This window comes from Copidosoma floridanum, unplaced genomic scaffold (assembly GCF_036245765.1).
Source record: "Copidosoma floridanum isolate Cflo_tuat_1 unplaced genomic scaffold, Cflo_Japanese_pri ptg000013l, whole genome shotgun sequence".
NCBI classification, from domain to species: Eukaryota; Metazoa; Arthropoda; class Insecta; order Hymenoptera; family Encyrtidae; genus Copidosoma; species Copidosoma floridanum.
Window position 1 is genome coordinate 20466292 of NW_028321890.1, and position 121896 is coordinate 20588187.

Consider the following 121896-nt stretch of genomic DNA (forward strand, 5'->3'; position numbering starts at 1 on the left):
ATAGTCATGAGTTGCATATTTATATGAAATAAATCGCCATATTTATTATTTAGACTTTTATAAGAATAATATAAAAAATTGTGTAAAATGTTTGTAAGAAAGCCTAATAGCAAATAAAATTTAAAAAAAAGATTTCAATAAACAACTGTGAAAATTAACAATGTAAAAAATAATAACTGAGTTTTAAGCTCTGCCATGCTGAGTAACAATATTTTAACATTGCAATTTCACCCTCATCGTAATTGCTCTTAAAGTAAAGAAATCCAAACAAGCAACGTAAGGTTCACCAAAATATATTAAATGCTTTCTTAGAAAAAAAAAGATTAAATATACAAATCAAGTCATTTGTAGCTACAGGTCCTAATTTTTAATATAATATTGGTTAACATACTTGCGCAACAAAAAGGAAATTTTTTCTCTACCTGCGAATATAAGTTTAACCAACTGTTAAAACCAACGAAATTTTTTAAGTTTGTAATGCATCTTCTTTTTTATTTCTTTATTTTTTAATTTTTTTCGTTTGCGTGAAAATACTTGCGTGTTTACAACTATACTAGAACGATCAAACCGCAATGGAAGTAATCGCTAGAATTTGTGCCTTGGAACTTCCAAAAATCGTCAATCCCCAAATTGGGCATGTGTATCGAAAAATGACCACCTCATTAAAGATCTCCTGCCCTACCCAAATAGTGAGTTACGCGACGGCAAAAAAAGAAGCGACAAACTATACTCGCCTTATCTCATACGACGCTCGGATGCAACCAAAGAGTGACAGAAAGAGACGGAGAAGCTGAGCCGAACAGGAGGGAAACGCGTGGTCGCGTCGCTATAAAGTCTGAGGTGCCGATGCGCTCAGGTGCAATTCGTACCGTGACTTAAAATCGCGCGCCAACACATATAGACATTACCCGCACTTTTATAGCTCCGCAAAGCTTTGTTGTTTTCATTGTTGTTGGTGTTCACTGCAAAGCTTCGAAAATTCCCGGCCAACGCATTTTGGTGATCAGGTTGTTTGGTCGGCGTCGAAAAAATCGGTAACAAAAAGGGATAACTCGTGTGTTGTTGGCCTGGTAAATCTGACCAACCGGTAAAAATGACGCTGTCACTATTGCCCTACGACTTTGACGAGGTGCGCATCTTCGACGACAAGCTCAGTGACCTCGAAATCATCAGGAAGATCATAGCGATCGAGAACCTCGAGGATCCCTTTCATATGTTCGACGTCGGGGAAGTCGTGCGCAAACACAGGCTCTGGACCGACAAAATTCCTCGAGTCGTCCCTCACTACGGTAAGTATATTTTTGTTTGGTTTTTGCATTTTCAAGTGTTGGTCATTCGCTGTCGAGTTTCGGATGGAAATCATTCCTTTGAAAATAAATATTTCTTCTTGAGTAGTGAATAAAATAACATTTTTTTTTATTTAAGGTATCACTACTAGGTCTCCAAATAGCTTCACACGAACCACTAATGGACAGTTTTTTACTAGAAAAAAAAAAAAAAAATTGTTTGCCCTCCAAGTTACTTTTTCAAAAATTAGTGGATTGCGCTTATAATAAAAAATTTTTATAATTTTCTTTAAACGGTTGCGTCTCAGTACTATAATAATATTTTGGCTGTTCTCGGCTCAGTGACACAAAGGAACTAATAAAAAACTCTGATTTCAGCTGTGAAGTGCAACCCGAACCCAACAGTGATAAAAACACTGGCCGCGTTGGGCGCGAGCTTCGACTGCGCCTCCAAGGTACCAAAAACCTCTTACCAAACAATTGCATTTAAAAATTAGCAAATGCATGAATTAACAGGGCAATTGTCCATTTGCAGCAAGAAATAGTGCAAGTCATGGCGTACGGGGTACCAGCCGATAGGATAATCTTCGCTAACCCCATAAAGACCCCCTGCCAGATCAGGTACGCCCAGAAGGTCGGCGTCTCGAAAATGACCGTCGACAGCATGTGGGAGCTGAGGAAAATCAAGGAGTTTTACCCGGAAGCCAAGTAAGTGGATGTCATCTTAAGGAAATCGATGCAAAAAGTCGTTGAAAAAAATCTTTTAGATTAGTATCAAAAATTGATTTTTATCAGATAAATCGTATCTAAGGTCGTTGAGTCACTTTTAAATTTAGCAGTACTTGTGTATAAAAAAAGAAGTCTCAATTCGATCATGTGTCGATTAGATTACAATCGTATTCGAAAATGCGAAGCTATAGCTCTCACACGAAGACAAATTAATTGTTATTGCAAAGAGTGCCTTAATGTCGATCACTTATGATTTCGAGGAGTTGGTAGAATTTTTTTGATAAATATTGTATTTTGTGTTTACTTTAGATGTGCGTATTTCATATGTATATGTATAATATAGTAACGATCGCAAGATAAGAAATCGGTTGTCTTTTCCTCTCACACGTATCTTTTGACGGAAAAAACGCGCTCTCCAAAATAAAACGTCATTGTTGTGCAATCAGAGGCAACATTCAGGCGTGTTTAATTAATGTTACACTTTTGTTTTCAAACCGGAATCGATTCTTTTCGCTCATCATTGAAGGCCGCTGTTCCAACAGCCGGTCATTTCCGAAAACATAAGTACTCAAAATAAAACTTGACGAAAAAAACAAAAATTATCCCTTTGAATGCAAATCGACTTGCGTATCCGATATAAAGTGTGTACATCTGAAGTGAAAAACAAACTCATACAATCATTTTGTCACTTAAAAAAATTCCTATCAAATTTATTACATTTATGTACTTTACACTCGGATACTCTGGTTGAAAAATCCAGGAGTTTAAAAAAAAAACTGAAAAGTGTTCGTGTACGCGTACTGCGTAGGAAAATAAACGAAATCTGATGTTGGTTTATTATCTATGCTCGATTATCTATGATCAATTTACGACTAAACTACTTTTCTCGAGAATATTACATAATACTTACACTGATCAGAAAAGAAGTTTTATTATAATTTATCATCATCCAATCTAGAGCTATCACTTTTAACAGATCATATAAACATGATATCACCAATAAAAAGATCCAATATCTACTGTCCGTTCTCTGCCCATAGGGTGATTATTCGTTTCCGATGCGACGCTTTGGTGTCCGACATTTACCTTGGCCAGAAGTTCGGCTGTGATCCAGACGAGGAGGCCAAGCTCCTGATCCGCGGCTGCCGGGACCTCGGCCTGGACCTCCACGGCTTCAGCTTCCACGTGGGCAGCCCCTGCGGCGAAGTCCTCGCCCTCAGCCGCGGCATCGGGCTGTGCAAGGGCCTCATCGACACAGCCCGCGACTACGGCTTCTACAACGTCCAGCTGATCGACATCGGCGGCGGCGTCCCCGGAGAGGCCGACTTTGTCCTCGACGAGGTATATTCCCACTTCAAGACCCTCCGCCGCGTCTTCCTCCTCCGGGACCTGCTCTTCGAGTACCGGCACCTCATTTTCTGGTTCCCCGAGCACTACCGCACCAACTGGCGCTACCGCAGGACCACCTCCTCCACCAGTCGGCGCACCGTCACCACCACCTACAGGAGCACCATGGCCCTCCCGTGGCGCCCGTAGTTTTTCTCTCCCCTTCCCGAAATTCCTTTTATCGTTTCGCTCTGCTTTTTTTTTTTCGCCTGTATACTTATTTTTGCCCATCTTATATCGCGAGGAGTCTTGGCTTTTAGATAAATCAGATTTTTCCTCTTCTTCCACACTTGAGCAAGTGCTTCTTTCTCGGGATTTTCCTCCTCTGCGAGAAAAAAAAATTGTTTATCGATTAGAGAACGATTAATCATTTTTTTTTAACAGCAAAGTAGATGACAAGTGCGTTAACAAGAGGTGGTTGGAAAAATTCACCTTTTTGTCACTTGTTTATTCGCATAACTTGACGGTCTCGTGGTAACACACACGTAAAGGGGTATTGCACTGTAGAAAGAGCGATTTAGAGCGTTTAGGAATTGCTAAACAAACAAACAAGTTTATACGTTGCAAAGTTGACTAGTTGTGGCCAGAAAAATGAAGCAATCAAATCGACATTCGCATAAAGCAACGTACGAATTCGGTATAGGTAGAATTATTTCATGTACTTTGCTGTCGTGATGATGATAACATTTTTATATTTTTAGATTATATTAATAAAAAAAAAAAATAAAAAAATAAATAAAATTGATAAAAAATAAACATAATCTTTGAGTTATTGATTTTAAATGTTGGATCAGTGTTTTAACTAATATTGAGTTTAATAACAGTTAAATTTAAATTTAGTTTAATAGAATCCTACGCAACATTTTTTTGATAACATTAAAAAATTTGTTGAGTAACATTTAATAATTTACTAATTATAACGATTAAATATAATTCAATTAACTTAATTAAACAATTCAATAACGTAATAATATTAATAACAAAATGTAATTAAATCACTAACTGCTTAACGTAACCAAACTAAATTAAACATAACTTAACAACTTAATCAACTAACAAATTAATATGAACAAATTGGATTTTTTTTTCCAATACGTTTGAAACGGTAAGTGATAAAAATTTTATTTTAAGTGTGAAAAAAATTAGTTAAGTACTCCAAGGTAAATTTTCTTCTACGTAGTCTTGGAACCCTGTCATCAGACACGTAAAGTCATAAACATTAAAATTAATTAGTAGTTTTGTCACACAACTTTTATTATTATTTCGAAAACGAAAGTAACGTATGCACGAGAATAGCCAAATTAGCAAAAATTTTTTTGCACGACACATTGGGTGTTGATGTAAGCTCCACAATAAATATCACTTGATTCGACTTCCTGATCATTTTGCATACCTGAATATCATTTTTCTTTTCCTTTTCTGTCAAAAATATTTAAACGTCATGTGTAATGACGTGTCAAACTACAAGTGTCGCATAAATGGGTTAGCGGACACGTCGTCAATTAATGCGGACTTTATTAGTCGCGTGATTTGGAATAATTTCCATGTAATCGCCTTTTTTATACATAATTTATGAGTTCGTGCTCCGATCTTAGGTAAGAAAAAAATTTCTGGAATAATCGTGCATTAAAATTTGTTGCAAATACTGCTATTTTTTAGAGGAATACAAGAAATTAAGTAAAAAAATCAGTAGTGCCAAAAGTACAAGTTTTGTGGTTCGTGTAAACTTGAATGGATAGGATTGATTGTAAGACTCATTCTGCGATAAATGTTCGAGATAAGACCCAGGGGGTTCCTATCCACAGAAGAACGATAAAAACTATCTTTGCAATCTTTATGACTTTCGTATCTTTGATTAGCCTTTCAAATCCTGTGCTGATAAAAATGATTAGAGGTACTTACTGTAAAGCAATATTAATTATAAAATAATTTTTTCCATCAGATTATTACTATCATTATAAATATTGGTATAATAATAATATAATACATCCTTTCTTTTGCTGAAAATGACATTAGAAGGGATAGATTTAGGTTTAGGTGATGAAAAATTTCATTTAAAAAAAGTAAAAACAGTAGTTTTAATGCATCGTGAATAAATACTTTAAAAAAATTAAAACATTTCAATTAACAGTTCAACTACAATAATCTTTGCTCTTTGTGTAAAACACTAATTTTCAAACACAAAAATAATTTTTATTTTTCAATCGAAAAGTAATTTAGTCTTCGAGGTTTATTTCTCAAATTCTGGACCATGACCCCGTGATGGACATAATTATATCAAATCATATTTATATGGACAAACGACTTTACACATCGAAATATTTGAGACGATAAAAATTTATTCGAATTTCCATGCTGATAGATTAGCTTCATTTCGGTAAAGTCTCCATCCAGAACTAGTATAAATGAAATTCCGTACCAAAATCAAAAGTTGTTGAATTATTGAAAGTATAATATGCTCCAGTAGATTTCGATACGGATTTAAAATATCTTGACCAACGTGCTACTTATTCGCAATACCATTGCATTGGTAATTCCTCACATGCACGCACGCACACACACACCCATACTTATATCTCACGATAACATCGCTGAGAGAAAAAAAAAATTACTGTGCCAGAATGGTAATCTTGTGTCATTGCACCGACTAGTGACTTTTTACTGTTGGTGACCTAATTTTTACCATCCTGGACAGTAATTCCTAATGTACAAACAGTAAAAATCACTGTACTTACAACAAAAATTACTGTTCTAAACATTGAAAATTATTGTTCAAATAGTAAAAAGTCTGTAGACGACCGAACATTACCAGATTACCATTCTAGCACAGTCATTCTTTTTTTCTCTCAGTGTGCACTAAGAATCATAATAATAGTTAAAATAACAATAATTATGGCAATAACGATCACGACTCTAACGGATTAATCGAAAAGCACATGGCAATACTAACGCTTTGCAAAAATCCCGCAAAAATCGCTCGCAGTTCGCAGACGTGATAAACGAGGCCCTGGAGGACGTGGACCCGTCGATCCGAGTGATCAGCGAGCCGGGACGCTATTACGTGACCTCGGCCTTCACCGCAGTCGCTTACCTCCACGGGAAAAAGACGACCGTAGACAAGAACGGCTTCGAGCATAATATGTATTACGTCAACGACGGCGTCTATGGCTCGTTCCTTGACGAGCTGCTGCAGATCAGAACGCGAGTACCCCAAGCTATCGACGAGGTAAGTTCAAGAGTCTTGGCTAATACTTGTTTAGGGATATTTTCATCAATGTTTAATTTGCGTCCTTTGAGATTTTAGGTTTTTTTGTCGATGATACAATTCATTGCTATAAGATTCAATGACAGGGCTTTTTTGTCCCAGCAGTTTTCGTTACCGAACGAAAGAACTTGACAGCGAATAAAAAATATCGTATTGTGATGATTAAAATAAAAGTGTTTTCTTTATTTTGTAATAAAGTCAAAATACTTTAAAAAAAATATTCAAATGTATATTAATATTAACATGTATATTAATTCAATTTTACGATACTCTCGACTAATTTTTGGGCTTTTTTTTGTTTATGCTCTGACAAACAAAACTTTTGTTTTATTTGACACGACTTATACGCAGAAATGACTTATTTTCGTTGTTTTTGATTTGTCAATTTTAGAAAGATTTTTTTTAAAAGTATTTTGTTTTTGTTAAAAAATTTCTTTTCCATTTACATCAAATGTACCTTCCGTTCGTGCAAAGTTTTTTTTGTTATTTATTTAAAATTGATGTCGACAGTTTTTATTTTTTATTAAAAAAAAGGAATGGAAAAAAAATTTTTATTCAAAACAATAAATGTTCTTCAAAAGTTATTCAACTAAAAAATTATAAGAATAGAGGTTACAAGTAATAGATTTTAGTGTAACATAATAGCAATATAATAAAATTATCTTGAAAGGCTCTATTTTGAAATAAATTGAATGTTGTTGAGACATTGAATGCATAATTTTTTTTATATATTTAGTGTTTTTGAGTTAATATTTTTGTTAACTTACACTAATAATTTTGATTAATTTACAAGCGAATCAACAAACAAAAAAATTCAGTATTTCATGCTATTGAAATAATAAAAATGTTTAGTCAAAATTAAAAAAAAAAAAAAAAATCGTTAGATACCGAGGTGAAAATAAAAAATATGTGGAAATTCACTTATAAAATAAAATTTTTTAAATTAATTAAGACGATTTCTTTTTTATTGGATTCAAATTTTTGTATTAAATTTTTTGTGAAGCATACAGAATAAGTTTCTTAATTTCTTATTAAATGTCTAACTAAAATTAATTTAGCATGATTTAAATCACTTATAAAAATTACTATGGTTATTTTTAAATTTATAAATCATAGAAATAATCGTAAAAAATTTATTGGAAAAATTATTGAATCAAATTACTGTTACCCTAACGAGTAAACTGATGTTTTACGTACGAAAAATTTTTTCTAGAGTTTAATGTTATTTTTAATTAAAATGTTGTTTAAATATTACATATGCTAAGTTTTCTCAATATTCTAATAGTGGTTAAAATAACTAATAAACAAACTAATGTCAATATAAAAATAAATATAAATAAAAGTTATGAGTAAATTTATTACAGATATATTTAAACAAGTAAAATAAGAATACACAAGTTTGAAAGCGTATCAATAATATAATAATTATTTGTTATTTTTATACGTTGATGAAAAAAAGTAACTTTATGATTTAAAATAATATTACCTATTTTTATGGTACACTAAGTAACGGTTAGTAATGTTAGTAAATAGTAAAAACTTAGGGTTTCTGAAATAAAAAATTGACGGTTTTAATAATTTTATTCACTCAGCTATACCTACCCTTAAATAAGCATAAAGTTTATGTTTAAATTAATGAACGCTTGATTTTTCAAATGATGCGTTGCCTTAAAATTAATCTTCAAACTCTTTATAAATATCACTATGTCGATTGAGTAATATTTATCATTTGTAAATTGAATTCTAAAAATTAAATAAATTTCAATATTAAAAGTATTTTAAATGGAAATTTTTTCCCACATAACCATGTTTTCCGGTGCCTAATAAAGAAAACATATTTTCTACCCCAATACTTTCCATCACTAGCAAATCAGTTCTATTTCTCTCTCTGTTTTTTTTTTTTAATTTGCATAATACTTCCTCGTGTTGTGCTCCAAAAGGAAAATTTTTGTCTTATAAATAAGAAAAATAAACTACACAAGGCTTAATCATAAAATTTGTAGGTATTAAGCTCTGATTCTGAGGCAATACTGTTCTATTTTAATCAAATCAAACGCGTGAACCAGAAGGCAAGGGTAAAACTCATGACTATCGATAAAACTAAACAAAGGCTCTCATTTCTCAATAAACTGTTCGCTTTGCGCGTCAAAGCAAACGGCAGAGGGGATGTGGTGGCCGAGGAAGCGTTGACAAGCTTAATACCATCGCAAACAGCTCAAGGATTTCTTTGAAGTCACAAGAGCTTTGAACCCTCTATACATATATATTATACACGTAAAGCATACGCATAATCATATGCCTCATGTGCAATAGGTTGACACATGCATTTACATACTTACACGTGAGGGGCTAAGCTTAAAGTATTCTGATTTCTGATTCACAGCTTTTTTAGTCCACCGTCGATAAGTAAAGATTCGAGATCATATTTTGATGATAACCTATAAAAATATCATCCCTACCGAAATGGAATATTTCAATTCTCATTTCTGGTAGACAATAATTTCAGCATGTCATTGAGATAGATACAGCTTTTTCCAAACTTAACTAAGTGGCAGATTAACAACAAAAACTTATGTAACTAAAAAAGATACCTAATCGATAAGGTAGATTTTAGCTTTTCCGACCAAATATCATAACCCCTTAAAAATCATACAAGATCAAATGTATGTTCAACACTTATCTATTGTTTAACCTTTAGAGTCGCGAGACCCAGGACAAGCACTTGTCGACTTTGTGGGGACCAACCTGTGACTCGTTAGACTGTATACTTAAAGACGTGATGCTGCCAGAGTACCAACTTGGCGATTGGCTCTACTGGAAAGACATGGGCGCATACTCGACCTGTCTTGGAACTAATTTCAACGGCTTTGGTGTGCCCATCATCTTTCCTGTTATGCGAAGAAGTAACTGGTAATTCAGCTTATTTTTTTTTAACAGCGTATTTGTTGTAACATTTATTTCTATCGATTTTTATGTATAAGATTAGTATGTTCAAACACGTATGAGTTTTACTTTTTCTGCAACAAAAATCGTAGTTAAAAATATAACGCCAGTTTTTTCTCTTTTTTGTTTATGTAGGAATGATTTTATGTCAGAGATCAGTAAAAACAATCAAGTGATAGTGAGAGAAATCGACGATGAGGCTAGCGATCATCACAAGTCGGATAGCGACGAAGCCAGCGAACTACGGAGCAACAACTCGTAAGTGATGGCACTTGTTGTTTCATTCAAATCCATTTATATCCTCATTTCTACAACTGTATGTATTGTACATACAACAATTACCAATCAATTACTTTAATTCATCTCATACTATAACATTTCAAAATCTAATCAATACTGAGAGAAAAAAACTTCATGTGCTAGAATGGTAATGTGGCACTGTTTAGTTGTCTGGAGATTTTTTACTTTTTGTACAATATAAATAAATGTCCAGAATGGTAAAAATTAGGTCACCAAAAGTAAAATGATCCTAGATGTGACTAAACTGTCATTTTAGCACAGTAAATGTTATTTTTGTCTCTATCAGTAGTAAAAAAATAAGGTAAATGTTTATTTTCGTTTATTGTTTCCAGAAATTGCAGCATGTAGCCTCTATGATGGTGCACTTCTCAACATTGTAGTTCCAAGTCCACCTAATTTTACTATCAATTTATACATATATTTTCTATACTGCCCACCTACCTACTACTGACACGCGTTCGAGTACTCTACATCTGATATGTGATACGATGCAGCGATACGGCAACATGACTGCTACTCATAATTCTTGCATTGTTAATAAATTTATTGCTAGGCTTAAAATAAAGAAAAATGTGTTCAATGTGGTGAATATTTATTAAACATAATAATTGTTGCGTAAAATAAAATTAAATATATTCATTTTGTCACAAAATGCGATTCGTCCGAAATCTTGTTACTCCTTGCGCATGACCCCATTGATTCCTTTTCCAAATCGAGATGCGTCAGTAGTTGTCAAGAAACAAGTATTATATCTGTAATAATGAGGAAAAAAAAATTGAATGTATCGCCATACTCTTCGGTATTGCGTATTTTACGTGGGCAATTTTTTTGTCACATAGACTCTGCTAAATGGATGCCAAATTATGCATGATCATGAAGGCAATACTGAGAAATACCCTAAATTATCGCGATGGTAAGAGGTTTTCATAATACTGGAGAACAGTGTATGTTTTTTACAGCTTACAAATATCAATTTTTCTAGGCACCCCAAATGAATGGGAGGTGCCTTATATTTTTGTCAAAGCAGTAATTGTTACTACATATAAATCGTCTATTTTTTATGTAAAAAAATTGTTGAACCTAGTATGAAGGTGAACCAAGTTGGACACATCATGTTCGTATAATGTGTGCGTGTGTGTGTGTGTGTGTACGTAATGACGTTTTTCGACTAACTAAAATAATAAAAAAAATAAAAGAAATTATATTTTTACATTAAAGTAAACAGCTCAAAAGTTGTAGAGCTCATTATGATAAAACATTTTTATTCTATAAGCTTTTTTTTACAGTACCATCTTTAAAACTTTAACTGTTAAAAATTGTAACAAAAAGTCCAAAATTCAATTTTATATCATCCAACTTTTTTAAAATTACGTTTGGGGACAAAATGTTCAAATATTTAAGTTGTAGATCTTATGAAATTACTTTTTTTTTGGCCCATTTTGTAGTGGTATAACACTTTAACTAAATAAAATGTTTTAAAATAGCCAAAAAATACATTTTTATATATTTAACTTTTTACAAATTATTTGCGGAAAAAGATTTTATTACAAAAGTCACAAGTATTACTAAAATATAATTTTTTATATCTGCTATTTATGTTTGTAGTATCCTTATTAAACTATTAAAATGATCTTAAAATAAAATCCCATAATTTAAAATACACTGTTTGCTTTCAAAATCCGTAGATTGGTCGTGCCTTACATGCAAGACCTACTCTTTTACAAAAATTTATGTTTTTTTTTTCTTTTCTTTTTCTTTCGATTGTCACACCATTTGATAATTAAAATTATAAAATTTCAGTTTTTTTACTTGTATGACAATAAGTGATACTCTCTTCTAGACTGAAAATGTTTCAAAAATACACAATCTTAAAAACAGAATCAGTAAAAAATAAATATTGTAGTTCAAAAGTTGGGGATCAATGCTTTCTGAATCGATATTTGAAGAATTGTTATTTTATTTCATTTCATTACAACTGTTTCTTATATTCGTGTTTTGATTTGTTTGATTACAAAGTTTGTAACTTTGAAATTTGTATTTATTGTTTACCTGCGAGCAAAATCTTACATTATTATTCTGTATTATTATTATAATTTATATTATATATGATAATTTATGTACAATTGGGATCACTCCCGTTTTTATTAGATAAATAAATAAATAAATAAATAATGCTGAATGAATTATTGTAGGTATTTCCAATCTAGTGCCAATCACAATTTATTTCTGACATCAAGGTTACATTATTCAACATTAAGTGTAACCAGTACACAAGCCCTAATATTTTTAAATGACAATCATTAAAGATTTCTGATATTTTGTTCCAAACTCCATCTCTGGTTAATTTTTTTGTAAAATTACAGTACAAATTCTTTGAAAAGAAAATAAAGCAAAAAATGTGCAAATCAACCGAGAAAGTTGATAGTGCCAAATAAACGTGTTTTATACTTACTTACACATACACATCTTATTTACTCTTTATAAATTACAAAAAAAAAAAAAAATAGTCAACAATAGGTTCATTCATTACACTTTACATTGATAACAAAAAAAATTTCTTGATTGTGTATGAATTTTAATTTACTGTTCCATCGTCAAAGTCAACGCAATTATTATCATGTTCAAATTCAATATAGTAGTTGCAACACAATTCTGCGTTGGAAAATGAACAAATACAACCTCGGAAATGTTACAATTTTCTTACATCGTCTGGCCGAAGTTCCAGACGACAAGAGTTTAAACCTTCCATTGTACATTTGGTTCCCCTATTGTAAAATGAGCCCAAATTACTCTCGAAAAACGGCGTGAAACAACATGAAAAAAATAAAACAAACGCATTTCTATCCTAGAATGGATATGGGTAAAGCTATAAAATAGCAACAAGATCAAGAAAGCACAAAAAACACGTTTAAAGCAATCAATAATTATTATTATGAATATAACCATTCGGCAGGTTACTAAAATATAAGTGGATTGATGAAAAATTCTAGTATTTTCTTTGTTGGTCTTTCCCCTTTATTTTTAGTCGAGTCCCCGTTACCCCATTAAGTTTGACAACTCAAACAAACAAGGCTTATAAGACGTATCGTAACAATCTGAGTCAGATTTTCAAAGATAGATATCTAAGAGATGACCGAAAAATGTTACAACCGATTTAAGTTAACTAACGAAATAATTCCATTCCAGGAAAAAAAAGCATTTTTGGATACTTCAAGTTATACATAAAGTAATGAAATATGCTTATCGTTCTTTTGTTGTATGAATAGGTTCTGTAAGGAAAGTTTCCAAACTTTAGAGATACGCACTCGCAAATTTGTAACTATCCATAAGCGTCAAACACATGTAGCAACCTCCAACTATGCCGAAGATTTTTCTTTAAGCGTTTTAATCTTTTGAACAAGAAATTTAATTATAAAATACCACCAAAACGGCAGAAGCAAGTTATGAACAATTTAGTTGAAAAGTTAAAATGTTTTAATTTGTAAGTTTTTGTACACCAAAACTGTACATTCTTATACAGTGACGTTCAAATTGCTGAAAATTGGATATTTACTTAAGAAAAATTATCGTTTATGTTTTAACGTTGTACTAAGCACAACTTTTCAAAATAAAACTTTACGGTACCTTTTCTAGCGTTTAAATGATATCTCGATTTCGTTTTTGTTTGGACGTTAAGATTTGTGTAAATGACCAATTGCGTGATCCAACCGCAAGAAAAATGATCGCACGTGCGTGAAACCCACGCGTTCCTTGGAACTTCCAAAAATCGTCAATCCCCAAATTGGGCATGTGTATCGAAAAATGACCACCTCATTAAAGATCTCCTGCCCTACCCAGATAGTGAGTTACGCGACGGCAAAAAAAGAAGCGACAAACTATACTCGCCTTATCTCATACGACGCTCGGATGCAACCAAAGAGTGACAGAAAGAGACGGAGAAGCTGAGCCGAACAGGAGGGAAACGCGTGGTCGCGTCGCTATAAAGTCTGAGGTGCCGATGCGCTCAGGTGCAATTCGTACCGTGACTTAAAATCGCGCGCCAACACATATAGACATTACCCGCACTTTTATAGCTCCGCAAAGCTTTGTTGTTTTCATTGTTGTTGGTGTTCACTGCAAAGCTTCGAAAATTCCCGGCCAACGCATTTTGGTGATCAGGTTGTTTGGTCGGCGTCGAAAAAATCGGTAACAAAAAGGGATAACTCGTGTGTTGTTGGCCTGGTAAATCTGACCAACCGGTAAAAATGACGCTGTCACTATTGCCCTACGACTTTGACGAGGTGCGCATCTTCGACGACAAGCTCAGTGACCTCGAAATCATCAGGAAGATCATAGCGATCGAGAACCTCGAGGATCCCTTTCATATGTTCGACGTCGGGGAAGTCGTGCGCAAACACAGGCTCTGGACCGACAAAATTCCTCGAGTCGTCCCTCACTACGGTACACAAGTATATTTTTGTTTGGTTTTTGCATTTTCAAGTGTTGGTCATTCGCTGTCGAGTTTCGGATGGAAATCATTTCTTTGAAAAAAAATATTTCTTCTTGAGTAGTGAATAAAATAACATTTTTTTAAATTTAAGCTGTCACTACTAGCTCTCAAAATAGCTTCACACGAACCACTGATGGACAGTTTTTTACTAGAAAAAAAAAAAAAAATTGTTTGCCCTCCAAGTTACTTTTTCAAAAATTAGTGGATTGCGCTTATAATAAAATTTTTTTATAATTTTCTTTAAACGGTTGCGTCTCAGTACTATAATAATATTTTGGCTGTTCTCGGCTCAGTGACACAAAGGAACTAATAAAAAACTCTGATTTCAGCTGTGAAGTGCAACCCGAACCCAACAGTGATAAAAACACTGGCCGCGTTGGGCGCGAGCTTCGACTGCGCCTCCAAGGTACCAAAAACCTCTTACCAAACAATTGCATTTAAAAATTAGCAAATGCATGAATTAACAGGGCAATTGTCTATTTGCAGCAAGAAATAGTGCAAGTCATGGCGTACGGGGTACCAGCTGATAGGATAATCTTCGCTAACCCCATAAAAACCCCCTGCCAGATCAGGTACGCCCAGAAGGTCGGCGTCTCGAAAATGACCGTCGACAGCATGTGGGAGCTGAGGAAAATCAAGGAGTTTTACCCGGAAGCCAAGTAAGTGGATGATTTTTTTTTTATTTTCTTCGTTTTGTCATTTTTTGACGAAATAAATTTGGTAAAACTGAATGAAACATCAAATTGGTGGAAATCATAGAAAAAAAAATTTTTTGCTAGAAGTTGCTGTTGTTTTTTGATAACTATTATATTTAATGATAACTTTAGATGTACGTATGGTAATGATCGCGAGATAAGAAATCGATCGTCTTTTTTATTCTTGGACATTACATATCTTTTGAGGGGAAAGTACGTTTTCAGACCTAATTGATATCTTATCTAACATATCATTTCTGTGGAATAACAAAAATTTAAGAGGATCTACCAATTGATAAAGAAAGTAGTGGACAGTCACGTAAAATTAGAATACTTTATTTCTGACGTACGTTTCTTCGTTGCTATTTCTACCAGTGTTAAATATTTATGGCGTGATTAGATGTTTTTTTGAAAATGATGACAAAAGTTGTTTCCATTGTCTAATAATAGAGTTTATACAAATCTACTCGTAATATACTCGTTTAATAGAGCTTATACAAATCACAATGTGTGTGGTTGAAAAAATATTGATGTGATTTTCCATGTCCAGTAGGCATTTTACAAAAAGAAGAGGGCATTACTTCAATTGTAAACTGATTCAATATTTGTGTTGACGAAAAAACTAAAATAACGTTGTCTGTTGACATGACACGTTTTGATATGATCTCTAACTCTCGCTGCATACCGCATAAGTGATAAGAAGTATTACATTTTCTTTCGTTTTATTGAATAAATTAAATACTGTACAGCAATTGTTATCGTATAAGTATATGGTTGTTGCCAGAAAAACATAAAACTTAGAAAATTAGTTCATTGAGTAACAATATTCTATACACAATGTACCCCTTAATATTACGTATCAGGTAAAAACACGACAAAAAGTGTGCTAGGAATGACGGGGTTTTGCTATCGTCGTGATCATATCTCATTTTTTTGTTTTCTGTTCAGTACCTTAAAATAAAAACTCTGAAAAAAGTTCAACTCTTGTATGCCTGTTACCTGCCCGTAGGGTAATAATCCGTTTTCGGTGCGACGCATTGGTATCTGACGCCTACCTCGGCGCAAAGTTCGGCTGTGATCCAGACGAGGAGGCCAAGCTCCTGATCCGCGGCTGCCGGGACCTCGGCCTGGACCTCCACGGCTTCAGCTTCCACGTGGGCAGCCCCTGCGGCGAAGTCCTCGCCCTCAGCCGCGGCATCGGGCTGTGCAAGGGCCTCATCGACACAGCCCGCGACTACGGCTTCTACAACGTCCAGCTGATCGACATCGGCGGCGGCGTCCCCGGAGAGGCCGACTTTGTCCTCGACGAGGTATATTCCCACTTCAAGACCCTCCGCCGCGTCTTCCTCCTCCGGGACCTGCTCTTCGAGTACCGGCACCTCATTTTCTGGTTCCCCGAGCACTACCGCACCAACTGGCGCTACCGCAGGACCACCTCCTCCACCAGTCGGCGCACCGTCACCACCACCTACAGGAGCACCATGGCCCTCCCGTGGCGCCCGTAGTTTTTCTCTCCCCTTCCCGAAATTCCTTTTATCGTTTCGCTCTGCTTTTTTTTTTTTTTCGCCTGTATAGTTATTTTTGCCCATCTTATATCGCGAGGAGTCTTGGCTTTTAGATAAATCAGATTTTTCCTCTTCTTCCACGCTTGAGCAAGTGTTTCTTTCTCGGGATTTTCCTCCTCTGCGAGAAAAAAAAATTGTTTATCGATTAGAGAACGATTAACCATTTATTAAGACAATTGTGGTCTTAAGGGATGTTAAACTGTAGACAAAGTGATTTAGAGTGTATAGGAATTGCTAAACAAAAGTTTGTGTAGTATCGAATAAAGTATTTTGGTACTCTTTGCTGTTTGTGACAATAAAAAAATTTTAGTATTCTAATAATGTTAATAAAAAAAAAAAAAATAAAATAAATGAATTAATAAAATTATTCGTAATTAAATGGTATTTATTTTAAATGTAGAATCTAAGTTTAAACTAATACTTAATTTCAAAATTTCTTTACTAATATTTTATAATTCACTAACCAAACTGATTAAATATAATCCAACTAACTCAATTGAATAATACAAAAACGTAACCATTTAAAAAAAAAAAAATTTTATATCAATATATACTTAATACAATAAAATTAAATAAAAATTCCTCATGATCCAAATTGACTAGCAAGTTAATAATTAACAAATTAAATTTTATCCTTGAACACGTTTGAATCGGTAAGTGTTAAAAACTTTATTTCATGAAACAAAATTGCCGTTATCCAAAATGTGAATTTCCTTCTATGCAAATGTGTTCGTGCACGTCATAAACATAAAAAGTAATTAGTTGTTTTGTCATTCAACTTTATCATTTAAAAACAAAATTATAACTTACCTTGAATATGAAACGAACGTAATGCATCGAAATAGCTAAATTGGCAATATCTTTATCAGAAAACACGTTGAGTGTTTGTACGCAAACTCCACAATCAACGCCACTTGATTAAAATTCCTAATAATTTTGCCCTCCTAGAAATAATCTTCTTCTATTTCTATCAAAAATATTTAATCGTGTTGTGTAATGAAGTTTCAAGCTCCAGTTCTCACATCGATAAGTTAATAGACACGACAACTAATTTTAGTCTAGACATAATTTGTAGTGCGATTAAAATTAATTTCTGTATTATCATCTTTTTATACATAATCAAATCGGTCTCCGATGTTGGGTAAGAAAAAAAGGTTTGTTGAATAACGGTGCAATTAAATTTATGGCACATACTTAAACATTTTTTTTTTACATCTTATGAAAAAAATTGCTTTTTATAACTCATTTTTGGCAGAAATACATCAAACTAAAGTAAAAATAAGTAATAGTACTAGAAGTAACTTTCGTTGTATGTGATTGTTCGAACGGATAAGATTAAATTGGAAGTCTTGCACCGCCATAAATGATCCAGATAAAATAAAGGGGGTTTCCATCCACACGAGAATAATGAAAATTATTATTGCAATTTACATCCCATTTATTTTCTTGTAAAATTTTTTTTAATACATTACAATAATTATTATTATACTTACTGTTAAGTATTATTAAATTAGAAGAGTATTAAACCATATTTTGTCGAAAAAATCCTATTTCATGGTATGGAAATATTAGTCGTAAAAACTTTTTTTTTATTGACCAAAAAACCAAGTTAAACAATAGATTATTGATTTTATTCGATGTTCATTATTATCGTCATCACTACTGTTATTGTCATTTTTTTAATTACTGTTACTATCATAAATCAATGTTGTTAATGTTATCATAATTTATATAACTATTACTATTTTTGTATTTCGCACCAGAACAAAAAGTAGAACCACTACTTATGCAGACACGTAAATCGACTATTTTCACAACTTCACATCCGATTCTTGAGCCCTGTAAATCTTGATAAGCCAGCTTTAGCTAAAATCTTAATTCAGAACGAGCATAAGTTACATTTTGAACCAAAATCCAAAGTTGGTGAAACACTAAGAGCAGGTAATAGTTATTATATGTCATAATATGCTGATGTCACGCAGAATTACACCCCAACTAGGCATTTACCTACGCACTGTATCTAACATACACGTATCTCATTCTAGACTTTGATATACTTTGTAGTACGTCCTTGCTTCCACGCACCATAATCTCGCTCTAACAAAAATTACAATAATAATAATAATAATAATAATAATAATAATAATAATAATAATAATAATAATAATAATAATAATAATAATAATAGTCATAGTAATAATTACAATGACAACCGTAAAGATAATGGTAATAACGGCCAGCAACTCACGCAACCACACACAGCACAATTAATTAAGATTAATTAGCGTGCAGTAATGGGCAATACTCATATACTAATCTGGTGTCATTGCACCCTCTAGTGACTTTTTACTATTGGTGACCTAATTTTTACCATCCTGGACAGTAATTCCTAATTTACAAACAGTAAAAATCACTGTACTTACAACAAAAATTACTGTTCTAAACATTAAAAGTTATTGTTTAAATAGTAAAAAGTCTCAAGACGACCGAACATTACCAGATTACCATTCTAGCACAGTCATTCTTTTTTTCTCTCAGTGTGCACTAAGAATCATAATAATAATTAAAATAACAATTATGGCAATAACTATCACGACTCTAACGGATTAATCGAAAAGCACATGGCAATACTAACGCTTTGCAAAAATCCCGCAAAAATCGCTCGCAGTTCGCAGACGTGATAAACGAGGCCCTGGAGGACGTGGACCCGTCGATCCGAGTGATCAGCGAGCCGGGACGCTATTACGTGACCTCGGCCTTCACCGCAGTCGCTTACCTCCACGGGAAAAAGACGACCGTAGACAAGAACGGCTTCGAGCATAATATGTATTACGTCAACGACGGCGTCTATGGCTCTTTTATCGAGGAGCTGCTGCAGTTAAAATCGCGAGTACCCCAAGCTGTCGATGAGGTGAGTACACGAGTGAGGGCCAATATTTATATGTTTACACGAAAAGTGCGTGTAATATTGCGGTTTTTCGTCCATTGTCCACTAGCATCTCAAGTCGGAAATTCTCATAAAAAATTTTCATTAGATCCATCAAGTACATTTTTGTATAAAAAATTACAATTATTTCATTGCAAACTAAGTACATGAGGGTATTTCCTCTAGTAGATCTTGAAATTTTTTAATAATTAATGATACCGATCGTTGATTATTTTTGTACAAATAAAAAATATGTAATATATAACATTATTCTTACCAATATATCTACTGACAAATTATTAATTTGTACAAGATAATTAGATGATTCATGTAAGTAACCATTAATACCAGATGGTACCATAATTTATTGACTTTCTTTGCAAATATAACCATCTTTTACACATTAACATATAAACGAAACAAAAAAAGTATTACAGATATTTATAAAGTATCGTTACAATATTTTTAATTATTTTTATTGACAGGCATAAATATTGTGTACTACTTGTCCAACCGGCCTTCTCTTACAATGAAACTGATATCCAGTAAGAAAAAAATCAGTTTCACCTCCAAACTTTTTAACACCAGCATTTTAGTCTGTCCATTTTCAGTCTGACACTATAATAAAAACGTATTTTCTCATGTCGTCGTGTGTAAGCAAACTTTTTGCCATACATATCAATATAACTTACATATCGTTCAATTACGCAAAACTCCAATTTCGAAGCAATATGATTCAATTTCAAAGAAAGTAATCAGAGAAAAAAAATGGGGTGAGTCAGAGGCGAGATGGAAAAGCCATGACTATCGATAAAACTAAACAAAGGCTCTCATTTCTCAATAAACTGTTCGCTTTGCGCGTCAAAGCAAACGGCAGAGGGGATGTGGTGGCCGAGGAAGCGTTGACAAGCTTAATACCATCGCAAACAGCTCAAGGATTTCTTTGAAGTCACAAGAGCTTTGAACCCTCTATACATATTTTTTTTTTTTTTATATTCATCATCGCCCCTTAAGGGCTCAGACATGGCTATTTTGACACTATAAAGTGTATTTAGCCATACGTTGGGTATAATAACAGTAGGGGGAAACGGTAGATAGATCGGTAGGTTTATTGAAGTACAAATCCCATCCAGAAAAAAACCTCATTCATTGATGAAATTTTTGTCCAGAGTGGGATTTGAACCCCGGCCATCAAGATCTGTAGGCAGACACGCTACCGACAGAGCCATCATGTAGCCCCCCCTCTATACATATATATTATACACGTAAAGCATACGCATAATCATATGCCTCATGTGCAATAGGTTGACACATGCATTTACATACTTACACGTGAGGGGCTAAGCTTAAAGTATTCTGATTTCTGATTCAAAGCTTTTTTAGTCCACCGTCGATAAGCAAAGATTCGAGATCATATTTTGATGATAACCTATAAAAATATCATCCCTACCGAAATGGAATATTTTAATTCTCATTTCTGGTAGACAATCATCTCAGCATGTCATTAAGATAGATACAGCTTTTTCCAAACTTTACTAAGAGGCATATTAACAACAAAAACTTATGTAACTAAAAAAGATACCTAATCGATAAGGTAGATTTTAGCTTTTCCGACCAAATATCATAACCCCTTAAAAATCATACAAGATCGAATGTATGTTCAACACTTATCTATTGTTTAACCTTTAGAGTCGCGAGACCCAGGACAAGCACTTGTCGACTTTGTGGGGCCCAACCTGTGACTCGTTCGACTGTATAGTTAAAAACGTGATGATGCCAGAGTACCAACTTGGCGATTGGCTCTACTGGAAAGACATGGGCGCATACTCGACCTGTCTTGGAACTAATTTCAACGGCTTTGGTGTGCCCATCATCTTTCCTGTTATGCGAAGAAGTAACTGGTAAATGAGCTTATTACTTCTTTTGACAACATTTTATTATAATATAATATGATGTAGTGTAAGTAGTTGCATTGACAATTAATAATGTAAAGTGAATCAAGCTGAAAAAAAAATTTTTTATAATTTTTTTTAGTCATATTGATTGCATTAATCTTACGGAAAAAATTCAATTCAGATTTTAAAGGAAAAAAATGCAGTTTACAGGTCGTTATTGAGAGTTGTACAGTTTGTAGCTTATCAAGATAAAAAATATATTTTAACTCCTTACAAAAAGGAACGATATTAAAATTTTCCTAATAAATAATACAAATCTGGCCCTTAGGGTTTAATATTGTAGCATGAGCTTTATGAAATTGCACTGTATTATTTATTTATAAATTGTTGTAGGAATAGAAAAAAATATGAATTTATATGTATACTGGCTGGATTCCACCACTTTGCTCGTTCCCCTTGCTAACCCCCTAAAAGTATAATGCTTTTGCATTAACTCACAATACTAAAAAAACAATTTTTTAATTATTAAATAATTTTTAAAAATTATGTGATATTATAGCTATATTCTATTAAATGAAGATACAATTTTTTCATTAGATATTAAAAATATTTTATTAAAATAGCGAGTAAAAAAATACAAGTTTGAAAATTTAAATTATATTTATGATCTGAAATGTATAAAATAAGCTTTTATTAAAATGATTTTAATATATTTTAACTGCCTAATACTAAGTTATAAATTTTTCTGTTTACTTTTTCGTAAAATCTGTTGTCTTCTTAATGATTTTTTTTAGAAAATTTTGTACCATAGTCAGGAAAAATTTTATTGCTTTTTCAATGTGGTTATTAATGTTTTTTTTTTTTTTTTTTTTTCTAAATTTTCAATTCTTCCGAATTTTAAAATACATTACAGAAAAAATGTTTTTTGATTCAATTTTTGATCCTGCACTATGTTAGTATTATTTCTAAACACGTATAATATAGTTTTATATCAAAAAACTTGAAACAAAATCAAGAAACAGAATAATCACAATAAAAAAAATTAATATAAAAAATTTAATAAATTAAAAAAAAACTATTTCATTACAACTATATTATATTTTTTAAATAATAATATAAGGCTAATATAATAAAATTTTTAATTTTACTACGTGAAATTTTTATAATAAGGTGTCAGAGACGTCGATTCACAATTTGTTTTAAAAAAAAATCAAAGCCTCATTTATCTTTTAACATAGGCTCTTACGAGAGATGTTAGAAATTTCACAGTTAAAGTTCATTATCTTTTTTAAAGCAGTAAAAGCAATAAAAAAAGAAAAAAAAGTTACATTGGGAAAACATGAAATACTTAATGATAATAATAATAGTAATAATGAAAATAATAATAATAATAATAATAATAACGATAACAATAATAATAATAATAATAATAATAATGATAACAATAATAAATAAATAAATGAATAAACTACTGATAATAATTAGTTATTTTCTATTACTATGTATTAAGTCCATATGTTTGACTCGCGGGTGGTGTGAAAAATATTATTGTTATTTTGAGTACATTTTTATGACAATTAAATGGATTATTACATATTATTAAGGTGAAAGATCTATCTAAAGGAAATGTCAAAGACATGAATATGCGTGAAGCGGTGGGGATTGGTAGGGGAATTTGAACATAATTTTATTTGGTTAATCATTTACGATTGTAAATTAATGGTCGTTTACGTAAACTTGTATCAAAACATTTTTTATAAATATTTTAACATTTTTCATTGAAAATATTTGTTTACTATATTACTATGAGCATCCTAAACTGTGAGGATGAAAGTATTGGAGTTAAAAATATTTATGTTACGACATCATGAATCTTAAAAACTTCAAGATTAATTTTTTCATCTTCTTTTATTTTAACTATTATTTTATGTTTATTTATCAGTCCTCTGAGACACGTAATACGACCTTCTACTGACAGTGCTCTAATAAGTATTCTACTATAAGCTAGCTTACTGACCATGAAACCTAAACTCAAAAAATTTTAACTAGAAGTAACAATGATTTTTTTTTTTTTTTTTTTTGGTGTTGGCAGGGATGATTTTATGTCAGAGATCAGTAAAAACAATCAAGTGATAGTGAGAGAAATCGACGATGAGGCTAGCGATCATCACAAGTCGGATAGCGACGAAGCCAGCGAACTACGGAGCAACAAGTCGTAAGTGATGGCACTTGTTGTATCATTCAAATCCATTTATATCCTCATTTCTACAACTGTATGTATTGTACATACAACAATTACCAATCAATTACTTTAATTCATCTCATACTATAACATTTCAAAATCTAATCAATACTGAGAGAAAAAAACTTCATGTGCTAGAATGGTAATGTGGTACTGTTTAGTTGTCTGGAGACTTTTTACTGTTTGTACAATATAAATAAATGTCCAGAATGGTAAAAATTAGGTCACCAAAAGTAAAATGATCCTAGATGTGACTAAACTGTCATTTTAGCACAGTAAATGTTATTTTTGTCTCTATCAGTAGTAAAAAAATAAGGTAAATATTTATTTTCGTTTATTGTTTCCAGAAATTGCAGCATGTAGCCTCTATGATGGTGCACTTCTCAACATTGTAGTTCCAAGTCCACCTAATTTTACTATCAATTTATACATATATTTTCTATACTGCCCACCTACCTACTACTGACACGCGTTCGAGTACTCTACATCTGATATGTGATACGATGCAGCGATACGGCAAAACCACGGCTATTAACTTTATTCCTACATTATTAGACTTATTATTATGTATATTGTTAGGCTAAAAAAAAAAGTCTAAACATTTGATTTGATGTAAGAAATTTACGTTAAGTAAAAAAAAAATATTTTAAAAGCGATTTGTACAAAATCTTGTTATTCATTGCTCCTGGCCATGTCCATTCCTCTTCCAAATCGAGATGCATTGACAGTTGTCAAGAAGAAAATATTACATTTATAAAAATAACGAGGAAAAAAAATCCAATGTTTCGCTATAACTTTCAAGGTTTATGTGTTCTTCGGCAGTGTGTACTTGACATAGGTATGTTGTTATAGAAGTACCTGAAAGCAACGCAAGATAGGAGACTATAATAATCCTCCAGAACCTTTGATAAGTAATTTCTAAAGTTTATGAATATTGTTAGACATTACTCTTAAAATTGTTAAACAATTTCATTAATATAATTGAATTTTTATTGTGACTCGTATGCTATAAAACACTCCCTCTAAGATACTGTAAGTGTTTAAATTACACAATCTTAAAAACAGAAATAGTAACAGAATCGATACTTTCTACTGATATCTTAATAATTATGGGAATAAAATTATTCACTGAGTAACTGTATAACTTGCCTCAAAAATTTATTTTAACTAAACCGTAACGTAATTTTTATATGATTTTACTATAAACTTTATAAAATCACGTTACTAAATGTGATACTTCGTGCAAAAATACAAAAACAAAGTATTTTGGGTAACTACGAACAAAACCAAATAAATTTTTTACAAAATCTAATAAGCATCAACTATTACGTTAAAATCATACAGCATAGTTTAAAATCGGTATTTTCAAGATATTTATGAAAAAAAAAAAAAAAAGGCGTACAAGTACAGAGAGTTGTAACCATTAAAGAAAAAAATTTTTTTTTTTGTGCCACATCTGTACATTTTTATAAGTAAAAAATGCTGAAATAATTTTTTTACTCAAAAGAATATATCAATGGATTTTTTAACTTGAACATAATTTCCCTTGATCAACAATTCAAGACAATTCTCAACAGTCTGCTCTCCCCATTACAAAGCTCTATAAAACTACAGTATCTTCAAGCACCCCTCGATACATCCATTTCGTTTGTGTTCAGGCGCTCGAAATGTATTAGTCATCACTTGCATGATCCAACCGCAAGAAAAATGATCGCACGTGCGCGAAACCCACGCGTTCCTTGGAACTTCCAAAAATCGTCAATCCCCAAATTGGGCATGTGTATCGAAAAATGACCACCTCATTAAAGATCTCCTGCCCTACCCAAATAGTGAGTTACGCGACGGCAAAAAAAGAAGCGACAAACTATACTCGCCTTATCTCATACGACGCTCGGATGCAACCAAAGAGTGACAGAAAGAGACGGAGAAGCTGAGCCGAACAGGAGGGAAACGCGTGGTCGCGTCGCTATAAAGTCTGAGGTGCCGATGCGCTCAGGTGCAATTCGTACCGTGACTTAAAATCGCGCGCCAACACATATAGACATTACCCGCACTTTTATAGCTCCGCAAAGCTTTGTTGTTTTCATTGTTGTTGGTGTTCACTGCAAAGCTTCGAAAATTCCCGGCCAACGCATTTTGGTGATCAGGTTGTTTGGTCGGCGTCGAAAAAATCGGTAACAAAAAGGGATAACTCGTGTGTTGTTGGCCTGGTAAATCTGACCAACCGGTAAAAATGACGCTGTCACTATTGCCCTACGACTTTGACGAGGTGCGCATCTTCGACGACAAGCTCAGTGACCTCGAAATCATCAGGAAGATCATAGCGATCGAGAACCTCGAGGATCCCTTTCATATGTTCGACGTCGGGGAAGTCGTGCGCAAACACAGGCTCTGGACCGACAAAATTCCTCGAGTCGTCCCTCACTACGGTATATTTATATTTTTGTTTGGTTTTTGCATTTTCAAGTGTTGGTCATTCGCTGTCGAGTTTCGGATGGAAATCATTCCTTTGAAAATAAATATTTCTTCTTGAGTAGTGAATAAAATAACATTTTTTTAAATTTAAGGTGTCACTACTAGCTCTCAAAATAGCTTCACACGAACCACTGATGGACAGTTTTTTACTAGGAAAAAAAAAAAAAAAAATTGTTTGCCCTCCAAGTTACTTTTTCAAAAATTAGTGGATTGCGCTTATAATAAAAATTTTTTATAATTTTCTTTAAACGGTTGCGTCTCAGTACTATAATAATATTTTGGCTGTTCTCGGCTCAGTGACACAAAGGAACTAATAAAAAACTCTGATTTCAGCTGTGAAGTGCAACCCGAACCCAACAGTGATAAAAACACTGGCCGCGTTGGGCGCGAGCTTCGACTGCGCCTCCAAGGTACCAAAAACCTCTTACCAAACAATTGCATTTAAAAATTAGCAAATGCATGGATTAACAGGGCAATTGTCCATTTGCAGCAAGAAATAGTGCAAGTCATGGCGTACGGGGTACCAGCCGATAGGATAATCTTCGCTAACCCCATAAAAACCCCCTGCCAGATCAGGTACGCCCAGAAGGTTGGCGTCTCGAAAATGACAGTCGACAGCATGTGGGAGCTGAGGAAAATCAAGGAGTTTTACCCGGAAGCCAAGTAAGTGGATGATTTTTTTTTTTATTTCCTTCGTTTTGTCATTTTTTGACAAAATAAATTTGGTAGAACTGGATGAAACATCAAATTGATAGGCTTCTCTGGAAAAAAAATTTTTCTTGAATAATCGATCACACTTAGGAAAACGCGTCGTCTTTAGGAATTTGATGCAAAAGGTCATTAAAAAATCATTTAGATTTATATACAAGATCGCTTTAAATGAGGTAGATAGTATCTAAGATCAAGTTATCACTCTTTCGTTTAAATATGGAAGTACTCGTATGAAAAAAAGTTATACATTCAATCACGTGTCGAACCGATTATTTATCAAAAAATGGAATCGTGTATTTGGAAATGCACAGCTATAGCTCTTATACAAAGACAAATTAATTATTTTTGCTAAAGGTGATTTAATATCGATTACGTAAGATATCGAGGAGTTGCTATTGTTTTTTGATGAATATTGTATTTTAAATTGACGTTTGATATGTGCCTTTTACGTATACAAATGTTAGCAATTGCCAGATAAAAAATCAATCGTTTTATTGTTTACTCACATCAAGTATGTTATGACGGGAAAATACATTTTCAGACATAATTTTTATCTAATCTAATATAATGTTACTACTATAGGATAAGAAATATTTAAGAAGATCTATTGATAAAAATACCAATTTTTTTGGTTTTAATCAGATAAATGGAGTAAACGTTATAGCAATCGTTTTTGTACAAACAGTTTAAACGTATGAAGTAAAATTTTTAGTCGATTTTACATGTTGTAACCTAGCAGCTCAATAAACTTTACACCACTGGTTTTTAAAATACCAACATACAAATAATGTAATTAAATGTTGAATATAAATTTTCTTTTATTTAATTTAAGAATTTTGTCCATCTCCCTTTCAGTACCTTAAAATAAAAACTCTAAAAAAAGTTCAACTCTTGTATGCCTGTTACCTGCCCGTAGGGTAATAATCCGTTTTCGGTGCGACGCATTGGTATCTGACGCCTACCTCGGCGCAAAGTTCGGCTGTGATCCAGACGAGGAGGCCAAGCTCCTGATCCGCGGCTGCCGGGACCTCGGCCTGGACCTCCACGGCTTCAGCTTCCACGTGGGCAGCCCCTGCGGCGAAGTCCTCGCCCTCAGCCGCGGCATCGGGCTGTGCAAGGGCCTCATCGACACAGCCCGCGATTACGGCTTCTACAACGTCCAGCTGATCGACATCGGCGGCGGCGTCCCCGGAGAGGCCGACTTTGTCCTCGACGAGGTATATTCCCACTTCAAGACCCTCCGCCGCGTCTTCCTCCTCCGGGACCTGCTCTTCGAGTACCGGCACCTCATTTTCTGGTTCCCCGAGCACTACCGCACCAACTGGCGCTACCGCAGGACCACCTCCTCCACCAGTCGGCGCACCGTCACCACCACCTACAGGAGCACCATGGCCCTCCCGTGGCGCCCGTAGTTTTTCTCTCCCCTTCCCGAAATTCCTTTTATCGTTTCGCTCTGCTTTTTTTTTTTTTTCGCCTGTATAGTTATTTTTGCCCATCTTATATCGCGAGGAGTCTTGGCTTTCAGATAAATCAGATTTTTCCTCTTCTTCCACACTTGAGCAAGTGTTTCTTTCTCGGGATTTTCCTCTTCTGCGAGAAAAAAAAATTGTTTATCGATTAGAGAACGATTAATCATTTATTAAGACAATTGTGGTCTTAAGGGATGTTAAACTGTAGACAAAGTGATTTAGAGCGTATAGGAATTGCTAAACAAAAGTTTGTGTAGTATCGATTAAAGTATTTTGGTACTCTTTGCTGTTTGTGACAATAAAATAATTTTAGTATTCTAATAATGTTAATAAAAAAAAAAAAATAAAATAAATGAATTAATAAAATTATTCGTAATTAAATGGTATTTATTTTAAATGTAGAATCTAAGTTTAAACTAATACTTAATTTCAAAATTTCTTTACTAATATTTTATAATTCACTAACCAAATTGATTAAATATAATCCAACTAACTCAATTGAATAATACAAAAATGTAACCATATAAATAAAAAAATATTATTATATCAATATAAAAGAAAAAAATCTATAAATAAATTAACGAAATAGTTAATTTAGCGTTTAATTCCACAGTTTTTATTTTAAATGTTAAACCTATGTTTGAACTAATACTTAATTTAAAAACAGTTATTATTGACAAAATTTTAGAATTCGTTGAATAACATTTAATAATTTACTAAGAGTTTTAAACTGATTAATTATTGCTATATTAAGTTAGTTGAATAATACAAAAACGTAATTATATTAATAAAATAATACCTATAATTAAATCACTAATTACTTAAGGCAACTAATGTAAATTAAACATACTTTTATATTTTAATAGACTAACAAAATAATAAGCAAAGAAGTTTTTTTTAAATACGTTGGAAATGGTAAGTAATAATAATTGTATTTTTTCATAAAACATAATTGCTTTTAGCCACAACGTGAATTTCCTTCTATGTATACTTGTCATAAACATAAAAACTAGCAGTTTTGTCACGATATTATTACCGTTTTGTACGATTTTATTAACTAACAAATAAAATTAAAACTTATTTCGAAACCGAAACTAATTAATGCTTGAGAATAGCTAAACTGGTAATATGCAAATCATAAGACACATTAAGTGTTGGTACAAAATTCCCAATCAATGCCACTTTATTTGTCTTCCTGATCATTTTGCATACCTGAATATCATTTTTTTTTTCCTTTTCTGTCAAAAATATTCAAACGTCATGTGTAATCACGTGTCTAGCTCCAGGTGACGCATCAATTGGTTAGCGGACACGTCGTCAATTAATGCGGACTTTATTAGTCGCGTGATTTGGAATAATTTCCATGTAATCGCCTTTTTTATACATAATTTATGAGTTCGTGCTCCGATCTTAGGTAAGAAAAAAAAAAGTATTGAATCATCGTACATTTGAATCTATCGCATGTATACTACTATTATTTTTGTCACATTTGATTGAAAAATTTGCTTTTCAGAATTTATTTTGGGTACGAACACATCGAAATGAAGGTAAAATAAGTAAGTACCAAAGATAAATTCCATTTTCTGTGATAACTCGAAGGTATAAGATCGAATGATAGTATTTACTCTGTGATAAATAATAAAAATAAGATGCCAGGGACACCTACTTATACCTTTGAGAACAATAAAAACTATCAATTAAATCTTTTACTTTTGTATTTTTCGTTGCCCTGTAATTACTGCTACAAAACTATTCAAGTTGGTATTGCTAATCATTTAGTAGCTTTGTATTTTTTGTTACTAAATTCAAAGATTTTTTTTTAATCTTATGTTTGACCTTTTTTTTTTTTAACTGAAGAAAGCCCATAAAAATTGAACCTAAATTTAGCAGAGCTAATGTAAGTGACACATAAAAAAAATGTGTATGAATAAAAACATTCAAATAAAAGATTCTGATTAAATCCACTGTTTAGCAAAAATCCAATGTGCCATTAAAATAATAAAGTTTTCTTTTAATACTACTCAGTAGCAGATTGACTAAAACAAAAATTACATAACTGAGACACTTTGTTATGACGTTTACTTCTTTTGATTTTTATGCATACGATGCATATGTTCGAATCTGTATAAATTTTACTTGTTCTGCAGCAGAAAGTGCTAGATGAAAGTATAATGCCAATATCTTTTTCTTTTTGGTGTTGGCAGGGAGGATTTTATGTCAGAAATCAGTAAAAAAAAATGCGTCATGCTAAGAGAAATCGACGACAAGACTATCAACCATCATACGTTGGACAGCGACGAAGTCAACAAACAACGTAGCAATAATTCGTTAGTTATAGTATTTGTCATTCATTTTTAATTCAATTATCCTCACATCTTTTCATTCGATGAAATTTGTACTAAAAAGTGTCACCAACTTAGCGTTTACACAAAAATTAATTGTGTATCGTAATGAACAACACATCCTACATAGATGACAATTTAATCGTTATTTCTCCAAACAACAAACACTCATCAATAATTTCAATTTATCCTACACTACACACACATACAGTTGCATAATCTCATCAATTTACGCTTAAAAAATAAGGTAAATGTTTATTTTCGTTTATTGTTTCCAGAAATTGCAGCATGTAGCCTCTATGATGGTGCACTTCTCAACATTGTAGTTCCAAGTCCACCTAATACTACTATCAATTTATACATATATTTTCTATACTGCCCACCTACTTACTACTGATACGCGTTCGAGTACTCTACATCTGATATGTGATACGATGCAGCGATACGGCAATATAACTGCTACTCATAATTCTTGCATTGTTAATAAATTTATTGCTAGGCTTAAAATAAAGAAAAATGTGTTCAATGTGGTGAATATTTATTAAACATAATAATTGTTGCGTAAAATAAAAATAATTATATTCATTTTGTCACAAAATGCGATTCGTCCGAAATCTTGTTACTCCTTGCGCCTGGCCCCACTGATTCCTCTTCCGAATGGAGATGCGTTAGTAGTTGTCAAGAAAAAGGTGCCAGATCTGTAAAGTTGACGAGGAAAAAAAAGCAACTGAATTTTTTGCCATAAATTTATAGACTCACGTATTCTTCGGCATTGAATATCCCATATGGACGATATTGTTATTGTCGCAGAGGCCCTGCTGAAAGGATGCCAGAGAATTGCAAGCAAGTGCCGGGAAAGCTTCGTTGTGGACGACGGACTCGGCGTAGTAGCGCCAGGACCTCCAGTGACTGCACAGATCTGAAGTCAAAAGGTTTATTCATTATTCTGGGCAAGCCTCAGCTTACCTTTTGTTGATTAAGAAGAGCATATAGTTTGCGGTGCTCTGTGAGTTGTTATACTTGCATTTTCGCGAGTGTGATGTATAGTAAGGAGTTTCTTACTTAAGTGTTCTCTTACTTTTTAAATTTGAATGTTCATACTGTTTATTCATATACTTAATATACATTTAGAACTAAATTTACTCGACAAATAGAGTGATTATTTTTACAAAGATCGTTTTTCGGTGGTAATGATAGTTTTCGTACCTGGTGGCGCATGTCGCCAGGGCGAGCACTATAGGCCCAATGGACCTGTCAAGCAGGGCCCATGGGACTTTTTGAGCTCTGCGAACCCCATTTTTCTACCCAGGGTGCACTAAATGTCCAAATGTTAAAAAAAACGCCCAAGGTAGGAAAAATAATTTTTTGACTTTTTTAAATGCCTAATCTTTACGTACAGACATCCACTCAACATTTATTATTACAAAACTTTTTTTTTATCACAAAGGAATTGAGAAATAACTGGAAAATATCAGTTTTCAAATTTACTTTTTAATAAAAAGTCATAAAACGAACTTTGTCCAAACTAACTGGATTAACGACTCTCTACGTGTATCAACACAAGATGTTGTAGGAAAGCAATAAAAAATAATTCCGTTAATGCACAGGTCAACCAATAATAGGATTATTAGGTAAAACAGTTATACTATAGACAATAGGCTTGTCTTTCCTACCGTGAAAGCGAATGAAAAAATGGGTTGCAGCCGTTGCAGGATTGCTTTAATCAATGACGACGCAATTAATTTAGCTGCCACAAATAATTTTCAATCTTTAATTTAACTTTTGAATCCTACAGAAATTTCCTCTACTTTATGTGGTGAGTATCTTTATGAAATTCATTTTAAATAATTTTAGGTGCTCCTGATTTTTTCATCTCTCGTTATTCCAATAAAAATATACTGATTTTTACTTTCAAGCGTATGTGCCCTAGTGTTTTTAGTAGATGAATATTTTGTTGTAAGAAAGCGATTGATAAGGTAGTCATTAAAATATCCGAGAACTTAGTAAATTAATTATTTTTGTTGAACTATACTATATACTCGTCAGCGATCCGATATAGCTTGATTTTTCAGAGTCAAGCGTGGCATCATTGTAAAAGCTAAATTAAAAGATAATTTAATGATGTGTACCATTATGGACAAGTTTTATTTTTTCTTTATTACGTGCGAAAGGACTGAAAGGATAACTTACTTGTTGACATTCTACTATGCGATTGACTTACGTTTAAATAATTTGGATGCAGTATTAGTCCCATATAAGGGGATTTTTAAATTAGACAGTGAATTGGCAAATATTCTCGCTTCTTGCAACAGTAAATTAGATGAACTGAAAGAAGAAAAAATTGGTATTAAATCCGTGTTTGATTTACTCATAATGACACTAGATTCTCTCGTCAAACTGCTGAATAATCCAGATTATCTTGACGCATGCCAAAAAATTTTCTCAGCCCTTGACAATAAAACTGAGCTTGAGTATTTCGAATATGCGATTAAAACTCGCCTCGATTTGGCAATCGAAAAGAGACAGTTAATGGATATTGCAAAAGATTGTTTGAAATGGGCCCTTCAAGATATTTTGATACCAATGAAGATTTACACGTTGGACTATCACATTACTTGGAAGATTTTGTCTTATCTGACTGTGAGGGACTTGAAGAGACTTGCCAAATATTTTGAAAACAATTAAGAAATGGTACAAAATCAAGTGAGAAAAATGATATCTAATCAAAAACAAATAAAAATGAATTTTTATTATATGAAATAAAGAAAAACAAAAAAAAAATTCATTTTAGTGAAATTTACTTTTATTATTTTTACCAAACAATCTCTAAATTTTTTCTATCAATAAGCCCAAACAAACACAACCAAAATCAACTAGAAGGAAAAACGACGACAGCAGGTGCTGTAAGTCTGTTAAAAGTGACGCTTTCTGGAGTGTAAGGATACTACGAAGGATCGTACTTTCAGGGAGGGGATCAAGAAAAAACGCGTTGTAGTGCCTATTGGGATACTGGAGTGAAATCTACGGAGGCCCACAAGAGTTTTTGCAAAGCCTGTGTGGGCGTTCCTGGACAACTTCATGAAGGAAATACGCTTTTTTTGTAACAAATACGTCCATCAAATCCTACAGAATCATTTTACAAAAGCAGTAAACTTTGCGTAACAAGCGTTATATTTAAATAACTAATTGAAATTTATTATTTGACAGTTATTTAATTGTTTTATTCATTAAATTTTACAGACTTCCTTGTTTTATTGAAATGTTAAAATCAGCTTCCATGTAATGCAATTAGCTGCTATAAAAATTGTTTGTCAAAAACATTCAGGATTCTGTAGATTTTTCTTATAAAATTTATGTCAATTTTTATGAAATAATAACTTACTAAAATCCATTAAGTTGTTAGATTACCTATATTTTTGGTACTTCAAAAGTAATTTGTATTACCTGAATACTTGAATTAATTTCAGAAGCAGTAGTATTTTAATAAGATTTTTAAAGGAAAAAAAAAAAAAGTATGATAACAGAGTACTTATATTGCGGTGTAAACTAGCGATTAATGAGACAGTCATTAAAATACCTGATAACTTATAAAATCTTTTTTTTTCTTACTAATTTTCAGAGACATGAAACGATTTATTAGGGGAAAGGGGGGTTTTCTTGATGAGATATTGACAAAGATGCGGGCATGTCTTACCTTTGGGAGATAGGGGCAAGCCAATGAGATGGCAACCGGGCTGGGGTCTTCCACCGCCGTTAGGAAAAAAATCTGTCCTACCGGTGCGCTCGAAGGCCCCGTACAAGCCACCATCCGTGTGTATTATGTCCACTTGGCGAGCACTCTTCTCGCTGATGTGGTCCGCGCCGAAATGGTAAAACAACGGATTTGCCGGGTCCAGGCCTTAATGGTGTGTAATTGATTTGTTTTTTTAATGTGATTTTTAATCTCTACTTGTTAAATCACAATTATAAATTGTTGTTCTTTCTTATTTTTAAGATATTGTCATTAACTCGTGTCAACGATGCAGAGTAATGAAATAAATTTCACGAAAATGAGAGCACGTGTATTTTGCTCTTTGAGAATTTTGTATGTTGTAATTATTGTAAGTATATGTCATTTCACTGCGTTTTTAATTGACAAAGCCCCTTGAAACCACTCGATTTCATATTAATATTTCTGAAGATAAATTTGATTTGTGAAGTCGTTCGTAGTTTTTATTTTTTTTTTACAGTACTTTAATTGTGTTTGAAACAAATAGCATCACTGACATTCAAACTTGGGCACATTTATTTTTGAATTTTTGGCTAAAAATATGATGTGCTATTATTATTACTACATTTTTTTTTTTTTAAATATTAATAATAATAATGATGCATTACAGTTAAAAAAAGAAAAAAGTCCAAGTATTTAAGTATTTGATTTTAAATACTACGCAATGAACTGTTATGTATGTATATTGTACTTATCTGCTGAACAAAACTAATCCTCATATGGTATTATGACTAGTAGGTAATAAATAAAAAAATCATTAGCAACAACAATACGCTTCATTTTGAAAAAAAATCTTATTTTGAAGTGATTAAAAATCCGTAATGTACTTGTGCCCAAGTCTGCCAATGATATTAACGTTATTATTTTTTCTGGATTAATTTCTGCACGCAAAAAAAAATTGATCGACGAAAAAAGTTAGACGACTAAATAATGCGTCAATAATAAACTTATTTGTCAATACATTTCAAACAGTGGGATCGAATGTATGAAGCTTTTATTTGTTCAAAAAAGTTATTTTGCAAGGTCACACGTAAACCGAGCATGTAATGTAATTCACAAAAAAAAAAAAAAAAAACCTTACCAGTGACCCTGGGCAGCACAAAATCTAAATGTTGTCCAATAAACCCGGCAACCTGACCGCCCATGGAGTGGCCCACGACATGTAGCGTATCAACGCTCAAGCCCCCGAGCACCAAATTTTTGACAGCTTCGGCTGTGTGCCTAGCGATGTCCTTTATACGGAAATACACGGTTATGTAGTTGTCGAAGGCCAACGAGCTCCAGTCCAGCAAAACAATATTGTCCGTACCTCTTTGTAGGTATGCTGTAATCACACGCGCACCTTTACCATACCATAGAACAAACGGGTATTAGTCGTTGATTGGGATCTTGCGTGAAAATATCGACCAGATACATTAACTTGATCACTAACAAATATCGGATACGTGAATAATAAATCACTAAGACATAGAGCGCATGGTAATGTCTTAGGAGTGAAGGCCAAGTACGTCATAGAAATGGAAAATAATTCGTACCTCTCTCTATGACACAATGTATTCCTCCGCACGTGAACTGTTCTCATGTGCTCTGTCCCCGTAATTTTTTGTTCAAATGTAAAGAAAAAAATACGTGTCCAGTATTTTTTCACTGCCTTCTTGACTACACTTTTTTTCACGCGAGATCTCGATTGTATGTACAAGCTAGTACTGTGTCTTAATTGGAAAACCGGAAAATTTGAATGTTTTAAGTGTTTTGTAATAAATAAGAAGCACGAGTACGAAAAAATAGCAATAACTGTGTTGAGTAATGATTTGCGTGGCAGTTGTTACTGATGTAATTTGTTGGTTTCAGGTGATAGCTAATAATAAATAGTTATCAGTAATTGAATTTTGCGATTTCCGAATTAAGACACGGTTGCGAGTGTACACACATTACAGATTATCTGTGCAATTGTATAACTTTATTGAGTACTTGCCTGAAACTATGGTTTGACAACTTTCGTTCGAAGGATGCTCCTCGTAACCGTGGATGTACAAGACGAACGGCTTGCTCAGGTCGAGACGACCCATCAGTTCCTTCGACCGGTACAATTTGTAGCTGGAGGATCTCGCGTTTGCTCCAGACTGACTGATTATCGGGATTTACAAGTGCGAAATAACAATTTTTATACCATTCGTAGACAAGGTGTTTTTGTTTTATTATAATACATACGAATTACCCCTCGTAAAATATCATCTGCAGTTTGTTCCCGATTCCATCGCTGGCTTCGTTATTTACTGGAAAACTGGAGATATTCGTAATATATAAAAAAATTCGTAAAGTTGAATTTTCTCAATTATAATAATTCACTTTTAAAACTGTGCACCACACATTTTATTCAAAATATTATGAAAAAATTTTAATTCATAAAATTTTCAAAGTTTTTTTTTCACCATGTATACTGAAGGAATATATCGATACCCCATACCGATCCCATGGAATGAAAAAAAAAAAAAAAATTCAATCAATAGTAACATTGTAATTCTTACCCAACTTTTTAACAAATAAAGCGTCACACAAGCAAATCCATGGCACTGTAACAATTGTAAAAATGAACGTAATGAACCAAAAATTGTATACACGCATGTTTCAATCGGTATCTCTCTGTGGTCGCGAGCATAATAAAAAATTGTGTACGACCAAACTAACGACATCCTCGAAATTTCCTCAACCAAGTTGCGTCAATCTCATTATCTGACGGCGATATCGCAGGTATACGTGTACTTCTTAATAGCATACAGTATCGCTAATTATTGCCGTTTGTCCACGGGACGCATGGCTTGAATGATATTCATATAGACTGACTTGGTTTTGACTTAATGCCAGTTTTTCAAGGTACCAACCAGGTAAAAGTCGTCGGATTATTGCACAATCCAGACATTCGGAGTTCGTAACATTATTAGCAGTATACATCATATTTGTGTAATAGTTTTTTTTTTTTTTTCCTATCGGAATATGCTTGGGAAACTTCGTAATGATCACATTAAATTTTTGTTAAGTATGCTATATTATAATTAGCAATAAGAACAATTTTTTCATCAAGAATATTGCCTTACACATTTAAAAATAATTTTTAATTTTTTAAAAATGTATAAAACAATTTTTCCTAGTCTACACACTTGTCATTTATAAGAATATCACCATATAGGATTTTTTATTTCTAACTGAACTAATTATGGTATTATTTTTAGTTTAACCTTTGAAAGTAAAATAATTATCTTAATAAAATATGAAATAAATTTGACAATTTTTAAAAATATCTGCTTATCATGAAAATATTTTTTATCAATTAAAACACACTACGTTTATAATCTTGACTCTTTAATAAAATTTAAGTATTGCCATTTAATGTATTTGAAAATATTTTGGGCAATAAGTGTATAAGGTGGTCTGTGTAATAGTTAAATTTATGTTAAAAACTCAAAGTGATGTTACAATTACATATTTATCAAGTGCTAATACCTCCATTTTAAAGTTGATGAAAAATTAATTTGTTTGAAGTTCCTGATAAAAAAATTCTGCTAATAATTTTTCACGAAGATCCCACGAACTCTTCATTTTTGTGCAAATAATCATTGAAAAACAAAAAATGAGCCTAGTTGGATTAAAATCTGTTGAGGAAATTCTGAGATATCATGAATTATACACATACAAACAGTTTTGGTGCAACAATGTACTTGCAGTCAAGATAAAGAAAATATATTTATAGCATATAATTATGATCCGATAAAATGTCGGAATAATGTAGCAATATTTGCTTATAGATTTAGTCATTAGTTATTTTTTATGTTTCTGCAAATCCACTTATCTACGCTTTAATTACCAGGAACGTAAGATATGGTTTGCAAAATAATGTTGACATTAACTCTTTGAAATACATTGTTTTGTCTTCATAAATAATACAATAATTATCAATGTCATTCCTTACATCGTTTGACGTTGTACACAACACTCGTTTGAATATCATATCTTTAGTTTAATCTCAGTGACTTTTCAAATTTTAGATATTTTGTTGTCGGAATTTGTCAGTCATAATAGTTTAAAATTAATTAATACTATTATTTTATTAGTTTACATTACTATTTAATAACGATTGTATTCTGGTAACGTTTTATTCAAAAATCTGTCATTGTATAAAATAATGCTTAAGATTAAAAAATAACTGAAGTCTATTATTATTATAGAAAAAAAAATTGAAATACCAATACGAAATTTAGTTTTATTAGAAAATCACAGTATCTACTGCATGAATATAAAATTAAAAAATTCCAACTAGCAAAGGATTCCAATGTATGGCAACGATTCCAGTACTTTTTATAATTTCATGCTTATCCTGAAAATTATATTTCGATTATATAACAATTATACTTTAAAGAAAATGAAAAAAATAATAAAATATTTTACAACAAAAAAAAAAAAAAAAAAAAAACTTACTCCTTAGCCGTCCGACAAGCGCCTGGTACGAGACCTTCTCGTTTTTCCGCAATTCTTAACTCTTGTCCAGAAATGTTGTTCTCGTAAGGCTCCTCTGATGCTAAAGAATCACGGATCTACACAAAACATCAGGTTACAACCATTTAATCAGAATTTGAATATTACTGTTTTGAAATCCAACAATTGTTGCTTTTATGGTATAGGTGAGAAAAATGTTTGACGAATGTAAAACCGTGAAATACCAACTTTTTCAACAGCTTTAAAAACTCGGATGAGATTTCTTCCCGCAAGTTTTTCAAGATCCTCTTTACTCCACTTTGGCTCGCCCTCTTTCCGAGCATACAGTCGATCGAACAGTGCCGGATACTTGGAGACATCCTCGAGTCCTTCGGGCGCGCTGGGCAGTTGAAAAAAAATTATTAATATTTAGTATTGTGTCTAACGAGATACTTTGCGAAAAAAAAATAAAAAATTTGATCGTAAACAAAAAAACTTTTTTTTCAAGTTATTTAAAGAATTTTTAATTTTTGTAAACTAAATTTGGTAAATTAAGTATCCTTAGTGGCTAACTCTATAATTATAAATACATTCCAGTATACTATAAAATTTACTTTTCGACTCCATCGTAATCGGCGCCGATACCAACATGATCCACTCCAATGAGATTTCTAACATAGTTTATGTGCGCTGGAAATAATATACATGTAACCGATCAAATCAATTCGTAGCTTTTTTGGTACTGATTCTTACCAACGACATCGTCAATCGTAGCATTTCTCGTTTTATCACAGTTAACAAAGTCATTGAAGAAATTGATCATCACAATCCCCTCGTTCTCTTTCTGTGGGTAAGTAAGTAAAAAATTAATATAATTGACAATCCAAATTCTATAATTTTCAACACATAAATGTACTCACTACTTTGAGTAGGACGTCGTTGGGGACATTCCTGTAGTTGTTGCAAATGGCATAAGCCGATGAGTGAGAAAAAATAATTGGAGCCCTCGTGACATTTAACACGTCCCTCATGACGTTGTGGGATACGTGCGAGAGATCGGCAAGCATACCGAGGCGATTCATTTCCCATACGACGTACTGATAGAAAAATTATCAGTTGATTGCGACTATGCGTCTTAAAACATTTTTATTTCTCGATGTTCGTGCTAATAAATTGAAGAATCACCTTTCCGAATTCAGTCAAGTTGTAGACGGGTTTGTCAGTCCACGGTGATGCATCGGCCCTAGAGAAAGAGTATACACAAAAATTAATGATGTCGTGAAAAGTACCCCAGAAAAATTTTTATTTCTAATGCAGCAGAAACGTACCATGGGGTGTTGCAGGAATGGGTCAGAGTTACGTAGCGCACTCCGAGTTCATAGTAGAGCCGCAAAACCCCCAAGTTGGAATCAAGAGAATGTCCTCCTTCGACGCCAATGAGGGAAGCAAGTTTTCCATTTTTCCATGACGTTTCTATGTTGTCAGCTGCAGTCACGAGTTCCAAGTTTTTCGGGTATTTGTTCACCAGCCGCTTGATCACGTCTATTTGACGGAGCGTCAGCGTCACCGCGTCTTTGTATTGAGATTGGCAAGAAACGAAGGCCACCCAAAACTGTGAAGATTTTTAAAAGTTTTTTTTTTTTTTTTTTTTTTTTTTGTTAACAAAATTTTGTAAAAGCTCCATAAATATGTGGATTTTGAACTATTAATAAGAAGTCAGAAATCTAATTTAAATTATGTATCTTGTTGACAATGTATAGCTGTCTTTATTTTATATTAATTGATATGTACATAAATTTTGTCGATTTGAATCTAGTATTACTAAACTAATCACTCAATCATACTCGTAGTGGACTAGAGTTACTCTTAATTGGTGGGAAACATTTTACGTACCAACTCGTCATTGGTGGGAGTTTTTTTCGTTGAGAAAATTATTCATTTTACTTAAGTGAAGCAATGTAGTTTTCACTACAAATTTAATTTATTAAAGCTATTTTTTTTTTATTAAACAACTTACATGTGCTGTTATTTAAAAAAATTTCTCATAATTTTTTCGATCCATATGAATTCAATACTAGAAAGACAGGCACTATCTCGCAATACTAGGGATCAAGGTCCAAGTATTTTTATGTAAATTTAGGGTTTGAAAAAAAGATGGAAGTGCTTTTTTAGTCCATGTTAATGACTATTTTACTTAAAATAAATAATATTTAAATTACAGGAATTTTTTCCAGTTTTTAAATAATTTTTATAAAATTGTTTAATCCTTATAAATAATTAAAGATACATTTAAAAGTTTTTGATACTATCAAAAATTTTATACGGAAACCCTTCGTTTGCTTAACTGGTTAAAGAAACACGAAAGAACATCAGCTTTAAAAAACTTAAATTAATTAACAGCCTGTGAAGTAAGTCATTTTTCGATTAATCTACTCGCTCTATAGAAACAGTATGCTGAGTATAGTATTCATAAAGATAAGTTTTTTATACACAATATAAACAACTTATAATAAGTATTACTTAAACGTATTAGATTTACATTTCAGTAAGCGTTTTAAAAAATTACTATCGGTAAAGATTTTGTCTTCATACTTTACTAGTTAGATAAATTTATAAAATTACTAATTTATTATTCAATAATTATTTCTATTTTATTCGTTAGTTGGAATTAATTCTAGCAATAAATATAGTTTTAAGTAATTTTTAAATTTTACAATTTTCAAAAATCAAAAAGCATTGTTGTATATTAATGTGCTTTTATTTAATATTTTTTTCCAATAATTTACTAGTTGGAAAAAATTTTTCGTATATTTTTATGAAAAATTTATTTTCAAAAAATATTCAAATTAAATCAAGGATTTATTTGTACTAATTTAAAATTTTTTTAATTGAAAAAAATACATTTAACGTAATAAAAGTAAATTAATGTTCTTTGGTTCAAATAATTTGATTGATCAGCGATGCGATAAGAATAGCACTTAATTAAGAAGACCCTTATAATTATTGTTATTTATGATTAGTTTAATTTATTCCTACATTTATTAGTTTTGAGCATCTTCTCATTAATCACTAACAGGTATCTACAATTAATAATAAATAATATAAATTCATAAAAATGAGATGGCTGGCAAGGTACTCTCATTGGTATACTGAATTTTCAGATGTAACGTTTCCATTAATATATACTTATTCAACTCATATTTACCTGAGCTCCAACCATTCCAGCTGATAAACGCGGCAGGTCTGTCCTACATGATTTACAGACCTTCAGTCCCCAGACCTTGTCCTCTGTGAGGTTCTTTTCAAATGGAAACTTGCTCAATTCATCGTTTGCGATGGAATACAGAGTATATGGTAAATCGTTGTGTCTGAAATTCAATAATTTCTCTCCCTCAATCATCGCACAGTAGATATTACGCGATAATGGCATAAATTCATATGTTTGTGTGAGTAATAAAATTTTATAGTTTTATCACCCTGATATTGCTATATTTAATAATAAGCCTGGTAGAAAAGTCATTTATTTTACATAACAATGCATTTTTTAAACGATGTTTTCTGATTTAATCTAATATTTAAACATGCCAAGAGATTAGTACAAAGCTTTTCAAACAGAGTGATAGCCATCCAAGCTAGAGCAGCTTAAATAACAGTTAAATTAATGTAGTACTTCATCCATACTCTAAAAATTATTTATTCACTTTACATTGTAACGAAATTGGAAATTTTAACAGAATGAATAGTCTTGCAAATTCCTGTTTTCCAAAACTCATTCAAACTTAACTAAGTAAGAAATTTAAAAAAATTATTGTAATATCGTTTAACAGACAATAACATTTATTATTCTTACGATGACAGTGTTATTAAAATTTTTGTAGGTATAATTTTCATTTTTATAATTACCCATCTATGAGTGGAGCTGACTTGAGTGCATCGCTTCCTTTTGTGAAAATTATGTCCGAGGGCAGTTGAACTGACAAATTTACGCAGATGAGCATTACTGCGGCTAAAATTGCGCACTTTCTACCTAAGAGATTATACCAATACATAAAATTTAAAATGTGGATATAATTAATATTTTAATATTGGATAAATTAACATTTATTTCGACAATGTTAATGGTACCTACTTGTTTGATTTTAATGATTACATTAAATTTATTGTTATCATACTATTAATTCATATGATATACATTATTTAATATTATTATTATTTATTATTATTATTATTATTATTATTATTATTATTATTATTATTATTATTTTATGATGTGACCTCAGAATGAGTTTATTAATTGATTGATTAAAATTTTTTTAAATGATTATTGAGGGTTCGGTGGGTCACACAATCAAAGAGCAAAATTTGTTACAATTTATATAAAAGATTGTAAAAACTTCTTGTTAAATAGAGAAATTTTTCAACTATACTATACATATAATGTTATACTATCATGATATCGATATCAATAAAGTGCCTTATCAATGCTTCAAGCGTAAGTGATAAGGTTTTTTATTTTTTTGTATTTATTCATTTATTATTTTTTATAAAAGTTCATATATCCTTATGATAGAAGAAATCATATCTTCGTCAGTTTTACGTGAAAACAAATACATGTCTACTATTTTTTATAATTTATCTGATAGACCTAATAAATTTTTTTGGTACTCTTTACTATTGTTTGAAAGTAAATTTTTTTTTTATGACTTCTATAAGACATACATAATCGAGCTGAAAACAAAATTTTCTTAATATTTCTGTAAAGTTGTGTTTTAACTTAAAAAAATAACAAAAAGTTCAATTAAATACGTTGTTTCAAAGTTAATACTTTAAAAACGTACAATAGATGCTTCGTTTTATTTTGGAGGAGTAGAGGTTTTTTTCATCTCGACAAAATAACATTAACGTATTATGAATCAAATAGATTACAAGATTCCCTTTAAGACGTCAAAGTTTCTTAAGTCAAAGTAAAGTAACAATTTTTTATTTTAAAATGAAAATATTAAGTTAATAGAAGTTATTATTTTTAATGCGTTAAAGTGAGCTATGAATTTTCAAAAATAAAAATTTTAATGGAATAGCATTATAAAGTATAAGGTCTCACGAAGAGCAGCACCGAGTTGCATAATATAACAATTATTATGAGTAGAATGGCTTCTGAAAGTGATTTTGTGAAAAGTCATCGTGCCGCATGAAAATACAAGCCGACACAAAACACGTTCGTTTGCATTGTCTATCAGAGCCGAGAGCCAACTTCGTTCAAGTACTTTTGAAACTATGGATGGTAAAACTAACTGTTTTCATTTAAATAATTACGTATTTTTGCGCAGTTATTAAAGAGATTATATATTTTACATTCATCAAATTATTTTAAAGATGCGACTTGGACTGAAATTTTTTCGAAAATTTTAAATAAGATTTTTGTAAAAATTTAATGAATTTAAGGTAATAGAGTTTTTGTAACTTTTTTGTTTGCGAGATAAACCTCTTTAAATAATAGAAGTATAATTTATTTATTTCAGAATCTATGTTAAATTCTTCGAATTTTTCGTTTTACATGACTAAAATAAAATAAAAAAAGTATGCCTGGCGCTTACAATTGATAGTTATACGACCAAAATCTTTTTGATGGCATGGATATAATACACAAAAATTTTGAAGAGTAATAAAATAGACCGTACGACGCAGTAAATATCAGACCACCCAGGGCCCTTTCCTGTACATGTCTTGTTTTCTGCACAGCTACTATGTTTTCCAACGCCTCTCATACATCCACACCGTTAACGTGGGACACGAGGAAACGAAACTCTGTTGCTTATGTACAGGTAGTAGAAAAGGCAAAGAAAAATCTGGAGAAATTCCAATCCTCGATTGAAAAATCGACATTCCAACCACAACACTTTACGTTTGCACGTATTTATATTACATAACTATTTGTTTTTTGCTGTTTTGACATTTTAGCGGGCAGTAGGAAAACGATGAAGATAATATTGTGCCAACATTCGTATAATAAACATACGTTTTACAGTTTACACTGTTATTTGATTCTATTCATCACAAAGATTTTTATCGTTGAACTTTTTACTACTAGCATTTTATCAATGTTTTCAACCAAATTGTAGTGATTAAATAATTTAAAAAAATAAGTTAAAAAAAAAAATCGTACCTTGTAACGCCGACATTGTCTTTAAAAAATCACGACACTTCATGCGGACAGGTCTGAGACTGTACTGACAACGTAAACGGTCAACCGCCTGATGGAGGACGGCTTTACAAAAGAGTTAATGCCGTTTACTCTTACTTTATTCGTTTGGTAATGGAAAATACTACCATAGAGATTATTTAATCTAGCTTGATAAGGCAATAAAGCAATTTCGGTTGCAGTGATTATTGTGGCCATGTAGATATTTTTATCGTTTATTAAGTTCAAAAATAAATTCTATATTTTGTGAGCATTTCTCTGAACTTAATGAATTTTTTTTTTTCGTCTTTGTATAAATGTTGAAGCTGTATTAAACATAGACAAATTGTTTTGTTCATAAATTAATGAATTTGAATCAACAAATATTTTATTACTGTTGCTGGAGAAAAAACTATTCTTTTGATGAAATAGTGTGCAATATTTCATGTCATACGATACATCGTACACATTAGGTACATCGTTTATAAGTATCTATGATTTTGGCCCATCCGATTACTGATTCGGTGTTAACAATATTTCGCTGGAATTTCATGAATTTTATATTTCAATATTTGGGAAAAATACAACTTAATTGTCGCTGCTTTTATTAACTAATTAATTTTTTCATTTTTATTATTTTTTTTTTTTCAAAAAATGAGTGTGAAATGACAAAAAAATTCTAGTTTCAAGTTTTTCAAATCGTAAATGGGTTTTGACAAAAATTTTTTTTAATATTCTATCAAAATGACAAAATATTTTCAAAGTAAAAAAAACTCAGAATATTATTTATTACACCAAAAAAAGCTTTTCAACGTTGCAACTAAATTTTTTATGGCAACAAAAAAATCATTCAACACTTTTTTTTTACAAAATCTTTTTACGACAATAAACTAATTTTTTATAAATTTTGCTATTGCTATTCATTTGCTATTCATCATATATTAAAACAGTCATATTTTTGCGTTTTTTGAACCACGTACAATTGTATTTTCAGCCTACATGGTATTTTTCTCCTATTTATTCAATGTATAAAACTTTTTAGCGAGAAACAAGCATATTTTTGATCACGTTACCATGAGAGTATCGCTATAGATACCGACAGTACCGACTGAAGTATAGTACCCAATGACTTCAATCTTCACCACTAGATGTCTTTTTCATGTTAAACTGGTTCACACACGTTTTTTTCGCGCATCACAAATCGAGTTCAATTTGTTGTTGAATATTACTTTGTTTGAAATATTTATATTTTGTAAACGTAAATTGGTGGTAGGGAATGTCAGTTTTTGAGAACCAACCTAATGTTATCTAAGTGATGGTGATCCGGAATTCTACGGACAAAGTAGCTATTGTACGTTTAGAGCGCATAAATGTGAGTTGACTGTTACACACTTATGGTTTGTTTTACAAGAAAAGTTTGTATTTTCTCGGCTTTGTATACATTCAGACGTTTGTCTTATGATAGGCAGTGACATAAGTATCACAAATAAAGAAAATAACTCAACGTAACTATAGATTTCGTGTGAGAAAGATAATTCTTTCGTTTAATAATAAAAGCAATGATTAGTGTTTTTTACATACATTCATCTTGCTGATCCTTATTTTTCAGATCAGCAACACTATGACTACCGAAGCTGTTTATCGGTATATGAAGCTGAAAAACAGACCATTCAGTGCCAATGATGTGGCCAATGCTCTGGAAAAAGAACACAACAAAAGTGCCACACAGAAAGCTCTTGAAAAACTAGCTGATCATGAAAAAATTTTTGTCAAAGTAAGAGACCTTTCTCGTTTCATCTACCAAAATCCATAACTTTCCTACCTATAATAATGTACATAATTCCAGATTAATGGTAAACAAAAAGTTTACTGTGCAAAACAAGATACAAAACAAAACCTGGAGGAGTTGAAGATGATTGAAAGAGAGTTGGAGTCACATGCAAGCGAGCAAAATAGGAAATTACAAGAGTTAGAAAAAGAGGTAAAGGCTCAAGAATCTGCTCTTAATTCTCTCAAGTGTGGCATGAGTTTGGAAGAAGCTGTGAGAGAAAGGAATCGCCTGAAGGAGTCCAATGCAAAATTTACTGCTAAGCTCGATGAATTGATGGAAAGTTCAGGGAAGCAAGATTTAAGTGGTGCCAAGAAAAAAGCCGAGAAGGATCTTAAGTTTTACAGTCAAGAGTACTCGAAAAGAAAACGCATGTGCAACGAGATATTGGACTGTATAATGGAAAGTTATCCTGGAAGTAAAAACCAACTGTACCAAGATATTGGAATTACTTCGGTTTGAAATCAAACCTATATCCAATCGATAATCTCAAGTTCATTAGTTGTATTATTGTAATGTTTGTAACTTTCAAATGGTACTTATGTTTCAATCATTACAACTTAAATATATTTTATACAAAGATTGTGAATCGAGCTACTGAAAATATTTGTCTAACTACGGAAGTGTACATATAGTTTATAAAATAAAAAATGTAAATCAAAATTTACAAAGTTAATGCTTACAAAGTAAAATATTTTTTATAAATAAAACTTTTTTTGTCATACAAGTATTATAAAACAGATTTATAAATTGACCCTACAAGTCAGAATCTATAGAAAACTATGAAAAATTAAAAAACCAAGATGGATCGTAAAAAGTAGTGTTTGGTGCTATTCAAATAAATCGATAATAGGTATGTTCTATTTAACTACGCAGTGTATAATGAGTAAGCCCACAGCTTTTAAGATGTACGTAACATACATCCATGTATTTACCCATTTAACTATCGATAATGGCGTAGTACTCATTAGCGAACTTTTTTTTTTAATTTATTTTTTTTAATCTTCGCATGCTATACTCAGTATGAGGTTGAAAAGGGGGAAAAAAATTCTCTACATATTACCTCTTTCCATGTTCCATGAATTTTTTTTATACCTTTGCCCACAGAGTTGCACATAATCAGTTACCAAGTACCATTAACCATATGTGCAAGAAAATCATTTTGACTTCAAACAAAAGCTTACAGAGGATTCATTTTCTGGGTGTCTATACAAATAGTAAGGCACGCGAATGTCGGCACTTCGACTCTATTAGGAGTTAAAGTCTTAAGATTACGAAGTTTTTTGTAGAATCTAAGTAATACATAGATCAAAATTATAAAATTAACGATCATAACAGCAATAAAATCAAAAATTACAATGATGACTAGTAAAAAACCATTAAAAAGCCTCGCTGGTAATATTGCAGTTTTTATAGAGGAAGGAGTGGGCACGTAAAATGGTTCTCGAGTACGCAACACGATTAAGACTGATTATAAATCATTTTTCTCGTATATACATAATTAATTATAATGCACTTTACTTGGCGACCCGTTAACCATTTTTCGAACACGTGATATCATCTTTGTGCATTCAATAGTTCATTTGATAAAATAATTTTTATTTAATTTTATGAACAAACACTTTATACATGAATCAACAAAAGGTGGTGGAAGTAAAAAAGGAAAAAAAACTTTTTTTCGCATCAAAAAGTTAATAATAAAACGTATGAAAACTAAAAGTGAGAAACAAAACAATATTCCAAAAAGGGTAAAAAGTCCACTTGCAATGTTGAAATATTTTGCGACTCATACGAGTCTTCATGGCATACAGTACGGAGTAGATGGTCAACTGTATAAAATTGAGCGCGTCTTATGGGTACTACTAGTTTTGATTGGTTTCATCTGTGCTTTTTTCGTGACTCTCAAAATAAAGGAAAATTACCAAGTTTGTGTATTAATAATATTACGAATAATTATTTTTCAATGCAATCAATAATTTAAAAAAGAAGTTTTTTAAATTGCAGTCCAGGCAAACAGTAGTGACAATCAAAAATTTGGAATATGGTTTTGAAAATGTCCCATTTCCCAGCGTTACCATATGTCCTGGCAATCGAATCGATTGGGGCAAAGTTGACGCTTTGGCAGATGCTTTAATTCCTGAAAGTGACAAGGAAGAACGAGACGTTTTCGTAGAGATTCTAAAAAAAATATCCATATTCGACCGGAACCATTTGGGTGGACTGCAAATTCCCACCGACAATACCAAAATTCTCACTTTACTCGATAGTAGGGAAATTCCATTGGTACAACAAAAAACAATCGGCGCATTGATTTTATTGATTTTTTTTTTTTTTTTAAGGTATCAACATAACGGAGGTATTAATAAATCTTATGCCCAAATGTGATCAATTGTTTCACGAATGCACGTGGATTAATGAAAAGAAAAATTGTTGCGATTTATTTCACATTGAGAAAACGGAGCTTGGAATGTGTTATTCGTTCAACTCTTTGACAACTACTGAAAAAAATATAGTCGAGCCGTACACAACGAATAATTTTGGCAGTGGAAGCGGACTACAAATTATTATTACAAATAAACAATTAAATCATGTAGTTGAAAAAGAAAGTAATAACTGTAAAATTTGATTCGTGCATTTTTTTCTGTAAGCAATCGAAAATGTGACGTTTCTTTTGTTCACCAGACGACGCGACATTTTTTTATTTTATATCACATCCCAGTGTCAAAACGAGAACATCTCGGATGGTCACCTATGGAGTCCAATACGATATCGGGATTCAATTTAATGTGATACATTCCTCCGATGAAATTTTGGAGCTAGAAAATACGAACAACCCACCCTGCAAATACGACAATGGGCAATATTTTTACGAAAATTGCTTGCTCGATTGTGCCCAAAAAAACGTACAACTTTTGTGTGGGTGCAATCTTGGATTTTATTACGAAAGAAAAGGTATGGATGTTTTGAAATAAATATTTTGATAAAAATATTCAACAATTACTTGATACTGTTGTCCACAGATGATAACGTGCGAGAGTGTATGGTATCGGATTTTTGGTGTATTTCAAAAAAAGGTAAATGCAAAACGAAAAATGCGTACTGGTAATGCTACATTTCTCAAATGTATTATACCCTGAATTCTTAGCTGATGCTATTTCACATTGCGATTGTCCGTCTTCATGTCAAATTTCTGTCTATGAAGATTTTGTATCATCTTTGCCGTACGACAACCCAAATGTTGCTCTTTTGAATTTTTATTTCGAAAGCTCTAGTGGATTGCGATACAAAAGAAATATCGTCGTTTCGAAACTTGATCTTTTGGGTAATATGAAAAAATTTGTGCAATACTTTTTTTCATAAATCTTCAATAAGTATAGTTAGACCCCAAGCAAAAATGTTCTCATTCATTTAATTATAATTATATATAATTATATTTAAATATAATATATATATAATTATATATTATTATATATATAATTATAATTAAATGAATGAGAAAATTTTTGCTTGGGGTCTAACTATACTTATTGAAGATTTATGAAAATAATTATTTATAAAAAAAAAAAACTAACCAATACTAACAAATAATGTTAATTTTCTTTGTTATAGTTATTGCCAGTTATGTTTATTTTTTTTTTTAAGTTAAATTTAAACATATGATCTTATTCCATGATTAAACAACAATAAAAATTTTTTTGAACAATTGGTAACAATCTTTAGGAATTTTCATCAGTTACTGAAAAATTTTATATTGGTTAATGGCAATTAATAAATATATAATAAATATTATAAGCTATACGTTGCAATTAGTCGTAATTGATAACAATTATTATCAGTTTTTAATTTTTTTTTTATTTTCCGAGGTGTAATTTGTGACGAAAATAAAAAAAAATAAAAACTAGTAACAAGTTATTAAAATTCGTTTTCCATGTTAATCACTTATCATTAGTTATTCGCTAAGATAATTTTTGCTTGGGACCTTTAAAAATATTATAAATGTAAATTTACACGATTCAAAAAAAAAAAGCTCAATAATTATTATAATAGCATAATACCTGTAATTAGCCACATGCTGAGTACATGTGTGTTTGCAGTGCAATTAGGTGGAATATTTGGATTGTTCGTGGGTATCTCTGCGCTGACGATCATAGAATTTATGTACTGTTTCATCGCTGGATTGATTTTTTTTATTTACCATCGTTTTGTTACCCGCACAGAAAAAAAAGAAAAAGTTGCAGTTCCTCAAGTTTTTCGTGTGACATCGTACTGCATAAGTGATAATAAGCAACAAATTTATCCACCGCTTGGCTTTTCTTTGAACCTAAAAAAAAATAAATTTCCAGATTTTTGAAGACATAGAAGGTAAAAGTAAATGTAGTAGGTTGTCAAATATTGTCGATAGGAAAATGATACATTTTGGGAGCTATTATTTTAAATAAGTGTTTAAGGATATACTATCATTAGTATGGAATAATTTCCAAAACACGCATACTTAACATAATAATATGAAAAAAATAAAAAAATAAATATACTATTCAATAGTCAATTTTTGTGTTAATCTGAAAAATATTTACCTTTAACGTGTACATATATATAGCTAAGAAAAATGTAGGGCCCCATGTAAATCAGATTCTAATCCCACTTTTGTATATTTTCGCTGTTAAATCTTATTTAAAGTAGGATTAAATAAAGTGACTATCACCGTCGAATAAGTTATTAAAGTGACATACGGGGCCAGACCTCCCCTCAAACGACTGGTACACTGCTATACTAATGGAGAATTATTATTTTACGTGAATTTTTATTATCACTAAAATTCCATATTTTCTGCAAGGCAGTATATACTTTATCATACTTAAAACTCAGTTGTTATTACTGTCACCATGATCACGAGAACATTATTGTTGTTTTTATTATTATTATTATTATTATTATTATTATTATTATTTTTACTACTATTATTGTTAACTATGAATTATTACATACTATTATTAGATATAGGTGTATTTCCATATCCTGAAATTTCCTCGAGGAAGAGCGAAGAGCGAAGGTTCTTATGGTAAAAATAAAGAAGAACAACATGTGCGTCTATATATACATATAAAGTGGTGTACATACCTCTCAGAAGTCTCAGAGGTTAGTACACTGTAATATAAAAAAAAATATATACATATATGTTTTTGTATATAAAATACATTTTTTTAACTTGATACTTACATTTAATTTTCCTGCTGTAGTTATGAATACGCAGATTTGTATTTGTGTTTTACTTTTTTTTTTAAGATTGAAATACTGCAAAATGACAGCAGTTATTCAATCATATCTATTTAAGGTAATAATGAATTATTTCAAGCTGTAAAAACACTAAATTTCAAATACATTTTTTTATATGAGAAATCATTAGGAACATCCAAATGTGTCTTTTTTAGTTAGTTATATATTCAGTAACTTTCATCAAACAAATCTGCGAAGCACACAGTAACAAAAAAAAAGAACAATCATTTATATATATATATTTATATATATATATATATATATATATGTAAAGTACCATAATACCCTTTATATATATACACCATTATAAACCACTTACTTTAATCAATAACCATCAGGATTTACTTTCCGAAAATAATTTTGCAAATATTTTACTTTCAAAATCAGTCAAAATAATAACACTACTATTTAATAGTCTTATTTACAGTTATGGATTATACAAAAATATTACATAATATATTGGGTAATGTTTACTGCTTTCAAATAATTTTTTTTTATTCTATTATAATCAATCAATATGTAACCGTAATATTATTATGAAATAGAACAATATGGTGAAGAAGACAAGAATAACTTTTTTCATGCCAAAAAATTATTAACAATACGTATGAAAACTAAAAGTAAGAAACAAAAAAATATTCCAAAAAGGGTAAAAAGTCCACTTGCAATGTTGAAATATTTTGCGACTCATACGAGTCTTCATGGCATACAGTACGGAGTAGATGGTCAACTGTATAAAATTGAGCGCGTCTTATGGGTACTACTAGTTTTGATTGGTTTCATCTGTGCTTTTTTCGTGACTCTCAAAATAAAGGAAAATTACCAAGTTTGTATTAATAGTATTAATGATTATTTTCTAACGTATTCAATATTTATAAAAAAAAAAAAATTTCTGTTGACAGTCTCAGCATACCAATGTTATAATCGAAAATTTAGATTACAATATTGCCAATGTCCCATTTCCCAGCGTTACCATATGTCCTGGCAATCGAATCGATTGGGGCAAAGTTGACGCGTTGGCAGATGCTTTAATTCCTGAAAGTAACAAGGAAGAACGAGACGTTTTCGTAGAGATTCTAAAAAAAATATCCATATTCGACCGGAACCATTTGGGTGGACTGCAAATTCCCACCGACAATACCAAAATTCTCACTTTACTCGATAGTAGGGAAATTCCATTGGTACAACAAAAAACAATCGGCGCATTGATTTTATTGATTTTTTTTTTTTTTTAAGGTATCAACATAACGGAAGTATTAATAAATCTTATGCCCAAATGTGATCAATTGTTTCACGAATGCACGTGGATTAATGAAAAGAAAAATTGTTGCGATTTATTTCACATTGAGAAAACGGAGCTTGGAATGTGTTATTCGTTCAACTCTTTGACAACTACTGAAAAAAATATAGTCGAGCCGTACACAACGAATAATTTTGGCAGTGGAAGCGGACTACAAATTATGATTACAAATGAAAAATTAAATCATCCATCTGAGTTTCAAGACAATAAAAATCATGCAGCACATGAAGGTAAGACGAATTTTTCTATTTGGTCCATGAAGTCTTTTGCGTGACCCTGGAATCTAAATTATGAAATCGTTCTAGAATAAAAATTTAAGCCTACCAAGATTTAAAAAGTTTTGAATTTCACTTACGTAAAAAGGGAAAATAAATTTTGTTTTTGAATGCTAAAAAGTATAACAAATAAGAACTAATAATAACTATAAATAAATTATAGATTTAAAACTAACAGTTAAAATTTGTATGAACAATGAGTTATAATTTATGAAAAAAAGTATGTATACATTTATTTTAAAGGGATATATATATACTGTGGCTCTATTTCATATGTTAAAAGACTCGAATATATTTTATAATTTTCAACTTAAACAAATTACTTTAAAATCAATATTGATAGTGTATAAGCTCATTTGGCATAAAAAATACACCTACTAAGTGAATAATTTTTCATAAGTTAGCTTATTAAGCCCCGCACTCAATAATTACTAGCTCCTCCACTTGTTACTATTGAAAATGACGTAAAAAAACGTAATAATTATTCTTATTCGTCTTTCAGAGGACACGTCATTTTACTTTTTATCACATCCTAAAGTCAAAACGAAAAGATCTCGCATGGTCCGGTACGGAGTAAAATATGATGTTGCTATTAAATTCACGGCCGTGCATTCGTCCGATGAAATTTTGGAGCTAGAAAATACGAACAACCCACCCTGCAAATACGACAATGGGCAATACTTTCGGGACAACTGCTTGAACAATTGCGCACAGAAAAATATACAACTTTTATGTGGGTGCAATCTTGAATTATTTTACGAAAGAGATGGTACGTATATATGTGTATACATACATATATATATTACAGAGTTATTACCATAAATTGCCTATTTCTACAAATCTCGAAAACATGATATTTTGCATTTTAAAAAATAGAAGTTTTTGTATTATTTCAATCTACCGGGTGGATGATCAAAAATCATAGGATACATATTTTTTTTATTAGTGTTTTTTTTTTTTTTTTTTTTTTTCATTTCACTCGAAAGAAGTATTTGGTGTTAATAATTTTCAAACGATTTCTATACTCCTAAACTTTATTATACATTATTATTCATAAAATAAACGAAAATTAAAATACGTATCGATTTTTATTTTATTTTTTTTTTATAATTTTGATGTATCTAATCATGAATTTTTCTTCACGAAATTAAGATAAGTTTTTTTTGTCCCTTCGCAACGATTTCGAATTTTAACGTTTTTAAAAATTTTTTTTTTTTCGCATATAATGTGCCCTTAGATAATATTCAAGAATGCACTATATCGGATTTGGAATGTATCTCGAAGAACGGTAACACTTTGATAATTTTCAAGTACAAGCGTAGAGGTACTGTTCGGTCGTTATATTTTTTTAAAAACATATCTACTCACAGTGAACGCAAGTGTTTCAACGCAATGCAATTGTCCAGCGTCGTGCAAAGCTTATCGCTTTGACGACTTTGTAATGTCATTGCCAAACAAGCAACCAAACGTCACTCTTTTGGATTTTCATTTTGACAGACCAGATGGAATACTTTACAAAAGAAATATCGTTGTTTCTCATCTTGATATTCTGGGTATTTATTTGACGGTATTTTGCAACATGGCACATTTTATTTGAGCTTTAAAAAAACGTATTTTTTCAGTGCAATTTGGCGGAATTTTTGGATTTTTCTTGGGTGCCTCTATGCTGACTGTAATAGAATTTATATACTGCTTCATGGCTGGAGTGGTTTTCTTTATCTGTCGTCGTTTAGTTATTTCTAAAGAAAAAAAAGAAAAAGTCAAAGTAATTCGCGTTTCCCACGGAAGGCTTTATGATAATAACATGCGACTATATCCACTACTTGACTTTCCCATTGGGCCAAGGAAAAAGAGGATACTTAAATATTGATGACTCAATTAGTAGATGGAATAAATAAGATAATGTTGTAATTGGCTAGTATAAACAATGATCAATTTTTTCAAATTTACAAGAGTTTGAAATAATTGTTTCTCTTATTGCTACGTTTATGACATATATTTTTCGACACAAATAAGCACGATAGTCTCACAGAATTGTTATTTACCTTCTAAAAAACATAGCATACCTATTGACTAAAGAGTCGTTAAAAAATAGTGTGTTCGAACATTCCTGTTATACTGACATGTAAAATTAATAAAAAAAGTTTGCTAGCGATTTTTTACTTTAGCTGTGGATTTATCACATTTTTTCTTAAATATACAAAAAACAAAAAGGAATTAATGTAACCGGTATTGTCAAAGGTATAGTATATCCTATTTAATGATTCCATAAAACAGCTCCTCTCATCATTCGGTGGTATATTGAAACGTAATAAATTACTAAAAAACAATTACTACCTTGAAGAAATCAGCATAATGGAAAAACTGCGTCCATGGTTTTTTAATACTCCACTTTTGAGGTTTACTCTTCGATACTCGTGCGGTAATTGATAATAAATTAACAAGGCAAGATTTTAATCAATTTATTATAATTATAATAGTATAAAAATAGCAAAATGTTAACAGAAAGAGACTCTTTAAAAGGACATTTTTTCCACTTATTTAGCAGCACTTTTTGCAGTAAGACACAATCTGGCAATTAAACTATTCAATTGTAAAAGACTGTTGACTCCATTGACAATTCCCATATGTGTAAGTCCGATTTCCTAAAACACGTTATAAGAATTAACGTGTAGGTTGAAAGATCTTGCTTATATTATTATACAATTAGGATTTATATTATTCCTTACCTTAATGAACTCAAGTTTTAAATATTCATCAATGTCTAAGTTCTTTGAAACTCTGAAAATATTACTTATAATATCTTCAGGTGAATATCCCATGTCCCACAAGTGTTTTAATATCTTAAAAAAAAAAAGAGAATGTAGATTAGTAAAATGTAACCATTACGAATATACCTAACAAATTTTTGTATACACACGTACCCCATAAGCCTTACAAATATCAATTTTAAGGCAAGTATCGAGCATACTTTTCACAAGCAGTGGATGAGGCTCGTCACATACTTTAAATACATTTTCACTGTTAACATGGTTGAAGCCATTCACTGTTGACTGAAGATTATTGAGAGCTTGCCTCATGTCTCCTTGTGCTGTGAAAACAATGGCTTCTAATCCATCATCTGTGTATGAAACCTAATTTGGATACTGCTCGTTATCAGCCGTAGTTAAAGAGAATTAGTCGTTAAAACATGAAAGCAGCATACATTTTCTTTCTTACAAACATCCAAGACCTTGGCAAGTACTTGAGCATCTGTGAGTTTTCCATAACGAATCATGGCACACCTGGACTGTATGGGCTCAATGATTTTTTCGCTGTTATTGCAAGCCAAGGCAAACCGTGTTGTGTTACTGTATATTTCCATAGTACGACGCAGTGCCTGTTGGGCACCCTCTGTCATACTGTCAGCTTCATCCAGAATGATAATTTTGTGTTTCCCTGGAGCTAGATTTACCTAAAATCAAGTCTCAATTCAGTAAAGCACGTAGTGTGTGAAAAAAAATAGCCTTACCTTTTTTTGGGCAAACATTTTGATTTTGTTTCTCACGACATCGATGCCCCGCTCGTTGGAAGCATTGAGCTCCAAGACTGCGTCCCTGAAAGAAGGTCCCAGAAGTATCCTGGCAAAGCATAGTATCGTCGTAGTCTTGCCAACCCCGGGTGGGCCGGCAATGATGAGGTTTGGTGCATTGCCGTGCTGTGCGAACACGGACAATCGCTCGACCGTGTCCTCGTTGCCTACAATGTCAGTGAACACCTGCGGTCGATACTTTTCAATCCTGTGGAAGCAAACAGATCGCGTATGTCGGATTAACATTGAATTGAAGGGCACATGAATAACTAATATTACTTACCAGGGAACGTTCGTGTTTTTCGACGAGGGTTTTTGTTGCACATCGGCATTTCCCGTACTAGTCGACGGGACGTCGACGTCCATAGCCTCAACCTCGTTAGAGACCATTTTCTTTTTCAAATTAATTTATAAAGTTTTAAAATCAATACAAAAGTGATGGGTAACTGAACCTCGTCATTCGCGAGGCCCGCGCCTAATGGTGGGGGCAACTAATTCGTCGTATTTTTTGTGCTCGGGAGTCAATTGCATAGAGATCTATAATATCTCTATGGTCAATTTTCCTTCCCCCTCTTTTGGCTGCAAAAATGACGTCTCAGAACCTGATTGAGCAGTATTGTGACCGTCGTATATTGTCCAGAATTTTAGGGTCACTTTTTAGTTCAGAAATCCGCAACGCTAGGTCACTCACTGATCCATTTTTTTGCGTTTTCAGTTTTCTACTTTTCTGCATTTTGTACAGGAACAGGATCACACAGAGAATAAACGGGATGAATTAATTAGCGCAAATCTTGATATGATTGTTGATTAACTCAAAAACTCAATCAAAGGATTTTTGCTGGTAACATTTGTGGAATATAGCCTCTGAATTTATCATTCCGGTAAAGAGATCACTCTGTAAGATGTACGGGAAGTTATGTGTAGTAGCATAGTAATCACTACTAAGAAGTTCTATGTGCCATACTGCCATCCCTCAAAACATTGATGATATACTGACATCGTATAGATGCCAAATTGACGCCAAATTCCATCACCACGATGTCTTTCAGGTATCAGTTGTCAAACTGTTATCTTTTGTAATAAGTAATTATAGTAATCACTACTAATTAGTGCTATAGAGTCGATTTTTTAAGTCATACAAGTAGAATATTTATGGTTTCGGAGGTCAATTTTTAAGTAAAAAGAAATATGTGAACTTGCCGCAAACAGCACAAACAACGTCAATTTTTTATTTTCTATTTATCAAATTAATTGCGGCTGGTTTACAATTGATTACATGGCTCTGCTGTAAATAGATGTAATAATTTGGATCAGCGCCATCTAGCGTTGCGGATTTCTGAGCTAAAAAGTGGCTCTAAACTTTTGACCCACAGCATTTGCGCTTGGAGCCATTTAACCAATTATAAACCAGCCGCAACTCATTTCGTAGCTACAAAATTATAAAATAACAGTACGTGTGTTTTTGGCGGCAAGTTAACAATTTATTTTCTACCAAAAAATTGACTTCCTATGTATACATACTTTTAAAGATAAATTTTCGAGTAAAAATATATTGTTAACTTGCCGCCAAAAACACATGTACTGTTATTTTTTGATTTTATAGCTACAAAATGAGTTGCGGCTGGTTTATAATTGGCTAAATGGCTCTAAGCGCAAATGCTGTGGGTCAAAAGTTTAGGGCCACTTTTTAGTTCAGAAATCCGAAACGCTAGATGGCGCTGTCCAAAATAATTATTATTTTACTACTCACAGTAGAGCCATTCAATCAATTATAAACCAGCCGCAACTAATGTGATAGATAAACAATAAAAAGTTGACATTTTCTGTGCTATTTGCGGCAAGTTTACAATCTATCTATAACTTAAAAATCTACCTTTAAAAGAAATTTGGATCATTAAAATACTTAATGCTTATTGTTGGCCAAGATAAACTTATTAATTACTTGTAGCAGCAGAGAAGAAATCTAAGTGATAATAAAACCTTGAATAAGAATCAATGGAGTTTTGAATAGGCATGTTTTGGATCGTATGCTTGGAGCAGTATATGTTATTATATAGACAGGCCGGGTTTATCTCTTACTAGAGTACAAAATCGGTTCTCACCAGTATTGTAACCGTATAACACTAGAGAATTGATTGAGTTATGGTGTTTCGAATATTTTATCATGTAAATATTTATCTGGAGATGCTCAAGAGGCAAGTGTATCCAGTCTAGGTTATACATACATGATTAAGTAAGAAGGCCCCGAGCTTACTTGCATACAAGTTAAAAGTATTCAAATGTGATTAAACTCATTATCTCTAATACTTAAAAACTTAATTATTACAGATTTTAGTCAAACTTGGTTGTGTTAAAATAATTGTACAAAAAGTCACAAAGGGTACATTATTTTTTAAGCCAGGCAAAATTGATTTTAGTAAGTAAATTTTGTAAAACCATATGCCACGCTTAATATATTATGTTTCAAAACATTACAATTTTTTTCATGTAGGTGGTAATCCAATTGTAGTTGCAAACAGTAGTAACTACATTATTGAGTCTGATACTCAGTGTGCATCGAAATTTGGAATATTCCTAAGCAATAGGTCTTACAACTTCGATTTTTTTTTCGTAGCTATGATTATAATGTACACAACAATATATTTATGTCAATAAATGCAATGGAAAGATTATTTTATATTTTTATAAAAATACTTATCAAATAAAAATGTTTAAAAACTCTGACATTATATGGCAATTCTTGTTTTTTATGTATTTCAATTAACAAAAATCAACACTAAACGTTACACTTAGTAAATACTTTAAATGATTATCGAATTACAACATTTTGATAAAAACTCTTCCTCCAAAATCTACCTCCATAAGTGTAAATATGTAGGAGGTCGATTATCGGGTAAAATATAGATAGTAAACTAGCCGCAAACAGCACGGTAATTGTCAACTTTTTATTGTCTATCTATCACATTAGTTGCGGCTGGTTTATAATTGATTGCATGGCTCTATAGTAATAATTATTTGGATCAGCGCCATCTAGCGTTGCGGATTTTTGAACTAAAAAGTGGCCCTAAACTTTTGACCCACAGCATTTGCGCTTAGAGCCATTTAGCCAATTATAAACCAGCCGCAACTCATTTTGTAGCTATAAAATCAAAAAATAACAGTACATGTGTTTTTGGCGGCAAGTTAACAATACATTTTCACTCAAAAATTTATCTTTAAAAGTATAAATACATGGGAGGTCGAATTTTTGGTAGAAAATGTATTGTTAACTTGCCGCCAAAAACACATGTACTGTTATTTTTTGATTTTATAGCTACAATACGAGTTGCGGCTGGTTTATAATTGATTAAATGGCTCTAAGCGCAAATGCTGTGCATCAAAAGTTTAGAGCCACTTTTTGGCTCAGAAAGCCGCAACGCTAGATGGCGCTGATCCAAATTATTACAAATATTTACAGTAGAGCCATGTAATCAATTGTAAACCAGCCGCAACTATAGTGATAAATATAAAATAAAAAATTGACGTTGTTTATGCTATTTGCGGCAAGTTTACATATTATCTTTTGTCCAAAAGTTGCCCTCCTGCATATTTATACTTTTGGAGGTCAATTTTCGGGTAAAAGATATACTATGCGAACCGCCCTAGTCCCCTTGTTCCCTAGTGACAACTAGAAAATATATCCATGCATAGGGAGATTAAAGTGGATTGTGTTGTGGAGTGGAAGTGGAAGTGTGTAAGGGAAGGGATGAGCTAAGCAGAGGAGAGAAGGTAAATAAAATAACATAACGGATCAGCTGATGAGAGTGACAGTCAAGGAGTCAAGTGTAGAAATGGAGCCGTTAGCGGTGGTACACAAACACAACAGCAACTGAGTGCCCATTGTTTTTCATTCTACGTCATTCATACCCTAGAGGCAGAATAGTTGCGTCTCCGAGGAGAAAAGTGTGCGTATCAAATCTGCGAAGAAGAGCGCAGAAAAAACGAGGTACTGTATCGCTGCTGGCTGCAGCTCTTCCGGGTCGATGACGAGGAGGAGGCCGTCTTTCCTGGGGCCGCTGCTTGCTGTCGTTAGCGATGGCTGGGTCGAGCAGCTCCGAGCGCTCCAGTTGTCTGCCGCCCACTGACTTCCAACTGTCGGTTGAGGATGCCGAGGACGATGACGACGACGAGCGGCTTGCCATCAACCTGCTCAAGTGTCCGCTCTGCCACAACGGGCGCAAGAGCTTCTACTGCAAGCAGTGCGTGCACCGGGGTGACTTTGTGCACTCATCGTCCGTCTACTCCGAGAGGTACAAGCCCTCTTGTGCCCTTGACACCAGGTTTATTCTTTTGTTATTCTTTCTCACTTGTTTTCTCTCTTTCGCTCTTTCCCCCTTTGTACCCAGCCGTAAGCTTTATTACTGTTGTTGGGTTTATCTTCACTATTTTGCGCATTAATATTTCTTGTAAGGTCTTTTATGGGGGTATCTTTTTTTCGTTTGCTAGTGTGTATCTGCATATATATTTAAAAAAGTTTTTCTTGGTGTATGTTTGCTCGAATATACTTCTGATGGTGGTAACGTAAATAAACAGAATGCGCGATTCTAGAAGCTTGCTGTGCCGTATGCATAAGTTATGAGTTTTTCCACTGGCCAGATAATTGGTTCTGATAATGTTATACTTTTTTTTTTTTTTTTCTTTTGTCGTAGCCTGGGCTTTTTTATTTGCGATCCACACTGACATTGCTTTGTTTTTGTACCGATAATTTTTTTTTTTTCTTTTTCCATGAACTTGCTTGGCTGATATCAAATGCTTTTCAGTCCAACTCGATATTTCTACACCCACCTGTTTTATAAAATAAATACACATCAGAGTAAAAAATAATACAAGATTGTCTTGTCTTTATGTAAGACAATATTATATTTAGAACTCTGTGGGTCATGCTCCAATTAAAAGCATGTATGTTTATTTTGAAATAAAACCAACATTGTTTTTGCACAACTATTTTGTTTCGTATAAAAAGAGTGCTTAGTAATATGGTTGGTCGTTTACAGATTCATAGAAAAACAGCAGAGGTTCTTGCGATTAAAAGCAGCACGTAATCAACTGGAAGAAAGATGTACAAAAGCTCTCGAGAAACATCGACAACGTGATAAACTGGTATTTTTTAATATTTTAACTTTTATTTTTGGCTGCAACTCTCGTTTTTTGCATTTTTAGTTAACAATGAAATTTCACGCTCTTTTTTTTACAGATTTGTGATATTAATGCTTGCAAGGAAAGAGTAAAAATATTGAAGCATATGGAAACTAAAGCAAGACAAAACATCGCTGATGGTATGTAAACATTGATTTTGCATTCCATTTTTAAATCTTATGACATAAACGTTTTAAATCAAACAGGACAACAACAATTGAAAGTTTTAAAGGAAATAAATGCAAAAATAACTTCAAGATTACCTAAACATGAAGTGCAAACAGAAAAGTTGATAAAGTATAGTCTTGACATCAAATTTAAGTGGCAGCAACAAAGAGATGCTTTTGAAAAAAAGAAGCAACAAATAAAGACACATGCTCGAGAAATTGCAAAACAGCTGATTAAATACATATTTCCTTTAAGCAGAGTTGAACCATCAGATAGAAGGTAAGATGTTCTTTCTTGTAAAATGTATTTATTATTTTGTCAAATGGTAACAATAATGTTGAAATGTACAATTTTAGTTCTAACAGTAGTGAAGAGTCAATTTCAGACAGTACAGATTTGCTCACTTATGCTCTGGCTGATGCTTCAGGAACGTCATACGTGCGTGGAAAATGGGTTAACGATACAGACAACGTATACAAGTTTTATAAAAATATCGAAAATAATTCGCAAGTTAAGTATCGTATTGTTCACCCCACTCTACCTGGATCTGGAGATTACAGCGCTTATTCGCGTTGGGGTAAAAATTATTTGAATTATTCTTAAGCACCAGAATATTATAACATTGTAACATTAAATATGGTTATTTCATATCAGAGGCGCGAAACAAAGATGAACCAATAAATAAAGAAAATGTGATGCACAATCCAGCACGTAATATTACCGCAGCGCTCGCGTATGCCACACAACTTGTTAATATTCTAGCTTATTACCTCAACGTTAGACTTCCATACAAAATGATGTACAAGTAAGTAGTTTTGATGCGTTGAATTTTTGCAATAAATTTATTAAATTAATGTTCTTTTTTTTCTCAGAGAGTTTTACGATAATGATATGCCAGATGATCAGTTTATTGGAAAAGTAGCAAGACTTAACAGTAATATTTTGTATCTTTGCCTTACACAAAATACTGATCCTACGGTCTTACAACCAAGGCATACGCTGCAAAATTTAATGAATTTGCTTGATGTTGAAGTTACTGATTTGGGGAGGTAACTTTTATTTTTGCGTTTCTTGTGGCAAAAATGTCAAACGTTTAGTTATAAACTTATATTATATCTCTATGCATTAGGACTGGAGCTATCGAAACTGATCCGACGATAGTTGCGCACTTGTTCAATGATTTAGCTCCAGACTTGGAAAAATATTGCAGCGCATCCTCTCCAGATGAAGATGATGATCTTGACATTGGTTGGGAGGCAGTAAGTTTAAATTTTAGTTGATGAAGCAAACATTACTTTCTTAATTATTATTTACGTATTTTTTTTCTTACTGATAGGTTCCACATGTAGATTGTCCTGAAGTAACCATACCTATTCCACGAGCTGCAATGTCTAGGCAGCACAGCTCAAACATCCAAGTAAATCAAAGCGTAGCAGGAGGCTTAGTCACTAGTGCAGCGGCCAGTATTGTTTCGATGTGGAGAGGTTGGACCAACAAATAGGTTGAATTTGAGCTTTTCACACCATTTTACGACAAGCAGATAGAAGATAGAACTGTACAGTTTTTGGTGAAATGAGTATATATGGACATGATTTTTTAAGTTTAAAGAATTTTTATACTGAAGGTTAGTTTCATTTTGTAAGTAGGTACTAGATTTCAAGAATTCACTAGAACCATCTAACAAGTAACTGAATGTTGATCTGTTTTTATTTATTTTTCTTAAGATATTTGTAAGATTTTGTATAATTTACTTTTTTCATGTTATAATTTACGACATTTGACAATACACCAAAAGATCAATTGGTCTCATTAGGGTATCAGAAACGTTCAAGTGTCATAAGCGAAAATTAAAGTTCAATTCTAGAATAAGACAAATCTTACGTTACAAAACTTCGTCGATACAAAGTAAGATTTTACAACATAAGTTATCGTGCGTCTTTTTTCATAAATGATGGTTGCGTAAAATTGTGCAAATGTTTTTGTTTTATAAAATAAAAGTAACGAAAAAAATAACTTTGTGTACTTTTACGAACGTCCAAAATTTGAGTATAAAAAATGGCTGTTGACTGATTAGTGAAAAAGAACGAATATTTGTATAGGAATTACAGTTATCAACATTTACGGAAAGATAAAATTGATATTTTTGTACAGCTCTGCAAAGGCTTGACTTGTTTAATGTATAAAGTTTAATTAACTCAAAAATTTTGTCAGTTTTGACTAATATAGAAAATCACGTAGATCAGGAATGTGATATAAAGTGTGAAAGTCTCTTAACTAAGAGATAACCAATTTGTCATAATTTTAATAATATTAGTAAATTTAATAATATAATCATATATATGTAAGAATGATAATGAATTACAACTATAGAAACACTAAGTATAAAATTAATGCTTTCAGGTGTAATTGTCTGATGTGAGTGAGATAAAAATATGTGCCAGGATAACGGCTTGCGATAATGATTTTTGAAGAGTAAGTGTCCACAAATGGGCACCAACTGGGAGATGTTTAAAGTACAAATGTTTATAGCAAAATTTCAGAAAAAAAGTACGAAAAAAATTTCTGTGGTATAGATGCGTTATTTATATCTCATTACTATACACTTCGCAAATCTTGTTATCTTTCACGTATTTTGTAAGTACAGGATTCGTTATGAAATAGGCTCATGAACATTGTAAAAAAATATGAAAAATAGAACTGATTATTATTATTATTATTATTATCATTATTATATGAACAGATATCAGCACAATTTATTATAATCAACTCGTAAAAGCCATTGTGAATGTGTCATTCATTCATATCAACAGTCTAATTATATATACATCTAGATTAAGATACTACAAGTTTGTAAATACATAATATACATTTTTTAAGTGATTAAAAAAATTATGTAACAAAAATTTTAATTAATATTGTTTGGTTGATTTCAGAAAATTAACGAGATGTATATACTACATAGCATGTAAGATGGCTATGTTTCATTTAAACAAATATTGAATGTGATATATCTGACAAAATGGAACAAAAGTTTTTTTTAAATGCTAAGTTACTAAGTGTGGTAATAAAACATTATAGACAGAGCTAGTGGGATTACTTTTTTTTTTTACCATTCTGCTGCTTATGAATTTCTAAAAAAAAGTCTTATGTGCAGACACTTTTTGAATGTTTGTTGATTTTTTTTATTAGCCATAAGTATACCAAAAGTCAAAATAGATAATTTTTCATTTTTACAAGTGTCATTTTGTCTTCTAATCAGTGTCAGGGTGATCCCTACAAGCTTCCAGCATTTATTATATAAAAAATTACGGTGCTTTTCACAATTGATATTTTTTTTCGCAGAAAATTTAATTATTCCAAGGCAATGCCTGCAAAAACTAACTGACTTGTTTTGTAGAAATTATTGACAATTTTAGAAAGAGTATATACACGCCTCTGATGTGTATATGTCCAAAAACAAAGGACAAAGGTTAATTAACTATACACACAATGATTTGAATGATAAGAACTGTCTTGACTAAAAAAAAATAATTATTTAATGGTGTATTTTTAGATTTTCGGATAGGAAGGTAGGGTTTGGACAATTATTAATACTCAATTAAAATCACATATTTATTTCTATGATTCTTGATATTAAAACCCGCTAATTTTTCAATAATACAACAATTTTCAGGCAAGATAATTTGTTTTTTCCTTGTATTTAAACAAATTATTTTCAAAATTAATAGTCACAAATATTGAGTTCTCTCTTGTGCGAGTGAACAAACTGAGAAAAGAAAAATGCGTAAATCATCGCAATGATCGTTTTTGAACAATGAAAAAAAATCTCGACATTATTATCAATATATTTAATGACTTGCTGACAAAAAAAGATCACCTGAACGATAAAATTAACGTTTTTTTTATTATTCCCATCCAATCATGCATCATTTAATATTAAATTCTTATTTTATATAAAAAATAGTCCTATTCTGGAAGGTACTAGTCTTTCTGCAAAACTACAATCTTCCAAATTTTCAAGTGACAAGCCTTTTTCTTTACTCTAGTCAGACTTGAATATTCGGAATAATTCAAGCATATTAACACAGATTCACAATTACAACTTCTTTTACGCTCAGAAAAGGACTATTTGCAACAAACAAAGAGTTAAACCTATTAAATTTATTCATTCTCAAATCATTGTTTAGTTTAAAATAAATCGTAAAATAGAATTGGAAATTGATGAACTTTCATAAGATATAAATTTTTTTTTGATTGTCATAAAACATTTCGGACTATTACTTATAAGAAAAAAAAGATTACCATTTAATATAAAATAAATCCATCAGTCCAGTATAAAGAGTTCAAAATTGAAAAAAATTTTGTAGAAAAATGCATGTTGATAAGTAAGATACATGGAAATAATTTGAAAACTTTTGGTCACAATATTTAAAATTATATAAAATTAATGCTCAACATTCGAACTTGAGAAAAAAATTAAATACAACTCAAGACACTTTTGTTACAAGTAATGTACAAAGTTTACTGTGCAATTCCTTTTTGAAAAAAGTTTAAATTTTCAATATACTTCCTCGTTTGCTGTTTACGAATCTGTCAAATTCAATACAGTTAAAGAGTAAGTAGTCAACTTTCTTTTTCTAATCCTACATACGCAAAAATGCTGTCACCTTTGTAGCGTTCACAAGTACATTTACTAAAAACTTGATTACCCCAATGACAGTTACAGTCATTATGAAGAGCTAAAAATTTTCATCCTGCTAGAAATAAGTATTTTTTGAGCGCAAATTCTCTAAACTACAAAAATATATGTGTATGTATGTACTCGTATTGTGTCGCCATACATCGCGCACATTTTACTTGTATCCATGATAACATGGCAAAGGGAACTGTGAGATAGAAACATTCGTTTTGTTTTAGAAATCTTCATTACATTGACTCTTTTACTTTGTTTCTACCTTTTTTTTTTCCTCCATTAAAGTACATTTTTTCATTCAATCATGTCCCGCACGTAAGATATGACTTTATGTACTAAATTTGAATTAAGTAAAGGTCTTACGAGTACATAACAAACTTTGAAAAATTCATTCTGTGCATACTCAAATTTTTTTGGTTTTAATATTTTTTTACAAACGGCATACAAAGTGATTTTTTTGATTCATGGTATAAATACGTTTGGATGTAATTTTTACTTCGAAATTCGTATAGGAGTGCACTGTCATTCATCAACAAATGCGTATACCCCGTTCTCAATAACTATAACATAATGTCGCTCATTATTTACGGCAGGAGAAATTAACGAAAATTCAACAATATTGAAGAGAAATAATCAACTAAACCACTGATGTAGATATAAAACGTGATTATTTATAATGTTTCATTACCTTAGCTTTTTATAAAGAGGATGTAGATCAGATGAAACAATAAATGACGATTCCTTTTGAATACATTCTGTATAGCTCTAGTGACTTCAACTTGGTAATATATTTACTTAAAATTGTCGTATGATTAAAGTAAAAACATGATCTATCATCATATCATGATTCATATCAATGAAATCATATCATTGTTCTTTGATTATTAAAATGATCTAGCATACTGACAGATGACGAAAGTCTGTTACCGATAATCGACACAAACTACAAAACATGCAAATCTAAAAAAATTAATTTACAGGTTTCAGGTTCTCTCAATGCTGAACATTCACAAATGTACAAGGGTCATTAAAAAAAAAAAAAAAAAAAAATTGTTATAATAATAAAATACATGAATATAAAGTTCCGTCAATAGTTACGCATGCTCGTAAAAACGTTTATGCCATACATTGTATACAATGATAGATAGCACAAACAACGTGATAAAATATATGAAAATTTCTTCGAACGTTACACTGGATCACTATTTGTTAAATTTTTCCCCATAAACAATCAATTTTCGTTAATTTGTCGTAATCATGATGGAAAAGTATCTTAACTTAAACTTGGATTTTCGGTTGGAGTTCGCATCGGTATATATTTCTTTGTTGTATTTGTACATCTGATGAAATTTGTTTTTTTTTTTTTTTTTTCAGAAAAAAGTTGACCATTAGTTGTATTGAAGAAAATCGTATCAAAGGGTTACACTTTCTGCTCTGCTAGGACATTCTTTTTTAAACACACTTTCGATTAACGCTTGCCTGAAACAAGAAAATTCATGGTATCATTAGTAAAAATATTGGAGAAATAAACAATAAGATAATTTTATGTCCCAACAATATATTTATCAATTATAGTTTCAGCTATTCTAAAACAAAAAATGACTAAGTTTTTTAGGAAAATTGAATATTATTAATTAATTTCAAATTCCAATGCACGCACGTGTGAAGCCAAACTTTCCAAGTGTAAAAGCCAAGGTTAACGACGAAAGTGCTATTTCGGAAAGAAATCTATAATTGTAAGTGAGGGATGCAAGCCAAAAAAAAATCGTCGATCCGACGGTCTCTCGCGTTTCTACGTAATACATCGGAAATCTTCGACCGCCAGATTTAGTTACGTAAACAAAGTCTAACTGGCATTCGGTAAGACTAGATTTTGGCCGAGCTTTCGTAATAGAGTAACTACTCAAACCCACCGACGCTTTACATACGTCATAGTTGTATTACTTCCGTGAAGCAACAGCTTTCTTACTCCTCGGCAGTCGCATGACTCGCGTAACGCTGGTAAGACTTGGTATGTATATATATTTATTCAAGCTTTTGATTGTGAACGTGGCCATTGATAGTACTTCGATGAATTATATTTTATAGAAAAGTTTGATTGTACAAAATATCAATTACTTTAGAAATAAAGATTTTAATAAAGACTTACTTTGCAGGAAGCCCACCTCCAGGAGGCAAATTGGGTATACTCTGGTCAAGAAGCATCTGAAGAAGTGTCATGAACTTAAAGTCCTTTTTGCCTTCTTCACGGGAAATTATATCTGTTGAAAAAAAAAGTTGATATGAAAATACAAGTATGACATATTTTTAATAACTTAAAATAAAGGGTGCATATGCATTACAGAGAAAAATAACTTTATGAAGTTTGAAATAAAGGATTCCACAATGCGAGCATGTTGCATTCACAGTAACAATTTTAATTCATTTTATTTTTATACTAATAAGTAATAATAAAAACAACCTTTAAAAATATACTCGAGATGACTGACAGTTGTTAAATAAAAATGCTTTGAGATGGTACTAACGTATGTTCGTTGTTTAACTAGCACAATATGTAAGATGATTTATGGGCAATGTAAAATGTTGATACTAAAGATAAAAAATACACTCATGAGCAATAATCAAATTACTAAGCGAACTTCAAAAAAACATGCAGCTACTTATGACTGGAATTTTCGTGTGTATTTTACAGTACATTTCTTATGGACGAAGGCAATTACATGAAGTCAATATGTGTTTATCTATATACTCCGGTCGTAAGTAGATACATTCTCTTTTTGTCATTACATTTTTCTTTTCGTCAATACCGTCTCATTTTCAATAAAATTTCCACCATTGGAATTGTTTTTTTTTTTTTTTTTTTGGATCATGAGATTATTGTAGTTCCAGATTTCATAATTTATTACATCATTTTGTAGTAAGATTACGGCAACTGCAATGTTTTGCCATAAGAAATGCATTGCCGTTACGTATGTTGAATAACTTGTGATAATAATGCATAGAAAAATCTAAAACACAATCACTTTAATTTTACCTACCTGAGTATTCACGTCTTGTCGAATAATTTTAAAATTAATAAAAATTCAACTTAACAACTCCAAAGGTGGAACTATTTCCTACTTGATAGTAACGAGAAATTGAAATCATAATCACAAAAAACCAAAATCATAAATCAAGAATCAACGTCATTTAAGATCACAAGTAATAATTCATAATATTTATTGCTTTTGTACTATAGGCTCAGGACAATATAATTTGTAGACAAAATAAAGTTTATATAACTATTGGCGATATGTTTGAATATGAATACGTATTATAACAGAAATACTTTAACAATACTGTGGTCATTGCTATATACTCTCAGACATTAAATATTCTATTACATTTGATTTTCTTTTTTTTTTCTACTCTTAATTATTAATACTCATGTCAATGTATTGGAAAATTAGGATCATCTTCATTTAATATTTATAGTTGCTAGAAAATAATTAATTAACTGAAATATTACACTGAGAGAAATTTAAAATATTGCATGGTTGTCGAGTAAGATTCCAGATGTTTTTAGTTTTGATTCTCATACTGCATAACAATTAAATTGATTATATGTTTTAATACAGCTTTATAATTTTCATTAAAATGAAATCATCATTTCTTCGTTTATCATTTCTTTGAAATCAATCATCATTCATCATTTCTTTGAAATCATCTTATTGAATTGAATATTTTTTGTATTGTTGAATGTGTAATATGTTAGTAGTGAACTAAAATTTTACAGTCTTAGAGAGTGAGTCAAACATATTTTTCAAGTTCGACTGAGTGAAAATCTTTACTATGTTTTTAAAAATTTAGTCTAACTTCACAGCTGTTTAAACATGTTCAATTTTAACTAATTTACAGCATTTCACATAAAAATGTTATAGTTTAAAAAATCTAATTGACCTGCATTTTATATATTTTTGTATGTTCACCAGCTAGGTAGTTGGGAAATATTAATTTCTATTAAAGGCAGCATTTCTATTAATACACGTTAAATTAGTACCCTACACAGTAATTCAAAATTACTACTGTAGTTAATTCATATTAGTAAACCTTTGATTATAACAAACATCACTTTCATTAATACTTTGCAGTAGAATATACAAAACCTTTTCTCTTTAGCAAGTTAGTTTACTTTACAAACATTCCCTTGTGCACTTAACGTACCAGAGAAATATGCTCTACAAATATATTTTTGTAAATAAAATATGATTTGTCTCAATAAAAATAAAATTTTAGCACAACTTTGGCTCAGCCAAGTTTATTCACCCTTTCGCTACCAGCGCGCATCTGTTACGATTGTCAACCTGTTTTACACGACTATTTATGTATATGTAAATATATATTTTTTGTATTTAGGAGCACCAACAAAAAATCACTTGACAACAAAGGATGGTTATTTATTCGCGGATTCATATGCTTGTCAGGTGCGTTCGCGAACACGTGATCGCGCTGATCGCCTATTAATGCAACAGCACAGAGTAAGTAGCGAAAAAATATATGGAAAAGATATTGAACCTTTAATAGTTTTCTCGATCAACAAGTCGAGTTCTGCCTCTTTCTTCTTTGCCTCGGGATTTGGCTTTGGAGCTCCAGGGAATGTTATCAACACTATGCTCATGTTGTCTCTGCTACCCTGTAATCATTATCATTAATACTTAATACATTTAACTATTAAATATACATATTGCAAACGTACAATTTCCTGTAGTTATATTTTATTTGATCTTATTAAAATATAGTGGATTCATTTCAAATGAATTACCTTATACAAGCACGTATCTATTACTTGATTGGCGACAGACTCTAAGTCGTCGGTGATGAGCAACCTGGAGTGTATGAAATCGCAGAGATCCTCGTTGGTCATAACGTCCCAGATGCCATCACACGCCAGCACGAGAAACTCGTCATGCTCATCATCACGGTCGCGCACAAAAATCTCCGGCTCGGGCGAGACCAACTGCTCGCACGGGCCCCGACCCTCGACATTCTTGTACTCGTAGTCGCCAAGGGCGCGCGACACTGCCAGCAGACCATTTACTCGCTGGATCATTACGTTGCCGCCCGCTTTGACGATCCGCTCCTTCTCGGCTGGTAGAACTGGCTTGTGATCGCGTGTCGTGAAGATCGGATTGCCTGACCTGCACAGCACGGCGCGCGAGTCACCGCAGTTGGCAATGTAAATTTTGGTCGGTGATATAAACACGCACACCTGTAATTAGGATGTTGAGAATAGAAAGTTAATACATACGTCCATTTTCATTAATTATACAAATTAATTATTGTGGTTGGAAAAATAAAGTTCTAAATCAGAAATAAGCGTAATTTTTTTTTTTTTCTACTTATAAAATGTAACAGGGTTTCGATAAATATTGTTTTAAACTACAATAGTAAATTACTAATTAATACATTTTTAGTTGTTGTAAAATGAGTCTTTATATATTACTATGAAACAATTTTCATGTTAAGTAAGACCATTGTTAATACGTAAGTGTAACTTATTGCTATAGTTTAAAAAAGATCTTACCGCTGTAGATCCAGATTTGTCAGTGCCATCACACATCTCAGGAAGACTTCGCATTTTGTCATCCAAACTCAAAAAGCCAGAATGTATCCCTCTTTTCACATCTTCAGCTTTGAATTCTTCGGTTTGTAATATACATTCTAGCAAATGTTCTGCACTATGTGCTGACACCAATTGTCCTGCGTGACCATCAAACACTGCAAAATAACTCCAATCTGACAGGCCTCCATCCAGGCCAGTTTTGGCTCTGTGTGCATCCTCCATCTCCAACCGCCAGCCCTGCATACTGGCAATTCCATATTTGAGACCATTGCCTTCTCCTTTTTCGTTGACCTTTTCTGTCTTGGGTGTATCCAAAAACGCTCCCATACTCCTTTAGTTATGCTTATCACTTTATTATTTCACTTTAATTCTCTTGTGTATTATTTAACCATCTTTTTCCAAAGATGAAAAGAAAGAGCTGTTGGCATGTTTCAGGCTGAAAATTAACAGATGGTTAGAATTTAGAACTGTTATAGCCAAGCCAGTATTAAACGTATTAATTTTCTTCAATTCACAATGTGCTACAAAATTTTTTCATATAATTGTGTGAAGTCATATTTTACTTTATTAATAAAAACACTAAAACTAAATTCAACTCACTCCACAACGAAAAGAAGTATTAAAAGAGGTCAAACATAATTTTTAGATACAAAGTAAATGAAGAAGAAAGTTTTGCTAACTATGTTAATAAGATTATGGAGCACAGTACGTTGCTACGTCTGACTAAGTTGAGCTGAATTCTATCAATATTAATGAGATTCTACACGTGTTTTTTTCTTTTCTTTATTTGACGTGAATCATACTGAAAGACAGCTAAAAAGCTTATTTCACTGATCGCGGAGATAAGTTCTCTGCACTCAGACACGAAGACTTGAGAGAGACAAACGGAGCAGAGCAGCAATAGCAAAACCGACCGAGCTTATAATTAATGATTTTGAAACAATTAATTTTTCGTCGGGATTATCTAATGGCTGATCTAACGGCTATTTTTAGAGGTGCTCGAAAAGTTTCGCTCATCGCTCGGCGTTGGAGCCATGCGTGATGGGAATCGAGGAGCGACGTAATGAAAATAAATAAGCACGTTCTCTCGGTGTAACGTCTGCTGCAGCATCAACTTCATTATTTTTAGTCGCGTTTTTTTGCGATTACTCAATTATACAACTTTGGAAAACTCAGTAGCCTTGTGATACACGCGAACAAATCTACAAACTGACAATATGATACGTGATTGGCGTACTTGAAGTAGTACTAACAACACTTGTCAAATGGTATTCTTAATCATGTAATGCAGTGACTTTTACACGTAATAGTTTGGTAACATTTTTCCTCCCATTAAAAAAAAAAATAGTATTGTTGTTCACCCTAAATACATTTTTATTTTGAATAATTATGCTTAAAAAAAAAAAAAAAAAAAAAAAAAGGATAACACAGTACACAATGGTGGAGCAGGATATTGTAAAAAAATACTGCAAAAAAGGTACTTTCTCTATGCAATATCTAAAAACTTGGTTCTTGGTTAGTTAGTTAATACCATGCATACTGCCAAAATCAATTTACATCCTGCTTTCAACGACTAACAAGAACAGAAGTAAAGAGCAAAACAAGATAAGAGAAGGAGAGATTGTCCACAGAAAGACACTATCTGGGCATCTAGGAACGTAGGAACTAGGAAACTCTAGCTTTAGACGATTGGTTTTCTCCTATATACTTATATGCATGTACTCATACAAGAGCATGAGATTGCGCGGGCGCGAAAAACGTCGGTTTGTTACACACGCTCTTCACGCAAAACCACGTAATATATGTACACTACTAATGTGTCCCTATCGTTTGCCTAATACTAAACTTTTAGAAAACGAAAATTTACATTAAGTTTAGCAAAACACACCCACCATCACTCCAGTTTATTTTATCGAATAACACAATTTTTCTTCTGGCGTACTCTCAACACTTTGCTTCAAAAATTTACTAACGAGCGCCTATACAGCGCTTGTGCTAGCCACCACGTCACCTTTTTATTAATCCTCCTCTTCTCTTACAACTTTTAATCACTTTTTTTTCTTTCAACTTATCAAATACACCACCTAAACCCAGAATTTATTTTTACCACCTTGCTCTCTTTTCGTACGTACTATATTTAATCACACTTACTACATCAATAGCAACGAAGATCTCCCGTGGCGTTTAAACACATTTTTCAACGTGCATGGAAGATGAGATTACACTTGCCCAGAGTGTCGCTTCCGGTGGCACTTGAAAGACTTCCTCGAGGATGAGAGAGAAAAAACAAGAATTAAGGTTATGACGATCTATAGGTACTTGCAGATGGAGCGGCTACATGTATAATGTTCAAGTATACACAGCACACACGCGATAAATGACGAAAGAATTAGATCTATTGATGTGTCGTTATTGTTGTTGTACGCGCCCGTATTACAGCTCTGCGAACTCCGCGAGCAACTTGCTAATTTCGACTTAAAAAAAATACCCAAAACTGTGGAATCGTTAGCAACGTTTGCAACCGCTTTGTAAAAAACTGTCGGATCAAGCAGTTTTGCAAAAAAAAATAAATTTGATACCGTCGTGCGAGAGACATAAAAAGTATCTCATCCACCCTTTGTAGTGTGTCTATACTATCAAAATTGATATCGATCGTTTGCAATTTAATTGTCGTTTATGTTGAACAGTTGCAAATTGTCATATTTTTATGTATAGCAGGTAAAATAATTATTTTTGTCGAATGTGGAATGTGCGATTTTTTCTCAATACAATAATACATAATACGTATTGCTGCGCATGCGCCGTGTATACAGTTCCACTAGCGATGGGATATAGTTCCGGCCAGATTTGGGAATTCTCTAGGACCCAACCTCTCTGACGTGGGAAATCACTAGATCAAAAAAAAATTAGTACCAAAGGTGACGCGCGAGATTCAAATAAGGTCCAATAACACAAGCATCCATCACCTGATGACCCGGGGCGCTCACTGGCCACTCTTTTAAATAAATAATTATTAATAACACCAGCGCCTGTCACCTTTTGACCCGGGGCGCTTACTGGCAACTCTGTTAAATAAATTATTATTAGTAAATAACACAAGCGCCTATCACCTGATGACCCGGGGCGCTTACTGGCCACTCTGTTAAATAAATAATTATTGATAACACAAGCACCTATCACCTTTTGACCCGGGGCGCTTACTGGAAACTCTGTTAAATAAATAATTATTAATAAATAACACAAGCGCCTATCACCGTATTACCTGGGGCGCTAATTGCAAATCTAGTAAATAAATAATTATTAATAAGTATGTCAAGCACCTTCTTCCTGAGGATCCAGGACACTTGTTTGCAACACTATTAAATGATAAAAAGTTGATCGATAACACATTAATTATATCACAATTTTGATTGCCTATCTAGTACGACAAAGATCTTTTTAATTGGCGCTCTTGTAATTACTTGATAATTTATTATTCAATAGTAGCTAGTAAGCGCCCCGGGTCAAAAGGTGATAGGCGCTTGTGTTATTATTAATTGATTATTTAACAGAGTGGCCAGTAAGCGCCCCGGGTATTTAGGTGATAAGCGCTTGTGTTATTAATAATTATTTATTTAAAAGAGTGGCTAGTAAGCGCCGTGGGTCATCAGGTGACAGGCGCTGGTGTTATTAATAATTATTTATTTAAAAGAGTGGCCAGTGAGCGCCCCGGGTCATCAGGTGATGGATGCTTGTGTTATTGGACCTTATTTGAATCTCGCGCGTCACCTTTGGTACTAATTTTTTTTTGATCTAGTGATTTCCCACGTCAGAGAGGTTGGGTCCTAGAGAATTCCCAAATCTGGCCGGAACTATATCCCATCGCTAGTGGAACTGTATACACGGCGCATGCGCAGCAATACGTATTATGTATTATTGTATTGAGAAAAAATCGCACATTCCACATTCGACAAAAATAATTATTTTACCTGCTATACATAAAAATATGACAATTTGCAACTGTTCAACATAAACGACAATTAAATTGCAAACGATCGATATCAATTTTGATAGTATAGACACACTACAAAGGGTGGATGAGATACTTTTTATGTCTCTCGCACGACGGTATCAAATTTATTTTTTTTTGCAAAACTGCTTGATCCGACAGTTTTTTACAAAGCGGTTGCAAACGTTGCTAACGATTCCACAGTTTTGGGTATTTTTTTTAAGTCGAAATTAGCAAGTTGCTCGCGGAGTTCGCAGAGCTCCGTATTACAACACCCCTAGGAACAGTAATAAAAGCGACGGAGAGGGAATTAAAAGAGAGAGCGTCAGAAGTAGAGCTGGAGAGCACAATTACGAGACAACACGATGTCACGACACTCACATGTACAAGTATATATGGGTGTGTGTGTGATATCTAAATAGGGAATAGGGAGGCTGCTCCCTTCCATCAGCCCTCCGGGTCTTCACTCATAATAGACACACTGTTTTTTTCACGCTTCACTGAATCTCCTCACGGTTTTGCTGCCCTTGTTCATACTATTTTTTCCAAACAGCGAGGTGATAATGTTATCTGACTTTTGTTTTTCTTTCCTTAGCACAATAATGAAATACGAAGATTCTTATAGAATCGTTGTCGCTACAACTTTTGTGGTTAAGGTTTCAATGCCATAGAACTTAACCCATAATTACACGTGTAATCGCACTATACACTCAGTAACCAACGTTTATAAACATTACGTTATAGGTATATATATTGTATGGAAATTGTAAAAGAAAATATTTACCTCTTTATCTTCAGCTATCCACCCTTAAAGAGCACGACTCTTTAGGTGTGCTATACGTACACTGTAGTGTGCGCGTTTTTGGTCGACAAAAAAGTAGGTAATAACAGCTTCTTTGCCTGCGCGGGAGAGCGTTTAGTTGCCAAGAAGAAGGCAGGATGCAGAAACAATAACTACAAAATAAACTACACTGTTTTTTGATCTGCTACTGCCAATAACACACGCAATAGATGTATACTTGAAGACTGGGATGTTAAAATGAGGTCCAGCCCTCAATGAGCCCTTCAAGAAAGCCTTACGTTCAAGCAAGCAAGAACTTGTGCGTATATGCTTGCGTGTGGCGTGTCTTTTGCCTTTTGCGAATCAGCCTCACGTCACGCCCTTGGCTCCCGAAACGAAGCGGTTTTCTTTTCGGCAATATTTGACCGAGACTGAAATGTATCATATATACATTCACGTGCATCTGTGTTCAAGCGACGCGCGTCGTGCGTCCCTTACTCCCAACAGGAAGCTCAAAAAGTTTGAAAATCATAACAATAAAAGTTTGAGGACATCTAAAACGGGGGTGTTTTTTACTGGAAAAAAATTGCGATCGACAATAAATACACACAATAGGGGTTGGGTTGAGGGTGAGCCGAAAGCGCGGTCACTGGAAGTGCAGGAGGGCTCGTGTTTTTTATTACGCGTACCTATACCTATGAATGGCGGAGGGATGTATTTCAGGCTGTATTCTACTTTCTACTACAAAAGTAGTAACACTAGTAATGTTTATTTGGATCAGCGCCATCTAGCGTTGCGGATTTTTGAACTAAAAAGTGACCCTAAACTTTTCAACCAGAGCATTAGCGCTTAGAGCCATTTAATCAATTATAAACCAGCCGCAACTCATCTTGTAGCTATAAAATTAAAAAATAACAGTACATGTGTTTTTGGCGGCAAGTTAACAATCTATCTTTTACTCAAAAATTTATCTTCAAAAGTATAAATACATAGGAGGTCAATTTTTTGGTAGAAAATGTATTGTTAACTTGCCGCCAAAAACACATGTACTGTTATTTTTTGATTTTATAGCTACGAAACAAGTTGCGGCTGGTTTATAATTGGCTAAATGGCTCCAAGCGCCAATGCTGTGAGTCAAAAGATTAGGGCCACTTTTTAGCTCAGAAATCCGCAACGCTAGATGGCGCTGATCCAAATTATTATTATTTTACTACTCACAGTAGAGACATGTTATCAATTATAAACTAGCCGCAACTAATTTTGTATATAGAAGATAAAAAACTGACGTTGTCTGTGCTGTTTGCGGCAAGTTTACAATCTATCTTTTACCCGAAAATTGATCATGTGGCACTACTTAGAAGTGATTACTATAATTACTACATAGTATAACTTCACGTATATCTTACACCGTGCTCTCTTTACCAGAATGATAAATTCAGAAACTGTTCTTGATGGCCGGGGTTCAAATCCCACTCTGGACAAAAATTTCATCAATGAATGAGGTTTTTTTTCTGGATGGGATTTGTACTTCAATAAACCTACCGATCTATCTACCGTTCCCCCCTACTGTTATTAAACCCTAAGTTACGTAGGTCGTGGTAACGCCGCATGGTCGGGTGGCGCTATAAGTATTCTTATACCTCTATGGTTAATGGTTGAAAATCAAATCAAACATCAAACTTTGAACCTTTGAAGAGATAAACAAAGATGCATGCGCGGGCACAAGGCACAACTAAAGCGTCTGCGTCGTCATCGTCGTCGTCACTTTTAGCCAATCGTCAATCGTGTGCACGCGATCTCGTTTTTGCACGCACGCGCGCGCGTCGCTTGCGCCTTGCGGGGGCGAAACGTTTACCTATATTTATATTTTTTACCAGGTAAAAAAGACAGGAACAACACTCTAAGCGGGTGTATGTAAATTCATTCATTCTAAAAAATTTACTCTGTAGAGGAACCTTTTAGGGCTTTTTTTTCCTTTGTTGTCATAAATTTGAATAGGTAATTTTCGATGACGAGAGACTTGTTTAAGTACTTACAATCAAAGTAAATTTCATCGCCTGGAGAATTTGTTGCTGCATAGGAAATCAAAAGAACGCAGATCTCACATCCGTAGGATTGTTTTACACGAAATATTTTATTTTAAAAAATCGCACTTGTGCGTAGGTAAATCTTAAAATTTTTTATGACAAGTTTTTTTATTCTAGTACAAAACAATTGAGTACATCATTATTATGATGAATAAATGTTCATCATTAAAACAATCATCTGTACACAATGATTTTTAGAAACCACACGTTACTAAAATAGTAGAAGTAATTATTTAACAACATGGTTCATCGGTTATTGAACATATTAAAAATAAGCGTTTTAGGTCTAGAGCCATTGATTCCTCTATAACGTGACTTCCAAATTATTTAAAAAGTAGATGGATAAAAAAACGACTCTACAAAGCAATTCGACCAATAATCCAAAGTAGTAAAATTTCCGTTCTGCTTCCGAATTTTTCATTCTGTGCTTTTGCACTATAGATTAATTATTTAACTATAATTTATTTTTGAAATACCAAACAATTTGCATTTTTAAAAAAAATTTTATATCATTCAGATATTCCCTTCCACATTTTTGGTAGATGTTGCGAGGTCAAACGCTTTATAATTTAATGAGCTGTTTATCTTCAAAAGGAAGGTGGTATCAGTAAAGCGGTGAATATACGGTTGAGTATTTTCTGTTTTGAAAGGCTGATATCGTCGGGTTCAAAGGTTCGGATTGTAGTTCGTGGGTTTTTTTAGTAACCAAAAAATTATTAATTAAATTAATTTTTTAATATTTTTTTTAGATACGAATTTTCATTAAAATACCAGTAGTATAAAAATCTATAACATGTGGATCATTCACATGCAAGAGTATATTTAATTTTTAAAGTTCAGTGTGTGCTACTTTTTTTACTACATTATTGCTAAGTACATATTTTGTATGTTCAGAATGATTTTGAACTGAGAGAATAATTGATAGAGTTTAAATATTTTTTAATGCCTAATTATCAACGAATTTCAAAAATAATGTTACTCATTTCTGTCATAAATGATAAGAGACAGAAAACATTTTTGTAAAAAAGCTTCTGTTACCGTTGTGATCAATGATTATAGCGCAAAAAAGGGGCCTTGGCGTAAGTTATTATAAAAATAGCTTGAATGATTTTAAAAACAAATTTTTCATTATGAATCATATCACGTGTTACTCCCGTCTGATCAAACTTTGCAACTTGTAAGTTCGATAATACTGATTATTAACTGGCTGATGTCAGAAGTCATGTCGTAACGAATGATTTCATGGAAATATTATTTGACAAGTTCCTGATTAATGTTTATCAACAAAATTTCGCAAAAAGCATACATTATCAAAACTCTTTGATAAGAAACACTTATTCATCAAAGAAATATCTTTAATTACATGAGTTATAAAAAAAAAAAAAATCAATAAATAGACAAACAATAATGGCTTACAAAACATCACTGTCCAATAAATTGTTTTTAAGGGTATGTGGAAACAAAATTAGTGCATACAAAACAAAAAGGCTGATGTATGAGAAACTTGGTAACTGTACAAAACATAGAAAACACTAATAAGTTAGAATTTAAACTTCCATTGTAAAAGCAAAACCAAACATCCAAAGCTGTTAAAGAACACGGTTTTCAATAACTTTAAAAAAATCTTGAATAAAAATTTGGCAATATTTTGAAATGAAGAAAATAACAATGATCTTCAAAAAATTGATTCTTTTATTAGAAGTTGGCATTTTTTAAATGAACAAGAGAAATTTTTACAAAATGGGTTTGCTTTGCAAAAATTATAATAGATTTTACTTTAACAGTATTGACATGACTGGTCATTAACATCTGCATGATTTGTAAATAACAACATGTATGTGATTATATCAAGTGGTTTGAAAATTCTATTGTTTATCAGTCTTTTTTAATATTCTTAGATTAAGCAGTTATTTTTACACGCAGATCAGTTGCTCTGAGTTGTCTTCAATGATACTAACAAATTTTATTCAGTAAAGTATTATTTTTACATTGGTTTAAAGTTGAAGAAATACTGAATTTAACATTATAAAATAAATGAAAAATTTTAATAATTAATGAATTACCACGCAATTAGACAACAGTTACTTTAATGTACTTGGCAGTTTCATGAATTTTTAACAACAAAACCAAGGTCTCGTGGTTCCATATATCTTTTCACGTCTTCTTCTGTAACTTTGTTCCTTATTCCTTGATGATTACCCACAAGTTTTTGCAGTAACTCTATTAACTCTTTTTTTATTTCACCAGTCAAAATTTCACCACTAGTGTAACCCTGTCAAAAAGTAAAATGATTTGTTGTAACATAGCGAAAAAATTAGTTAAAATAGAAAAACTAGAAAAACCTACTTTTCTGATTTCCTCCAGCCTATCATCATCTTCTAAAAAGAACTTTAACCACTGGTATGATACATCAACATCACAGTTTCCTCCTTTTTCTCTGTGCTCTTCAATAGTAGCCTGGCCACCAGAAAAAGCGTATTTATTAATTTTAGTCTTTATTTGTTTTGCCGTGTCTGTCAGAAAAATGGCAGAATTGTTATCACTGGCTGACATTTTAGTTTTTGGACCTTGGAGAGCAGGAAAAAATGAGGAGTGCAGAAGGGCAGGTTTTGGATGATTCAATTTTGGAGCTACATCCCTGGTCATTCTGAAATACGGGTCTTGATCAATTGCACATGGAATCAGACATGGAACTGTATTGTTCTTGAATATAAAAGGAAAAGTACTCGACAGAGCCGGGGCTGCCTGTGTTGGGGGAAAACTAATTTTTCCAATTGGATCGCTGTCCCCAAATCCAAAAATACCCTTTACTTGATTAAAAGTCACACTCCTTTGTATCCTTATCATATTTTTATAAAAAGCAGAATTCATGTATTCTAAATTCGAAAAAATAAAGGTTTTTTCAAGTTTAAAACCACACGCGATAATGTCTTTTGCGTTTAAATAGGACAATTTCACAGCCTCTTCAATGTCCAAATTTTTCCAGATGGCTTTTTCGTCATCAGACAATTGAATAACAAGAGGAACATCAAATACATCTTGCAGCCACTTACAGAACATAAATGGAATAAGATGGCCCAAGTGCATTGAGTCTGAGCTTGGCCCTCTGCCAGTGTACAAATAAAATGGCTTTCCTTTCTCATAAGAGTCCAGTATTACATTCACGTCTCTGTGAGAAAAAAAGATCCCTCGACGAAGTAGATGGTGTGGCTTCTTACCAGTGAGTTTTTCAAATCTTTTGAGCATCTCATCATCTATTTTGCAACTCCCAAATTTTTCTGAAACGGTTAACATTGTCTTAATATCTCCATAACGAGCATATTTGAAATTGTTAAACCCCTGCATTATTTTCCCTATTTTTGGAAACAGCTGTGAAAAATTAATACTAAATATTGTGCAATAATGACGAAAGGTACGTAAAAGAAAAAATTAAGTAGGTGACAAAAATATCCTTACTTATCAACTTATCGTAGTCAATCCCAGTGTCATTTTGACTGGACACGGTCCAGGGTGTGACGACATCCTCGGCTTCGGCAGAGCCATTGGCCAGAGATTCTTCAACACTCATATTTTCACTTGCACAAAAAAAATTGCAATAGTTAAACACACACACTTTTTACAAGTGTTGATACTTTTATTTGAGAATAAAATATTTCTATAACGGAAAATAGTGAGCCAACGATTACTACATTCAGTATTGATGTTGTGACTACTTCTAGCACCTGTCGTTACGAAATTTCATCATACTTTGACAGACACGTGTTTTTCACCTCTCTACTCTCACAGTGTATGTACAAGTGTGCAAGAAGTAAAAGCTGATCAAATAGTTTTTTTCTATAAAAAATACATATGTTTGTAAAAGGTTATGTTACACGAATGAATTTGATGTGTTCCTCCTATTTATTGATTGATTAATTTGACATACTATACGTGGAGTAATGAGGTAAATTTGTGAATACCTATATACTATCGACAAATCTTGGTTTATTAATTTTTTTTACAGTTAATAATCAGCGCCATTTAGAGGCTGATTCTAAACTAAAAAAAACACCATATTACTTCCAAGAAATTCCCTATAGATGACAAGATGATGATGTGATGATGTCCTGTACAACATCAGTACATCAGTAGAAAGTAGAGAAAGTACAAATTCAGAAAACGCAAAAAACTAAAAAAGTGGATCAGCGCCATCTAGCGTTGCGGATTTCTGAGCTAAAAAGTGGCCCTAAACTTCTGAACCCAAGCTTTAGCGCTAACAGCCACTTAACCTATTATAAACCAGCCGCAACTCATTTAAGGGCTATAAAATAAAAAAATAACAGTATATGTGTTTTTGGCGGCAAGTTAACAATACATTTTCTACCAAAAATTAGACCTCCTATGTATTTATACTTTTAAAGATAAATTTTCGAGTAAAAGTGTATTGTAAACTTGCCGCCAAAAACACATGTACTGTTATTTTTTGATTTTATAGCTACAGTACGAGTTGCGGCTGGTTTATAATTGATTAAATGGCTCTAAGCGCTAATGCTGAGGGTCAAAAGTTTAGGGCCACTTTTTAGTTCAAAACCCGCAACGCTAGATGGCGCTGATCCAAATAATTTTTACTGTAGAGCCATGCAATCATAGTTATAAACCAGCCGCAACTAATTTGATAAATAGACAATAAAAAGTTGACATTTACTGTGCTATTTGCGGCAAGTTTACTATCTATCTTTTACCCGAAAATCTACCTTCAAAAGAAATTTGGATCATTAAAATACTTAATTAATGCTTATTGTTGGCCAAGATAAACTTATTAATTGCTTGTAGCAGCAAAGAAGAAATCAGGTTTATCTCTTACTGGAGTACAAAATCGGTTCTCACCAGTATTGTAACCGTATAACATTAGAGAATTGATAGAGGTATGGTGTTTCGAATATTTTATCATGTAAATATTTATCTGGAGATGCTCAAGAGGCAGGTGTATCCAGTCAGACTGGACCAGTCTAGGTTATACACATGACTAAGTAAGAAGGCCCCGAGCTTACTTGCATACAAGTTAAAAGTATTCAAATATGATTAAACTCATCATCTCTAATACTTAAAAACTTAATTATTACAGATTTTAGTCAAACCCGGTTTTGTTAAAATAATTGTACAAAAAGTCACAAAGGTTACATTATTTTTTAAGCCAGGCAAAATTGATTTTAGTAAGTAAATTTTGTAAAACCATATGCCATGCTTAATATATATTATGTTTCAAAACATTACAATTTTTTTCATCCAGGTGGTATTCCAATTGTAGTTGCAAACAGTAATAACTACGTTATTGAGTCTGATACTCAGTGTGCATTGAAATTTGGGATGTTCCTAAGCAATTGGTCTTATAACTTCGATTTTCTTTTGTAGCTGTGATTATCATGTACTCAACATTATGTCAATAAATGCAATGGAAAGATTATTTTATATTTTTATAAAGATACTTATCAAATAAAAATAATAAAAACTCTGACATTATATGGCAATTCTTGTTTTTTATGTATTTCAATTAACAAAAATCAACACTAAACGTTACACTTAGTAAATACTTAAAATGATTATCGAATTTCAACATTTTGATAAAAACTCTTCCTCCAAAATCTACCTCCATAAGCGTAAATATGTAGGAGGTCGATTATCGGGTAAAAGATAGATTGTAAACTTGCCGCGAACAGCACAAAAAATGTCAATTTTTTATTGTCTATTTATCAAATTAGTTGCGGCTGGTTTACAATTGATTACATGGCTCTGCTGTAAATAGATGTAATAATTTGGATCAGCGCCATCTAGCGTTGCGGATTTCTGAGCTAAAAAGTGGCCCTAATCTTTTGACTCACAGCATTGGCGCTTGGAGCCATTTAGCCAATTATAAACCAGCCGCAACTTGTTTCGTAGCTATAAAATCAAAAAATAACAGTACATGTGTTTTTGGCGGCAAGTTAACAATTTGTTTTCTACCAAAAAATTGACCTCATATGTATTTATACTTTTAAAGATAAATTTTCGAGTAAAAGGTAAATTGTTTTCTCGCCGCCAAAAACACATGTACTGTTATTTTTTTATTTTATAGCCCTTAAATGAGTTGCGGCTGGTTTATAATTGATTAAATGGCTCTAAGCGCAAATGCTGTGGGTCAAAAGTTTAGGGCCACTTTTTAGTTCAAAAATCCGCAACGCTAGATGGCGCTGATCCAAACTATTACAACTATTTACAGTAGAGCCATGTAATTAATTGTAAACCAGCCGCAATTAATTTGATAAATAGAAAATAAAAAATTGACGTTGTTTGTGCTGTTTGCGGCAAGTTTACATATTACCTTTTACCTAAAAATTGACCTCCGAAACCATAAATATTCTACTTGTATGACTTAAAAAATCGACTTTATAGCACTAATTAGTAGTGATTACTATAATTACTAATTACAAAAGATAACAGTTTGACAACTGATAACTGAAAAACATCATGTTGATGGAATTTGTCGTCAATTTGGCATCTATACGGTGTCAGTATATCATCAATGTTTTGAGGGATGGCAGTATGGCACATAGAACTTCTTAGTAGTGATTACTATGCTACTACACATAACTTCCCGTACATCTTACAGAGTGATCTCTTTACCGGAATGATAAATTCAGAGGCTATATTCCACAAATGTTACCAGCAAAAATCCTTTGATTGAGTTTTTGAGTTAATCAACAATCATATCAAGATTTGCGCTAATTAATTCATCCCGTTTATTCTCTGTGTGATCCTGTTCCTGTACAAAATGCAGAAAAGTAGAAAACTGAAAACGCACAAAAATGGATCAGTGAGTGACCTATCGTTGCGGATTTCTGAACTAAAAAGTGACCCTAAAATTCTGGACAATATACGACGGTCACAATACTGCTCAATCAGGTTCTGAGACGTCATTTTTGCAGTCAAAAGAGGGGGAAGGAAAATTGACTCCCGAGCACAAAAAATACGACGAATTAGTTGCCCCCCCCCCATTAGGCAAAGCTACGCTCCGATTGTTTCGGAGTAGCTGTCAACTTTTGGTTCATTCGTCTGCCATTGGACGTGTAGTAGCTACTCCGAGCCAATCAGAGCGTAGCTTGGCCAAATGGTGGGGGCAATTAACTTGCTTTCATTTTCACGCTCGGGACTCTCCGGACTCCGGACTCGTGAATCAACCTTCCCCCTCTTCCCCTCTTGCCTCTTCTATAGTCTTCAAAAATGACAGTCGCCGAACCGAATCAAGTAGTATTGATTTATTGTGACCGTCGAATATTGTCCAGAATTTCAGGGCCTTTTTTAGTTCAAAAATCCGCAGCGCTAGATGGCGCTGATCCACTTTTTGCATTTTCTGCATTTCGTACAGAATTATAACTAACTGAATAAAATAAATGTAGACGACGTGTAAGAAAATAGAAATCAAGGATGCTCCCAAATCATCATACCAGCATTATTAGATTGTATAATAAATCCACATCGTATCAGGGTAGTAGAATGATGAAAACCAATATAAATGAAGCATTGGAGGTGTAAGCAAGAAGATCTTTTGAAATTAAAGGAACAATCGCGCGTCCTCTTTCCTCCCGGCGCTCGCGCAGTATACGGCTGATAGGCTGATTGAAAAATAAGCATATGCTTCTGCTACGACTGCGGAGGAGAGAGCTGTTAGTTGTTGGTGTATTTTTTTAGCCTTTTTAATAAGTAATATAGCTGTAGAGCCAAGTATTGTTGTAATTCAAACCCAGTAAGTGAATTATCGACCAATTAGAGTGGTATATCATCATCGCCCATTAATTCATCAAAGTAATTTACGGTACTTGGTTTTTGATTGTTGTATTTCGAATCGCTTGTACGAAGTTGAAGGGAGCACCCCCCAAACTTGTGATGTAACATATAAATATACTCGCCGCGTATGGATCAACCGAGTGACCGAAATTAAAAAAAGTATTCGGTTAGTTGTAAGAATCACGTAATTATTATAAACATTTTCAGAAAGAAATGGCAGCACTCGCTCGCACCCTGCGACCCTTGATGAGGTCCACCCGAGCTCAGAAGAGGTTTTACGCCGATGCGGCGGCTGATCAGCTCAAATTCACATTCGCTGGTGCAAATCAGGTAGATCTTTTTGAACAGACAAGTTGTACTCATTCTTAGTGGACAGCGTGCACTTTGGCAGTTTTGTTAAAGGATATTTGTACTAAACAAATGTGTTGTGTACAGGTATTTTACGACCAAGCTGTCATTAAGCAGGTTGATGTGCCATCATTCTCAGGCTCTTTTGGCATTTTGGCAAAGCATGTGCCCACCTTGGCTGTTCTAAAGCCTGGAGTAGTGACAGTGTACGAGCAGGACGGTAACACCAAGAGGATTTTTGTTTCTTCTGGCACTGTTACAATCAATGAAGATTCCAGTGTACAGGTAAATTAAAGTACTTATGTTTTCTTGCAAGTTTAAATGTCAAATCAATGCCATTAAAACTTACATTGAAATGGAGTTTGAGACAGTTTTGATTATTAGAGAATATCAAACTATATTTTTTCTTGTACTTCCATCAATATTAGGTTATTATTATTGTGAAAAAATTTAAAGCATCAAAAATTAGACTATAAAAGTCAGTTTCTATGCAAATATATCTGTCGTGTTTTTAAAGTAGTTTGAATATTTTTTGGTATTCTAATGAAATATGGCTTTCAGCAACGTTTCTTTAATATTGAATTGTTCATTTATATTTATAAAAGTCAGCTTTCAAATTAAAGTAAAAATTACAGGTGGATAATTCAGAAAAACTTAAAATAAAAATTATACACCTGTTAGATTTTAAAAATTTTATGAAATATTAATGTATAGAAAAGCATATATAATATATCTTAATTCTAGGTTCTTGCGGAAGAAGCACATCCTGTGGAATCATTAGACGCGTCTGCAGCTAGAGATATTCTTAGCAAAGCACAACAACAGTTGTCATCTTCCTCATCAGAGAAAGATAAGGCTGAAGCTGCCATTGCCGTTGAAGTTGCTGAAGCTTTAGTTCAAGCTGCTGCATAAATTTACTTTTTAAAAACTGTTCCGTCATAACAAAAAAAAAGGAATTCTCTTGTACATCATACAATTAGAAACTTAATGTATAATAGCAGTCATTCACATTGGGGATACACATGAATGTGTCAAAAATGAAAATAAAATGTTGATTTTAAAATGGAAAAAAGAAAAGTAATTTATTCATTAAATACAATAAAGTATAATTTATTGTCATTTTGTTCAATTTTATTTCATAACATTTTTTACTTGTTATTTATAAACACTCTTTCAAACGCTTTTTTTCAAATGCGAAATTTTTTTTAAAGGTTTTTTTATATTTTATTTAAAACAGCCATTAAAATCACTCTGATTGTTAAAGTCGTTGGCAAAAAGTATTGTTATTTTTATTATTTAATCACATAAGTATCTATTAGACTTCTGTACAAATATTATAAACTTATTAAATTACAAAAAAATGTATATAAGGCATGGTGATGCACATAATTATAACAAATATCGTGCGCATCTTGTGTATGAGAAGTAAATTCTTTAATAAACCTTTGGCACGTCATCACCAGTTATAAAACGTAGCAATAGCTTTTGCAGTCAATATTTTTTCAATTGAACATATTTGGCAAATGATTTGTACATTTATGTTGTATGTACTACTATTAATAACAAAACAATATTTTTTCATTTGAAACAAATACATGAAAAATAATTATAAGTATCTAGTTAACGTATTTAGCCTTGCATATATGTATACGGTTTCGATGCTGTATAAAAATTTATTTCAAATACTATGAACAATTTCATGCCTGGAGCTTAGTAAGTAAAGGCAAATATTTTATGCAAAAAAGAAAAAAAAAAATACTTAAAAGACTGTAAGTTGCGTAACAAAAAAAGTAGCCTTCTATTTCTCACTAATATTTCTTTTCTTCGTACATACATATGTATCTGAATAACATTAACATCTTGATTTTCTTTGGACTAGTTCTTCATTGGTTACCCGCCAACTGACTTTTTAACAAAGATACAGGTACAGTTATTCCTTGATGATTGTTCATAGAATCGCTTTTACAACAACCAGTGCTGCTCGAACTTTTACAACAATTATTAAATACTTCTTGCAACTCTTGCAGTGATTTTATACAAATGACGACGCAGCAAGTGCCACAACTGTTTTGATTATTACAGCAGCATTTGTTCTTCAAGGAAGATATAATATCCGATATATTTATCTGCTTGTCTTCAATATTACCAAACTGCCGCTGTTGCTCTTGTATTTGCGGTTGTTGCTTTTTAGTTGCAATTTCTTGACTCGCTTGCGAGCAATTCGTACAGTTGTAACTTTCGCTTTTACATTCGCAAACAGAGCACTTGCATATGCCGGCATTGGCCGTGATCTCTCGCAGGACGTTTCTCGACATATCAGCTTTATTGGTAGCATCTACTTTGACGCAGTCATTGTTGCTCTGATACTCGGAGTAGTTCATAACGATCCCAGCACTCCCATTGGTCAAATTTTCCGGATCCACAAGACTTACCGTCTCAAGTACCGGAGCTTTTTCCAGCTGTGTTTCAATTTCGAGGGGATAGGGCTCGGGACCCAGGAGATTTACTAGAGATTGTACAGCCGTGGGAAGTGCGACGGATCCCGTCGACCACGTCGACTCTGTCCGTACAGTCGGTATCGCCGTGGAGGCGATTATCTTATCCGAAAGCTCACTCGTTAGCGAATTTATGTCGATCCACGGCGACTGTCTTTCTTCTTCAGATGCTAAGGCGAGCTCGAGGGCTCTTGACTCGTTGCTACTAACGTCGTTGACCGCCATCGGTGTTATTGAACTCGGAATGCTCTGCATGGCCGCTTGATTTTCAAAAGTCGGATTGTTACTTTCAAACGTTAATTGATCAAGTTCCCTGGTCATTATGTGGCTGTTGTCTGGCATATTGAGGGCACTTAGCATCGGACTAGATAGAGAATCAAACAGAGCATTGCTGTTGTCGCAGTTTCCCAAAGTGCTATTCATTAAATCCATCATTGGCTTATCTAAGTAACTGTCGACTTTGATCATTTCTAGTGACTGATCAACAACCGTATTATCTCCAATATGCACCTGAGATAGTTTTGAAGTATCTTGGCTTAAGTGGTTATCTAAAACGATATCCGACGTTTGCAAAATTGTGTTGTTGCTGTTGGTACTTCCGTGCACCACACTTGATTCGATGCCCTGACTTTGTATTTCGTCAAACAATTTTAAGTGATCAAAGTCGCCGGTACTATTAAAACTAGTTATTGAATTATCGTTGTCGTTTACATCCAATTTTTTATTGGAATCTTCATACAAGTTAGGACTGTCTCGTACTTCCTGTTGTTGCAAAATTTTAATAATTGTATCGTCACTATTATTGTTACCGATGTTTTGTAATTGGGTGTCAGTCAAATTTTCAATTGTCTGAATATTTGCTGTCTGATGGTAAGTTTCGATCGAGGAATAAAGTACTACAATAGGAACTTTGCCGTATGATTGTTCTTGATTGTCGATATCGACTTGAGAAGTGATTTCAGTATTTTCGATATGTTGCATGTCTTCGATGAAACCGGCAATCTCTAAATCATCATTATTGTTCTGAAAATTATAAAAATGTCGTCAATAACGTTGTTAAGTACTCCAAGTTTTTTTCATACTCCAGTACATACTAATTCATCGGAGGATGAGAGCTTTTTGTGAGTCTTAAGATGACTTTTTAAGCTGTGCGGGGTGGTAAAAGATCTCTGGCAATCGTGTTCAGTGCAAATATATGGACGTTCGCCGGTGTGTGTGCGCCTGTGCGTTTTTAAGTGATGAGAAGCAGTAAAGGCTTTCTCGCAGCCTTTTTCACGACACCTTAAAACAAGTGATTCAACTAAATTTTTCATTTGCGATGCAAACTAATGCAGTAATAATTTTTTTTTTTACTGAAATTTAACATTACTCGATTTGTATAGGTGAAAATTTGGTGAAAAGTTGCACAATATGTAACTTATGATTTAATGTGTAAAATATTTCGACAAACATACTTGTATGGACGTTCTTGAGTATGAGTACGAACATGTTTCTTGAGATCGCTAAGTGTTGTGAAGAATTTGACGCATCCTGTCTCTTCACAGTTGAATGTGTTGCCGCTGTGTAGTCTTTGATGGGCTCTTAGTCTGTAAAGGGTGTTAAATGCCTTCTCGCATCCATTGTGATTGCACTCGAATGGTTTAACTTTCGTGTGTACTCTAATGTGGATTTTTAAACTATATGATGTTAAAAAGGCTTTGCCACAGCTGGGTTCTGAGCATTTAAACCGATATTCGCCTGAAAGTCGATAATTCGGTTTTTGTTCAATATAAACACGTTGTTGTTAGCTGAATAGATTTGTTCAACATGTTTAACACATGATTTAATATTATTTTGTTTCACAACAAAATGAGCATGCACAACATGACGATGGATGAAATTTTTCCACTTAATAACTATCAACCCAAAACAATTGTAATTTATTTGTGTTATGACTCACCAAGTTGAGATATCCTTAGGATGCATAAATGTAATAAGCAATGATTAGATTCATGACAGTAAGTTGATGCATTAGTATGCTTTTGAAAGGAGTGGAAATTTTACTCAAGCTTGAAAAAAGCAACAAGTTAGTTACGCACAAGATTTAAAAACTGTGGCAAATGTAGGTGTGGTATTCCCAGTATATGAAATCTGAAAGGTAAATATCGATTATCTGACCAACCTTTGTGCGTCTTCATATGCGTTCTTAAATTTCCAACTGTGCTATAGGTTCGGGAACAACCATCATATTCACAAGTGTATCTACTGATTTGCTTCTGATTAGTGTCTGGATCTGTGCTTTCAATTGTTATGACGGCATGAGAAGGATCTTCAGGCATTGAATCACGGTTGCCAGGATGTATTCGCATATAAATTTCATTTGAACTGACAGTATGATGAATGTACCTGAAAAAATTCAGATTTTTTTAGTATCAATAAAAAACATTCAAATATTACATGATTTTTCACAATAGAAACGTTTTAAAAATATTTTACTGATTATTGTTCTCTGAATCTTACTATACCTCCCTATATGGTATTTTAAACACAATTAGAGTACTTTATACATGATTTATCTTGATAAAACTACAGCGACTATTTTCATTCGTTTACAGTAAGCTTATTAATTTCAGAGAACAACTGCACAATACAGTCAAAAAATGCGATATTGTACTAGGAAAAAAAATTTCGGATAAGAACTATTGTTGGAGCAGGTATCAATTTCAAAACTACAGGAACGGCCATATAAGGAAAGGCTTAAAAAAACGTGGGGTGATAGAGTGTGTATGAGCTTTCGCGCGCGTAAAATATATGCCATCGGAGCAATTTAAAAATAAAAGGCCAATAATCGCCTGCACCCACAAAGGCCTAACTGGTCCCCAACCCCCCCAACCACTAGTACTCATTTGGGATTAAGTTCTTTTTCATCTTTTCGAAATCATAGAAACGTGAAAGATTAAGTAATTGTGGATACTAAAAAAAAAAAGAAAAATAAGTCGAGATGGAGAGTTAATGGGGGAGGTATAACGAGGGGATGGTATAGGTACCCAGTGTTTTCATCGTGGAGTAGCTCGTAGTCCTCAAATTCTGGCGCTCCACCGGCGGAATCGTTGACGGAGTCAGAGTGCTGCTGCAGAAGAAACTCGTCCTGCTCGTGGCCGAGGACGCGTACAAAGCTCGGCAGGTCGAGACTGTCGTCAAAGCAGTCCTGGAGGTCGTGTTGTGGCTGGCCCAGGGCTAGCTCCTCCCCTGCAGCTTCCTTGGAGCCGTGTACCTCCTCGAATTTTTCGTTTCCCCACGTCGCCATCATATACTCTTCTTTTACCTCTGCTGGGCTATTAGCTGCTGGCCCGCAGCAGCCGCCAGAAGCCAGAAGAGTATCACGCACACTGCATGAAAACACACGTCCACTAATCTACTTAGTACTTGGCTACATGGCTACTTGGTCCCACTATAACGACACACACCCGCACAATACTTAATATATACGTATATATCTCTCGCTGGTGTCTCTTGATCTTTCTTGGCTGCTGCTGATGCTATACTTACTTATTTCTTCTTCCTCCGGAGATGGCTTCTGTCTTCTTCTTTTTATCTCTTTTGCTTTTTGTATATTTTATCTGTCTCGTTCACACACCATGTTTTGCGCTGAGAGCATATAATATATATATAAGTATACCATCAATGCCATGTACTGATATGATGAGGTGTTGGTGTTCCCTGGAATTTGAAAAACTTATATATGGCTATGCTGCCCACCCACGCGTAGGTACCTATACACACTCGAGATCAGAATACTTGCAAAACTTTAGGGAAATTGCGTCCGATTGATTACACAGATGCGGTAATACATAATTATCACAGATTTTCTTTCAACAATGTTGTCCTATTTTGGGTATATAGTGTTCCTAAAAAAATTCGGCTGCTCAATTGTCATGTATAAGATTTCTTGAAATTGATGTAAATACACACTTTGAAACCATAATTATATTTTAGCTTAATTTACAATTTAACAGAGTATCGATTAATATACCACAAAAATTTTATCAAACAGTAGACACATGGGGACAGTAGAACAACGGGATGTAAGATTTCGGGTAACTTGTTTATATAATTTTATTTTCCAACTCTTAGAACTTTTTATGGAATTTGCGTCTTGAAAATAACAGATATCGATCGAGACGTGTAATAATAAAAAAGCCGTAACTCTATAGGGATATAAGGGACACGCATCCGTAAATCATGCACTCTGTACTTATACGTGGTCACTTATCTCATCATCACAATATACTTGTACCAGTTCAATGAAGTCGCCGTAAAAATTTTTACATGGGTCTATTACTGCAAAAAAAAAAAAAAACTTGATTTAATCGACGAAAAATCGAATGTTGAAAGTACGAAATTTCAAGTTTAAACACTGTATGGAACAGATATTCCATATAGAAAAACAATTGAGTAATTTTGAAATTGAATTTTTTTTTTCGACGTTCCACCGGCCCATCGATCTCTATTACTTTATTACTATTATAACGATTTCTTCTTACGTTTTTATTGACAAAGTTCAAAATATTGAGATGACCTTGGAAACTCGCAACCCTCATATATGCTATATAGAATATTCTCTTATATAGTATTCAAAATTCAATAATAATCTTTTACTTTATTCACTTTTGGTTTTCCATTTCATTCATACAGTTTATTTTCACGAATACGTATGTAACCGTTACAGAGTATCTGAAACATTTGCAAATTTTTCCAATTAAGTACCTACGAATTTATGATTAAGTTTTTGGGATTTGTTCCACTTGCCTCGTAACGCAACTTGTTTACGATCCTGCGTGACTCGATTACTCGAGAGAAACCTCTCCAGGTTCATAAAAAGTTACTTTATTTATTTTGGTGTCGGGCCAACCTGAATTTCGTATGACCAGCCAACAAGCCACATCCAAGATTATATACTTATATTGATTATTACATAATGCAAAAGTTAAAACTATAAATCATTTGCTAACACAATAAACATTTGAGCAATCATGGTGTGCGTTGATTATAACAAATCTATTGTTGGATAACTTTTTTCGCAAATGATGGTACAACGGAAATTGCGACACCTAAGAAAAAAAGGCCGAAAGTGTCCGAATTCACGGGGAATCGCGTTGTAATCGAGTAGATAATATTTATAAAATTTGGCAGTATTTTTGCGTGAAACTAACTCTACTGTGTGTATGTAAGAACGACACAATACATACGCACACTTGGATTTTTTAAATAGCTTTTTTAACACGATTACAGGTGGAAATTGAAAAATTTTATAAAATTGTAGTATAATTCATTTGAATTCGTTTGAAAATGAAAAAACATTTCTTTTTTCGGATTATTTTAAACAAAAGATATTCTTGTAATTTTATTGCCAAATATTTAGCGAACCATGTTAAATCTGTAAGTCTAGTATTTAAAATATTTTTATTTATTTTTTTTTTTTGTTAGCTAGATATAAGTAAGAAACGCAAAATTATTTAAAAATTTTCAACACTTATGATAGATGACTTTACTTTCTGGATATTCGAAAAATTCAGGAAAATACTTAACTATTCAAATATAAAAAAGTAAAAAACGTTTGAATGGTTGTGATAAAACCTTTATGAATCCGTTGTCTCAGTCGCGGATTTGCGTGTGACGTCATGGTGACGTGGTCAAGTAAAAGTGTAGTGTATGGATCATATATATATATATACACATATATAAATCCAACTACAATTGTAAAGCCGCAAAGTGGCAAAATTACAATAGAGAAAAAAAACACATGTTCGAAATAATAAGGCACGCTCGAGTGTCTCCCGGTATCATCACAGAGAATCACCTGACGTGGAAACATTCTCCCCCGCACTACTCATTTGCTTGCGTTTCATTTTCCAGTGTTGTTTGTTGTTAGCACAAGTTTAACACAATATGTCGACAAAAGACAATGGTGATAATGTGAGTAGTGAAAGTTGTGCTGTTTTATTCTGTTTTTTAACCACTTTACCATTAAAATCATAAAGTTTGTCATGATTTCATAATCCATTAACTGTGTGTTCTCTAAATTTCATAACCTAAAGTTTTTGTGACGTTTGAAGTGTGCATTTTTCACAGATGTGTGTTAAATTTATACAAAGCAATAATGAGAATATTGTATTTTTCAGATAATTAAAGTCGACAAATGGGATGGGGCAGCAGTGAAAAACGCACTGGATGACGTTGTAAAGAATATTTTAATAAAAAAGTACAACTACATTGAAAATTTCACCCTTCTCGATGGACGCTTGGCACTGAGTGCCATTGCAGTGCTTGTGGCTGGTGTAGCTTTGGCTTGGGATTATTTTTATCCCTTTCCAGTCTCTAAACCAGTGCTGCTTATTTGTGTGTCTATATATTTTGTGTTGTCAGTTATTATCACTTTTTACACGTCATACATGGAAAAGGGAATCTTTGTTGTTGCAATCCAGAGGTATGTATTTTTTTTTCTTTATTTAATTTACAATTGAACGATTTATAGTAATGTGTTGTAATTTTATTTTAGGGATCCCTCAGGATATGATCCGGATATTGTTTGGGAAGCAAGTTCTTACATGAAGAAGTACGATGACAAGTACAGTTTGATACTTTCAATGAAGAATTCAAGTACTGGTGTATCGAATGAAGCGTCGGCGACAAAGTCGGTAGCTAACTTTATAGATGTTAATGGAGTTGTGATACCAGAGTTAGTTGAAGCAGTTGTGTCAAATTTGCATGACAGCTTATCCTCTGAACGAAAAGATAAATGATAACTTTACTTTTTTTACATTGATAATGTGTGCTGACTTTTTTTTATTCTTTGTGATATTTTAACAAAGACCTTATTCTTCAAATAAAAAATTTAAAAAAATAAAACGTCAAAGTCATAATAACGTTTTATTAATGTTTAGAATAATAATCATTCAATTCATACACCACTCAGTACCATTTAAAATTAATCATGTGCATGTAAATATTTATAATTGCATGTCTACTAATTTGTTTTGACAAGCAGTAGTTTGTAAATGCTATTTTTAATAATGCTAAAGCATTTTTACTAAGGTAATAACAAAAAACTTGAAGTAAAACAACTTTGATTTTTGACGGAAAAAAAATTTTTAATTCCTAACTTGTAAATAATATCTTTTTTGTGTGTATTGACCAGAAATCAATGAACATAAAAATATGCTCAAACTACCCTAGATGTATTGATTGACCTAGTTCGTAAAATCGTTAAAAAAATTTTTTTTCTCTCTTTTATGGACATCCGATGTCAGAAATGTTTAATAAAATATTTAAAACATATTCCAATACTTGTACTCAAAACTCAAACAAACCGCCACTCTATGAGCACGATACGCCTATCGATTTCGAGTTTGACCGTCTGAATTACCTCCAATCGAAGTAAAGTATATTTATTATTTTTATTTTTCGCTGGTTTAAGTGGCAGTTTAATTTGGTCGCTAATGTATCGAAATTAAATTGATAAAACCACAACTGATTGAAATATCTCGACTCTCGAGTGGAAATTGAAACTAAGCTGAATCTTGGGCCAAGTTTGGTTGCCACACTGTCCACCTTGGCCGCAGCCTGGCCTCCAGTTTGAAATACGGCGCTGACTTGGGTGCAGCTTGGCCTGGTTTTTGCCTTTCGCTTAGTAATTGCCAACTTTTTTTTGCAAATTCAACGATGATTGGCACTAAAGTCTCGTCGCTTAAGTATATTTTACATTTTTACTCAGATTGCAAAAAAATTTTAAATTTTTTAGTAAGATCACTAGCGCCTTCTGGCAGAGAAAACTAAAAGCGAATACTTTTTAGTTCAAAATCATCCACGCTAGATGGCGCTAATCATGAACTCAATACATTTTTATTTTATTTATATGCATATCCGTGTATGTATACACCGTCACACTTCAAATTTATATTTATTTCCTTTAATAATCAGTGACATACATATTTACTAAACAAAGATAAGTATGCATTTTAATAAAAAGTAGTATATTCGTATGTATGCGACTTGCGACATCGATTAAAATGAGGTTAGGTTGACGTCTTAGTACTTCGACTTTTATTTTTGTCGTGTCGTTGTGTGAAAACATTAACTCCAAGCTAACCAGGCGAAGTAATTGGCTTCAATAAAGTGCAAAGAGAAAGAATTCAACCAATAACGTGACGCTATTGTGTATTTTGAAATTCGCCGAGATAACGAACGGGAGAAAAAACAACCTCTATTGAAGTGCGGTTTCTGAATTGTGTTGAATAAAAACTACGAAAGTAGCTCCTGTTTCCCCTTTTGCTAATGATTTAATTGCGTTATTTGAATATTAACGTCGTTGCACCATGACTGAACAAAAGCAAGAAACTAAGTGCATCACTCTTAAAGGATCTGCTGTGCTGCTGAAGGAGTATCTTTGTAAATATCATATTTCAATTAACGATTATAAAATAAACTTATTTAACTTCCATTGATAATGTACTCATTGCTTGATTTACTCTCATTACATAGTATATGGAATCAATAGCATATTGTATCAGAGAGGAATTTATCCTCCGGAAACCTTTGAGCCTGCGGAACAATTTGGACTTTGTATATTGATGTCCACAGATCCAAAAATCAAAAACTTCTTTGATAATGTACTTGGCCAAATCCAGGAGTGGCTCATACAGAGAATAGTTGAGAAAGTTACTCTGGTCATATTAAACGTCAATACCAAAGAAGTTTTAGAAAAGTGGGATTTCAAAGTAGACTATGAAACCGTCTCATCAAATGGTAGTGTAGACGACAATGGAGATGGTAAATTCATCGATGTTGGAAGCAAAGATACCAAAACGATTCAGAAAGAGATCCGAGAAGTTATACGTCAAATCACTGGTAAATATAGTTAATAGTTCAATAAAGAAACAACTAATAAGAGTTTGATCAGCTAAAACTCTTTTCTTTATTACAGGAACCGTTAGCTTTTTGCCGCTTCTTGATTGTTTATGTTCATTCGACATCCTTACCTACACAAAGCCTGAATGTGATATTCCAAAGGACTGGGATGAGACAGATCCTGTATTTATTGCCAACAGCCAAGAAGTAAAATTAAGATCCTTTTCTACTTCTATTCACAAGATGGACACCATAGTTAGCTACAGAAATACTTAAAGTATGTAAATAATATGAAATCGAAGATACAGTGGTTATGTATAAAGTGATGTTTTTGCTTAAAAACTTGTACATAATCGCTTTTTCTTTAATATTTTTCTCTGTGAGAAAAAACTTTGATACATATTGCTCTCTAAACACAATTTAATACGACGTGTAACTTTTGTAATCTATCTTTTAAGTACCAAGGTGCCTAATTTATTTTATTTTTTAATCACAGGCTCCAATAATTTTTATAATAAAGTTATAGTTTTTTTACATATTTCATTTGTTGTTTTTATGGTTGTGTTTTATAAATTGCAACAATTAAATCTCGAGTCTAATGAAGACGTTACATCAAAGTCGTTCTATTTCAGAAAAATTCTTAGAAAAAAAGGAGTACTATTTTATAATTGCAAACCAGGCAGGAAGAAATTATGCAGTGAACTACATCTATGTTGAGAAGAGTGAGGCAAAAAAAACTTTGTTTTATTTTAAATTAATTATTATTATTATTACTTTTTTTTATTATTTACTAATACAAGTTCATTTGGATAGCATCCATTTGATTTTATATAATTCATTGAAGAAACAAATCAATTAATACTGGTACTGAAAGTATCTTAATGTAAATTGCCCGAACAAATAAAACGTTTGTATTCCGAAACAACATTTCTTTATAAAAGGCTTGATTCTTCGGAGTCTTATGTATAGTAACGAGTTTTCGAAATTCAAGCGTACAAGTATACGAACAAACGATTGTTCTCTATTTAATTCCTATATATTATCTGTTATTTGTAAATATACTTATATACTTTGTGCGACTAAAATTGGCTTTTTTTTTCTTTTTCTTTTTTTTTTTTTTTTTTCGTTAGTTCACAGTGCAGATCGTTTATATCTAAATATACTATGATATATGCACTGCACGATGTTTTATTTTCACATCATTCCGTGCAGATCGTCCATACATCCAGATCCACCCGAGGGCTTTCGAGAGATCAAAAGTCGTGCGCAAACACTCGGTGCTGTCGTACAATAATTTTTAAAAACTTTTCTTCTCGTCTCCCTTGAGTCGCAAATGAGCCGCTCAATTACGTTGGAGTTACCAGTATATGCATAGTGATCAACGTCAGATCAGCGAAGTTACAGAATCGGCTTGTTCAATTTAATCAAGCCACCGTGCTCGAGCAGTTTGCGACGTCGCGGATTAGAATATCTTACTTTTTCTATTACGTAGGAGCCGGGAAAGAGCCCAGAGTCGTTTCTTTATTTTATTATTATTATTTTTTTTTTTTTCATTGCGGCCGCAATAAAGGAAGGGACATAAAAGAAGAAACTCGATTTGCTGGCTCTTACTTTTTTAAAGTTGGCAGGTGTATTTTGCCTCGGAGTTTGTGTGGACCTGCAGCGCAAAAATTTTTCATTGTCCAACTTTCGAAATGGAAAATTTCTCCTCCGCACTCTTTCCCACCTCGGAATATCATACAATCACGCGCCACGCAAGACACTGAAATATTTAATAAAAGTATCTTTTTGTTTTAATCTTCAATGTTTTTTTTTGTTTCTCCACTTGTATTTACTGAAAAAATAACAAAAACACTAATACGTAACATTATAACAGTGGAGCAATGATGAAGCTCGCCCAAAAATGGTAAATCATAAAATAAACAGATTTTGTCGTTTTTTAGCGTAACAATTGAAATTATTTACAAGAATATATTTATAAATATTTAAGCAAAAACGAAACGTGTTTAAAATAAAAAATATCGCAAACACAACGAAATAACACATAAATAAACATCTTAAACAACACATTGTGTCAACATTGACGGAAAGACGCTCGTAACATCATCTGACAGCGGGTAATAAACGCGTGATAGATACAATATTTTACAATATGTGCAGCGTCTTATTGACTACAATTGATCGGAGCTAATATGGTCGCGGACCACGTAACGATCGCAAATATATTGTTCGCTACCCCTTTAGAAAAATCATAGGCGTATACGCGACACTGTGCAGTAATTAAACTCTTTTAATCGAAACAATTTAAATATCTACTTATTAGATCAGTTCAAATTAGCAAGTATGCAAATTTCATTGTTTCAATTCAATAATCAAAATAAAGAATAGGATCTGTCTTTATGCCATTTGTTGTAATGGGTATTCGTTGAATCAATTGACATGGACTCACTGTTTTTGAGATCAAGTTATAACGATATCTTTTTTATACACAATTTTTTTTTCTTTAACTTGAAATAACAATGAAATATTCTTTCAAACAATAACCTCGAAAATGCACTTTAATAATCAAACTTACCAATGGCAATGATAATAATAATAAAATTAATAATCAATATTCACGTATTGTACTTTAACAATTTTTAACGTTACAATTTGAATATCTATCCACTTTTTAAACAAATTTATCGCCAATAATTTCATTAATACTATTACACAATTGTTCGTGCCAATATATTTAGACACACTTTTTCAAACATTCATTAAAAAAATAAGAATCAACGACAACAGAGGCAAATAATAATTTTTTCCATCATGGGGTTGATTGATGTCCAATACCGCCGGAAAAATCGTTAATTTTAACATAGAATGACTTAGTATATTGAAAATTCAATATATATATATATATATATATATATATATATATATATATATATATATATATATATATATATATATATATCTTTAAATACCATATGACGTCAGGAACTATTCATACTGTTCAGTTTGATGAGAACTAAACTTTAATAGGCTCGGAAAATTAATTCGATGAATGTTTCTCTATAAGGGTACGAATGGTAATCGCAAACCGTTGCGATGTTTTTTTTATTACTATTATTAATAAATTACCTCAATTTTTATCGTACATTACATAAGATCGACGACAATTTACCAACGAATTGTACAATATCAAAGAGCATTGTATAGCACAAAAGTTCGAGTTAGTCGCATCGTCATATTTATTATTATATTTTTCTTCTTTACAACAACGCAATTTTAGCTCAAGTTAAAGTTTTTTTTCATACTTACGTCTATACTCTTTTTTTAAATACTTATATATATTTTACATGTCGCTACTTTTACCTTAAAAATTACGATGAGTTTTCGATGATCGCCCACCTCGAGTCTCAAATATATATATTTACTATATATACTATCTGCAACACATCGACTTTAAAACTTTTTTTTTTTTTTTTTTTAATCTCTCATAAATCCTGGCGCGATGGCTGCTTACAGGCATAAAATATCGTAAAATACACTTTTTGTCATATCACTCTGCAACTGGCTATAAAGCAGACTCGAGGCTAATTTTGAGGTTTTTTTCGTATTTGTTTATTCATATTGGTTGATTTTTTTTTTTCAAGACTTTCTTTGAAATCCACGCAACGATCGTTTCGAAGCCCAGCTTTTTTTTTCATTATTTTTTAAAAATAAAAATAATGTTGTACCAAAACGAAAAAATGATAATAATCCTTATTCTGCATATTAAAGGGAGTTTTTCTCCCGAAAATTTGATAAAAGAAAAGCTCCGTAGATCAACAGCATTCTTCGAAATACTGCTCGTACCGGAAAAAAAGGAAATTTTTAAGTATTCATTCTATTTTTCATTGTTCGAATTCCGATTAAACTCCGGACCACGTATAGTAACACAAAAAAAATGTAACGATCATCAAGTCGTACGAAACAATTACAAGAGACTTAAAAAAACGCTCGATCAAGAAAAGTAAAGGTTTTTTTTTTTTATCTCCTTTGTCCTCAAACTCCGAGGGACCATGTACACAATTAAGGAGAAAATCTGTCCCGCTGCACAATAACACACACACAACATAGCGTCCCTTTCGAAACAACAATTTATATTGCAATAACCATAATCATTAATTTAGCGCCGTTCCACATTTTTAGTATCCTCCCATTTCACAAAATATACGACCACAGTCCATACATTACTACAAATACATCATTGTTGTGCAACGCACCAGCGACAACATCCACGCGAGCGTTTGCCAATCGGAAGGAATTAAAACACCCGTCAACAAGCCTCGATATAGGTACATACACTGTTTGCGCTTCTTTTTCCGCAAACGCGTAATTGTAATGTTCGCACCCACAATCGTTCTCAACAATCACATAATATCCCATACGAGTGCAAACAACCACAGCGAAGTACCGATTCGTGATTTCACAAGGGAATCACCCATCATAAATTACATGTCTATACGTGCCACCGGCGCGTTTTAATTCCTTCCGCAAACACGTTTACGCGGCACTGTATAACAGTGCTCCTCGATTAACACGAACCGCGGCGTTTCTCGCTCTCGCTTGTACAACAGAAGAAAAACAAGAAACTGACGAGACAATTCGCCGATTCTCGTTCGGTTTTCTCAGTGTATTTATATGGTCATCGGACAATTGAGCGCATCCGTGCACAGGAGCACAAAGCCTTCGACGAGAAAACGTACATTGCAATGGTTACTTTTCCATACGTACACACACTAAAGTGTTTTGTTTTTTTCAATAACTTTGTACAAATCCCACGACGCGTCCATGACGACTAGTAGGCGTATATATATATATTATTTATAGTACACAACAACAACGCACGTACACCCACACACACATATAAATATGTACACAAAACATATACACACTCGCGCACGCAGCAGTCGAGTTCATAAAAGTTCAGGTTCAGCGGCACCAGTTAAGCTTGCACGGACATCAAAATATGCGGAAGCAAGTCCTCCTCCTTGCCTCTTTGCAACCATTACACGTGTTTTTTTGGTTTTGTTTTAATCGTTTCGTCGTGCCGTTTATCATACAATTGTACGTGTAATGTACATGTTATATAGGCGGTGTACAAGACGAGGGTGAAAACGAAACAAAAGAAAAAAGGAAACATCTCCTCCATCACCTCCTTCGCTCTTTCTTCCGTACAGTAAGGATACGACAACCTTATTGTGTTCCGGTAGACCAGTGGCTTTAAAAGTACGTATACTTTGATCAATCCAACTGTGAAAATGGATTTTTTTTCTCATTACCAACGCCGTCCCCATATATCTACCATCATCATCATCATCATCATCATCATCGATGCATTGTTCATTGTCGCCTCTGCGTAAATTTTACATGAAACATGCGTTGTAATGGTAATTCGATGTAGTGCTTCCCTGTTATTGATGTACATCGAAAAATTAGCACTGTAAACAAAAGGTGTCTCTGGACCGTCCAACGTCCTTTTGTCCAGTTGATTGATCAAAGTATATGTATACTTGTGTACTCGTAAAGCGCAAACGATTGCTCTTAAATCGTGAAAAGCTCTCTCTCGGCTCTGACTGGTGGTCCATACGTGGGCAAAGCTTTTCTCTTTTTTGATCGGGCTGTTTCCCCCTTCGATAAATAATGAGTCGATATATTTTTCGCACACGTTTAGGATTCCGTCCTTATTTTTTCATTCAAGTGTTTTAGTAAGATTTACAAGGAGGACTTTAGAAAAAATTGCAAACAAAAAAAAAAAAACAACTTTTTTCCTCTCTTTCTTTCTTTATTACGATATTTATTTACGTATTTTTTCTCTTTTCAATAAAAACGTACGCATGACCGTGCATATATATATATATGAAACGAGGGAGATTTTCCAAAGAACGAGCGAGCGAGGGAGCAGCCGCACTGGGGCCGACGAAAGTGTAAATAATTGCGTAACAGCCGTCGCCCGTTAATGCGCCGCGAAACTTTCCATGGGGCTTTGTGTCCGTGTTCTACTTTGTTTTTCCCGCGAAACCCCATACACGTGTAATATACAACACACGCACCGCATTGTTACAATACACCCTTCAATTTGTACACGCGAAACGTATGTGAGACAACTTGAATTTTTCTTCCTTTTTTTCATCGTACAGTTGCGCAACGTTACTCAAGGCTGGCGGTACCTCCATATACGTACATGACAAAAGGAAGAAAAAAAAAAAGACGCTCATCTTTCCATACCAAATAACACACACGGCGAGAGTCCAATGCAGCCATTAAAAGAAACATTCCCCCCTCGTCGGTGTACTCGCGCGTTTTCAAAGTAAGCGATGCGGTATCAAGTACAACGCGCAAGCTCTGCCCATTCATTAACAGATCCTCGTCGGCCCGGAGAAGGGGGGGGGAGGTGGAAAAAAAGAAAGAAAAGCTCATACACACACGTATGGAGAGAGAGAGCCCCGAGAATAATCCCGAAAGCTCGCGCCGGCGCCTATTTATAATTTAGGTGCGAGCACACGCGCGAAATCCGCTTTTCCAGCATCTTCTTCCAGCCGTCCGGTGTTGGGTTGTGTGTATATATATATATATATGTACATGTACAGCTTCCTTCTCGTATTTCCTTTCCGCGTTGGCAGAGCCGGGGATGCTCTTGGTGCTTTTGGCCGTCGCGGTGACTTCCGTCGGCTGTGCACGCTCGTCGTCCCCATTCCCGCCCCGCGGGCGAAAATATCCAGCGCCCCTCCTACAGTCGGCTCCGAGCTGCCAAGAGTTTATTTTCGACGGCCGGCCTCCTCCGCCCTGAAACCACGGGAAAAAAGAATCGAGTGAGAATAATAACAATAATCATCATCATCATCATCATCACAGTGAAAAAGAAAGAAGAGGGAAAGAAACGCCGGGATGATGAAAATTCGCAGAGAGAGAGAGCACGCGGTGATTTAGTGCGCCCAGACGGCGACGCTGCATACCTGAGGGACAAACAAGCCTCGGCCCGAGCTTTTTCTTTTTTCTTTTCCTTTCCGACTGTATGTACTCCATACCGGCTGGGATTTCGTCATTTGGGGCTGCGCAGTGTGCGTGGAACATATTACTTCGTTGTCCAAACTGTCTCGGTTCACCGTGGTGTGAGTTTCATCGGCAAATTTCCGATCGGTGGGTGAAGCGAAGCGCGCAAAAAAAACGTTACGGTACAACGGGTCTTAACGACTCTTTGATCGGATGAAATTGGGGGGAAACTTTTGATTTACATTCGCGCTTCATTTGAATTTGAACGGGGAAAAAATTTTCTGGCTCCGCGATGGGGTTACTTGATTTTCGATCATTCGTTGCGAATCCGCGTGAAACGAATTTTCAAGGACCAATAATTTACAACTACTTCGGATATGATGATTCAAAGTAGGTGTACCTGCTTCTTTTGGTGTTTTTTGAAATTCGTAATGCCTCGCATAAAATACAGGGAAGGACTGGTGTATTTAAATTTACTCTCCGACAATTACTCGTGAATTCGCTGATCCGCTTAACAAGTTTATATTAAAATACATTTGAGTCCGTTGCCGAGTCTCGTTTATCGCAGTATCGTTGAATAATGCAATAGTCTTGAAAAGCATTTTTTTTTTTTATTTTTAAGAAAAAGAAAAAATGAGAAATTATTTTTTTCTTCATTACTTTTTCCTCCCACTTTGCACCCTTGGTCTAACTAAACTTCCCTCGCAAAAAAACGAAAAAAGGACAACTCCACCAAGTATATTTGCAATTGCGTGTGCCACGGCACCTTATAGCTGCATTTCATCGCGCGCTTGCAAGCTTCAGCTCACCACTGGGAGTAAAAAAGTTTGCACGCGTTGGTTGCGATTACCAAAAAGAGGAAATAACAAAAAAAAAAGGTAAGGAGCTACGTTGGAGAATTTTGAGGTTTTACCGGAGTCGCAAGCTCGGGTGTGTATACTATCACATGTATCGCGGCTGTCTAATTGCGTCGACGATTCGTTGCGCTCCACGCCGTGCCCATTATTTTATGGCTCGACACCGTACGAATTTTAAGGTCCGCGATGGAGGAGGGAAAGACAAATAAAGGCGAGCTCGTTCGTTATTTGGGTGGCTGGTAATTTTTGAGGTGCGAGCTTTTAATTGTCAAGGTAAGGTGTCGAGTGAGGAGAGCGAACAAATGGTCAGCAAAAAACGTATCCTGAACTGCTTTTTGCTCACGAACGCCGTAAGTACCTTTTTTTTGCGTACAACATGTTTGGCACGAGATGACAATCGGGCTTATTTGTAGGTTTTGCCTTTTGTTTCAAATATATATATATATATATATATATATATATATATATATATATATTTTCGGTCCTCAAGATTGTGAACGAGTTAGTTTTCAAAGAGACATTCATGTATAATTTAATTGTTAATGTTGAGGATGAAAATTACATTTGGTAGGTACAGTGCAAAGGTCACTAATGTACTAGAAAAACTTTTAAGCTTGAAATTGTACGACTTTATTGAATAATAGACTATGTTCCCGATAATGCACGCATGGAAGTAAAATATGAGGTAGTACGAAAGTTGATATTTGTTCATAAAATGTAAATTTTTTATTATTACTTGAAAATCGTGGAGACTAATTTGAGCTTTCGGATGGACAACTCGGCTTACAACGATTAATTTAAAGCCTGTCGGAAAGTAATGAATACCACGAGCAATATAAAAAATTAGACTAACTTATGCACACACGGTTCTTCAATAAAAATATTAGCACTGTTAAAAAAAAAAAAAAAAAAAAAAAGAAATATTGTACAAGTAACCCATTGGGGCACTTTTTCTCGTTTCTATGGGTTTAAATGGGTTGCTGATCGGCCTTTCCTGTATACAGAGAAAACTCTGTTCTTGTACAAAATGGAATAATCGTCATCGGCTTTTTCTATTGGGCGGCTCTATTGTTCAGAATGTGTCACGCGACCCATCGATTTTTTGATAGTGGCATTTTGAAAAATGGCTAGCTTAATTAAAAAGACACGCAATTTTTTTTTCAAAAGAAAAGATTTGATGTAAATCAAAGCTCACAAAACCACTTGTGGCTCCAGCCAATATCTTTACTTTTATTTCTTATTCATAAAAGAAAAATTACAATCAGGAATGCTTTTTAAACTGTTGACGAGCTTTTATAAAAAAAAAAAATCCAAAATGAGCTTTTGATGTTTCCAAAAAAAATGTTATAAACATTTTTTTAAACCACTCCTTGAAAACGAAAGCTCGCACCAAGAGTCGTAGGTTGCAAGCTCTGCCAATAAAAAAAGAAAAAAAAGCACCACTTGCAAAACGCAAAAAATAATTGAAAAAAAGGACCAATACCCATTCATTGACCACAAAACGTCACCGAATCGATAATCGAATCACGCAACAACAATAACCACAAAACGAGAAAACGATGAGCGGGTGTGTACATACATCCGTTTCCGTGCATCCTCAGGGCGCCTTTTTTTTTTTCCTTTCCCCATCATTCCTCTTATTTTTTCCTCGTTAAGCACACGTTTGGCGTGCCACGGCGTAGTTTACTCCCGAGAGAGGTAATAGAATATATATCTCACGGGGTAGGGGGCCACACTCCTCTATATACGTATACCCTGCCGGTGGGCTCTTCTTCATTTGTACACACATAAAGCTCCACCCTGTTATTCGACCACCACCACCCCACTCCCCACACCTGCAGCACATGCACACCGCTAACAATCTGTTTCCCGCTCCCCCACCAATAACCCTCACTCCACAGTTCTTCCTCCCCCTTTTCGCACTTCAACTCCCCCCCTCAGGTTTCTCGCACTGCACGGGCCACGTTTCCTATATCCCGCGTAGCCGCGTTATCCATACCTACCCGCAATATTGCGCGCTCCCCCGGTTCCTTTCATTCGACCGCCGAGGCCTTTGTTCGTCTTATATATACCGTCGCAGCGGGTAGCACAGTACGAACACACCCCTGTATATATCATATAATACACAGACGTGTACCACACCGGAAGCATCGGAGGGGGTCAGAGAGAAGCTTGCACGAAGTGAGCTAATGGGCGTCCATTGAGAATGTATACGTGTAGGTATATATAAAAGCATCCGCGAGCGGTTTTAGTTAACGAGCGCTCGGTTCTGCGGGAAAGAAGCGCGCACGTAGCGTTATTATATCATGTAGCGTGTGCAGCTTAAGCCTATCTTATTTATATTATACCTACGATGCGCAGATGGAAATGACGCTTCGTGCTCTCGTTGTAGTATAAAAACCTGAAATATTGTTGGAGGTATACTGTCATTGCGACGAATAACAAACTGAGGAGCTTTCGACGATTTTCTCGCGTGTCGGGGTAATAGAAAGGCCGCGGATTTCTTTATTTTTTTATTATTTTTTTTTTTTTTTAGACAAGCAGGCTCGTTGCATTCGCGGTGAGCGAGCGTTGATTTTAACGTAGGGCGCACGTAGGAGCAAAAACGCGTGGGTTTTAAATGCGAGGAAAATATTGAAATGATCGTACGTATAGTACACTCTGTTGGTGACGTTTATGTCATTTTTTTTTGTCGATTGAAAAAGCACGCGATCAACGAGCCAAAATCGAACGGCGTTCCTATAATTTCCGGAACAAGTAACTAAGGATCACTTTTTCCCCCCCGTAGATTGGCTCACGCACAATAATAGCAAACGTACACGCATAAAAAAAAACAAAAAAAAAAAAAAATCGACCCAATGGCTTATCCACGTATATTTATATATTATATGTACATGTGTGCACGTATATAGATTGCTCTCTTTCATTTTCTTACGCGAACGTGTTTTTCACGCATTAACAATGCCTCGATGAATTCCCGGGCGCTTTACCCCATCGATTTCCTGAGCGTATACGTATACACTCGGTTTTTCCGTTTAACCGCACGCGCAACATCGAAGCACAAAGGGAGCTTTTTGCAGTTGGCGCACGTGGCTCTCGCCGGCCCCATTTGTTTATTCCACGCGCGCTTCATATTTTTTTTCCTACGATTTTTAAAGTTCAAAGGAGCACGAGGAGAAGCTCACGCGCATACATCTCTCCCGTGCGAGTGCAGGGAACCGCGGAGCTTTCGGCGCTAAACCCCTTACCGGAGTCGAGACATTACACCCGCTAAACTGTCTCGGGGCTATTGGGTGGTAAAATTACGTTACGGTATATATAGCTTGATCCGTTCGTTGCGTTATTTTTGGTTGACGCCGTGCATCGGGGATTGACGTTTACGGGGTAAAAAAAGCTTGTTGTTCGCTACTAGTGCCACGTTGGTCTCGTCGGAGTAGGTACCAATTTTGCGGGAATAAGAGCTTTTTCGAATCTTATACACACAAGAGCTTGCGAAATTGAACACGTTTCGTCGCACTCATGTACAATACCCTACACTCCGTTGCTAGAAAAGTAGTAGTTAGTAGCAACGAGTCCGTGGTTATGAATAATCTGCTTTTCCTTACAACGTAAGGGTACGTATTGTCTATTTTCCGGGTGTACATACATGGTATTTTACTCGCTCTTACTCGTGGATCTAGAAGTTAAAAAAAAAAAAAAATTTCCTTTGCCCGACGAATACGGAGAAATGTTCTCATCGGCGTCTTGAAGTTGTTTCGTTGTTTTGACGAAGTAGCGTGTCAAAACCAATGTAAAAAAAAAAAAAAAAAAAAAAAAAAATCGTTTTCAACAACCGAAGCAAACTTTCTGCAAAAAGTACACCGATAAAACTTGGCGACCGCCAAGATCCAACCCCCCTCTCCGAAAAGACCCCCGCGGGCGAGCGAAAAATCACATCCCTAATAAAGTCTCGGGGAGCATCGGATAAGCCAAATCGAAGGCAAAACTTGCGCTCCTTGGAGCTTCTCCTTCTATATTCCCATCGGGGAGAAGCATTCGTTGATGCACACCCCGGCAAGTTGACCGAACCGACCAACTTTCGCAACCAACCATATCACGGGATAAAACCCCATATAAGCTCGCAATGTAAAAACCCGGAGGTAAAATCAGATATAAGCTAACAGTGTACTACATATACCTAGAGGTGGGGAATCGACGCGATATCCGACAAAGACTCGAGTTTTTCTTATAAACTTGTACCTTATACGTATAAGTTTATATTAAATTAAAAAATCCGAGAAAAATTGGAGAACCCGTGGGGTTGTGCACTCTTTTGTTCAACGAGCTTCCGAATACCCACCTATTAAGGATTATCTCACGGGCAGAGAGACGCGAAAGGGCGTACATATATAATATATATATATTATAAAAATCGCACGAAACCAAAAGCGCGTATATATAACGCAGATGAGGAGGAGGAGGTCAGCAGGAAACGCGGCCATTATGCAATCCTCGAGCGTGACAGAAATGAAATATACCGCGCTCGGACGGCTATCTTCTCCTCCTTCCGGCTAGCATAGTACACATATACGCACCTGTGCCAAGCGCTCAACGTTTGCGCCCAGCCACACGTATACGTATACGTATATGTACACTTGCGCACGTGCAATTGGAGCGAGTCCTGCAGTGGCATGTGTGTGTGTGTATGTACACGCGTACGCGTACAACATGCAATGAGAGGGTGGGCGGGAAGGGGCGCGTATATAAGTAGGCAGACAGAGATTTAGCAGCCCCCGCTGGCCGGCTAATAGGTGTAGCGGCTGTTGCACCAGCGCGGAAAGCTTTGGATTAGGGGCCGCGAGTCGGGGAGGGGGTGGGCTTCTGGAATTCCGGGCTTCCTGACTTTTCGGAAAAGTTTGTCCCTCGGGGGCTGCCGAAAGAGCGAGAGGGTTCGTGAAACGGGGGGTGTATACATATATACACGCGAAGGGGCTTCGGATTAACGGGTCGCGCTCGGATGAGCTTTCGCAAGCTCTCCTATATGTATGTATCTACGACTGGGGTATAGGTGTAATGCGCTGCCAGCTTCTTCTGGTTGAGGGAGGCAGAAGGCCTGCGAAATATTAGGATGATATCTCAATCGTCACTGCGGCCGGGGGGGGCTCCCGAGGGGAGACATATTAATGCGAATGTGTGGAAGGGTTAGTATTTCTCGTTGGATGTATTTGTTATATATACGGGTGTTAAGACGTTGCGAGAATTAACAATTTTGTTTGCTGAAGTTGCCGGTTTGAAAAGTAAAAAGTAAAAATTATGGTTGGAACAGTAAAGATTTCAATGCGGAAAAGTAAAATTTATTAACCGATCCTTTTAAGGTTTACTGTTCCAGCATTGTAACTTTTACTGTTACTGAATGGTTTTTTGTAATTTAAAAAAATGGTAACTTGTTATAAATGGACGTAACGTGGGTAAGTTGTGGATTTCATTGAAATTACAATTCTTTTTCTTATTTTTTCTCGAAAGTTTATAAACTGGTCTACTAATTGCGAGAAATCAAGTAGCGTACGTGCTCTCCAACTTGGGAAACGAAGTGGGATCTCGTAGGATAAATGACACGGAATAGAGGTATTGGCGACTCGGGAAATATTAAAATAAACAAGAGAACCGCTCGTCACAAAGTCGATGTCGATGAAACTTCCCTACTCCACTTGTCACCTGTTTCTCCTTGAATTAATCCCATTTCATTTTAAAAGGGCCATAATGGCTGGATAAAATACGTACACGCGTCGCCTCCTCGTTCATTTCTCTATTTTGCACATGTCGACTGCGAGACGTCCAATGTCGTTTTACAACTTGCCCTTCTCTCCCTCTGTATTTAAATTTCAAAATTGCATGTTTATACGTATGTACCTAGTATCGGTATCATCCCGAGCTTCAATTAACTTGACCGGTAAGAAGAGAGAGGAGACACGAATTCCCTTAATTGACCGATTTTTACCATCAAAAACCCTTACAAATAATCCTGATGTAGTTAAATAATATTTTTTAGAAATATTGAGGGATGAAGAAAAAAATATCTTACTAAAATTACTTTCGGTATTGGAGCAAATTGAGGACTACTGACCCACAAAGGCTCGCCCGAAAACAAGAGAAACCCGAGGAATAATCGTTTTCCCCGGTATGCAAACGAGTAAGTACTCATACGCACCTAATAATCGCAGCCGTTACCAGGTAAGTACGAGCCCAATTTCCGTAACGTTAGAGATAGAGCATGTGTATATATATATATATATATATATATATATATATATATATATATATATATATAGCTTTTGTACTCCCCCTCCCTCGCTGGAAAAGAGGAAGGACACACGTGCAGCGTATCACCATCATCATCATCACCACCACCGTGTCCAAAGTTGCAATAATGGCTCGACCAGCCGTTACCCTTTCCGGTGCAACCCTTTCGTTAACAATGACAATAATAACTCGAAGGAGGGAGTAGGTTAAGTTAGGAGCAAGTTAGGACCCGGAACCAAAATCGTTACCCTATAGCTTGTACAGCTCGAACCGGCCACTGGTGATGCAGCTACCAAGTTTTCCCCGCAACTTTGCTTCCCTCTCGCCCTCTTCTTCGACAAATCCCTCCAGGCGAACGTATATGTATGTAGGCGTACGTATATACACGTTTCTCCCCAACACGTAAGTACAAATAGGACGAGGGAGGGAGGGCAACTGTGCTCACGGGACTCCCCATGTATATACACCCTTTATCCCTATGTATATACTTCGGGAGCAATTACATCGCTAACGAGCTCCCGCGGGACCGCATTCTTTGTATGGATCGGTACCTTTTCTTTTGTTTTTTTGTTTTGTTGTTTGGATATGCTTATACACACCCCCGAGGATTATACATTGACAGCTTTTGGTCTTTCGCGTGCGCGTGCGAGCTTGAGGGAGGATAAAGAGCAACTGGAGAGGTCCTTGAATCCTATACTCGGCAACTTTCGAACGAGCTAGGATTTCGAGCGAAAAAAAAAATGCAGAGAACATTCGCGATCGCGTTTCCTCGGAAGATTAAAGAGTCAACTCAAACGGGGGGCTACAAAACACTGTAGTGCTTTTATTACTCGCAGTGCAAAGGGTACTTTTGATCTCTACGCTTCAATTGTTATGGCAACACCGTTGCGTTGTTTTAATTAGCTGCAGGGGTGGATCGAGAGCATCGTAAAAATATAATATCCATCCTTTAGTTTTTTTTTTCCCCCATTGAATTCCGTCGTAGTGCAAGTGCGCGTATATATTTACACTTGAGCCGTGACTGGCAGATGATTCTTTTTAATATTCGCGTCTACGTCTCATACTTCCTTGGGTCCTATGCTGCGCGCCTCTCACGAGACAAAGGAAGAAAACGAATAGTAGACGAGAACGTAAAGTGGTCGAAATTGCCGAGACAGATGATGTACCCACGTGCGTACAGGTGTGTACCCCCTCGCGAGTCCTTGACAGCTTCACTGCACTTTCGAGACAAAGGAATAGAAGCAGCGCAAAAAAAATATACATACAGCCCGAGAAATTGTTTTTTGTCTTATTGAAATATTCCAGGCTCCCCGTCACTTCGCCGTAGCGACGAAAAGCTTTGTTTCCGATCGAGTGACGGGCGCCCCCCGCGTTTTCGCGAAATTCGTTCGATGATCGTGAATGCAGGGAGAAAAATTCCGGACAAATGAAGATAGACACCGACAGGCATGGCTTTTAAAAACAGAGAGATAGAGCCCGATAAGTTAATCAAAACAAGCCCGGCGCACGCGATTAAAATGTCGTCCCCGTGTTGGGGTAGTTGAGGGAAAAAAAAAAAAAACAAAAAAAAAAAAACAAACACGCGAGCGCTTAGCCGGTCGACAACGGACAGCCATCCAGTCGCGCGGAGATAACGAAATTTCCATCGGACGCGATTTATTCGAAACAAACGGGCTGTATGTATATGAGCGCGGATGCGCCGGTACACTGTATATTCGGAAGTGTCCGGATCGACTGGCTGTGTAATAATGCTCGGGGCAGCTTTCCGTTTCAAAGCTCGAAAAAGTCAGTAAAAGCTTTCTTCCGTGAATATGGAGCTTTTTTTATCTGTGCTCGTCATTTTTGCGACTCTTTTTAATGAGCTGTTCATTGTTACAAAAAGAGAGAATACAATTCTTGCAGAATAAAAAAAAACACGTGTCAGGATTCCCATGCATCGCCATTTTGATCACGTCAAGGAAAAGCTTTATAAATTCGAATTGTAACGAAAGCCCCGAGATAAACCGGTAGGATTTGCCGTGTTCGATTTGATTAATTGAAATCGAATATAGTGTCCGGGTACACGAGAGTCGTTGAATTTAACGCGATTCGTCGCAGCTTCACCTCCCGTTGTCAATAATGCACGAAAACAACAAATTTACTGCACGCTATTACAACTTATATTGTATTATAATGTACTATACCGTTTATCACATCGGATTAGACACGGCAAGTTGTAATCAAATTATTAACAATCCTCCCAACGCGGATATAAAAAACAATATCGCTGTTATAACTCGTCGGATCAAGTGCAGCATCACTGGGGCACTTGCATCCTTCACCCTTGCGGCAAAAAGACACGCACACAGCCAAGCAGAGAGGAAACAGACAACAGTAAGCAAAAAAAAAAAAAAAAAATACAAAACTCATTTCTCACCTTTTTCCGAAAAAGCTCGGCGTTGTTATCCGCCTCCACCGCACTACCGACAAAAAAAGGCTGCAGCAGCATCCAGAGCGCAGAAGAAGAAGGTGTAGATACAGGTGGCCATCGAGGCAGCTGTTTCATCCAACGACGTCGTCGTATTCTTCGGTACGGTAGAAATGAAGCAGCGCGTCTGTTTCGTCGAAGTATAGTCCATGAGAGTCCGAGGAGGAAAAGGAAAAAGGGCGATGCTTCGCGGAGGAGGAGACGGGCGGCCGATGGGATAGGCCATCAGATATCCGAGGAGAGGAGGGGAGGTTGGGATAGAAACGACGAGAGATAACGTCAAGGGGGGCTGGGGGAGGGCTTAGGCTACAATAAAACAAAACACGATGTATGTCCCGGTGTGCAAGCTGCAAGCAAAAACACACAAGCGCGTTAGGATAATAACTCCATCCACCCCCCTTTCCCTTCCTTGATGGGAGCCAGAGCGATTCGCACCCGGGGGGGGGGCGCCACTGGGATTTACTGCGCGGGCCTCTTTTTTGCTGCCGTGTAAGGAACGGCGTCAGCTCGGGAGATAAGGACATTTACTCTTCTCTCGTCGACTCGAGCGCGTGTTTTTTCCTTCTCGTGTGACCAAGTCCGGGTTCAAGGGAACCCCCACCCCCTCGACAAATGGCGCTTTTTCGGGGGCCCAACTTGTGAATCTTTCAAGGTTTGTCTAAAGTATTCAAGAAACCGCTGTATTTTTTGTTTTATGTTCACGTTGAACGTCCACAACTCGCGTTTGAATTTAATTAGCGGCGTGGGCTCGAATAAGGGAGGCGTTGAATTTTTCAGCGAGGCAGGAGTGGGGGGTCACTCGACAACGACAATCGCGTTCGAACGGCGGTGTTGGGGTGGTACGTTCGTTAATATTTTAAATCACACGAATTCAGCGGGTCGACGCTCGAACATGGAAATTGTTTTATCAATTGATATTTGGGAAACGTTACTCGACCTGTATATCAGATAAACGCACATGCCTCTGAATTAAATTCGACTTTTGAATCGAAACAATTTGCCCGTCGGACGGCTAATTTTTCATCAAACAAACTCGTTACCGATTTTTTTGTTTTTAACGATGCGAACGCAATGATCGAGGTATCAAAAGCGTTAGATTTTAATTATCCAACGATTGGCCGTACACGCGCATCTGGGGCGCAATCGATCTCCCATTATTTCGCGGAAACGGGGTCGCGCGTTTATCCTTTTCTTCTCGGCTGCGGCTCGGTGCGTGAAGCCCATTCGTAAAACATGACCCATCCAAGTGGTGCAAACAATACCACCCCCCCCCCGCGATGAACGGCAGATATGGTTCGATTGCGAATCGCTCTGTATTTCTCCGGTGCACCCTTTTTTGCCGGGTGAAATGGATTGTGCGCGAATTTACCTTGACAGTGCCGCTAGATGCGCTAGAAGCGGGCGAGCTCCAGGTCCTCGGTGAACGAGGAGAACTTGTCTATATCTTGAAACAGAAAGAATAACACATTTTTTGTACATATCCTTATGAAACTATTGTGTGTGTGTGTTATCATCTCCTGTGTCGATTCAATCCAATAAAAGCTTCATAACTGAAAACAACGCAAAGAGCTTCGGCGTCATCGCGTCCGCAGCGATAAAAAACAAAGGACCCCCTCATCCCCATCCCCCAAGCTGGTATAAAAGCTCGTGTTTACTCTCGACCTCGTATAATTGTTTGCCAAACGGGCCGAAAGGCAAATATTGTCCGTCACCACACACGCGACCCCTTATCAGTCGGCCGTCTCTGCTTTTACGAGCTTTTAGCCAAATCGTGACTCCGATGGGTGTAAAAAATAAAAAAACGAAAAGAGACAAAAAAAAAAAAAGGTGTAGTTTCCGCAATACCCGGGTCAGAGCTAAGAGAGAAATTGCGTGTATCAGCACGTGTGTAGGCGCGAGTCAGCTTTCTCGAGGAGCATCGACTTTGGGGCTATTAGCCGTACGAGCTAGCTTTCGAGTGGTCCGCGACCCCCTCTGGAAGACGAGCGAACGGGAAGTGCCGAGAGCGCTTCTATTTCCGTCGCTCGTGAATCATTCCCGAGAGCCTCCGGACTACATCCACCGTGTGTCGACATGTAGGACGCCGTATGTACGTACGGCGCCGAAGACGCGCCACGGCTATACCATGTACGCTCTTTTCGGAGCTTTTGCGTAGGCGCGCCCACTTACACCCACAGAGAGTATATTACGGTAACGAGGGAGTTGCGTTTGTTTGTCCACTTTTCTCTTCTTTTTTTTTTTTTTTTTTTTTTGCGCATAAAGCTCGCAAGCACGCGCAATCCGTCATCAGCTCCGGAGAAAAGAAAAAGCGTCGGTGAAAAAACTTTTTCTCTCCCCCTCTCTGATTTCTTTCACCGAGGTAAAAAAAAAAAAAAAAAAAAAAAAAAAAAGCGTTTACGAAGCTCGCAGGGGTTAATTAGCGCGGGAAATGCTTGCTGCACCATTGAAATTCCCACGTAACGAACGTTGCATGTATACGTACATTACATCCAAACGCTTTTCCTCCAGTCAAGTTGTAACGCAGCGCGATTCATCTGTACTTACCCCCCCCCTTTTTTTAAAAAATGTTTAGTTCATTCTTCCTCATATTTGTGCAAAAGCACGCGAGACCGTTACCCCATTGTTCGAGCAAAACATTCGTTGCAAGCACGAATTAGGGATACTCCGTTGTACACCGAACCGGGAGGATGCGTGCACGGTTCGGATTCTCGGTGTATATATGCATTAGCAGTATGTATGGGTATAAACGCAAATCCTCAATAAGATTCATCATCCCCGACGAGCCTATATACACTGTGGGGCTTGTCTACGGTGTGTATATATATATGTATATATATATACATGACATGCAAAGTGTATTTAAGTGCAAGCTCGCGTGTCCCGGTCACATAAGGCTGGTTCTTCTGACGATGGCCGGGATATTTCGGATACATCCAACGAGTGGGTACAGCGTTATTGTTTATTGGGTGGTGGGGAGGAGGGGGGGGTGAATTTCAAGCCGTGCTTTTATATTGCAATCGTTGTACGTTCATGTATATACATGTGTACCTAATTTTCATTTCTCCGAGCGAATTGTTCGCGTTTGGAAAAAGAAAGTCATTAGGTTCTATGCTTATGTATACGATGACGAGGCTGGTGGATACCAAAGTAATTCGTTTGGTGCATTTTGGGTGAAGATGGTGGAAGAGCACTTTTTTGTTATCATCCATACGCCAGATCTGATTGTTTTTTCGGCAAATCATCAAATCGATCCAAATGGAGGAGGAGGCATGTAAATTATGCGTATATACATATACTTCTCTCCTCCCATAAATACCCATACATCGTGACTTTTGCGCAGACAGTCGTTGGGTAATAACAGTATTTTCCAAGAGGTTGGTTCTGGTGAGTCGCCAAGTCCCTCTCTCTCGGCCACCCGCGGATAATCACTCGCTTACTTTATTCAAACACTCGTACGGTGCCCAACTCATTCGTGTATAAACTTCGAGAAGGAGGAGGAGGAGGTTCTTTGACACTTGCATCATATACCTATACACGCGTGTATATAATACATGAATTCCAGTGCTTCGCTCCTCGCCCGGAGCTTTAACGCCGTTGAAACTGTTCCTCCCTGCCTCCCCATCTCTCCGCACGCGTATGTATAATCCGCGAAAGGCAAAGTTTGATGTTTGTTTGTTCGCGTGGCTCCTCATTATGACCACGAGATCGCGGGGTGTATGGGTGAATCTAGCTCACAACACCCGGGTGATCGGGTTTCCCAGAGCCGTCATCGGTTCTGTTTGTCCCCGATTGAACAAACGTGTCATAACAGCTTGAGAAAACAAAACGGGACGAATTTTCCGATGCGCCCCCCCTCCTGAAAGTTTCTATCGCGCTCCAGGCCAGTCAAGTTTTAATGAATTTCTCTCAAGAGGAGCAAAGGGGGGACGGTGGGGGGGTGGGGTCAGTTTTTCCACCTCAGATGTGTTTGTGTTCCAAATGCGCGAGACACGCAACTTCCCTTGCCCGCGCCACTTTTGCGGGTTTATACCTCTGGAGCAATTTAATAAGGAGTGGGTGCATGTATATATGTGTACAGGAGAAAAGCCGGGAGGTTGGCTTTAAAGGCACGCGCGCGAGTTTCATGTTCACCGAGGCGCGTTGAAACTTTTAACTATGTATTATTCATAGACGCCGCGCCATGCCCGGGCGCAGATGTTTATGCACGTACATAGATGTATACCTGTTTATTGGTTTTTTTTTTCCCCTCGTTTATTATTCAAAGTGGGCCATTGGTGGTCTTTTAGTACAATATTTACGGCAATTTGATGCATGGGATTTTTCTTTTGGTCGCTGTCCAATTAGCCCTTTTTGTGCGTTAGGTTTGACGGATAACTAGGTGATGCCACTATTGCCGATAAGTGGGTGTATATATACTGATGGGCCGCGGTATCTCGAAGAGAGATCGGGAAAATGAATAATTCGTCAAGGTCGTTGGTGGTAAATTTTTTATTTGTGTTTTCGTCGCGCGTCCACTGCTATATATACTCGACCGCGATGTGTGCTCGTTTATTCATTTACTTGATTGATTGGTAAACTAGTGATGCTTGTTTTTTCTTTCTTTTTTTTTTTTTTTTTGTTTTTTTTCACGCAGTGACCTGTATTTTGATCATTAAAATTTAATGTCATCGATTTCAACTTGGCCTGTCGGATGCTGAAAGTTTGTAAATTTGTTCCGAGCACCCCCAAAATAGGTTTTTTTTCTTTCCGCACATTATAATAATTAATTTGATTTTTCAAAAACACGTTTTTGCCCAAAAACCTGTCTAAAAAAAAAAGGCCATTTTCATGATTCCAACAGGCTTTAAAATCAAGTGAAAGAAAACAAAAAACATCGAGTAAAAACGCCCCGAGGCTCCGTGACCACTTAGTCCAGGAAGCCGAAAAAGCTCATTACACCCTGCAGTCGAGCTCGAAAAATCCGGGGGGGAGGGAAGCTCGACAAGTCAATTTCTCGAGCCCATATCATCGGAAATAATAATATTCCCCCTCTTCCAACGGGCGTGCTTGCACCACACCCCGCAGCCTCTCATCAGCGGAGTCGCGCTTCGCCCCGAGCGGTCTCTTAATTTCGAAACTTTTTAATTTCCACTTAATCCGCGCGAGCCGACCCAGAGATAGGGGTATACGTATACAGAGAAGTTGTCCGACAGTGGCGGTACAACACGTGCACACACATACACACAAGAATGGAACTTTTAAATTGGAACGCGCCGACTTTCGCGCCTGGCGGCTCTGCAGCCACGTGTTGGCCGAACACTGGAAATGATAAAAAAAAAAAAAAAAGGGAGAAAGGGACGTACGTCGCATTCCCACGCCCGAGTCATCTAATTAAAAGAATTTCAATTATCCCGATGCGCATTGGAAAGGTTCGCCCACAAATTGAAGGGGCTTCTTCTTGGTTGTTCGCTTACCTATACATACTCCGCGCTGGAGCTAATAAAAATCCAGTGGCCCCTTTGGAAAAAAGGGCTTTTTTTGGGACTCGAAGTACGCACACGCTCTCGGGGTGATACGTTAGACATAGGACTACATTTCACGCTCGATCGCGGCCCTCCTCCTCCTCCTGATGGACAGTTTCCCGAGGGCTTTCAGCTCGACATAATGGCAGAGAGAGAGAGAGAGGGATGCCGTGGAGCCTTGGGGCACAAGGAGGGGTAGGGTAGGTATGTAGGGAAATAGTATGGCTCGCTTCACGTCCCGAGCCCTATATATATACACTGTACGGTACGCCTGGTTGCTTGGTCCCTTCATCTCCCTTGCCTGAGTGTGCGTGTAGGTAGCTACGAATAAGCCGGCTCTACCCCCATTCCCTCACCCGTCCA

At 34.3% G+C, this 121896-nt stretch overlaps 15 protein-coding genes and 1 long non-coding RNA gene across 28 annotated transcripts; 10 read left to right on the forward strand and 6 right to left on the reverse strand.

Moving 5' to 3' along the window:
- The first annotated feature begins 875 nt into the window (after positions 1-875).
- Positions 876-10577, forward strand: LOC106638420 (ornithine decarboxylase 2-like). The gene is made up of 8 exons (XM_089590928.1): positions 876-1289; positions 1665-1741; positions 1822-1994; positions 3056-3356; positions 6385-6627; positions 9365-9576; positions 9745-9867; positions 10242-10577. The coding sequence occupies exons 1-8, from the start codon at positions 1094-1096 to the stop codon at positions 10255-10257; spliced, it is 1341 nt and encodes a 446-aa protein (XP_089447054.1). The 5' UTR covers positions 876-1093; the 3' UTR covers positions 10258-10577.
- Positions 10578-13935: 3358 nt separating this feature from the next.
- Positions 13936-24377, forward strand: LOC106638419 (ornithine decarboxylase 2-like). The gene is made up of 8 exons (XM_089590927.1): positions 13936-14349; positions 14728-14804; positions 14885-15057; positions 16103-16403; positions 19327-19569; positions 21274-21485; positions 23572-23694; positions 24069-24377. Exons 1-8 carry the CDS (start codon positions 14154-14156, stop codon positions 24082-24084), a joined length of 1341 nt encoding a protein of 446 aa, XP_089447053.1. The 5' UTR covers positions 13936-14153; the 3' UTR covers positions 24085-24377.
- A 1359-nt stretch (positions 24378-25736) lies between these two features.
- On the forward strand, positions 25737-28367 carry LOC149374953 (ornithine decarboxylase 2-like). The gene is made up of 4 exons (XM_089590934.1): positions 25737-26150; positions 26530-26606; positions 26687-26859; positions 27824-28367. The coding sequence occupies exons 1-4, from the start codon at positions 25955-25957 to the stop codon at positions 28317-28319; spliced, it is 942 nt and encodes a 313-aa protein (XP_089447060.1). The 5' UTR covers positions 25737-25954; the 3' UTR covers positions 28320-28367.
- Positions 28368-31254: 2887 nt separating this feature from the next.
- Positions 31255-37133, reverse strand: LOC106638437 (pancreatic triacylglycerol lipase). The gene is made up of 7 exons (XM_089590933.1): positions 37016-37133; positions 36706-36763; positions 36463-36614; positions 35569-35811; positions 34413-34616; positions 31478-31637; positions 31255-31416 (listed from the first exon to the last, which is right to left on the reverse strand). The coding sequence occupies exons 1-7, from the start codon at positions 37110-37112 to the stop codon at positions 31338-31340; spliced, it is 993 nt and encodes a 330-aa protein (XP_089447059.1). The 5' UTR covers positions 37113-37133; the 3' UTR covers positions 31255-31337.
- Positions 37134-38704: 1571 nt separating this feature from the next.
- Positions 38705-45211, reverse strand: LOC106646250 (dipeptidase 1). Its single transcript, XM_089590929.1, has 11 exons — positions 45121-45211; positions 42861-42984; positions 42163-42325; positions 40286-40569; positions 40143-40200; positions 39878-40054; positions 39711-39801; positions 39572-39647; positions 39207-39357; positions 38961-39076; positions 38705-38859 (listed from the first exon to the last, which is right to left on the reverse strand). Exons 1-11 carry the CDS (start codon positions 45161-45163, stop codon positions 38841-38843), a joined length of 1302 nt encoding a protein of 433 aa, XP_089447055.1. The 5' UTR covers positions 45164-45211; the 3' UTR covers positions 38705-38840.
- A 1125-nt stretch (positions 45212-46336) lies between these two features.
- On the forward strand, positions 46337-47585 carry LOC106638511 (homologous-pairing protein 2 homolog). Of its 3 annotated transcripts, none has more exons than XM_014351720.2 (3): positions 46337-46507; positions 46745-46909; positions 46982-47585. In XM_014351720.2, the coding sequence occupies exons 1-3, from the start codon at positions 46451-46453 to the stop codon at positions 47423-47425; spliced, it is 666 nt and encodes a 221-aa protein (XP_014207206.2). In that variant the 5' UTR covers positions 46337-46450; the 3' UTR covers positions 47426-47585. The 3 variants fall into 3 exon arrangements, with proteins under 3 accessions (XP_014207206.2, XP_089447062.1, XP_014207205.2); XM_089590936.1 differs by having other exon boundaries at positions 46477-46532; XM_014351719.2 differs by lacking the exon at positions 46337-46507 and adding an exon at positions 46540-46657.
- Positions 47586-52844: 5259 nt separating this feature from the next.
- Positions 52845-55864, forward strand: LOC111643529 (pickpocket protein 19-like). The gene is made up of 8 exons (XM_089590742.1): positions 52845-53063; positions 53140-53401; positions 53474-53767; positions 54315-54581; positions 55050-55136; positions 55219-55365; positions 55435-55577; positions 55829-55864. Exons 1-8 carry the CDS (start codon positions 52845-52847, stop codon positions 55862-55864), a joined length of 1455 nt encoding a protein of 484 aa, XP_089446868.1.
- A 402-nt stretch (positions 55865-56266) lies between these two features.
- RfC4 (replication factor C subunit RfC4) lies at positions 56267-57973 on the reverse strand. Its single transcript, XM_014351579.2, has 6 exons — positions 57667-57973; positions 57324-57591; positions 57018-57266; positions 56737-56946; positions 56542-56655; positions 56267-56457 (listed from the first exon to the last, which is right to left on the reverse strand). The coding sequence occupies exons 1-6, from the start codon at positions 57771-57773 to the stop codon at positions 56350-56352; spliced, it is 1056 nt and encodes a 351-aa protein (XP_014207065.2). The 5' UTR covers positions 57774-57973; the 3' UTR covers positions 56267-56349.
- Positions 57974-61129: 3156 nt separating this feature from the next.
- On the forward strand, positions 61130-65800 carry Atg14 (autophagy related protein 14). Of its 3 annotated transcripts, XR_016292932.1 has the most exons (10): positions 61130-61702; positions 62417-62522; positions 62617-62698; positions 62765-63005; positions 63083-63303; positions 63381-63531; positions 63599-63775; positions 63856-63985; positions 64063-64350; positions 65127-65800. XR_016292932.1 is itself a non-coding variant. In XM_014351578.2 (9 exons), exons 1-9 carry the CDS (start codon positions 61458-61460, stop codon positions 64225-64227), a joined length of 1518 nt encoding a protein of 505 aa, XP_014207064.2. In that variant the 5' UTR covers positions 61130-61457; the 3' UTR covers positions 64228-65800. The 3 variants fall into 3 exon arrangements, 2 of the variants coding, with proteins under 2 accessions (XP_014207064.2, XP_089447051.1); XM_014351578.2 differs by having other exon boundaries at positions 64063-65800; XM_089590925.1 differs by having other exon boundaries at positions 61130-61672; positions 64063-65800.
- Positions 65801-66324: 524 nt separating this feature from the next.
- Positions 66325-75453, reverse strand: LOC106638439 (protein phosphatase 1B). The gene is made up of 6 exons (XM_014351585.3): positions 75173-75453; positions 72983-73457; positions 72221-72667; positions 71974-72091; positions 69569-69680; positions 66325-68898 (listed from the first exon to the last, which is right to left on the reverse strand). The coding sequence occupies exons 2-6, from the start codon at positions 73346-73348 to the stop codon at positions 68832-68834; spliced, it is 1110 nt and encodes a 369-aa protein (XP_014207071.1). The 5' UTR covers positions 73349-73457; positions 75173-75453; the 3' UTR covers positions 66325-68831.
- Positions 69292-72757, forward strand: LOC106638441 (uncharacterized). Of its 3 annotated transcripts, XR_016292933.1 has the most exons (5): positions 69292-69420; positions 69576-69713; positions 70112-70175; positions 71815-71936; positions 72259-72757. It is a non-coding gene; the product is annotated as an uncharacterized LOC106638441 (long non-coding RNA). The 3 variants fall into 3 exon arrangements; XR_001338958.2 differs by lacking the exons at positions 70112-70175; positions 72259-72757 and having other exon boundaries at positions 69304-69430; positions 71815-72156; XR_016292934.1 differs by lacking the exons at positions 70112-70175; positions 72259-72757 and having other exon boundaries at positions 69305-69420; positions 71815-72156.
- A 5799-nt stretch (positions 75454-81252) lies between the features above and the next one.
- Positions 81253-83918, reverse strand: TrpRS (Tryptophanyl-tRNA synthetase). 3 transcript variants are annotated; one of them, XM_014351576.2, is made up of 4 exons: positions 83837-83918; positions 83334-83452; positions 82224-83155; positions 81253-82149 (listed from the first exon to the last, which is right to left on the reverse strand). In XM_014351576.2, the coding sequence occupies exons 2-4, from the start codon at positions 83443-83445 to the stop codon at positions 81982-81984; spliced, it is 1212 nt and encodes a 403-aa protein (XP_014207062.2). In that variant the 5' UTR covers positions 83446-83452; positions 83837-83918; the 3' UTR covers positions 81253-81981. The 3 variants fall into 3 exon arrangements, with proteins under 3 accessions (XP_014207062.2, XP_089447057.1, XP_089447056.1); XM_089590931.1 differs by lacking the exon at positions 83837-83918 and adding an exon at positions 83750-83810; XM_089590930.1 differs by lacking the exon at positions 83837-83918 and adding an exon at positions 83567-83737.
- Positions 83919-87526: 3608 nt separating this feature from the next.
- Positions 87527-89148, forward strand: ATPsyndelta (ATP synthase, delta subunit). Of its 3 annotated transcripts, none has more exons than XM_014351598.2 (4): positions 87527-87705; positions 87885-88007; positions 88113-88310; positions 88770-89148. In XM_014351598.2, the coding sequence occupies exons 2-4, from the start codon at positions 87891-87893 to the stop codon at positions 88935-88937; spliced, it is 483 nt and encodes a 160-aa protein (XP_014207084.2). In that variant the 5' UTR covers positions 87527-87705; positions 87885-87890; the 3' UTR covers positions 88938-89148. The 3 variants fall into 3 exon arrangements, with proteins under 3 accessions (XP_014207084.2, XP_014207085.2, XP_014207083.2); XM_014351599.2 differs by having other exon boundaries at positions 87527-87695; XM_014351597.2 differs by having other exon boundaries at positions 87527-87636.
- Positions 89089-94264, reverse strand: LOC106638442 (uncharacterized). Of its 3 annotated transcripts, XM_089591151.1 has the most exons (6): positions 94049-94262; positions 93543-93950; positions 92682-92901; positions 91975-92257; positions 91615-91801; positions 89089-91543 (listed from the first exon to the last, which is right to left on the reverse strand). In XM_089591151.1, exons 2-6 carry the CDS (start codon positions 93807-93809, stop codon positions 89909-89911), a joined length of 2592 nt encoding a protein of 863 aa, XP_089447277.1. In that variant the 5' UTR covers positions 93810-93950; positions 94049-94262; the 3' UTR covers positions 89089-89908. The 3 variants fall into 3 exon arrangements, with proteins under 3 accessions (XP_089447277.1, XP_089447278.1, XP_089447276.1); XM_089591152.1 differs by having other exon boundaries at positions 92682-92905; positions 93547-94264; XM_089591150.1 differs by having other exon boundaries at positions 93543-94262.
- A 1936-nt stretch (positions 94265-96200) lies between these two features.
- Spase25 (Signal peptidase complex subunit Spase25) lies at positions 96201-97458 on the forward strand. Its single transcript, XM_014351596.2, has 3 exons — positions 96201-96475; positions 96682-96986; positions 97059-97458. Exons 1-3 carry the CDS (start codon positions 96449-96451, stop codon positions 97300-97302), a joined length of 576 nt encoding a protein of 191 aa, XP_014207082.2. The 5' UTR covers positions 96201-96448; the 3' UTR covers positions 97303-97458.
- A 1036-nt stretch (positions 97459-98494) lies between these two features.
- mad2 (mitotic arrest deficient 2) lies at positions 98495-99683 on the forward strand. Its single transcript, XM_014351595.2, has 3 exons — positions 98495-98947; positions 99041-99406; positions 99483-99683. The coding sequence occupies exons 1-3, from the start codon at positions 98875-98877 to the stop codon at positions 99680-99682; spliced, it is 639 nt and encodes a 212-aa protein (XP_014207081.2). The 5' UTR covers positions 98495-98874; the 3' UTR covers position 99683.
- The last annotated feature ends 22213 nt before the right edge of the window (positions 99684-121896 follow it).

Bases quoted from the DNA above. Each gene is read 5' to 3' on its own strand.
- LOC106638420 (XM_089590928.1), top strand. From the start codon at position 1,094: ATGACGCTGTCACTATTGCCCTACGACTTTGACGAGGTGCGCATCTTC. The intron at 1,290-1,664 runs GTAAGTATATTT...CTCTGATTTCAG, and splicing joins TCGAGTCGTCCCTCACTACG to CTGTGAAGTGCAACCCGAAC. The intron at 9,577-9,744 runs GTAATTCAGCTT...TTGTTTATGTAG, and splicing joins GTTATGCGAAGAAGTAACTG to GAATGATTTTATGTCAGAGA.
- LOC106638419 (XM_089590927.1), top strand. From the start codon at position 14,154: ATGACGCTGTCACTATTGCCCTACGACTTTGACGAGGTGCGCATCTTC. The intron at 15,058-16,102 runs GTAAGTGGATGA...ACCTGCCCGTAG, and splicing joins GAGTTTTACCCGGAAGCCAA to GGTAATAATCCGTTTTCGGT. The intron at 21,486-23,571 runs GTAAATGAGCTT...TGGTGTTGGCAG, and splicing joins GTTATGCGAAGAAGTAACTG to GGATGATTTTATGTCAGAGA.
- LOC149374953 (XM_089590934.1), top strand. From the start codon at position 25,955: ATGACGCTGTCACTATTGCCCTACGACTTTGACGAGGTGCGCATCTTC. The intron at 26,607-26,686 runs GTACCAAAAACC...GTCCATTTGCAG, and splicing joins GCTTCGACTGCGCCTCCAAG to CAAGAAATAGTGCAAGTCAT. The intron at 26,860-27,823 runs GTAAGTGGATGA...ACCTGCCCGTAG, and splicing joins GAGTTTTACCCGGAAGCCAA to GGTAATAATCCGTTTTCGGT.
- LOC106638437 (XM_089590933.1), bottom strand. From the start codon at position 37,112: ATGCGTGTATACAATTTTTGGTTCATTACGTTCATTTTTACAATTGTT. The intron at 36,764-37,015 runs GTAAGAATTACA...CCAGTTTTCCAG, and splicing joins TTTATTTGTTAAAAAGTTGG to TAAATAACGAAGCCAGCGAT. The intron at 36,615-36,705 runs GTAATTCGTATG...CCCGATAATCAG, and splicing joins CAGATGATATTTTACGAGGG to TCAGTCTGGAGCAAACGCGA.
- LOC106646250 (XM_089590929.1), bottom strand. From the start codon at position 45,163: ATGAAGTGTCGTGATTTTTTAAAGACAATGTCGGCGTTACAAG. The intron at 40,570-42,162 runs GTAAATATGAGT...AAATCTTCACAG, and splicing joins CTGGAATGGTTGGAGCTCAG to TTTTGGGTGGCCTTCGTTTC. The intron at 39,358-39,571 runs GTAAATTTTATA...TCAACTGCCCAG, and splicing joins GATTACGATGGAGTCGAAAA to CGCGCCCGAAGGACTCGAGG.
- LOC106638511 (XM_014351720.2), top strand. From the start codon at position 46,451: ATGGTGATCCGGAATTCTACGGACAAAGTAGCTATTGTACGTTTAGAG. The intron at 46,508-46,744 runs GTGAGTTGACTG...CTTATTTTTCAG, and splicing joins TACGTTTAGAGCGCATAAAT to ATCAGCAACACTATGACTAC. The intron at 46,910-46,981 runs GTAAGAGACCTT...ACATAATTCCAG, and splicing joins ATGAAAAAATTTTTGTCAAA to ATTAATGGTAAACAAAAAGT.
- LOC111643529 (XM_089590742.1), top strand. From the start codon at position 52,845: ATGAAAACTAAAAGTAAGAAACAAAAAAATATTCCAAAAAGGGTAAAA. The intron at 54,582-55,049 runs GTACGTATATAT...ATGTGCCCTTAG, and splicing joins ATTATTTTACGAAAGAGATG to ATAATATTCAAGAATGCACT. The intron at 55,366-55,434 runs GTATTTATTTGA...GTATTTTTTCAG, and splicing joins TTCTCATCTTGATATTCTGG to TGCAATTTGGCGGAATTTTT.
- RfC4 (XM_014351579.2), bottom strand. From the start codon at position 57,773: ATGGTCTCTAACGAGGTTGAGGCTATGGACGTCGACGTCCCGTCGACT. The intron at 57,267-57,323 runs GTAAGGCTATTT...ACTTGATTTTAG, and splicing joins AAATGTTTGCCCAAAAAAAG to GTAAATCTAGCTCCAGGGAA. The intron at 56,947-57,017 runs GTATGCTGCTTT...TATCCAAATTAG, and splicing joins ATGTTTGTAAGAAAGAAAAT to GTTTCATACACAGATGATGG.
- Atg14 (XM_014351578.2), top strand. From the start codon at position 61,458: ATGGCTGGGTCGAGCAGCTCCGAGCGCTCCAGTTGTCTGCCGCCCACT. The intron at 63,532-63,598 runs GTAAGTAGTTTT...TTTTTTTCTCAG, and splicing joins CCATACAAAATGATGTACAA to AGAGTTTTACGATAATGATA. The intron at 63,776-63,855 runs GTAACTTTTATT...TCTATGCATTAG, and splicing joins GAAGTTACTGATTTGGGGAG to GACTGGAGCTATCGAAACTG.
- LOC106638439 (XM_014351585.3), bottom strand. From the start codon at position 73,348: ATGGGAGCGTTTTTGGATACACCCAAGACAGAAAAGGTCAACGAAAAA. The intron at 72,092-72,220 runs GTAATTCATTTG...TAATGATTACAG, and splicing joins TAGATACGTGCTTGTATAAG to GGTAGCAGAGACAACATGAG. The intron at 68,899-69,568 runs GTAAGTCTTTAT...TTCTTGTTTCAG, and splicing joins GGAGGTGGGCTTCCTGCAAA to GCAAGCGTTAATCGAAAGTG.
- TrpRS (XM_014351576.2), bottom strand. From the start codon at position 83,445: ATGAGTGTTGAAGAATCTCTGGCCAATGGCTCTGCCGAAGCCGAGGAT. The intron at 83,156-83,333 runs GTAAGGATATTT...TAACCGTTTCAG, and splicing joins TGACTACGATAAGTTGATAA to AAAAATTTGGGAGTTGCAAA. The intron at 82,150-82,223 runs GTAGGTTTTTCT...ACTTTTTGACAG, and splicing joins GGCTGGAGGAAATCAGAAAA to GGTTACACTAGTGGTGAAAT.
- ATPsyndelta (XM_014351598.2), top strand. From the start codon at position 87,891: ATGGCAGCACTCGCTCGCACCCTGCGACCCTTGATGAGGTCCACCCGA. The intron at 88,008-88,112 runs GTAGATCTTTTT...TGTTGTGTACAG, and splicing joins CATTCGCTGGTGCAAATCAG to GTATTTTACGACCAAGCTGT. The intron at 88,311-88,769 runs GTAAATTAAAGT...TCTTAATTCTAG, and splicing joins ATGAAGATTCCAGTGTACAG to GTTCTTGCGGAAGAAGCACA.
- LOC106638442 (XM_089591152.1), bottom strand. From the start codon at position 93,809: ATGATGGCGACGTGGGGAAACGAAAAATTCGAGGAGGTACACGGCTCC. The intron at 92,906-93,546 runs GTACCTATACCA...GAATTTTTTCAG, and splicing joins CTCCACGATGAAAACACTGG to GTACATTCATCATACTGTCA. The intron at 91,802-91,974 runs GTATGTTTGTCG...ACTTGTTTTAAG, and splicing joins ACTCAAGAACGTCCATACAA to GTGTCGTGAAAAAGGCTGCG.
- Spase25 (XM_014351596.2), top strand. From the start codon at position 96,449: ATGTCGACAAAAGACAATGGTGATAAT. The intron at 96,476-96,681 runs GTGAGTAGTGAA...TGTATTTTTCAG, and splicing joins CAAAAGACAATGGTGATAAT to ATAATTAAAGTCGACAAATG. The intron at 96,987-97,058 runs GTATGTATTTTT...ATTTTATTTTAG, and splicing joins TTTGTTGTTGCAATCCAGAG to GGATCCCTCAGGATATGATC.
- mad2 (XM_014351595.2), top strand. From the start codon at position 98,875: ATGACTGAACAAAAGCAAGAAACTAAGTGCATCACTCTTAAAGGATCT. The intron at 98,948-99,040 runs GTAAATATCATA...CTCATTACATAG, and splicing joins GCTGCTGAAGGAGTATCTTT to TATATGGAATCAATAGCATA. The intron at 99,407-99,482 runs GTAAATATAGTT...TCTTTATTACAG, and splicing joins AGTTATACGTCAAATCACTG to GAACCGTTAGCTTTTTGCCG.